Here is a 144,179-nt window from a genome sequence, read left to right on the forward strand (position 1 = left end):
AGCAGCATATCAGCTCAAGCCTTTGGAAATCAGGGTGTTTCAAAAATTTTCTCCAAACATTATTTAGTGAGTTTAATTATTGTTTCCAGCTAACATTTTTTTCTTCAATAGAAGAAGGGAGCAATTACTTTTGGAATGATTATTATATTAATATATCTTCTAGTACCACCGACTTACATTTGAGAATAAATGCAGTTGTTCCTGTGAAACGGTCACATTACAGACACTTTGACAGAATTAGCAATTTTTTTATGTAACTCGGCAGAAAGACTGAAAGGATGACCATCATTAACTTTGCCCTTTATTCTACATTTATTTTCTTAGGCTAATTAGATTGTACCTCTTTTGACAACTAATAATAATAATGCTTTAATTTTTTTTTATTTTGAAGTTGAAACTGTACTGATTTTTTTCCAGCTTTATCAATATACAATGGACGTATGACAATGTATAATTTTAAGGCAAACAATGTGAATTCGATACACATATATGTATATTGTGGAATGTTTACCACAGTAAGGTTAGTTACATCCTTCATTTAATGTAATTCTCATTTTGTTGTTGTTATGGTGGGAACATTAAAGCTCTACTCACAGCAACTTTCAAGTCTATAATATAATATAATATAATACAACCATAATGCAACTATAATTTCACCACACCATACATTAGATCACTGGAACTTATTCAATTTTTAACTGAAAGGGTTTTTTTTACATCAACCTATATATATACATACAGTATACATATATACTGTAGTATATACTATATACAGTATATATATATAGTGATAATGCTTTAATTTCTTTTTTTTTTTTTTTTTTTTTTTTTTTTTTTTTGTGGTATGCGGGCCTCTCACTGTTGTGGCCTCCCCCGTTGCGGAGCACAGGCTCCGGATGCGCAGGCTCCGGATGCGCAGGCCCAGTGGCCATGGCTCACGGGCCCAGCCGCTCCGCGGCATATGGGATCCTCCCAGACCGGGGCACGAACCCGTATCCCCTGCATCGGCAGGCGGACTCTCAACCACTGCGCCACCAGGGAGGCCCGATAGTGCTTTAATTTCTATTGTGAGTTCTTATATTCTTAAAATCTCTTCACTGTGACTGAGGTATAGCTTCCTCATTTCTAGTAACATAATGTTATTAGTAATAGCTGCTGCCTATTGAGACCTCCCCATGCTCCATGCCCTCAGCTAAGGACATTAAATAGTTTAGCTCACTTAATTTAATCTTCACAAGGTCTATGAAAAAGGCATTTCAGATGAGGAAACCAAGGCCCAAAGAGATTAAGCAACTTTGCCAAATTTTCACAGAACGAGTAAATGTTGCAGAAAAAGGATTTGAGCCCAACCTTGACTTCAAAGCTGTCCCCTTAGCCTTATACCTATTCTATGGGTGCCCATCAAGGCCCAGAGTCAGCTTCTCTCTCACCTCCTAGTGCCAGTGGTTTGGACAATGGAAAAGCTAAATCAGATGCAGTAGAGACAGAAAAAAGAAACAGAGAAGGAAAAGGAATAGAAAAAAAAGAAATCAAATGGAGGAAAGGGAACAAAGATGAATAGGGAAAGAAAGTTAGAAAATGGACAGAAAGGGAGGTAAACAGATACAGCCAGTGGTGGGCTGTTGACTTTCTGTCTAGGAAGTGGTCCTCGACATGGAGATGATCTTAATTCCCCAAAGACATTTGGAAATGTCTGGAAACATTTTTTAATTGTCACTATTTGGCATGTAGGGGGTGATACTGGCATCTAGTGAGTAGAGACCAGGAATGCTGCTAAACATTAAACAATGCATAAGACAGCTTCCACAGCAAAGAATCATCAGAAGGTAAAAAGTGCTGAGGTTGGCTTCCCTGGTGGCGCAGTGGTTGAGAGTTCGCCTGCCGATGCAGGGGACACGGGTTCGTGTCCCGGTCCGGGAAGATCCCACATGCCGCGGAGCGGCTGGGCCCGTGAGCCATGGCCACTGAACCTGCGCGTCCGGAGCCTATGCTCCGCAATGGGAGTGGCCACAACAGTGAGAGGCCCGCATAGCAAAAAAAAAAAAAAAAAAGTGCTGAGGTTGAGAAACACTAGTCTAGGGTTTGCTGGTCCAACCATTAAGATGGGACATTTTGGAATAACTTTGTAATTTTCTAAGAAATTTTAAAGCATAATCCTCAAACAAGTCTAGGGCACATAAAAGAAAGAAGCCTTAGTACTGTCAATCTCTCTTTTTTTTTTCCTACAGGATTTGAAAGAAAAAAAATTCTATAGTGTAGTTTTAGAGTGATACAGTTTATATTTTTAATATAAATTGAAAATATGTATTATTCCATGTAAATTTCAATTCAACTAAATCCAGCCAGCTCTAAGGAAGCAGCCCTGGGTTGAACAATTAGTTCTAACTGTTGTGTGTGAGGACTTTGGGAGGCCAGTATTGGAGCTGGGAGGAACATAAGGAATCATTATGCCAGGCCCTTCATTTTACAGAGGAGCAAGTTAGGGCTCAGAAAGATGAAATGCCCTGCCTGAGATCACAGGTGCTGGGCTGGGACTAAACTCCAGTTCTTCTACCTTCTAATTCTTAGTTTTTCACCTTCACCTAATTTGCTTCTGTAGTTCATTACTAACCCTCACGTGGAAATGACTTTTTAAGCATCTTTCTCTTTAATTCCACGGGTCTACTGATTAAAAGCATCTAAAGACACAAGCATGTCCCCTAACACACACATTAACATTGGCACACTCTCTTAAAAGCTTTGTGATGATGGATACAATATTTGCTCTTTCTTCTGTGGAGAGAAATATAAGAATAATGAAGTACTGCAGTTGATAGAACCAGATTACAGTTTTGCCATGACTGTAGTTCATGAACTTTTATAACTCACAGTAACGGATGAAAATACTAATTGAATGTTTCTCTTCATTGAATGCAGTTTTCAAATGTGTCTGACTTCCGTATCAGTGTAATTTAACCACAGAAGAATGAGCTCAACAATTAAAATCAAATACATGAATGAACTGTGCATTAATATGTAAACATTTGTGAGATGCCTATTACTTGTTGTCAGCACTTAAGGTGATGATAAGGATGGCTAACACTTATTAGGTGCTTCTCTGTGTCAGACAAAGCTCTAAGTGTATAGGTGTTATCCCATGTACTGCACTAACCACTGGATGATCTGGAAATGAGAAGAAATAGAAGTAGGATTCCTTTGTCCTTTGGGAATACGTATTTAATTAGAGAAGCAATGCATACGAGACTGAAACCCACTTATATATGTAAATGCCTGACCCAGGGAAATGGGTAGGAGGGAAAGCTAGTACTAGTCAGAACATGATTGTATTCATAAAGAATTTCTAGGAGAATGTAGATGTGCAGCTAAAACTTAAGGGAAGCAAGAAACAAAACAAAACAAACAAACAAACATGAACAAAAAACAACTTAAGGGAAGCAGAGGAGAAGGAAAAACACAAAGAGAGGCGCAGGAGAAATGGGTGCCAGGCATTGTGAAAATATAAAGACACCCCCTCCCAATGGCAACTGAGAAATCCTGTGAATGATACTAGAACGTGCCCTTGATTGATCTTTTTCCATGGTTATATCTGAAGGTGGAGTTCTAAAGCTAATGAAATGATTCAAGATGAATTCAAGATGAATCTAATTCAACTCGACACTCCTGAATTTGGGACCTGAATGAAGCCTTTGTGTGTAAGCCAGAGGCAGCCAGAGCTGGGTGGGGCTCCAGCAGGGGGACTGCGCTCTCTTCTTGGATGCAGAAATGGATGTCCATGCCTCCAAAGTGCATTCAGTAGTTTGTTTCTTCATCCAGCTAACAATCTTACTCAGTGGGAGGAAAAAAGAAAAAAAAATTATCTATTTTCCTGGTTGACCAGAAATGTGCATAGGATGGTGGATAATTGGCTTACTGATGTAGTCAAATATTTTTGTTCAGTGGTGTAACTCATTCAAACCTTACATATATGAGTTGATTTTTAAAAAGCAGCAATAATACCACCTTTGGTTTAATAACACTACTTAATTACTTTAAAATTATTTTAGAGACATTGTAACAAAATCCTAAAGCTTAGGTGTGAAATTTCATTACGTGGTTTATTTAAAATATGTTTTAAAAGAATGGTTTTGGTTAAAAAATATAGTCTACTAATTTACTATAATATTTTTTGGGGAGCTACCTCTAGTTGAACTAATGCAAGAGAGGCCTGGTTATCTTTTTTGTTATGTAAGGAAATCAGGAGGAATGACAAGGTTCAGGGACACTCCTGGGTCCATGCAGTGACTTGTATCATTAGGGAGTAGACCGTTCTGTTTGTAAAGCAAATCTGGCTCTACTTTTACTTACTGATTTATGTTTGCTTTTACCTCTTTGATTTTTTTCCCAGCAATTCTCACATGTCTATTCCCTGGATCTTTACTTTTGAAATCTTTAAAAGAAAGTTGTTATAAGCCTTTGACATTCCCTATCCACAAGATCTCAGGTTAGGAATAAATTATATTAAAAATCATATTTAGGCAGTCCAGTGGTTAAGACTCCATGCTTCCACTGCAGGGAGCACAGGTTCGATTCCTGATTGGGGAATTAAGATCCCACATGTCACATGGCGTGGCCAAAAAACAAAAAATCATATTTAAAAAGTTTTGTATAAAGGGGATTTGTAATTAAAATCAGACATTTCAGATTAATCCCTGATACAAAATGAAACAAATAAAATGAATGAAATATGGTGAAGGAAGATAAATAGCAAATGCTGATAAAGAAAATATTTCTTTTCACTAGCATGTAGCTTGGGTTTCATAAGGAATGAAACTTCATATGGCTCTGAAAATTTGAACTTTGGCATAGTTTGCTATCAGACAATGGGAAAAATATAGCTTTCAACTTCTATGCAAATAATAGCAATATTATACTTCGAGCATTCATGGGAAAAGAGAAAGAAAATTTATTTTAACAAATATTTTAAAAATATTTTGGGCCTTTTAATCCAAGTGAGAAAGTCTACACCAGCTTCAAGGAATCAGATAAAAAATAACATAATAAGCAATCTTTTTTTTTTCCAAATTCTGGAACATTGGATAGCAACTAAATTTTCACTTCAACTTTCCAGATTATGGGTGTACATATTTACATACAGAGAAATAGTGAGAACATAATTGGTTAGATATAAAGGGTAGAGGAAATGATGGGAGCCTTGAAACCCAGGTGTGATTACAAGTGAAAAAAATATACTTGGAGTTGTCTTTGTAGCACTCACCCTTTCCTTGCTCTCTAGATCATGAAGTAAATAAGGTGGTAGAACTCAGTCCTTGTGAACTAATGACACATGGTTCATCCTGCAATTATGACACTTAGACAAGGGTAGAATGCAAGTAGAGACATTTTGCTTGAATGTTTTGGGCATATTACTAGACACAAAAGAACAAAATTAGATTCATGTTATGAATTTTGGGTAGGAATAGCACAGGAATTATGTGTTCTCATTGCATCCTATCAGGAGGCAAATGATGTTCAGCCTGTGCCATGGTTGGTGCTATTAACTCTGATTGCTTGGCTCCAGTGGTGTCTGCCACGTGTCTCTACTGTAAAAATTACTCCTTTTCCCTTATGAGGAGGGAACATGGGGCACATGTAATTTGAGAGATATATGACAAAATAATTGCTCATATAATAAAAGAAAGATGGAGAAACTGTTCCATATTAAAGGAGATTAAAGAGATAGGACAACCGAATGCAGTGCATAATTTGATATTTTCTTTTTCTTTAAAAGACCTTATTGGTATAATTAGCAAAATCTAAATAAGGTTGTAGATTATAAATAGTATCCTATCAATACTAAGTTCCTGAATTTGAAAGTTGTGTTGTGGCTATATAAGAGAATACTTTCGCCCACTATATATAAAATAGATAGCCTAATAAGAACTTACTGTATAGCACAGGGAACTCTTCTCAGTACTCTGTAATGACCTATATGGGAATAGAATCTAAAAAAGAGCTGATATATGTATATGTGTAACTGATTCGCTTTGCTGTACAGCAGAAACTAACACAACATTGTAAATCAACAATACTCCAATAAAAATTAATTTTAAAAAAAAGAGAGAATACCTTTACACTTAGGAAACATACACTGAAGTATTCCAGGATGAAGCAGCATTACGTCTGCAGTTTGTTCTCAAATGGATATATAAAAAGCAAATGAGGGCCTCCCTGGTGGCGCAGTAGTTGAGAGTCCGCCTGCTGATGCAGGGGACGTGGGTTCGTGCCCTGGTCCGGGAAGATCCCACATGCCGCGGAGCAGCTGGGCCCGTGAGCCACAGCCGCTGAGCCTGCGCGTCCGGAGCCTGTGCTCCACAACGGGAGAGGCCACAACAGTGAGAGGCCCGCGTACCGCAAAAAAAAAAAAAAAAAAAAAAAAAAAGCAAATGAGGTACAATGTTAATATTTGTTCTTCTTTAGGTTTACAGAGGGAGGCTGAGTCAAGACTTTTGCTTCACCTTTGGATCTTCCCAAATAGCTGCAGGTGGAGGACCTAGAGGTATAGTGATGACAGGTTTCTTCTAGAGCACAAGGGGTACATATATTTCTCCTCTTCTTCCAAGACTTCAAAAGTTCACTAGGTCTGGAAAAGGAAGGCTTCTGATCCCTGGGAGAGGCTGACAATGTCAGGACATGCCTATTTTTGAGGGAAACTTACAGCAGACTCAGTATCTAGCTTAGATCCTCCTAAGACAGCACTGTTGGCGTCTCCCCTACATGCTTGAGACTTCCACTCTATTGCATCAAACTCTCTATCTGGTCTTTAAGGCCTCCAAAATGTTTCTCCATGCCCTTCGTAGGGCTTATTGTTTCTCTCAGTCCTTATCAAGCAATTTTCATAATTGTACATCATTACATCATTGTACATTTCATAATTGTTACATCATTCCAATCCCCATTAGTGACTTTTGTTACTCTCTTCCCAATTTCAATATTATTTAGGAACAGTCCAAGTTTTACCTTCTCCTTGAATCATCCCCCAGTAGTTAGTGCTCCTTGATTTCTCCAACTGCAGTTAAAGCCAGCAGTACGCAGTTCAGTGATTAATCATTATCCATCTCATGGCATAGCCATCTCCTTGCACAAGATTAACACTTCCTTGAGGGTAGACAATACAGCTTATCCCTAGTCTATCCCATAAATGCCTCCTCTATTCTTTTGTGTACGTGGCTTTCTGTACCCTTGCTATTTTAAATTTCAAAACACTCAAATGAGGTGGATAAAAGGTATCTTAAAAAACAATTATTTAGGGCTTCCCTGGTGGCGCAGTGGTTGGGAGCCCGCCTGCCGATGCAGGGGACGCGGGTTCGTGCCCCGGTCTGGGAGGATCCCGCATGCCGCGGAGCAGCTGGGCCCGTGGGCCATGGCCGCTGGGCCTGCGCGTCCAGGGCCTGTGCTCCACGGCGGGAGGGGCTGCAGCGGTGAGAGGCCCGCCTACGGCAAAAAAACCCCCAAAAAACAAAAAAACAATTATTTAATAGGAAGGAAAGCCATAAGGCTAAGAGAAGTGAAATGATCAATGGAGAATAAATTGGACAATAAAGATTCGAACTCAAATCTTGTTTCCTAGATCTTCCATTAGGTAACACAAATTAGAATGCAAGCTCCATGAGGGCAGGGACATCAGTTTGTTTTATTTGCTGATATATCCCCAGTGCCTAGAAGAGTGTCTGGAACACAGTAGGTCCTCAGTAAACATTTACTGATTAACTGATGGGAGCTTTTGAGCCTAGATAATAATTTGCTCTTTATTTAAAAAGACCATATGGGCAAATAAGTGTTGGTGAGGATGTTGAGGAAAGGGAACCCTCCTGCACTACTGGTGGGAATGCAAATTGGGGCAGCCACTATGGAAAACGGTTTCCTCCAAAAATTAAAAATAGAAATATCATATGATCCAGCAATTCCACTTCTGAGTATTTACATGAAGAAAATAAAAATACTAATTCGAAAACACATATGCACCCCCATGTTCATTATAGCATTATTTACAATAGCCAAGCTATGGAAGAAAACTAAGTGCTCATCAACAGACGAATGAATAAAGAAGATGTAGTTTGTATATATGTATGTATATATGTACACAATTGAATATTATTCAGCCATAAAAAAGAATGAAATCTTGCCATTTGTGACAACATGGATGGACCTAGAGGGTGTTATGAAAAAAGTCAGATGAGAAAGAAAAATACTGTATGATTTCATTTTAATGTGGAATCTAAAATAAATAAATAGGGCTCCCCTGGTGGCGCAGTGGTTGAGAGTCTGCCTGCCGATGCGGGGGACACGAGTTCGGGCCCTGGTCTGGGAAGATCCCACATGCCGCAGAGCAACTAGGCCCGTGAGCCATAACTACTGAGCCTGTGCGTCTGGAGCCAGTGCTCCACAACAGGAGGGGCCGCAATAGTGAGAGGCCCGCACACCGCGATGAAGAGTGGCCCCCACTTGCCACAACTGGAGGAGGCCCTCGTACAGAAATGAAGACCCAACACAGCAAAAATAAAGTAAATAAATTAATAAAGTTATGAAGGCTACCAATATAAGAATAAATATAGTAATAATAAAAGAGAAAAAAATTAATAAAATAAATAAATAAATAAACAAAACAGAAACAGACTTACAGATGCATAGAGAAAACAGGTGGTTGCCAAAGCGCAGCAGATGGAGGGGGGAGGGTGAAATAGGTGAAGAGGATTAAGAAGCACAAACTTCCAGTTATAAAATAAGTCATGGGGGTATAAGGTACAAGATAGGAAATATTGTAATAATTTTAAATTATGGTACCTAGACTTATGGTGGTAACCATCTCATAATGTGTATAAATGTCAAATCACTATGTTGTACACCTGAAACTAATATAACATTTGTACTTCAAAAAAAAAAAAAAGACCATGGACATATAAGCTATTTTCCCATATATTCAAGAAGGTGTCAGAAGAAGTTCCGTCAATTTAATGGCAGGAAGCAAATAAAAATACAAGGTATGTTTAAAACAAAGAAAAATATGCATAAATATATATGAAGCACCTATTTCTCTCACGTTCTTAATTAGCTAATAAAATGAGACTTCAAAAACCAGGTTAGTAAAATTGCTATTTTTTGTGTTTACAAAACAAAGCATATTTTTAAGACACTAAAAGATCATTTATAAAAAAGGAAACTGATAATATATTTTGAGAAGTGAAGAATTCTTAAATGTGACTTTATTGCCATATAAATTTGTATTATATTTACAGGGGTAGTAATTTAGAGTATTTTTTAAGAAATAAAGACACCACATGCAGTTGGAATGTACTGATTAGTACCATGGAAACTAATATTTAGTACCGTGGAAATCCCTCAAATTTTCCAACTTAGAGTCATAAAAGCCTGTTTCACCAGAGGGTTTATGAATGAAGCATATAATTTCATGGCTCACAAGTAAGGTGTAGTCATGGCACCGTCCCGTCTGTTACATACTTATGCAGGTTGGAGCTTCAGACACATGAGGAAAGATTTGAAGGATAACATTTTGATCCTTTGGAGTAACCACTTCAGCTGGTTAAGGCAACCAAGGAGTGTAAACATTCTGTACAGGGGAGGACATTATGGAATGATTAATGGAGTAATCTGGGTTGAAGACATGCCTGCTGAAAGGAAACAAAACACATCTTTCCTAAAGCCATTGAACCTGCAGGGAGGACACCTCATTGCCCAAGAGACTCTGTGAGTCAAGAATGACAACCTAATACATCTCTACTGTGGTCCCCGGATCTCACGTTGCTTCTAAATAATGACTCATGAGAATGGATTGATTTTCACTTGTTCTATGCATTTGGGACATGTAGATTCTTATAATAAATATCAAGTTCAAATAGGGTGGGCTGGTCCAGGTCGCGGTAAGTCATGGGATTACACCATTAGTTAAGATGTGAGTGCTGGAAGTAGGAAAACCTCACCTTCATAGCCGCTCTGGTTGCGAACACCATCTCAGCTAGGTCAGAGAAAGGGAAACCGTCTTATGGCTGCGTCTAACCAAGCTGGTCACGAATAAATAAGGGGGAAAGAGCTGGGGAAGCCATAGCACATGTAAAAAGAAGGGTGTTTCTCTCTCTCTTCCGATTCTCTACAGGGGCTCCAGTTTCTCCTAGCTGGTCACATGCTCTTGGGTCTCCACCCTCCAAATGGAGGGTCTAGGAAAGGTCGTTTTTTGGTTTTCTTCTAGCCCTGAATTCTGCAGAAAGACTCTGCAGTGGCTTTATTGAGTGATTTACTGCTGTTAGAAACTGGATAAATGTCAGGTAGTCCATAAGGACCAAGTCGTTAAGGGACAAAAATACCAGCTACAATTTTTTTCAGCACCTACTAGGTACAAGGATCTGTGCTCCACACTCTGTATACATTTTCCCTCATCCTGCCCCAAATCCAGCAAGCTGGGTCTCTTTACTCTCATTTTATAAATGAGGATAATATAATTCAGGGAAGAGACTGCATGACTTACTAACTCTGGGGCTTAAGTATGTGAAAGTTACTTAACACTTCCTGTGCCTTAGTTTCTTCACTGGTAAAATTGACACCTCTCTCCCGGGGCTCTTAAACACGCGCATACTACACAAGTGTTTGCTCTAACAGTTATTCAGTGTTTTGTTAGAGCCGAGATCAAATTCCAAGTTTATTTGAGTCTAAAACCCATGCCTGTTCCCTGCCTGATGATAGGATAACATCCTTGAGCCAGTGTTCCAGCCCAAACACAACCGCAATGAGTCATGAATGGAGGCATCATTCAGAAGGGAGTGTCAGCAGTACCTGTCAAGGAAGGATACAGCATGTTCCCAAACGAAGACCTATCAAATTTTTAAGCCATTCTATTTCACATAACCCTTCTGGAAACTTTGAGTTAAATCTATGCTTCGGATAATACTATGACATTAAATATAGCATCCATATTTTAAGAAAATTTACACAGAAGCACACACAGTTTATTTGTCACCCTCAGTGTGCTCAGAATGTTGGAGTAAAAACTTTAAAGGTAGGTGAGCTAAGGCACAAAGCAATGCAGCTATTTATTAAATGTTGTATTAAGTGCTCTCATGGACTTCACATAAGTAAATGGAGATTTGACAACAATTTTCCTGTGTCTAACCTAGATCTTTCCCCTCTCCTGTGCATCTTCAGCTTATCAGTTATCTGTACATTGGTTAGGAGCATCTCCTTCCACATTCCTTACTTGTCAAGTGCTTACCAATTAAAAAGTGTTATCCTAGATTTATTTTGCAGGTTTATAGAAGTTTGACTTAGATCGGAAAATAGATCTAATATAGTGGCAGAATATACTCAGTCTTGTCTCTGAATAATAGTCTATCTATCTATCTATACACCTATCAATTATCTATCATCTCTATCTATCTATCATCTATTATCCATCATCTATCTATCATTCATCTAGTATCTATCTATCTAGCTATCCATCGATCTATTCATCTATCTTCTATCTATATCTATATCCATCATCTACATTAGATGATACATTAGCTGTCTGGTGATAACTAGTAGTTGAAGGGATTATGGAGAGAGCAGCCATTTTCTCTCCAGTTGATGGGTGATAACTCCATCTCCCAGCAGAGGGCAGTAGAATATGCTCTCTTGCTTATCAAGGCCTTGGGAGCTATTGCTGATATTTGGAAAAGAAGTATACGTCTGAAGACAGAGTAATGTGAAAATTCTGGGTGCAAAAATTTAGAGGAACAGTAAGGGTTACATTCATTCCTGTTATGAGAATGAAAAATTATTTTTTATTGTAACTTTTTCTTCTTCAGGGAATTGGTACATGACTCAAAAACATTCATCATGACATAACCCTGTACTTTTCCTGTATCTTTGTGAATTATCTTCTATATCTGAATAATATTTCATCCATTTTGTATTTCCTTGTGAAATGAGTTATAGGGAAAATAAATATAACCCCTACGGTTACTAGTTTATTTAGCAAGGTAAATCTGTGCCTTATGGTTCCTAAAATATTTAGTAGTCAGATAAACCTGTGCCCTATAATTACTTGTTTGTTTACTAGTTATTCAAGAAACATTTTAAAATAACTTTAAAAAAGTTTTGGGGGCAGAGATCCTCTCCCAGAGCCCCGCCTCTATAGATGATTTTATCCCAAACCTTGTGTATTTATGCCACTCATGTAAGTGTGTGAAGATATGCAGGAAGTTCCCTCAGTGTTTGATCTCACTGCCTGTTTGATCATATTTTCGTTCCCTGTCACCTGCATGTACACATCTCCACCATCCACAAATATCCCCGCCGCCCTCATGCCTTCTTCCACTGCAGTGATCACTGTCGGTGCCAAGTTTCGATTAGGAAGACAAAGTGCAAGGAGTTAAGAAAATGGAACTCTTCCCCCAGATCACAGCTCCTTGGGGTCTCCTGGTGCTGGAGACACTCAGCTGCTTCTTAGCCGTGATGAAGGTGAAACTAGAATTTGGGGAACCAATGTGGAGGAAAGGAGGATGGGCCACCATAGAAGAGACGGAGGGTTTGCTGAGCAAAGTCACAAAGTGACACAGTTTTTAGTAGCTGTTCTCGCTAAGATTTAAAGTCTGTATCACCTCAAATACTGTATTCATTCTTATTTTTAGGACTAAGAGACTGAATTGTATTACACGTATGGTTCATTCCAACTCCATATTCTTTAATTAGCTGCTCTTACCTAAGAGTTTGTCTGAGTTGTTTGATGCAATATTTCCAACAACTTTTCCTGCTGTCCTAGGCAGTGTAGGAATAAGACAGATGAAGACCCTGCTCTCCCGTGGACATTACAGCTCATCAGAGCTCACAAGTGAATAGATAAATCTAATCAAGGATTATAGTGTTGCCCCTTCATTTAGCCTTTGTTTAGTTATTTGACTAACATGTATCGATGACCTACTCTGTGTCAGGTACCCCACTCCCATGGAGACATGAAACAAATTACTAAACAAATAGATAAGATACTTTCAAAGATAAGTGCTATGAAAAAAGTAATCAGAGTAATACAATATGGAGTGGATGGGAGAAGCGTATGCTCTGATCACATTCAACCTTGATTTGGGTGGTAGTTTTGGTGGTGGTGAGGGACATCAGAGAATGCTTCCCAAAGGATATAATATGTAAATGAAGACCCAAAGGGTTCACAGGTGTGAAAGGTAAAGGGGAAGGTGGTGAATGGAGAGTGTTCCAGCATGTTCAGGATCTAGATGGTATGACTTGCTCTTTCAGATTGTTGAAAATGTTCAGAATCTTCCCAGGATCTCTGAGTGAGTGTGGTGGGTGGTGGAATTGGAGAGGTTGACAGAGCAAAATAATTGAAGGGTCCCTATGGCTAGTCAAGGTATTCGGACTTTGCCACAGAGTAGTGGAAAACTAATATTCACTTCAATAGAATTGCTTAAAGTTTTGAGAAATATTTTCTGGATGCACTTTGGTATTGGGTGCCATTTTCTACTTCGTGAATTCTTACTTAGGGGATGGCAGAAACAGTTTTTTGTAAGGACCCTGTTTCAAATGTGTATTTTCCAAAGATTACTTTTCATTTCATTTATTCATCAATATTTGAGTGAACACTTACATCAGTGAAAAAAACATTAAATTTTCCCACACATGGAAGTTCATTTGAAGGAATAAATTAGAAGAAAATTTCCCAGAGAATGGTTTTGTTAAGTACTGTGTAGAGTCTGAGATTTTACCCTACTTGCAAGCCAACAAGTTAGCTTGGCTTGATTTCATATAAGCTGGCGGAAGACATGAGACTTCTGCGTCAGAGACAAAGGACTTTATTACTCATGGTAATAGCAGGAACTAGAATGTAAGCATTTGTACCAGTTCCTACAGGTCAGTGTGAAGAGGGTCCATTGATACCTGTACATGCAGTGAGTTGTGTTATAAGAGAGGAAACCTCAGCTTATGGAACACGTCTTTTTTTTTTTTTTTTTTTTTTTTTTGCGGTACGCGGGCCTCTCACTGTTGTGGCCTCTCCCGTTGCGGAGCACAGGCTCTGGACGTGCAGGCTCAGGGACCATGGCTCACGGGCCCAGCCGCTCCGCGGCATGTGGGATCTTCCCGGACCGGGGCACGAACCTGTGTCCCCTGCATCGGCAGGCGGACTCTCAACCACTGTGCCACCAGGGAAGCCCCTGGAACACATCTTTTATAAAGGGCAGTAAACAGAAGCATGATTATCCCCTGCCCCAGAAGGAGACACTATTTTATCTCCCATGAATGTTTACAGTACAAACAACCTCGAAGAGCTAGTTCAGACCAGAGTAGTCAGTGCAAAAGAGAGAAACACAGGACACTCATGGAGAACAGTCTTCCAACAGATTTGTCTTTGTTTTAGTCAACTTAAAACCTGGGCCCCAATATTATTACATGGCCAAACTAAGACTGAAGTTCATCGGCTCCTTTTATTAGAAACAGTATATCTAGACCTATCCTTAGTGGGTCTGTACAGGTGAGCTTTTGTGACTAGCTGGTCTCTGTACATTAGATCTGCAGAGTTTAGTCCTGCCTACAGACATGTTCTGAGGGGCTGGGAGGTTTGGGTTTTATATACTCCCTTTTATTTTATTTTATTTTTTTTTTGCGGTACGCGGGCCTCTCACTGCTGCGGCCTCTCCCGTTGCGGAGCACAGGCTCCGGACACGCAGGCCCAGCAGCCATGGCTCACGGGCCCAGCCGCTCCGCAGCACGTGGGATACTCCCGGACCAGGGCACGAACCCGCGTCCCCTGCATCGGCAGGCGGACTCTCAACCACTGTGCCACCAGGGAAGCCCTATACTCCCTTTTATTATTGCTGGAAGTTTGTTACACATTTTAGCAAACTTCAAGGCAGCATTTTCTGTTTATGTGGCCATTTATGTGTTTATATAAAAAGATAAGAACAAGGTAGGATAAAATATACCCAGAAATAGGGGATTCCCTGGTGGCGCAGTGGTTGAGAGTCCGCCTGCCGATGCAGGGGACGTGGGTTTGTGCCCCGGTCCAGGAAGATCCCACATGCCACGGAGCGGCTGGGCCCATGAGCCATGGCTGCTGAGCCTGCGCGTCCGGAGCCTGTGCTCCGCAACGGGAGAGGCCACAACAGTGAGAGGCCCGCATACTGTGAAAAAAAAAAATTAACACAGCATGAACTGGAGTTCTTTAGGCTAGTCTCAGTGTTTTTTGCTTATTTTGTGCATCAGTTTTGGGAACAATCTCATTCATGTGACAATGTTAAACTTTACGGGAGCCCTGTGTTCTTGGGAAACAGCAATGGTTAAGAAATCCTCCCACTCTTCTATGTTCAGGGAAATGCCTTACTGCCAAGAAACATTCTTCCCCATATGACTTAGATAAGAGCCAGATGTCCCCTTGCTGACCTTTGGCAATGCCAGACACATACCCTCCACATTCTCATTCCTTGTCTCATAAATGATGGGTTGAACTGTTTGTACCCACTGACTAATCTGAACAAAATACCTGACTTGATCAAACTAGAGTGAAGCTGGTCTCTTTCCCCCAAGCCCTTGAACTCTGAGTTACTCTCATTCTGAGCCAGTGTACAAGCCTTCCTTAACCACCCTTCTGAGAATCAGCTGACCCAAAGGAAAGACATTCCTGGATTAACTGTCCTTCCACTCCACTTATTTCCCCACACCAGATTCCTTCTAGCCTTGTTTACTCCCCACCCTGTATTAAAGAAAAATCCTTTTCTGCTGGACCGTTGAGATCCCGCAGATCTTCCAGTTGGGGGGTTCTCTCTACTACAAGAGGCCCTCTTCCCTTCCTGACCCCTTTGAATGACCCATTTGAATGAAGCTTCTCCTTAACTAAGCCCAGATTAGTTTTTTGTTTTTTTCTTTTTTTTTGCGGTACGCGGGCCTCTCACTGTTGTGGCTTCTCCCGTTGCAGAGCACAGGCTCCGGACACGCAGGCTCAGCAGCCATGGCTCACGGGCCCAGCTGCTCCGTGGCATGTGGGATCTTCCCGGACTGGGGTGCGAACCCATGTCCCCTGCATCGGCAGGCGGACTCTCAACCACTGTGCCACGAGGGAAGCCCCCAGATTAGTTTTTATTTAACACATGTTTAGTCTCCAATACTGTTCTTTTCACCTCTCTGCAAGGAAACTGTCAACCTTGTTTACATGGAAAATTAAGTTTAGTTCACAGACATGTTCAAAACACTTGACTGTAGATGGTGATGAATGTTAACTAGGTTTATTGTGGTGCTCATTTCACAATACATACGACTATTCAATCATTATATTGTACACCTGAAACCAAGATAATATTTTTTGGTTTTTGTTTTTAATGGTGGGAGTATGGTTTATTAAGCTGTGCCTTAGTACAGGCACTGGGTCTTGCCCATGGTCCTCTTAATGTACAAAGCCTGGACATTCTGCCAGTTCTTCTTGAGCAATGACACCAGGAAGTTGACAGCTAAGTGGATGTTGAACACAAGCTCATCGTGTGTCATCTTCAGGTGGCCAACAGCCACTGCCAGACACAGCACCTTCTTCACATGGAACTTGATTGTGGACTTCACTTCATCAACTTTGGCCACCATGTTCTCATTGTGGATCAGCAAGGAAGGGAACTTGCCAGCCTTATTCAGGCCTGGGTCCAGGATTCATGGGATCTGCTTGATCAGCGACTCTTAAGACAAAAAGGCATCATCCTTCTTGGCCAGCTTCTTGACCACTTGCTATTCTTGTTGACTTTCTTCAGTGCCTCAGTGTCCATATACGGAATACTCACAGCCTTTGTCACATCACTATGTTGCTGGTCCCCCAGAACACATACGGAGAACTTGGGGTGGGAGTGGATTTAAGCCGGACAGTGCCTGAGAGGCATTTGTCCTTCTGAGGGTCATAGTTCTTCAGGCAGATCTGAAGCTACACTGTCTCCAAAAACTTCCAGCGCTCGAGCTGATTCCCCTGCAGCACTTCCCGCACCACCTCGTAGAGGGAGTCGCCTGAGACTTTGCTGCTCACGGTGCCTCGGGCTGTGATAACGGGGAAAGAGCAATATAATGCTATTTGTCAATTATATCTCAATGAAAAACAAAACAGAAACACACTTGACTATACTTCACGAAAATGGTTGGAATACATATAAAATGTCAAGTTCACTTCCTAAGGAAGCCATATACTAAAGATAAAACATGATGTGGCAAATACCCAAATATCAATTGACTGCCAGATCCACTATCAGCAAGCTCCTTCCAGGGAATTTGAAACCTCGACATCAAAGAAAGTGGCTCTGACATGATCTTTATTTGGGTGTCTTCACTGAGGGCTTTAGCATCCCTGGTTTTTTTTTTTTTTTTTTTTTTTTTGCAGTACGCGGGCCTCTCACTGTTGTGGTCTCTCCCATTGTGGAGCACAGGCTCCGGACGCGCAGGCTCAGCGGCCGTGGCTCACGGGCCCAGCCGCTCCGCGGCATGTGGGATCTTCCCGGACCGGGGCACGAACCCGTGTCCCCTGCATCGGCAGGCGGACTCTCAACCACTGCGCCACCAGGGAAGCCCAAGTTGTCAGTTTTATTTTGCATTGCTCTTTTATTCAAAATCTTGGTTTTAGCAACATGCTTACAGGGTTTATACATTGGAGACTGAATATGACAATGACTTTCTGGGTTAATGCAGGAGATATTTTGCACCTATCACTTTTCTTTCTAGCACTGTGAATCTGAAAACGCTTCTGGGGCTCCCAGTAATTTACGATTGTCTCTTTTCTTAGAAAGAACCTTACATATTTTCTCTGTAGACCTTGGACAAGTCCTTGAATTTGCCTCATTTGCCCATCATTCGTGTCTTACCAGTCGTATGCCAGGTAGGCGCTGGGCTAGTTGCTGTCAGCACAATAATAGGCAAGATACATGGATTCCCACTTCAAAACCTAATGATGTTTAATACTAACAATTCCAATATTTGCAATAATATTAACAGCTAACATCATCTGGGCCCTTACTATGTCTCAGGCTCAGTTATTGTTTTACATGGACATTTTCATTTAATCCTTATAACAACCTACTGATGTGAATGCTATAATTATCTTCATTTTACAGTTATGGAAACTGGGGATTATCTGTCTGATAGGAAAGATAATTGAGCAAATTATTATTAAAACGTCTTTAATAAGTGACATGATAGGGATAAATGACGGTATGAGGGCACAAAGGAGAGAAAAGCAACTTGGTTTAGGGAATCAGAAAAGGCCTCTGTGGTAGGACCATTTCTAAAGATGAACTCCCATGATTTCCCACCCTAATCCCCAGGGATTCTGAATATAATGTGATATCACATTCATAAGCATATTAACTTGGGTGATCAAGGAATTTTGCAGAAGTAATTAATGCCACTACTCAGTTGATGCTGAGTTAATCAAAAGGAAGATCACCTGGGTGGGCATAATCTAATCATGTGAGCCCTTTGAAAGCAGTTTTCTCCAGCTGGTAGCAGAAGGAAAAGTCACAGAGATACTTGTGATTTGATGTGCTGTCACTGGCTTTGAACATGGAGGGATGCATATGATAAAGACCTGGGAGCTCTGAGTGACCCCGGATGACAGCCAGCAAAGAGATGGGGACCTCAGTATACTACAACCACAAGGAAATGAATTTGGCCAACCATCTGAATGAGTTTGGAAGTGGATTCTTCCCAGCCTGGCTGCTTTCTTGAATTCAGCCTTCTGAGAGTCTAAGCGGAGAATCCAGTTAAGCCTGGCTGGCTTGTGATCTATAGAAATGTGTGCAAATAAATGGATGCTGTTTTAAGCCACTAAGTTTGTGGCAAAATATTATGTAGCAATAGAAAACTCATAAAAGTTGCACCAAATTAGTGAATTCAAAGTTGATATGCCAAAGATAAACAGGAGCTGGCTTGTGAAGGAGGTTAGGTAGAACATAATGTTTCAAGCTAAGAGGACTAATAAGCTAAATCTTAGATCATGGAGAGTTTCAGGAATTTAAAAAAGGCTTATGTGTCTGGACCATGGAGTGTGTGTGTGGTTGGGAGGAGGAGGGAATGTGATGGGGGAAACAGAGATACTAGATAAAGCTGGAGGAGGCTGGAGAAGAGTGCAAACGCCAGGTCAGAAGGATGTTGTAAATCTTCTAGAAGAGTTTGACTTTATTGTAAGGGCAACAGTAAGCCATGAAGTGTTTTATTTGCGATGTGCAAATCAGATTTGCTTTTCAGAATGATTCTCTGCGGTGTGGAGAATGGAATAAAAAAGAGCAAGGCCAGAGGCTGGAAAACCAGTGGAGATATGGATTTGGAATTCATCAGTACTGTGTTAGGGTAGGCTAACAAATAGACCCTCCTGCCCTCCATGCCCACCTCCAATTTCAGTGGTTTAATGTAGTAGAAGTTTAGCTTGGAGTAATGTGCACTTCTCTTCCATATGGTCATTCAGGGATCCAGGTACTTTCCATCTTGTGTTTCTGGAATCTCTAAGACAGTGGTTCCTAGCTAGGAGTGATTTTCTCCCCCTGGAGACATTTAACAATGTCTGGAGACAATTTTGATTGTCACAATTAGGAGAGATGTTACTGGCATCTAGTACATAGAAGCCAAGGATCTGTTAAACATCCTACAACACACAGGACAGCCCCTCACAATGAAGGCCCAGTAGAGAGCCAAGGTTGAGAATTCTTGCCCTAGGGCCTCATTGTCATCTCATGCAGCAGGAAGAAAAGGACATAACATGAAGGAAAGTAAGTACAGGGCTGGTTTTTATTGGTAAAATCTGGACATGGCAAATATCACTTCTATTCCTCTAATGGAGAGAACTTAATCATATAGCTACAAACAGTAGGAAATGCTGAGAAATTTAATCTAGGTTAGAAGTTAGCAAACTACAGGAATGCATGCTCTAATCCATCCCAATGCCTATTTTTGTAAATAAAGATTTATTGGAACAGTCATGGCCATTTGCTTACATATTGTCAATGGCTACTTTCATGCTACAATGGCAGAGTAGTTGCAACAGAGATAATATGGCCTGTGTAGCCTAGAATATTTACTATCTGGCCCTTTACAGAGAAAGTTTGCCAACCCTTGAAATAGGTAAACACCCAGGACAAATGTCCAATGGACTTTCATCAGATGGCTATTGGTCTTTGCCACAAGAAAAGACATGATAGTTGAAATTATACAAGAAGATATTGCCCAGGGAGAATGGATGTGGTAGGAAGATAAATGATACTAATATTTATACATACATTTAGCTTTTATTGACTACAACATCATGATTGAACTTGGAAGGAAGACTAAACACAAACTTAAATATCATCTTAGTGCTCTTTCTCCAAATAGCTCTTGACATGAAAGAAATAATTAGGGAAATACAATGTTAAAGAAAAATAGTTTTGAAAACTTACATTAGACTTTAACTGGGAATAACTCACTCACATGTCCATATTCCATGTTTATTTATTTTTATATTTTTCTGCCTTTTATGGGGGGTTATTTCAAATTTTCTTAAGTGTCTTGGTCCTTTTCAATCCTCTGCGATGCACATGGGAAGTAGCTGAAATACAGTTTTTAAAAGTAGTATGTATGGGACTTCCCTGGTGGTGCAGTGGTTGAGAGTCCACTTGCCGATGCAGGGGACACGGGTTCGTGCCCCGGTCCGGGAAGATCCCACATGTCACGGAGCGGCTGGGCCCGTGAGCCATGGCCGCTGAGCCTGCGCGTCCGGAGCCTGTGCTCCGCAATGGGAGAGGCCGCAACAGTGAGAGGCCCGCGTACCACAAAAAAAAAAAAAAAAAAAAAAAAAATCCTCTCTCTTTGAAATCCCTAAAAAGGTTTTTGTTCTCCTGACTGGACTCCAAGTGGTACAACTGAATATCCCATCTGGTCTTTGATTGACATGTGTCATGTTCCTCCTGTGTGTACGTGGGTCCAACCTGCATTGCTTGCCCGCTACCTGGGTTGCTTCTGGCTGTGCCTGAAATATCCATTTTTTTGCTGCATCTCTATGGGTTGCAGGAATAGCTGCTTCTTTGTTTTCAGCTCCCACACACATCATCCTGGTCTCTCCAGACCATGTTGAGAGAATCTCCTTGGGAGAAACCCTGTGAGGTTGTCTGAGAACCATCTGCCTAGACACACCCCACATAGACAGCACCTCTGCTTCTGCATGATGCTGGGTGGTCTTCCTCCCTGGACCTTCCTCTGGGGTGAAGACATGGTTCCCTCTATCACCAAACACACCCCCAGGATGTGGCCCCTTCTCAGAGAGATGCAACGATAGCTACCCTTTCTTCAATTCTTCTTTAATCCTCTCCTTCTTTCACCAAACTGGGAACTGTTTTATGGGCTCCAATGTGTCTGGGTCTGTCTCCGTGTGTGTGTGTGTGTGTGTGTGTGTGTGTGAGTGTGTGTGTGTGTGTCTGTGGGGAGGAAGGAAGAAGGTTCGGACTGATATACTTTTAAACCTCAAGTCCTCCTTAAGGCCTAGGATTTTGAAACTGAAAACTTGTATAAAAGTTCAATTCCTTTGTTGCCTGCATTCCCTTGGGTCACGTTCATTCTCTGAGGCAGTATGGACAAAATGTTAGGTGCCGTCGAAAATGGAGCGGAGGTATAGGAATAACCAGAAATACAAATGGCATTGGTTAGTTTTCAAAATCGCATCCTGCCCCAAATATTTTTAATTCACCCAGAACTGTAAAGTCTCCTCTTCCTGGTTTCCACCTTTCCCTTCCCTTCCACCTTTACAAACCCTCCTTTGATTTCTCCCTCTCCCCCTCCTCCCCTCAGTTCCCAGGACCTGGGTCTGGTTTGTGTTGGGATAACTTGTGCACATTTACATCAGGGCACTTACCATATTATAATGGCTGGGATCTTCATAGGAGACTGCGAGAAACTCATAAGAAAAATGCTTTATTCCTCACTTTATCTTCAGTCTCTAAGACAGAGCCTGACATATAGGAAGGATTCAATAAACTGAGGAGAAACTGATATCTAGATTAAAAAATATCGTTTGTCCCAACTCTAAGTATTAATGACAATAGCTAACACTCACATAGCACTAACCATGCCCCTATTCTGCTCTTAGCAATTTATATATATTAACTCTGATTCTGACAGTAGTTCTGTGAGTAGGTATCTATTATTATCCTTATTTTACAGATGGGGAAATGGAGACCCAGAGAGGTTCAGCTATTTGCCCAAGGCCACACAGAAGCAAACGAAAGATCCATGATTTGAACCCAGGTTATTTGGCTTTAGAGTCTATGCTCTTAGTCTCTATGTCAGGTCATCTCTCATATATTGACTTGGCCTTTGTAGGGAGATGGCATATTCATTGTGTAAAGGATGCTGATACATTTTAAAAATTGCACTGGTCAAAAATGCCTCCAAAGAAGCCCAAAAGGAAGAAAATATAGGGTAATGAAATTATATTGTTTTACTCATTTTAACAAGGATAATTCATTGACATATTTACTTTAAAAGTGCCAAGTGACAAAAGGTCAAATTCTTATCACTGTCACACTAGGGTCAGGATGCTCATAGGTGCTAGAGGGTCATGTTGTGTCTTAGACAGTGAAGAAAACACACCCTCAAAGAAGGGAAAGGAAAAAGGAACTGCAAAGCCAGAAAGAATTGCCCATTTTTAAAGCATCTGAAAAGAAGGGTGCAGGAGAATAGGCTAGGCATCTTCCCAGTAATCTGATCTTTCCAGAGAAGAAGATATAGAATAATTCAGAGTTTTCCGTTATTTTTCGAGAACCACCAAACTTAAGTCAAATGGTAACTCTAGTGAAATAGCCATAGAAGTGACATTTAAATTGGTTATTGAAACAGCATTAAAATGAACATTTCTTTTTATAGGAGTTTGACTCAATTTTTCATAAGTTTAAGTATATTAATTTTGAGTAATTATGAGAGGTTTGGACAAATTGTCTTGGCCAGTGATAGTTAATCTGGAAAGCTTTTTCATTGCTTTATTATTATTATTATTTATTTTATTTTATTTTATTTTTTTGTGGTACGCGGGCCTCTCACTGTTGCGGCCTCTCCCGTTGCGGAGCACAGGCTCCGGACGCGCAGGCTCAGCGGCCATGGCTCACGGGCCCAGCCGCTCCGTGGCATGTGGGACCTTCCTGGACCGGGTCACGAACCTGTGTCCCCTGCATCGGCAGGCAGACTCTCAACCACTGCGCCACCAGGGAAGCCCCTCATTGCTTTATTATTGACTGCAACACTGAAAATCAGATTTTGGTGACCTACCTTCCTTAACTATAAACTATGATACTGATAACAATTATAACTTTACTTTTGTTGAAATTATGATACTTACCTACTTGTTTTTATTGTTCTATATTAAATGCATCTAGGTGCAACTAATGTGATAGAGTGGAAATATTTCCCTATTCATTAAAATGTGTTATCCATAAATTACCATGGAAGAAGCCAACCAGATTGAAGCAATGGGTATCAAAGAAAAAAAAAATCAAAAGTAAAAAGTCCTTTGGCCCACTTTGGACAAAGAACACATACACATTCATTTACTCATTTATTTAAAAAGTGTTGAGTACCTTATATACAAGGTAAAAGTAGGTATGTTAACAATGTCTATTAAATATGATAATAAATAATTATTCTAAACATGACCAGTCCATTAATTCATTTATGTCCTAATGGCTGGTTAAGTTAAATGATGGGTGCTGTCCATTTAAGGCTCTGAAGACACCCAAAATCCTGGTAAATAATATGCACTGTAGTTATAGTTATACTTCTGTTTCCAAGGCTAATAAATAATAACACCCCACTGAGGTGTTAAGAACCCCAACTAGTCACAACTATGGGTTGAGAAGTAAGCTGGTACTATAAGCCAGATCTAATTTTTTATCTGATTATGGGTAAACATTTGACATGGTATATAACTACATTAAGTACTTCACATATATGCATATGAAAATGCCATATTAAATACATATGTATTGTTAATAATAAAAGGAATAAAAGTCAATGTGGAAATTTCATTAAGGAAATATTAGTAGCCCATATTATATGCATATAGCTTTCTACTACTTATTAAACTGAAATATTCATCATTTTTGTTTCACATGTATATTTTACAGTATGAGAATTTTCATGTAAATGGAAACTATTTTGTGATGAAATTTGGAACTGCAGCAGAATCTCAGCTTTATTCTATTTCAAAAAATTTAAAGCCATGAATAACGGTAAAATTTAAAAAATGGAACTAGATAAACTCATGAAGTCACAATTCATTACTTTTACATTTTCTTTATTTTAAATTCTTCTACTGTGTAACTGTAATACCCCTTTATTATAGAATTCCTTACTAGTGTGTTTTGTTAATTGAATTTAGTCTAGAAAATTTAGATATTCATTGATTATGTTCCTCTTTTCTGTATAAGATTGAAGATAAAAGTTGAATGATTTTAAGTATTGTTAGATAAAAACATTTTTTGTGATCTCTTGATGAAAACTCTTAAGCAATTTTCTCTCAATTAAAAATAATAATAATATTCCTCATGGGGTTATAATGTGGCAGAGACATTCTGAAAGTAATTGATATATGTTAATGAGAGGAGAATATTTTCATGCTAAACAATGTCTGGAGTCCACATATTTTTTAAATGATTTTTATCATAGACGATGACCTACATCTTTATTTGCTTAGAACTTTGAAAACCGTTAACAGTAGAAAGGTTAGTACTATGTGGTACCAATCAGGTTTCTTGACACATTCAGGTTTTTTGTTTGTTTGTTTGTTTTTTCACATTCAGATTTTAATGGTCTGAACTTTCATTCAATTAGCCCTTGGCCTTTGCAGCCAGGAACCTCTTGTTTTCAGTATTTTAACTACAGGACAATAAAGCTTAAGAACAAGCTATGAAAAAAGGAAGCATCTTAAAAGCAAAAGCCTTCTCTGATCATTCTGTTTTTGTTTTCTTTATTGAACACAGACCTGAATGCTTCTGTGCCTCTAAAGGTTTAGAACACAGCTATCGGGCAGATAGCAGAATCACAAAAGTAGAAAAAGAATAACGGCTGTCATTTTAACCATACAATCATTGGCTGCTAACACTTTGAGGGGCCTCCACTAGTTCCCTGGGCTCCTCTTCTGTCTCTGAGGGGCAGGGCTTCCTGGAAAGATCGCTGTTCCTATTCCCTTGCTTTTCCAGGCAAGACAATACCACAGCTTTCTGTCAGGACCCCAAGGGGCAAAGCTACCCTTTCCTATATCCAGCCTGCCCTGACCCACTATTTGCAGTCTGTTTCCTTGAACTGTTAGGTTGGGGAAGTGAGGAGAATGGATAGGCGAGGTCATCTCTTTTCTCTTCAATATTCTGCTGAGTCTCTTCTTTAAAAAAAAATGGACGTAGGGTGGGGTGGGAATAGTCACACAAAGAGGGGACAGATTTTTCTGGAATTTTTAAATACCACCAAGGCACTGGTAGTTAAGTGGGTTAGCGGTGACCGAAATTTTTAACTTGCTGTCAATTCACAGGACAAAGATTCATGACTGCCCTTTTCAGTTCCCAAAGCATTTATTGATGGATTGATTGCCAGATTGGTCTATTTAATGGAAGGAGGCACTGTTTTGTTATAGGGAATTAAGTCAAGAAAGCCTGGCGCTGTCTGCGCTGGTGGTGGAGTCACTGGTCCCTGGTGGAGTCCAGTTTGGTCATGCTTCCTGATCCCTAACTACAGAGTTGGATAAGAAAGTGCATCAGTTAGATGTGAAAAAGCATGTGCTGCCTCTCCAAAGTCCAGAAGTGCTTAAAAACTGTGATGTATATAATTCGGAACAATAAATTACGTGCACAAAAGAAGTTTATCATAACATAAAATGAAAAAGTGACAATTTCATCACACAGTAACACTGCTCTTTTCCTTTTTTTTTGTCTTTTTTTTTTTGGTTTTGTCCTTTTTTGTTTCATTTTTCATTTCCATTTTTGTTTTTTATGGAGGGTTGGGGGAGGGCAGAGATTTGGTCCACTGAAGATTAATCACCCTCAATGATATATATATTAGAAAAAATATCAGCAGCAAGACTCTCTGGAAATAGATTCTGTTTGATGTAGCTAGTCTGTCTTTTCTGTTTTGCCCTCTTTCACAGCAGCCTCTGAAGTTTTCCGCAGGGGGGCTTTCTCCGAGGTGCCATGTCCTTGGCCAGAATCCGCCGCTCCGCCATTTTTGTGAGTAGTGTGTTTTTCCAAGTAGTTTAGCATTTCACTGAGGACTGTTTGGAAAGTGCTTAGGGCTGCGCATATTGCTGGGGTCCCAAAGCCATGAGTGATCAAACTGGAAATGAGAAGCGGTAGGAAAAAGAGATGAGCAATTTGCAGTATGATATGGGGCAACAAATCCCCCCCATTTAATCCAGAACAGTCCATTAAACAGGCATTTATTGTGATCCTAAATGGCACCAAGCATTGTGGAAGGTAGACGCAAGTCAGTGTATTGCTCTGAACAATAAGAAATTCAGGGACTATCTGGAAGAAAACATCACTGATAGACTTGATAGGCACTGATTATTAGCAGGTCTGAGTGTTTAACACACGACTTGACTCTGAGTCTCTATCTCATTCAGAAAGCCAGAAAATACAACTTTCTATGGTGTGGGAATCATCTCGTTTTTAAGAATGGCACATATGCTTATATAAGCATATATCACACAAGAAGAGATCAAAATTGGCTGAGTGTGCCTGATGTTTAGCTGCTCCTCTAACTTCATTCTTCTCTTCTTCAAGGTGATGGAGTCTTATCTGGGCACAAGGCCATCCCGCTGGAGACAACATTCCCAAGCTTCCCTTGCCGCTAAGTTTAGACACGGAACTAATCCTTCCACTATAGACCACAGAGGAAGTGATGTTTGCAATTCCCATCTGCTTAAAAGGAAAGGGTGTGCCTTCTATTTCCTCTCAAAATAGCTATGGAGCTGTGCAGCTGAGGACAAAACAAGATGGCATGAACCTACTCACCTCCAGTCTCCTAAATGAGAGAAAAATAAAATTCTATCTAATGGAAGCCACTCTTTTGGGGGGTTTCAGCAGCTAACTAATTCATTAATAATCATAACTAGTGAGCCAGCATAGGGAGGGTTGTAGCAACTTCAGCATCGGTAGCCCTTCCAACCACAACAAATATCATCTCTAGCTGAACAAATATATAAGTGTAGATTCACTCTTTCTGTGAACAAAACCCACCCAGATGGTTCATCTGCGTCCACTGTTTCTGAAGTGACACTGCCAGGTTCTCCCCATAACTCATATCTTGTAAAATGTAGAAAAACATGACTGACATATACCATGCATATATCTATCTATAAATAACATGGCATATATATTGTATATTCAATATATGAAGCCATTAATTGCTTACAAGCCCTAGGTTGTTACAGTTAGTGTGATATTAGCAGTTTTTTTAATTAATTAATTAATTAATTTTAATTTATTTATTTTGGCTGCGTTGAGTCTTTGTTGCTGTGTGTGGGCTTTCTCTAGCTGTGGCGAGTGGGGGCTACTCTTTGTTGCGGTGCATGGGCTTCTCATTGTGGTGGCTTCTCTTGTTGTGGATCATGGGCTCTAGGCAAGCAGGCTTCAGTAGTTGTGGCACTTGGGTTCTAGGGGGAGTGGGCTCAGTAGTTGTGGCTCACAGTTGCTCCGCGGCATGTGGGATCTTCCCGGACCGGGGATCAAACCTGTGTCCCCTGCATTGGCAGGCGGATTCTTGACCACTGCGCCACCAGGGAAGTCCCATTAGCAGTTTTAAAATCAGATAGTACCATCCTTCACAATCTGTTAACTAGCTAGTTATCCTTCTTAGGGTATGTAATCTTTAGGGGCAAAAATCACAAGATCTTAAAATATTTCAGATGAGGGATTTAGGATCTCAGGCAGCCGTTTTTTTTTTTTTTTTTTTTTTTTTTTTGCGGCACGCGGGCCTCTCACTGTTGTGGCCTCTCCCGTTGCGGAGCACAGGCTCTGGACGCGCAGACTCAGCGGCCATGGCTCACGGGCCCAGCCGCTCCATGGCATGTGGGATCTTCCCGGACCAGGGCACGAACCCATGTCCCCTGCATCGGCAGGAGGACTCTCAACCACTGCGCCACCAGGGAAGCCCATCAGGCAGCCTATTGATATGCCTCAGTGGTGATAATAATAATATTAGCACATGGAGTTGTTGCTCTGTTAATACACACATAAGACTCAAGATGATGCCAGACTTTCAGGAAGTGCTCCAATAATGGTAGCTATTGTTGGCTGTGGGATGTTCATGGTGAGAGTAAATTTTTCTCCATGTCCTTTATATTTTATGGGTTGCCACCATCTTTTTTTTTTTTTTTTTTTTTCGGTATCCAGGCCTCTCACTGTTGTGGCCTCTCCCGTTGCAGAGCACAGGCTCCGGGTGCACAGGCTCAGTGGCCGTGGCTCACGGGCCCAGCCACTCCGCGGCATGTGGGATCTTCCCGGACCGGGGCACGAACCCATGTCCCCTGCATCGGCAGGCGGACTCTCAACCACTGTGCCACCAGGGAAGCCCGCCACCATCTTTCATCCAGTCATTTTACAAAGCCTGTCCTATGCCTAAGTCATAATTAACATATGTTGAAAAGAAAAAAAGATTTCAGTCTCCAATTATTTAGAAAACAAGACTGCTCAACGTTTTGCCAACTATGTATACCAAAGTTTGTAATGTAAGGCATCATCATAGTTCAAGCATATGCAGATGTTGCATTGCTGAGCAGGAAAACAGCTCTATTTCTACAATGATATAAGTAGAGGGGAATCCAAATGTTTTAGAACTTAATCAGGGAGGAAGGGCATAAATGGAATTAACTGAAGTGATAGAAGAACTAATCATGGCGACACCCCCAAAAAAGAACCAAATAAAGCCATTTATTAGTGTCTAGATGCTTGGCCCTGGGCACAAACTGCTTCTTTTCTCTTGTTTTATTCCTGTTCAGGGCTCCTTGTACCATTAGATAATTTGTTTTTCCTCTCTATTACCATGTCCTCTTAGTTGTGACTCCCCTTTTCATCTAGGCTGAATATACAGAATTTAGTTCCACTTGGGTAAATATTAAGGTTAACAGCCAATATTTGAGTCCTGACCATATGCCAGGCCCTGTTCTAAATGCTTTATTCTGTACCCCCTCACATAATCCTGTCAACAACTGTAAGAAGTAAGTATTATTATTTCCATTTTACAGATGAAGAAACTGATATCCAGAAATGTTAAATAATCTGCCTGAGAAATTCCGTATTGCCTCTGTGCTTATTTATGTTCCTCTCAGGCTGTGGGTGCATTTTACATCTTCACTGTGAGAAATCACATTCTGTTGGCAGTTTTAGCTCAGCTTCTCTAACTTAACTTTGTTCTATGGGCAGGCTCGTAGACCTGGAAGATCATTCTTACTCACTTTCCTGTCTAAGACCAAGGTTCTAAAAGGCCAGATACAAAGTAGATGGGTCTGTATAAATGTTTTACTTTTCCATGTTGAGAAGAGTGGTTGCCATGATGAAAACTTCTCAGGCTGGCATCCCTTCTTGACTGATGGCCTTCCTTACCTCTATCAATAGATTATTTCTTTTTATTGCTGGTAGGTATTCCATTGAATGGGATTATTGCAATTTGTTCATGTAATGGGTTATTACTAATTTAAGGGCTAATATTTAAGAAATAGAAGTGATCGCTGAAGTGCTGCATGGTTTCAGTAATAATTGAGTTAACAAGGGCTAAAGGTTCCTCAGTTTCCAGTGGAGTGCTGCAAGACTTTCCCATTAATCCCACTCTGCTCCACATCTTAATTGACAATGTGACTGACAGTGTCATGGATTTGTAACTTAATGGCTATTATTAAAACAGAGAGAAAAATTCCTGCACTGGTTAGCAGAACCAAAGTGTTGAAATACCTTCATGTGGTAAAAAGCTTAGTTGGTGGGCTAAATCAATGATGTGAAATTTAGGAAAGATTAAGGAAAACATATCTGTTTGCAGTATGTTGAAAGAGGGAGAGAGTTGACTCAAGCAATTCTTAGGGAAAAGGCACACCAAGTCAGTAAGTCTAAACCATGAAGGGAGGATCAAAATGTGAGCTTCGGATCATAGCTAGTCAGGCTTAGAACTCCATTTACCTTGAACTATTCTCTCTCTGTCTAAGCAGATTCCAGCTCATTGATTTAATTTTCCTATTACTAATTTCACCCTGAGGAGCAGGAAGGTTCTGACAGACACCTGCTGAGAAAATCCAGACTGTTGAAGTTTATGCACCTGATGTTCTAGAAAATGTAACTTATATTTAAGTCATCTTCTTAATTTTATTCATGGTTTTAAAAACTCCTATTTTGCTAGACTTCCTAATTAACATTCTTTAGAGCATCTTTCTTCCACATAAACCATCTCTTCAAATTGGCTGTTTGCTGGATCCAGAGGTGAAGCTCTATTTTTGACTTTCCCCCTAAGTGTTAAAGTGTGTTCACATCTCAGCAACTGGAGAGATACCACAGGGTAGAACCACCCTTTCTAGGGAGACGGTGTTTGTTTGAGTGTGCGTGCACATGTACATGTTGTTGACTTACACTGTTTTTATTAACCTGAATACATCCTATAGATATAGATTTTAACTTTTTAAAGGAAAATATATTGCAACAGCTCAAAATGTATTCTCTATCAGTGGGATTAAAAATGAAGAAATTGAGACAGAAATGAAAGAGAAAATAGAGGATGGTAGAGAAGAGATTGCTATTTGAAAAAGAATAAATTATAATCTTTTCTCCTTTTTCCCCATGTAATTTTGCTAATAAGGTGTTATTAACAACCCATCTTTAACTCCAACAGTATTTATACTTACAAACTACTTGACGTTAATGATGAGGAGTTATCAGGAGACTTCCATATAATAGAAATTTCACAAACTCCCTATGATCTCTGGCTAAATGAATTTCTTTTGCTTGTGGACAAGGCCTTACGTATTTATCTTTAGACTCTCCAAAGCTTCAGTGCTTACTTGGAATATAGGTTAATATAGGATTCTGAATGAACATATACCAGAGGAACAAGAGCTGCTTAACTTTCCTTAATCTAAGTAAATATGGTTTACATTTCACCAGCTTTCTTGTCCGCTAGAGACATGGTGCAAAGCTGTTTCCATATTGCTCTAATTGTCCTTCAGAAATGTTTTATCATCACTTCAATTGATTTGTCTGCACGAATTCAAATTAAACCACTCAGGCAATTTTCTAAAACATAGCCTAAAGCAAATTCCTATGGAATCTTCCCTTGAATTCTTCCTATCTTGGCAAGAGTTGGGCCTGGCACATGAAAAGATGCACAACATTGCTAATTATTAGAGCAATTCAAATCAAAACAACAATGAGACATCACCCCACACCTGTCAGAATGGCTATCATCAAAAAGTCTGCAAATAACAAAGGCTGGTGATGATGTGGAGAAAAGGAAACCCTTATACACTATTGATGGGAATGTAAATTGGGGGAAAACCATATGGAGGGTTCTCAAAAAACTAAAAAGAGAGCTATCGATACGATCCAGCAATTCCACTCCTGGGTATATATCCAGAAAAAAAAAGGAGAGCACTAGTGCAAAAAGACACATGTACCCCAATGTTCAGAGCATCATTATTTACAATTGCCAACATATGGAAGCAACCCAACTGTCCATCAACAGATAAATAGACAAAGAATATGTGGTATGTATTAGCCACACACATAAAATTAAAGCCTCCCATTTGCAGCAATGTGGATGAACCTAGAGAATATCATGCTTAGTGAAATAAGTCAGGCAGAGAAAGACAAATACTGTATGAAATCACTTATATGTGGAATCTAAAAAATAACACAAATGAATGACTATAGCAAAACAGAAACAGACTCATAGATATAGAAAACAAACTAGTGGTTACCAGAGGGTACAGGGAAGGGGGGAGGGGCAAGTTAGGGTTATAGGATTAAGAGATAAAACTACTTTGTATAAAATAGATAAGCAACAAGGATATACTGTAGAGCACAGGGAATTACAGTCATTATCTTATAACATTTAATAAAGTATAATCTGTAAAAATACTGAATCACTGTGCTGTACACGTGAAACTAATATGATATTGTAAGTCAACTATACTTGAATTAAAAAAAAAGAGTTGGGCCTGGGCTCAAACACATCCTTTCCACCTACTAAGGGAACACTGATTTAACAGGATTAAAAGGAAAATAAAAGTCTCATTCCTATTCGCCACTGAGGACTGCCTCACTCAGTTGTGTCTGACAACCAAGGACAGATTCGTCTAGCTTTTGGGATACAAAAAGCTGGAAGTAGTAGATACTATTATACTACAAGCTAGAAGACTGAAAATCAAGAGAAAATACTCTACCATCATCATTTGGATAATTAAAGCAAAAGCTGATTTTTTTGTGTCAAATTTCAACTTTCTATCTGGAAAAGTTTTTGGTGTGTGTAAAGGTTGAAATAGTTTGGGCTATCGTTCCTATTATTTTGTTATGTTGCATCATTCCAGGGGGTGTTTGGTCTCATGTACCTTTGATTTTCCGAATAGCATAGAGATGCCACTGTTATCAACCTCAATTCTGCTTTCCGGCCTCTGGGAGGCATGCAGGCAGCAAGATTTAAAGGGAAGACAAGCCTCCTTTTCCTTCTCTCCTGGATTATTCAGAGACTGCAGGTTTAGGTCCAGCTGTAGCCTGAGGCTCAGTCTGTACTCCTCACTACTCTTTTACGTGGCAGATGGAAAAATGCCTTCTTCCACTCATGAGAACAGCCATGAGGGCAGGAGGCTGGGAGACAGACCCTGGAGAACACCAGCAAAGGATTGTGGGGCTTCTCTGCGAAACCTTAGTTCTTTTCAGAATCATGAGGGGAAGATGCTTCATCTCTCTGAAGTGGCACAGCTCCTGAATATAGGTCATGGGAAGAGACCTCAGCCTGAGGAAAGCAGCTGGGTCTTATGCACCCAGAACTTGATGGCATCTATCCTTTGTAGCCAAACTGGTTGAGGAAGCAGAGAAAAAGGAAACTGACTGATTGTGTTTATTTTCTACATAAATTGTATTATCCCCTAGACCCCGGGGCTTTTAAAATGGAGTTTAATTGAGGTGCATAATTAAGGTATATGGTTCTCTGGTAGTGAGTAGCAACCCACTTGTTAGCAAGGCCTTGTCAGCACCCACAAATGTTCTATGGTTTCTTTAGCTGGTGGTTCTCAACCCTAGATACATGCAAGAATCACCCAGGGAATTTATTTTAAAAAATGCCAACGTGCGGGTCCCACCCCACAGATCCTGATTTAGCTGGTTTGGGATGGATCCAAAACATCAGTATTTTAGAAACAGTACTGAATAGTTTAAATGTAGCTAGGGAGTTAGGCGTGTTCCCTTAGAGCCAAGAAATGACACCTAAATACCGGGTTGGTTATCCTCCCTGGGTAAAAGAGGAAGATGAACTTTTCCAGCATTTCCCCCAAGAACTTCTGCAGAACCTTAGTTCCATGGAATGTTAATAGGTATTCTGAGAAAAAAACAGTTTCTGTGATCAAGTTTTGGAGACAGGAAGCTAAGCATTCCTTCCATTCAAAAACATTTTGGGGAGCTTATAATATGCCAATTGCATTGGCGTACCTCTAGAGGAGTATGGTAGTCAGGGTTTCTTGAGCCAAAAAAAACACTTGACCATGACACACTTTCAAGGAGCAGCTCATGGGACTATGAAACTCACTTTGGAGAAGTGCATTTATGACTGTCCTGAACCTCTGCCAGGTTGGGAGACGTGATTGCCTATCCACCACTCTAAGGTCACATTTCTCCTGTTTTTCTCAGCCACTTACTCTGAGGTCCCAAAGGGATTGAGTCCTTGTGATTCCATTTTACTTCACTCCATCTCATTAGCAAAGGAAGCTAAGGGTATAATCATTGCACACACATTAGGAGAGACCAAAGTCAATCACATCCAAGTCAATTTTTTGAAGGTAAAGACATTTTTTTTATATCTCCACCCTATTTTTTACATATGGAAATAGAGCTTTTTGGGATAAATTAACCATGTCCTTATATTCCTCCCTATCAGACAATTCATATTTTCTTTGTAGAATATGGGAAGGAAAATGCTAAGCTGAGGACTTGTGCTCTCTTAGATGAATTTAGTCAACTGTTGACTTCTGGGGAAATTTTTTTATTGAAGTAACCTTGGTTTATAACATTATGTGAGTTTCATGTGCACATTATATTTCTACTTCTGTATATACAACAGTATGCTCACTACCAAATATATAGTTTCCATCAACTGTTGACTTTTTTAAATGAACAAGTTGCTAAAACATAAAGAGAGGAAGTGAGATCACATGGAAACACAGCATAAATGATTGAGCAGTAAATGGAGAATGGAATAAAGAAGCTTAGAAGGAGCCTTCCAGATCATCCAGCTTAACTGTTGTCAATTTACAGATGAACCTGCAGAGGCCAGACTAGTAAATGTCTGCTCTAAATCCACACTTCCAGCTGGAAACCGAGAGGAGACTGAGCTAGACGCCCTGACATCCATTCTGAGTATTTCCCATGACTTCGTGCTGTCTCTCCCCCAACCCACAGATCAACAAAGATAGAAATTATTTAAATACAAATTTACCAAATTATTCACATGTAATTGTTAGGGGACAATGTTTGCAAATTTTTATTAGAAACAGTTGCTTCTGGTTTCTCTTGTTTGAATTACTAGTCTCCTATGTGCTGAACCTAAAAATCCATTAAAATGTCATCAAATGACTTGCAATAGATGTTTTTATGTTCATATCTCCTGCAGCATTTGGTTTGGGGCCACGCACTTTGTGAAGTACAATAAATACTGGCAACAGATTTACACTTTAATTTCCTGCTTAATGTTAAATAAAGGTAAGTAATTTAATGTAGATTTATGCAAGAAGGGCACCATGGTTCTACGTATCTGCTAAGGAATTGAAAACTGTTGCCTGTTTTATTTTATAGTCTACATTTTTTTCTATTGAAAGTTTTACTTCAAGGGAAAGAGGTTTTTTTCTCTTACGTAAATACAGGCTGTCCTTTTTTATTTAAGTAGTGAATAAGACCACTTACAGGTATGTTTTTCTTTGCAGTTGAGAATGTAAGTGCACTTTTGGAGTCTAGGTTAAAGTTTTAAAGTTTAATTTCAGCCTTACCTAAAGGAGCTTAAGTTCGGAAAACATAGGATTTTTTTTTCCTTCACAATTCAGGCCTATTATTTCCAACATTCTTAAAATGGTCTTCGAAGTCCCCTTGAACTGGCAGAACATCCTGAAGGAGTCAATAATTCTGTTTCTTAAATCTAAGCCTAGGCATGTAATTTATTTTATGATGTTTTCTTTTGGGATTAGAGATTTAATTGAAATTTCTTTATTTCTCTTCTGACACTAAAAATGCTTTCACAAGATTAATAAAATCATCCACTCCTGATTACCTTCCCCACCATTTTCCCATCCCAAGAAAATGAAAAAATAAAAACAAAAAACAGAAACTATACACATCTTAGGCTCCTTGGAGAAGACGTGCTCACATTTAAGTAGAGACACACATCCTATCTTCAGTGTGTTGCCAAGCACATAGCACTCAGAAGATTCTAGTTGAGTTGGCTGGAATGCATGTCATATGTAGAACACAAAGAGAAGGGGGATGAACAGCCCAGGAAGAGAAAATTCAGAGAGACACGAGCGCTGCCTCTAGAAACTGGGAGGGAAACAGGATTAAACTGACTCTATAGGGCCCCCAAGTAGTGGGATGTTAGGGAGACAGATCTTGCCCCAACGGAGGGAAGGCATTTCTAATAGAGTTGTCAGAGATAGAAGGGATGCTGAGGCACGAAAAGAGCAGCCTATCATTGGAAGTTATCAAGCCTGGGATGGGTGACAGCTTGACAGGGATGTTGGAGGGAAGATCCAAATGTTGGAGGAGAGTGGGAAACTTAAGGGGCCTTCCAACACTGAGAATCAATGATGAAAATTTAATCTCCAGCAAACAAAGACATCTGGGACAGCCTATGCATTTCTTATTTCCAAAGTGTTACGGGAGTTGTAGGAGGGTCTATTTCTAAGAAGATGTGATGTCAGTATACTTTGTGACTCAAATAGAAGAATTTAAGCACATTGAACATTTCAGTTCCCCAGCCCATGGTCCAATTAAAACACCAAGGCCCTGGGAATGAACCAGAGGAGAATATATCCAAGACATAACAGAGTTAGTATCATATTCTACATTTAGTAACATATAGGTATTGGGCACATACTATGTACTAAGTACTGTGGATAGACAGAGGAAATCCTACAAGGACCTACTGTATAACACAGGGAACTATACTCAATATTTTGCAATAACCTATAAGGGAAAATAATCTGAAAAAAAATACATATGTATGTAAAACTGTACACCTGAAACTGACACGGTATTGTAAATCAACTATATTTCAATAAAAAATATTTACAGTAAAAAAAAGGGGGAAATCCTTTCCCAATTATCCCAGATAATTACCTGCACTCTACTTAACACTCTTATAATCTCTCTATGTTATATTTTAAGTCTTTGTATGTAACTGTCTTCCACTTCAGAAGTACTTAAAGATGGGACAATCCTTTAGCCATCTTTGCACCACCTGCCATTAGCACAGTAAAATACAAGAAACAGTAAAATATCAGGCTCCCAAGGTGGGTGTTGAGAAAGAAAACAACCTCATTTTTCCAACAGGTTGTTTTCTCTGAACTGAGCATTAAAAATAGTCTCGCTTCCTCCCCTTATTTACGTTGTTCAACGTGCTTTTGCTTGACTTTAGATTCAAGGATATTATAAGAACATGAGACACAAAGAAGGGCAAAGTTATTAAGATTTCTTGAGATCTCAAAGAAGGGAACTCCTAACATTTCAGAAAATTAGGGCTCTGGTTTCATCTGAGCTGAGTCTGTTCTGTCCATGAAGCCCCACGCCACCTTGGTCTAATTGCCATCACCATTCCGGGGAACTGTGTCTGTGGGGACTTCTGCAGATTTCAATCAGTCGTCTTCCCCTTTCCAGTAGATGCTGTGGTGTCTGCTCTGTTCTCTAAAGCAATATACACTTTGGATGGTACTCAGTAAATTATAAATAATGGATAAACCTGCCTCCTGTCATTTTGATAGAAACAAGCAGCTTTCCAGGCTGTGAGTCAATCACAAGAAGGGTCACTACTCTCCCCACAGTTTCCCAGAGCACCCTGATATGTCAGCTACCACAGAAAACTGGAAGTAGTTATCTGGGCTTTACAAGGCCAGATCATTCCCTAGCTCTACCTAGACATATTCAATCCGCTGAAAGTAAGCCATGGTTCTCCAGGTACCAAATCAGCCACCCTGGAAGATGTAATTCAAGTGGTTTGCACTGGGAAGGAGATTCTGACGAAATAAAATAGTAGCATTAGTTGATGCTACTAATTAGATTCGTCTCTATGCTTATCCAGTCACACTCTCTCCTTACCTCTTTCCCAGCCAGCACTCAGCAAAAACAGTGGAAAATCAGACTCTGCTAATGGACTGTTTTCAACGCCAGATGTGATATGTTTCCTTTCTAACACATTTTTCTCTTGAGCTGATGTTTCTTTCAAATTAAAGTTACCACCGTCAGTAGGAAATTATGAAAGAGACACCTTCCATGTTAACACATTGTTACCCAGATTATTAGCAGGATAATAGATGTAGAATCTCTTTAATTCATTAGAGTATAAGACAGAACTTTACATAATTCTCAACGTCACTTTAAAAATGAATTAGAGGGCTTCCCTGGTGGCGCAGTGGTTGAGAGTCCACCTGCCGATACAGGGGACACGGGTTCGTGCCCCGGTCCGGGAAGATCCCACATGTCACGGAGCGGCTGGGCCCGTGAGCCATGGCCACTGAGCCTGCACGTCCGGAGCCTGTGCTCCGCAACGGGAGAGGCCACAATAGTGAGAGGCCCACGTACCGCAAAAAAAAAAAAAAAAAAAAAAGAATTAGAAATGTCAAGGGAAAAGAAGCTAATAGTCTAGGAATATCCTAGGACTGTGGTTTTTAAAGCTGTCTAATTATCAGAATCAACTTCAGGTTTTGCAAATTATACAGATGCCTGAGTCCAATCGTAGACTTGACCTATTGAATCAGATCTTTAAAAGTGTACTTCAGGACTCAAGATTTTTTTTTTTTGGCAACGTCATGCAGCTTGCAGGATCTTAGTTCCCCAACCAGGGATCGAACCCATGCCCTCGGTAGTGAAATCATAGAATTCTAGCCACTGGACAGTCAGGGAATTTTTGTCTTCTTTTTTTTTTTTTTGGCCTCAAGACTTTTAAAAAGCTCTAAGGGAAATTCCACTATGAACCCAGGTTTAAGAGCTACACTTTTAAAGTGTGAGGTATTTTTCCAAGGTCAGGCAACAAGCTGATTTTACAGTCCTATTAAGATATTTTATTGAGGCTACTTTTAATAAATGCACAATGTAAATACAAAAAACCCCCACACATTTAAATTTGGTTTACATCAGGAGAATTAAATTTGGATTTTAATTGGAAATGTCAACCATGTTTAAAACTTTTGTTTAAAAGAATATTGTTTAAGACATGCAAAAAAATAAAGTTGGACACATCTTACACCATATACAAAAATTAACTCAAAATGGATCAAAGATCTAAGCATAAGACCTAAAACTCTAAAACTCTTAGAAGAAAACACAGTTGGGGGAAAGCTTCATGACACTAGATATGGCAAGGATTTCCCGGATATAACACCAAAAACACAGGCAATAAAAATAAAAATAGGCAAATTGAACTACATCAAAAACCCCTGTGCATCAAAGAACACAACAGAATAAAAAGGCAACCTACAGAGTGGGAGAAAATATTTACAAATTGTATATCTAATACGGGGTTAATATCCAGAATATATAAAGAACTCCTACAACTCAACAACAAAAAGCAAATAACCAGATTTACAAATGGGCAAAGGATGTGAATAAAGAGCTCTTCAAAGATGCCATAGAAATGGCCAACAAGCATATTAAAAGATGCTTAGCAACATAATCATTAAGGAAATGCAAATCAAAACTTCAATGAGATATCACCTCACACTCATTAGGATAGCTACTATCTACCCCGCAAATAAAATCACAACAGTAAATAACAAGAGGTAGAGGTATTAGAACACTGTGCCCTGTTGGTGGGAATGTAAAATGGTGCAGGCACATTGGAAAACAATATGACATTTTCTCAAAAATTAAAAATAGAATGACCATGGACATAGTGATTCTACTTATGGACATATATCCAAAAAAATTGAAAGCAAATATCTTCAAAAGATATTTGCACACCCAAGTTCAGAGCAGCACTATTCACAATAGCCAAGAGGTAGAAGCAACCCAAGTATCCACTAATGGAGGACTGGGTAAGCGAAATGTGGTATACATGTACAATAGAATATTATTCAGTCTTAGAGGAAAGGAAATTTAACATGTGCTACAACATAGATGAACCTTGAACCTTGATGAACCTTGAAAACATTATGCTAATTGAAATAAGTCAATCACAAAAAGACAAATACTGTATGAGTTTACTTATTTGAAGTATTTAGTCAAATTCATAGGGACAGAAAGTAGAATGGTGGTTGCCAAGGGCTGGGGGGAAGGGGAAATTTGTTGTTTAATGGCTATAGAGTTTCAGATTCGCAAAATGAAAAAAATCCTGGAGACTGGTTGCCCAACAATGTGAATATACTTAACATTACTGAACTGTACACTTAGAAATGATTAAGATGGTAAATGCTGTGTTGAGTTTTTTTAATCACAATTTTAAAAAAAGATATAATTAAGGAAATTTGCTGTAAAGTGAATTTTGGTTAAGTGATTTTTAATGTCATACTACCCGCCATTGTGAAATCCAGAAGATTTCATCTAAATAAATAATCAGAATGTAGTTAAAGAAAAATATATGAAAAAATCTGACCAACATTACAAAAGCATAATAAATGGGAGTCATAACTTTCTGATAGCAAACTACTCAACATATCAATAATAATACCAAAGTTTTATAGGTGATACATTTATAAGTAGATATACCATGTAATGTTAAATGTGTTAAGATATGGCTGTACATTTCAAATTGTTGTGACTGAGAATCTGCAGCCATATATCTTCTTGAGAGTTTTATACCCAAAATGTAATCTCTCTTTTTTACAGAGAATGAGGAGGAGCAATTTACCATATATTTAGCTTTTCTCTGGGAAACATCAGACTAGTTTCTCTGGGTAATTCTAGACTAGCTTGTTACTATATTTTGCATGGGGAGGAACCAAAGAGCATATAAAGCACATGTAGGAAACATTCAGCTCAAGTTTAGAAATGAAAGTTTTCTCTAAAGAGTTCTGTGGCATTAAGTTGGCAAATGACTCAGGTATCAACAAATTAGCAGATTGTGTGTACGCTAAACAGACAAATAGTTTGCCTATTTATTTTACACTGTAGCTGATATCCAATTTACCCATTGATGCCGTAGTCTGTTTTGAGCCTGAAAAAGGACAGCTCACTGTCCAATAAAGGCTGTGACCTCTGTGATTGGAAATGACCTAGCAGACATGACACAGAGCCCCAGTTCTCTGTATTCCAACAGTAAGTTCCTTCTTGGAGTAAATCTGTAACTCAACAAACTTTCTTAAATCCAGAATTGAACTTGTGTAAAAATTATTAAGCTGTGAATTGAACTTCTGTAAAAACTATTAATCTCTTAAGTATGTATACAAATAAAAATGTGGAAAACATTTGTACAGATATGATACTTTTTAAATAGATATGGCAAGGATTTTAAATAGATATGGCAAAAAGTACAATACTTAGATATTGTACTTTTTAAACTTGGATCAGTGGTGCAGTAAACAGTATATCATTTATTGAATGCTTACTCTGTATTCATTTTCTCATTTTAGCTCACTACCACCATGTAATGGAGTGATTCTTATTCCATTAAAAGCTAGGGAAAGAAAAGCTTGAGAAGAGTACATACATTACCCCAAATAACCCAGCTCAAATGTATTAAGGGTCTGGATTTGAAGACCGTTCTCTTGACTCCAAAGTCTTTTGCTCTTAACTTTTGAGCACTATGCTTTCTCCCAGTTTTAGTACACTCACCTTCACTAACCCAATTGAATGGTAGAAGAAAAGTCCTGGGAACTTATCCTACATCTGGTGCATTTTTAGAAAACAAATCCTTTAGTCTTCAGAGATGTGTCTATTACACCTTGAGGAGTATTGTGACATTATGAAAAATTAAGTATTTTATTTAAAAGTCTCTGATGTTGCAGATAAAATTCCAACTTCCTTAAATATCCATTATTTTGTATAATGGAATATCTTCCTCAAAAGCATTATAAACATTGAGAGGTATTGAAAGCATTTTGAAATTTAATTATGTTGGTCTTTCCTTACCATTGTTTTTTTAAACTAAATGATAATAATAAAAAGAGGATAAATAAACATTTTTATTGATGAGAAATGTCATGTAGGCATTAGAATTCTAGAGTTTAACATTTGGAAGGCACCTGAAAAATTATCATGTTCGTTTCCACATTGCAACCAGGGCATAAATTAACCAAGAAAAATAGTCTATTCTCTTCCAAAGAATTTCAGAAAATGAAATTTAAGATATACTTTCAATAATACATCCTGGGTTCTTTAAAATATGCTTGTGTGGTCTAACTTAAGAACCATGCGCTGTTTCTAACTGCAGAGAAATCATTAGCGTACTCCTGGAAAATCAGTCTAGGATGTCCCATTAGTTTCTGTCACATCGTCTGCCCATTCAACGATTCACCTAATCAAGGTAAAGAACTGTGTAAAGGATTTCAGGATCCTGATCTAAAAGTGCTATTGTTTGAAATAATAGTGCTCACAGTCACAGGTTCTTTGAAATCACACAAAGATATAAATTTTCTGATCCAAAGTGCTTCATGCTTGAGCTATTTTTACAATTTGTTCTTAGGTGCTTGGAATTTCAAAAATTTCAGGCAGTCACCATATATATACATATGTTTTATCTCTAAATGGAACTGTGATAGGACTACAAACATGTCTGGGTTAATAAAGATGGCTTTAACAATTTAAAAGAGTCTTAACAAATTGAAAAACCAGTCTTACCTGAAATGTGTTAAGTGTCTCTGGATGTCAAGGTCTAGAATTGGAGTGGGTCTGGAGGATCCCAGCGGTGATCTGTCTTGGCTCAAGAGGTCTTGAAATTCTTTACAAATTTGTCTAAAATAAAAGATTCAAAATTAAAGTTGAACTCTTGAAATGGGGCTTTAATTTCATCCCATGATATTTTTTCAAAGGCTTGTTTTCTCTTTTAAAAGAGGACTAGATAAATATCATAAAGCAACCTCTGAAGTACCATCTACAACATACAGATGAGGTTACAATGAGTTACAATAGCAACTATGCTCTCAAGTTGATCATGCTCTCAAGATGATCATGAAACCTTTCAAGTGAGTAACAGTCCATGAACATTGACAAAACCAATGTTCATTTTTAAGGTGAATATTCATAGATTAACATCAGTATAAGGGAAAAATCTATACAACAGGATCACAATTAATAATTCCTTTTAAAAAAATTAAAATGTGATTCTGGGGGTGGGGTATCATGTTTGTAAACAAGTTTAAATCAGGCTATAGGCTTATTTCAGAGCCATGATTCAAGTAGACTTTGGGAAATCCCTTTCCCCAATATTTCATTATAATTCAGACTCTTCTGGACTAAATTTGTAGTTTTAATATTTGAAGTAGACAATCACCCAAATTTAGTCTACTAGCCTCATTTTGTCTCAGAAAAATGATTACATTGTGCTCCATGTAAGATAGTTTCTTGCAAAAAAGTATCAGCAAGGGCATTTTTCTGCTGCTTTTCTTAATTAAAATGATTATGATTTCTGATCATTGGTTTCAGTTTTAATTACCATATTACCATGATTGTTCAATAACAGTAAAGCCCTTGTGATACATAGTCCAAAAGATATGTCTGAAGAAGCAAACATATGAAGGAACACTGTGTGTTTGTGTTTTTTTAACAACAAAACACTAGATTAATGCAGAAGCTGAAGAGTGAAGTAAAAGACTGCTGAGGAATTGCTCAAAAGAATCCATCAACTAAGTGAAACCACTCCATATTCAAGGCATAATATGATAGTGATTAGGTTTTTTGTCTGGATTTACAATGGGCAGTCACAAAATGTCATAATGTAGCCCTGACTATAATTACCTATGGAGCCAAAATCAAGTACAGAAGGGTCAAATTATTCCAAGTGAAAGTCACTCCATGGGCCCAGCCACTAAGTCCTCTCCAAAGCATTTGTGTCATTAAGCAAAAAACTACTACAAAGGGACAAAATGTCTTGAAGCCTAAATAACGTACCATTGAGTTAAAATCAGAGGAGCCTTGTTTATTATAAGGTACCCCATATTTATCGAATTCTTCTGGAGATCATTTGAGACTTTTTTTTTTTTACAAGCAATGAGTCTCAGTTTTAATGCCAGTGTTCAAATATCATCATTTCACAGAATTTGCCTTACTCATTTTGAACAGAGGTGAAAGTAAAAGAGGGTCATAGGGAAAGGAAAAGCCAAACAACAAACAAACAGATAAGTCCTTACCTGCTCTAAATCAAACAGGATCCTCCATACCCCCCTGCTAATGTTTGGTTGAGTCTCAGATGTAGCATCTAAACGCATGTTTTAACAGTGCATGTGTGTACTTCCACTGAAAATATTTGATCTGAACTTCTCACTTTTTCTGTTCTGAGTTAGACTCAGTTGGCTGACTTTCAGGTGTATTGCCTATTTTTAATTAATGAGTAGCAACTTAAATGTTGATGTTATTTGTTGGCATCAAATGATGACATTTGGTGGGGCATCGTTATCTGTTGCGCTTTATGTTATTTAATAGAGTTAGATGTATTGTTATCTTTGTTTTTAGAAGATGTCTTACTAAATTTTAAAATACAGACTCTTGCTATCATTTTTCAGACTAGCAATGTGAATTACTACATGGTAGGTCATCAGTATGATGCATTATTACAAAGGAATATTGGAGTTGTTTAACGACTGGTCTCTTAATTTTCTATCAAATTAAAATGTATTAAAAATTTAAATGGAGGTTAAAACATTGCTTTACTTTGTGTGTTATGATATGGGAATTTCTCAGATAATTGAATAAACTAATGTATAAGTTGGCAAATCAACTTCTTTACTGTTTAAACAACAGAGAAAGTTACAATAAACTTAAAGTTGAGGAAGAAATGAGGAAAAGGCAAGTGTGGAAAAATGTAACTTATGCTAAGCAAGTCAACTACTCCACACATGAAGCTGTATCAGGAGAAGTTTCAGAATTTTCAACCTTGATATTTGATTCTTCTGCTTAACTCACTGACTTCGGACAGCCTCCAGACTTAAAAACAGATGGCAATTTTGTAGATTTCCTTTAGGCAATTATCATCATCACATTATGACAGTTACAGAGTTATTATTTTTATGCTTAGTTTTATTCTTATTTAAATTATTATTTATGAAGCTACAGTAAGAAATACTCTTATTTCTCCAAACAAAATGTCACATTATGAATTACATAACACAAGGTGATCTTCGATGAATCATAAATTCTAATTTTATCACTTATGTCATTGTTCTTAAGGATATAATTTTTTAGCTGATGTCTGAATTTAAAGTTCTGTTTCTCCTTTTGACTATTAATGTTATGGTAAAAATTAAAACTCGCTAACTATTCTGCTTTACCCTAATGCAGATCAAGTGTTCATCATATTTAGTTCTAAATTCAATGAAGAGGTTTAAATGTGTTTTTCATAAATCAAATAAATGTTTTGTCCAGTACATTTTTAGATTTCAAAAACTGTCTAACTCAGTTTCTATTACTCCCTTAAATAATTATCTAATTACACGAAAATATTTGGTTAATCAACAAAGCACTGGGAATAAAGAGGAATTAGGAGGGTAACGGCACTTAATCAATGAGTCTTTCTTACAGTTGTATACTCGGCAATATAATTAAATACAATAGAATCTGTTATTCATAGAGGTAAAAAAGAAATATGTAAGCCATTGTGCCCATGTGGATCAGCAATTGGATCTCTCATCTAAAGGATTTTGAATTTTGTATATATTTTTGATACAATTGTCACAGTCTTGTGAACAAAGGTGAACTGATTAGAATGTAATGAATATCCATGTAGATTATTTAATTTCAACACTGAGCATTTTAATTGAAAACAGCCAATGCTTTACCATTGGAAAATTTAGAAACTACTCAGAACACATGTTGGATTCATTAATATGTTGCAGAAAGGCATTTATTCCCACACACCCCTTAATTTATCTACTTATATTGATGACTACTTGTATTGAGTATGTTTGCTATGACTGCAGAGTCTCCGATTCTTCAATTCTTGTTTCACATGATCTAATAAGGAGATGGAATGGCTATAAATAACCACAAAACAAAACATTTAGTCTGTCTCCTAATTTCTAGATGTTTATAGCCTATTTACTCTTACTTAAAGTAAGGTAATTGGAATTAGTGAATTCAATTCTTGCTTGACATTTAATGGTCTGCAAACATCCAGCTATGGGCAGAGGGATCAAAGAGAATTACATGTTCTTGAAATATTTCATGAAATCAAAGTTCAAAATATCACCTAAAATAATATACATTACTTAGATCCCATGTAAAAGGGAAATACTACTCCCTAGTTGAATCCACTACTATAAAATAGATGTCTCCATACAACTTTGACAAATATGAAAGTACTTCTCTTACTTCTCCCAAGTTCTTCTAACATTTACTTCTGTGAAAACAAAATCTCAACATCAGTTTGAATGCACTGACTCCCAAACACTTAAACAGAGTGATGGGAATTCCCAAGAAAATGGGAACTTATGTCTGGAAATTTAATGGTGGCCTTGCTGTGGATGGTGGGAGTGAACAGTTTGAAAATCTGGAGGAAGGAAGACAAGAAGGATTTCTCTGGATCGGGGGTGAAAGTCTTAGAAAATGCATGATAAAACCACAATCGAGTAATTTTGAGGTAGGAAACATGAAGGTGTTTTCTCTTGGATAATTAGTATTTGGGGTTAATAGTATCGTCCAGAGGTATCACATGGGTATGCATGTTGGGAAATTTGTAAAATCCTACCAGCTAGAATGATATGCTTTGGGAACACCTAGGAGATACTACCTAACTTCTAGCACTGTCTGTTTCTCCTGATCTGTAACAATTTGTTATAGTCTCCTGAGATTTACATTAAGGATACAAACTAACGAACTAAATGTACTTTCAGTTCCTTCTGGAAAAACTGAAATATGGAGGATGAAGACCCCTCTGGGTCAAAAACTGTTTGGAAGAGGGGAAAAGTAGAAGCAAAGTAGAAGTGAAGACCACCCCCTGCCCCCCCCCAGGGAGATAAACTGCACAAAAAATCTAGGTTTAGGTCTTTCTACTAGCAAGTGTTCAGCAGCTTCCCTAGCACAGAGCTCCTCTCAAAATTTTAAATCCAAGTGTTATATCCCTTATAATGTTCTTTCTCTAACTCTTAGTCTTACTTCTGTCTTTCTGCTATTCCTTTCCCCTTTATCTCCTTGTTTTGTCTTTTCTCTTCTTTTGCCACCACCTTTCATTGCCCTTTTCTTTGGGGCAAGATGAGAGAATTATCTAGTACTCACATAAGAGCAATGAATAAATATATCTGAAACCCAAATAGTGACAGCCACAAGCAGCACAAACCCCAAATAATGGACTTAACGTTTCTTGGGCAAGCCTGTTGAGTGGTAGGTATGCCATACAAAACCTTAAATTCATAAGAAGATCTATGTTACTTTAGATGTAGTAGAAGGAGGAATATTTATTTTTGGTTTTGTGCATTCTGAGACATTTACATTTTAGCCAACATATCGTAAAGTCATTTTAAAAAATCAGTTTCTAAGAAGCAATGTTTCTAACACTACCTACCACACACTTTCTCTTTAAAAGTTTTCCCCAAATAAGAAACTAATTTATAAATGATCATTTAACCACCTGGGACTCTTAGTTCTAAAATCTGAATATAGAGTTAGGAAATTAAATAAGATTATTAATGGTTTATCTGTAGCAATAACTTGTTTTAGTAAAGAGAAGAGAGCAAGAATTAGCTACCACTTGAAAGATTTTCATCTAAATTTTTTTTTGTCCATGCAGTGCAGCATGCGGGATCTTAGTTTCCCGACCAGGGATCGAACCCGCAACCCCTGCAGTAGAAGCATGGAGTCCCAACATGCACTGTTTTTAGAAGTTCTCTAAAAATTTGAACGTGATTTGAGTAGTACTTAAGGTTCTGCTGGGTTTTCACACAGTAAATAGTAGTTCTTTCATTAATTATCAAAGAACTTTCAAGTTTGAGGGAGTTTGAAGTTATCTTATGAAAGCTTCCCCTTTTCCACATCATTTCCCTCATTATTTTAATTCACATTTTAATTGAACTTTTTACAATTTTCAGGAGCTTTCTCACACATTCTATCTTTTCTTTTTGACAATATCACTACAGGGGCTGGGGCAGTTCAGAGATTATTTGCTTAATTATATACAAGAAAAAATGGGGCACTGATGCCAATCCTTGATGCCAATCCTTGATCCCAGAGGTCTCTCTGTTACCTCTCATGCATCTGGGTCCTCAATTTTTCACATTCTCCGAGAACTTATAGTGTTTTAAGATCTTTCTCCTCATTTGTTAAGGCACAGTGAGTGGCTTAGACTGAATTGCATAGCAACCAACCAGCATATTTGCCTGGAATCTACATCTCTTAAACATGTTAGGCATTCCTACTATTCCGAAGAGGTTTTCTAAGAACTTTTGTCAGTGTCAGTGGTAGCTCCATCACTATACAGTTTGCAAATCTTGCTATGGGTGCAATGTTGGGGAAGTCCTTGTTTAATACATCTAGCTGCTGGTGTGTGAGACCCCCCTTAGAGACCAGGTGCTTTCTAAACTGTTTCCCTCATTCAAAGAAAACGAAAAAAAAAAAAAAATAGGATGAACGCACACAGTCTTCCCCATTCTGCTTACTTGGTCGCTAGGATCATCTTTTTTCTTGCTGTCTGTTCTTTCTGTTCCATGTGTTGTCTGGCAAGATGTTCTCCTACTGCTTTGGCTGGAAACTCTGTTTCACAAGTGTAGCCAAAATCTCGAGCCAAGTGTAACGCCTCCCCTGTTGGCAGACAATAAAAGTCAGTTTCTCACTAATTTCGTTGGAAGACAATAAAAGTCTGTTTCTCACTAATGTCCAAATTCAACAAGAGGAACACCTTCTCTTTCCTCAAGCCTCATTCCTGGTTGTGGTCATGTGGATCATTTTTCCTATTCATTCTAAATAATCCAAGGGAAAGGAGCTTTGGGGGTGGGGTGGGGTTAAGAAACATGGAGAAACAGAAGCTACTTACCAGGCAGGGGTATGTGGGAAATTGAGGGGGAAAATCAGAAGCACAGTCTAGGAGTTTTGATTCCCCTCAAGGCTCTGACCATTAGACAGATGGACATCTGAGATCTTACACATGAATGCCCTGGGGGAAAAGCTCTACGGGCATGTCATTTTGTTGCTGCCCAACCTACAACCTATTCTCAATGTATCCTAAATATTCAGATATCTTTTCCATGAGACCTATCAAAACACTGGCAAAAGGTCCACATAAATTTTCAAAGAAGTGGGAACACTTTGGAAAGGGAAATAATTGAATTATATCAATTTCACCACATTATGTTGCTAAAGAGATTATACTGCCTAGTTATGGTACTAGCATTATCCGGCTTTATGGTGAGCCTCAGTACCTTTTAGTACTATGTATAGTACTTCTTCAGTACCTTATAAAAAATACAGTGCTTCTTAAGTACAGTATAATGATAAATAACTTTTGTTCTTTCACAAAATCTGAAAGAAATGGGGTAAAAATGACTTATTGGCAAGGTAAGATTTGGCCATGGACTCCAGTTTGGAAAACAACAGTTTGTTGTTTTTTTTTTTTTTTGCAGTACGCGGGCCTCTCACTGCTGTGGCCTCTCCCGTTGCAGAGCACAGGCTCCGGACGCGCAGGCTCAGCGGCCATGGCTCACGGGCCCAGCCGCTCCGCGGCATGTGGGATCTTCCCGAACCGGGGCAAGAAGCCGTGTCCCCTGCATTGGCAGGCGGACTCTCAACCACTGCACCACCAGGGAAGCCCAAACAACAGTATTTTTAAAGCTCAATCAAGCCAGTACTTACTTGACCATTAAAACTTTAAAAAAGCAAGCTCTCACTACATATATATTGAGCACCTACTTCATTCAAGGCAAAGTGCTAGGGAGGAGTAAAGGCAGATATAAAAGGGCACCAAAGATCGTCCCTGTTTCTAGGAAGATGACGATCATATCAATGATAGTAGTCACAGCAACAACAAATCCAGAAACACCTTAGTAGCACTTTATAAGTTATATTGCATCTACATAAGCATTATCTATAGTCTGTACATGTTCATTGACATTATATTGATATTATATATAATACAAGCTATTGTATTACAAGTATCAAATAAATGTTAGAGATAAAACATTTGACACAAGTTCAAAAGAGGAGAAGGTGGTACTCATGGAGAGGTGATCCAACAGCTACGTAGTCAATCAAATTTTGCCATGAAGAAATTAAAAACTAGTCAGGTTTGGGCTTCCCTGGTGGCGCAGTGGTTGAGAGTCCGCCTGCCGATGCAGGGGACGCGGGTTCGTGCCCCGGTCCTGGAGGATCCCACGTGACGCGGAGCGGCTGGGCCCGCGAGCCATGGCCGCGGAGCCTGTGTGTCCGGAGCCTGTGCTCCGCGACGGGAGAGGCCACAGCAGTGAGAGGCCCGCGTACAGCAAAAAAAAAAAAAAAAAAACTAGTCAGGTTTGATGACCAAACCTCATGACACTTGTTTGGTGACTGGCCAAAGTAATGGATTTGATCCTGCTTTATATTCATAGAATAACAAAGTAGTCGATGAATTAATATCAGCAAGAAGTAAAAATGATTAATATTACTATAGAAAAGGAGGAAAAGTTTATAGATACACACAATAGGCTAGTTAATATCAATGAAACATTCCTTAGTAAAGATACTATTTTTTTCTCTAAAAACAAAGAAATATTAATCTTTCAGATTGGGAAACTCATATTTATAAAAATGACTAAAAAATTACCAACAATGGAAAACAGGAAAACATTTTAGAACAGTATAGAGCTGAAAAAATATAATCCTAAGAGTGTTTGTCCCTTAAATTTTTCTTGGATATATGTTTTCCTCTTAGGATTTTTAATTGTAAAAAATGTAAATAATGACGTTCAATATTTGTTTGTGAGTTTTTCTTTCTCCCTAAAATCTTCTATCTCAAAAATTTTCCCTTATATGTATTAAGGCGAAGAAGGAACAAGACTAAGGGCTCTTCAATGATGGTTTATTTATGTGATTTATGCCCACAGAGCTAATAGGAACGGGTGGGGTTCTCACCCTTGTTTGTTTGACAGAAAGGCACATTTAGGCTATGGAAATCTCCACTGTGACTATGCAGATATTAGTTAATACCCTGATTTGAAGTTTCAGTGTGTGCAAATATTAACCACACATTAAAATTAGACTCGAGTTTATACAAGTGTGTTTAATTTTTATTTATGTTACTGTGAGACACAAACATTGTAATTCATCCTTTTCATGCATTCCCTGAGTCTTTAACAACTTTTTTTCATTCACAAAATGTGAGAAGCCCTGTTCTAAGCCTTGGAAGAGTCCAATAAAAATATGACTATGTGGTAAACGTATTAGATCAGATAATGTTTTGTGAACTATCCAATCATGATTTCCCCCTCAGTCTGTTTCAAAGCAGCAGCAGGTCTTTAGTTAAGATTTTTATATTCCTGTGGTAGAAAACATCATTTTTCCTCCATTTTACGCAGAAAGATGACAAAAGTGGATGAAAAGTGTCTCTATATTGACTAGTCTAGGTAGTGCTAATTATTGAGGGGGGTCACATTTTTGGGTAAACTGCAATGTACAAACAATATTTTTTTTTTTTTTTTTTTTTTTTTTTTTTTGCGGTACGCGGGCCTCTCCCGTTGCGGAGCACAGGCTCCGGACGCGCAGGCTCAGCGGCCATGGCTCACGGGCCCAGCCGCTCCGCGGCATGTGGGATCTTCCCGGACCGGGGCACAGAACCCGTGTCCCCTGCATCGGCAGGCGGACTCTCAACCACTGCGCCACCAGGGAAGCCCTAACAATATTTTTAAAGCACTTATTACCAGCAGTTTATCACCCTAACCAAATAGGAAAGAAAATGTGTGCTTATTTGGCAGAAGAAAAGGCATGAAGATTTTTTAAAAAGAGACATTGTAATGCCATGTAGGATGGTGATTTTTGCTAAGAAAATGACAGAAGGGAGATAATTCAATAAATTTCAAATCTGAGGTAAAGAGTCATAAAGCTTGACCCATCAAAGAATGGCTACAGCACCTGACCAGAAGATAAGCTCATGTGACCTTAGGACTCAGAAGAATTTTGCACCTAACCCAATAGCACTGTTCATAACGTCATCCTTGTACAGCAAATCGAGTTATGTGAACTGATATATCTTCATATTGCAATATTGACACAGAAATAGATATTTAAATAAAAACTTAAGAGATTATTTTACATATATACAATATATACAAGTCTCTCTCTATATATATATACAATATATACAAGTCTCTATATATAGAGACTATTATATATATGAGACTATTATATATATATATATATATATACACACACACATACACACATATGCATATATGTGTGTATATATATATATATTTTCCCCCTCTACTGTTTGTGCAATAGTAAGAGAAGTGAAACAGTGCAAACAGGAGGATGGCAGCATGCCTCTTAAATTTTGTGTTAAAACCTGATTCTTGAGGATCTGGCCCATTTTATGCAAACCTCTCACCGTGTGGTAGTTTTAAAAACAGTTTGAATGGAACAGCTGCTATTTACATTTACACTGACAGCCAGATCCTTCCTTCCCTTAGCTCTGTTTACTGCTTTCTCCTGCTTGCGACGTAACATTGTTACTGGATGTATAGCGATGCTACATCAAAAGAAGTGGCAAGTGAAACACTCTGATGTGTAGTTAAAATGTGTAGACCATGCCACAAAAGCTTTGTGCATGAGGACCCAAGAATGAACGAATTAATGGATCCACGAATTAAAAGACACATGATATTCAGGAAAAATGACAAATCTACAGTTCAATCCTGTACCACAGATACCTTAGAGTCAACAGGTTTAAGAAAAATAGAAAATTTTGGAGCAGAAAAGCATGTGAATAAGACTCTAGGGGATTTGACTGATTTGTGAAAATAAAGAACTATGAGCTTCTCTGTCTCTGTGGGGAGATGAAGTACCCACGTGAACAAGTAGGTGCAGTAACCTGGGGTGACAGTGTGACCCCTGGAGGGCTAGATCCCATATAGCAAACATGGCGGCTGTTGTCTCATTTCTGTGCACGATGAGATGGGATGCCCCGTGGTGGCTGTTTTCCAGAGAGGATTTAAGCTCTTCCTTTATTTCAATGCAATGTGCCACTTGACGAACCAGTACCACCCCACCCCTGCTTCTTTACACCACTGAAGCAACACAGTAACTTTGGCAAATACGTCCACTGTACTTCATGTCATTCCAAAAATTACTGTTTTAGAAGTAGGATACATGGGGGATAGTTTGAGAGCTTGGACAGGATATTCTAAGTGCAAGGCTTTAGGCTCTCTACGCCAAGTAGTGAGACCCCCCTTCCAAAAAAGGGGAAACCATTTTTCAATAGTAACAGCAGCAGTTAATGACTCATGCTGAGGACCTCTCTCTCAAAAAACCAACACAAGCAAAGTTACAGAATACGGGAAGAGCATAAAAAGAGAATTTGCTCTTTTTCAGGGCATTCATTTTTCACACTCAAAAGCAAAAAGTAAAAAACTAAGGGTAAATATTAGGAAACACTTATATGGCAATTATTGTTGAAGCCCAGAAATGGAAAGTTAATGGGAAAAATGTTTTCTAAGGAAAGTGGATTGATCATTTTACTGAGATTCTGGGTTCCCACATTATTTTACCTGAAGCAGGTCTAAATGCATTTTTAAAATAGAAATGAACACACCTCATTTCAACATTTTATCCAGTCATTAAGGATTTTTTCTCCTTTTAGAATTATTGTATTTTAGAAGAAAATGTACTTTAGACAACTGTAAATCAATATCTAAAACTAATTTGTACTAAAGGATACTTGTACATTGTTATTCACTAGACAATTCTCACCAACTGTCACTAAATTCATTGCCTTAGAAAGAACTTAGGTTTAACTTCCTATTGTAATACCCTATATTATTAAATGAAAGCAACAATTCATATGTGTTAAATTCCAGTCACATATCTGTGATTTCAATTTTAATTACATGTATGGAAAATAGCACATTCAAATCTATCTCTGGGATTATTCTGAGAAGCATCTATTAGATAGCAAATTTGAGAATATTTTCAAATCTGGATGAGATATTTAAAAAGTTATAAAAAATATATCAAGCTTCAGTAAACCCTAGAGCTGAAGGACAGGTTTAATGTACCTGTTACAGGCTTCCAGAACGATTCTAAAAGGAGTGCACTCTGTGACACTATATATCATATAATCTACACTATAGGTAAGTGTCTTATAATGTGGTAGTTTCCCTATTTAACGAGGACTTTGTTTAAATACCAACACTTTGTTCCTCAGAGTGATAGTTTTGTTCCCCATTCCATACTCTGTGCTTAGTACAGTACCCGACTCATAATAGGTACTTAGTAAACATTTGTTAAATGGAAAAGCTTTCAAATATTTTATTGGTTAATTATAACAATAATTTTGCGGGGCACCCCTTCCAAAGAATATAAGTGAAAAACTAGAGCAAAAGAAAATTGCTAGAAAGAATGAAATATATAAAATACCCGTTGAGTATATCATTGTATCAGTGGAGCCATTTAATAAAATAGATTATGCTTGAAGACAGTGTTTTTCAATCCTTGCTATTCCCATAGCCTGGGAGTTTGTTTAATATGTGTGTATACAAGCATGTGTGCATACACACACACACACACACACACACACACACACACAGACCAGGGTTTTACCCCCCGTCATTCAATCTCTGGAGCCAGGGCATCTGCATTTTATGAAAGTTCCTGACCTCATCTCAAGCCACGGTTGTCCTAAGGTGAAGGGAAAGCATTATGTGGGGATGAAATATACACCTTCCCCCAAAACAAGGATTCTGTGGCTTATATCAGTAAAAAAGAAAACAGTTACTATGGAGTTAATATTAAACTGTAAAGACCTCTGTCTATCTGGGTTCTTGCATACTGAGTTCTGCCTTATTTGGCTGATATAATACACACTCTAGAAACAAAAATGGCTATGTGGTGGGGTAAAGGAGAGATATTGTTAGGGGAACAAAGTCATCAGTCAATTTAAAAAGTATATTTGTTTAAGGAGATTTAGTGTAAGATGAAACTTGCTTTTCATAACAGTAGGGGAAAATGGATTATCAATAAAAGATGTTGGGACAACTGGCTGGCCATCTGGAAAAAAAAAACAAGTAAAATTAGATCTATATCATACATCCAACAACAACAAAAAGTCCAGATGGATCAAAGATTTAAACATAAAATATAGATCCACAAAGTAATTAGAAGGTAACATGGGAGAAATATTTTATAATCTTGGGATGAAAAAGGACTTTCAAAATATTACAATAAAAATGAAAGGCCATGGAATAAAATATATGAGAAATATGATTATATCAATATAAAAAAGTTCTGCATGACATAGATCTGAACAAATAAGCAACTAAACAAAAAACTCATAATAGCAAACAGACAAACCAGAGCCAGGGGTGGAGACGCTTAGCAACTCATATCAGAGGCACACAGCCTGTTTTCCTTATATACAATGAGCACTTACAAATGAATGAGAAAAATGTAAAAAATTACCCTATTGGTACAAAGCAAGTGAACGGACAAAAAAGCTCATAAAATTCTCCTAAGAATATACTCAAAAAAAACAAAACAAAAAAAACCAAAAAACAAAACAAAAAAAAACAAAAAAAACAAAAAACAAAACAAAACAAAAAGAATATACTCAACCTCCTTCATAATAGAGGTAGTCTATTTTTTTTCCACTCAAATTAGCAAAGATCAAAAAATTGATAGTGCCGTGCTTGGGCTAGAGTATAGGGGAGTACTAGCATATCAATGCTTCTTACCCCCATCACTGATAGAATTATAAATTTACAACCACTGTAAAGAGCAATCTTCCAATAATCTTTTAAAATTACAAATGCGAATATCTTTTGACCCTGCAACACATTCTTAGGAATTTATTGAATAGATATACTTGCATATCTGAAGAATTATTTATGTAAGTGTGAGGTTGCTTATTGTAGCACTATTAGTAATAGCCAAAGATTAAAAACACCTATATGATATTTAGTAGGTCACTGGTTAAATAAGTTATGATGCACTCAAACAACGGAATACTGTGCATGTTTAAAAGAATGAACAACTTGTAAAAACTGAAAATAAAACTAAGATAATGTGTGAAAAAATGTGTAGAACAGTGTGTATAGAATGCTATAATTTTTAAAATAAAAACCAAAACTATGCATACACATATATATCCTTGGAAGGAAATAGAGAAACCAGTAACATTTGTTTCTTCCAGGAGAGGATCTAAATGGGGAATAGAGTGAAAAGGAGACATTTCACTATATACCCTTTGTAACTTTTGAATTTTTACCATCTAACGAATGACCTACTTAAAATTATATTAATTAAAAAGCAAAACTACCCTCTGACTCAGTTCTTAGAAAGATTTCATCTAAACTCAAATACTTGTTGTAAATGGAAACCTAAGCAATTCCAAAACTTTCATTACTATTCAGTAGGAGTTAGACATCATTAGGAATAATTATAATCTACAATTTTATTAGAACACCGACGAATTTTGACAAACGTAAACAATGGAAAAAAGCAGACACTGAGTTTTGAAAAGCACATTAGTTGGCATGCACTTTGAAAGAGAGAATAGTAGAAAAAAGAAAAAACCTAGGAAAGTCATGCAGAGACGTGCTTCTAAGGAAGCTTTGTGATTTGCAAGAGTAAGTAGTATGCTGGACCAAAGGGGCAAAGGCAGGACTGAGCCAAACAGGCTTGGATACATCTGTTTTTTTGTGCCAGAATAGGAGTAGGAATCTAAGCACGCCACAAGCACACAGACAGACACAAGGTCATATGTGCAATAGCCTATTTCCTCTACCCGCTACATGTAAACACCTTTCTCCCTGAAAATGAATGAAACCATAAGATGCAGGTCAGGGGAGCACTATTAGGAAGTAAGCAAATGATTTAAGAAGATTCCTCTGAGATGATGTGTATTAATCCATAATATTGTAAGATACTGAGATCAATTATTGAAAATTCTGATAGACATGAGTTCTCAGATATTAGACAACAATATCGAATTGCTACCTAATGATCAATTATCAAAGCAGGGTCTCTCGATAGAAACTATTCCATGACTTAGAATAAGAAATTTACAGGGGCTTCCCTGGTGGCGCAGTGGTTGAGAGTCCATCTGCCAATGCAGGGGACACAGGTTCGTGCCCCGGTCCGGGAAGATCCCACATGCCGCGGAGCGGCTGGGCCCGTGAGCCATGGCCGCTGAGCCTGCGCGTCCGGAGCCTGTGCTCCGCAACGGGAGAGGCCACAGCAGTGAGAGGCCTGCGTACCGCAAAAAAAAAAAAAAAAAAAAAAAAAAAAGAATAAGAAATTTACAGATAATACCTATAAGTCTGAAAAAAAAAAAGCCATTTTCCAAGAAAGACCTTAAGATGACTGACTAACATAGACTGCACTAGCATTTACTTATTGAGTCCAATTCCACTGGCAGCTCTGAAATGCAAAGCTGTGCCCAAGAAGACATTGTCAATGCCAGAGTGTTTGTGTGCAAAAGGGGACACCAGGGTCCCCTAGTGATTAGGCTCTTCCAGGTCATCGTGTGACTAAAGTGAGCACCAATTAGAACTATTATAACAATATAACAAGGGGTCAATGTATGACCCTTTTAATATCACATACATTTTTAGAAGAAAGCTGGAAACCTTTATCCCAGAGGAGGGACTTAGGTGGAAATGTGATGTCTGGAATGGCTGGTGAAGGAGTTATGTTGGGATGATGGTCCTTTCAGACCTACAGCCATGCTGTGCGTCCTTGGAGATTAGCCCTAAGCTCCACACACCCAGAGAAACCCACTCTGGTACCTGTGTGAAGAGAAGGGGAATAGCACCTCTGTTCTAAATTCCGTGAGAAGAGCAAATAATGCTGAGTGTGCCCTGTGAGTGTATTATCACTGATGCTTGGCAAAAGGATTTTGGCATTTGAATCCTACAAGCCTCAAGCAGTGAACAATATACCTCTTCCTAAATTAAAAAGCCATGGACTAATCGTACGAAGAAAATTGCTCCCTAATAGCTCATTTATAGGAAAGCGTTCATTGTCAAGTTGATCGTTCTTTTCCTTGGTTTCTTGGAAATGCAATCATATAGGCTCAGGATTAAAGACAAAGGGGGAAATAGCACCAAGTGATTGCATTCCTGTCTCCTACCTTAGGTTGATTTGGCTGAAGTGGAAGGAAAAGGTTTTGTAGGATAGTCTCCTAACTAACTAACTAGACTGGCACCCTTTTGAAAGTACAAGAGACACTATTGATAATTTTATTCCAGAAAAACAGAAAGAAGCAAGATTTAATGTCATCCTAACTTTGGAGGATTAAGTGGCAGCAGATGGTGCATCAGGATGTTAAAAACAGCTTGTCCTATTGGATGCAGAAAAGCCCAACAAGCTTGCCCAGGATTCCTAGCAGCATGGATGTCCAATCCATGGTGAAAAACAGGCTCAGGAACTGATAACTTCTTTCTATTCCTTAGTTATATTGTTATAACTGTTGTAACTCTAACTATAAATATATAGTTAAATTCAGAAGTAGTTCAGCAATGCAACTGTTCAGAATCCATGCCACTAACATAAATCCGAGTGGAAAACACATGGTGATGTTGCAAACCAGAAGAACTGGGTTCTCCTCCTTGCTGCTCCCCTGATCCTGTGCAAAATGGTTAGTCTCACTGTCCCTTAGTTTTCTCATTTGAGAATAAAGATAACTAAAATTTATCGACACAAACTTTTTGCTGGGCACCCTGTGAACTGCTTTATAAACATTCTGATTTCACTCCAACAACAACCTTATTATTAACACCCCTTTATAGGTAAGGACACTGATGCTCAGAGAGGTTGTGAGTCTTTCCCTATAGCACACAGCTAGTAAGTGGTAGAAGCGGGTTCAAACAAGGCTATTTGGCTCCGGAAGCACACTCTTTAACCATGTGTGCTATGTCCCACTGCCTTAGACTACTCAATCTTCCATTTCCCTCCAGGGTTAAAGTTTTATGATCCTGAGTAAATTCTGCTACTAAGTAACACTATTGTTTAGGGAGAAAGAGACAAGAGAACAGGTACTAATTTTTATTAAGTGCCTCTTTGCCCCACGGTGTCAAGTGTTTAATGTAGCGAATGCATTTAATTCTACAAAAGACACACAAAGCAGATGTGGTGGAAATGGGAGCTGGACCATCCAAGATTTGTCCTTTCTTTTATACTATAGAGTTGTTGCTGAGAAGATTCTGCCCAGCTAGGCACTACATTTTCTGGCATATCTCATGCCTCTGGAATTAGGCATAGCCATGGGACTAGTTGTCATGGAATGTAGACAGTAGCAACGTAGGCCAATTCCTGGCCAAGTGGGTTGGAAGCTGTGTCCTTTCACCATCGTGTCTTTCCTTATTGTGAGCTGAATGCATAGGGCTCCCAGGACCTAGAGGAGGGCATAGCTAGAGGTGGAAGTACTCTGGTCCCTGAATGAGACTAAGAGGAAGGAAGGGCCCCGGGGAGGAACACCCACGTCATCTGTGAAGAGTGAGAAAGAAGCTTCTATCGTGTTAAGCCACTGAAAATTTGGAAATTAACTGTTATAACAGCTAGCATTACCCTAAACATCACAGATAGTGTGATCCTTATCTGTAAATTAGGAAAATGAAGCTCAGTCAGGTTAAGCAACCTGCCCAAAGTCAGCCAAATGTCAAAAGTGTTATTACCGGGGGCAGAGGTGGAGGTACTAGTCCAAGGGATGAGGTGAGAAGTGCAGGACAGGGGCTGGGAGCTTACTTTAAAAAGAAAGGAAAGAGGGCTTCCCTGGTGGCACAGTGGTTAAGAATCTGCCTGCCAACGCAGGGGACATGGGTTCGAGCCCTGGTCCGGGAAGATCCCACATGCCACGGAGCAACTAAGCCCGTGCACCACAACTACTGAGCCTGCGCTCTAGAGCCCGTGAGCCACAACTACTGAGCCCGTGTGCCACAACTGCTGAAGCCCGCGCGCCAAGAGCCTGTGCTCCGCAACAAGAGAAGCCACCGCAAAGAGAAGCTTGTGCACCACAACGAAGAGTAGCCCCCACTCGCCTCAACTAGAGAAAGCCCGCGCGCAGCAACAAAGACCCAATGCAGCCAAAAATAAATAAATAAATAAAATTATTTTTTTAAAAAAGGAAAGAAAGAATTAAGGAAGGAAGGAAAGAAAGAAAGAAAGGAAGGAAGGAAGACGGGAGGGAGGGAGGGAGGCAAGAAAGGAGGGAAGAAAGGAAGGAAGGAGGGAGGGAAAACTAAAGAAAGAGGCAAAAGGGACAAAAGGTTTAGATTTGAAAAGAGTGAATAGATATCACACACAATATTTGTAAATGGTCCCCTTTCTTTTGTTGATGCATATTTATACCCTTCACTGCCCCATACTGTTTTTTAAATATATATATAAACAGAATTTGATACCTGGTCATGACAAACTGAAAGCCAAGGTATTTATGTTTAAGGACTTAACTATGCTTGTGGAACTCCTGGTGTTGCCTGAGAATGCTATATGAGCCTCTGTAAATTGAGCAGAACTGTCCCAGGAAAGCACCCCACTCAAGTGAACAAAACTTCCCTCCAGCAACACTCCGTAACTTTGGCCATCTTGGAAAACCTCAAGTGAGGTGGGAGTGATACACAGGAATGACTCCTCATTCCTGCCATAATCGACTCCTTATACTTGTTTTAACAACCGCCAACGCTGCAAAGATTGTTCTGGAATAAAATATAGAGGAAGCAGCTAATTGGTGATTCATAAATAACAAATACATAGCAAGAGTATTAGAACTAGAACAATAATATTGGTCAAACTCTTTGAATGTTCTCCAGATATAGAATTTCTCCCACTCTGGAAGAGTCTGGGATTATCCCAAGATCTCAGGAAGATCAGCGAATCGGGTTAAGCAATTCTAATCCACTGAATTTTCCAGAAAATGACAACTCTCTAATGTTATAGATACCAGAGTGGACAAAGGAGAAGTCATAGCAATGTGATTAACAAGGGAAAATAAAAAGAACTCCAGGCTTATGATAAAGTGGGTACAAGAAGGTGTACCAACCATTAGTTATATATTTAAACCCCATTAACTGAAGACATATGGGTAAAAAAGGAATATTTTCTAGTATTACATTCAGTGGACTCTGAATTCAAATACTCATATTTCATTGTAGGTCAAATATATCTGTGCTATGTGGACCAAAAAAAAATCCCCACTCTAAATACATGCCTTACTAAAATGTTCACTTTTCAAACAACTTTATCTGGTGAAAAAAGTTAGTCATGAGTTCTTCATCCCACTGGTTATTAGGCACAATGCTATTTGTAACAGAAATGTTGTGGATAATTTAAATATTATAAATTTGCATGAAATAGCCCTCTCATAAATTCCTAAAATATTCCCTAAAATAATGACTCTAATATGTTGATTTGACAACGATGCTAGAATGGCACTATTAGTAGAGTGACTCCATTTAAAAGAAATACAGGGGGAAATGATTATAAAATAATTAAAAACAAAATGATTGGAAACCCAAGGCAAATGTGGAAACCCAGGAATATCACGATGAAACCACTGTGAGGTTAGTGACAAGGGTAGTTTTTGAAAACCATACCTTCATTTGCTAATTTCATTCCCTGTTATAAGGTACCTTACTGTTCACTGATTGAATCTTGACAAAGGGTAAATCATGTCTGCATGGAGAGTCTAGCAGTGTCCCCATACACTACTCTTTCTTTGGGATTTTTATCATCATAGCATCAATGGCAAGGCTGTATTCAAAGCATCCCCACAAAGGGGCCGAGACAAGTACTAAAAAGTCGCAGAAGGTCGACCTTAAGGAGATTTATTTCCAAGTGTGGTCAATGAGGAATAAAGCCAGTCAGAATTATCTTGGTCTCAAGTGCTGTACCAAAATGGGGAAGGACTGAACCCCAGTCCTTGATTGCTGGATTGAACCCCAGCAATGTCTTGGGCCATCAGGGAGATAAAGAGTTTCTAAATGATGAAAAAGATTAGTATTCTTTCCTACAGAGCCTTAGGTTTATAAGAAAGCTGATGGACCATTTCTGACAATTAGAAATCTCATTTTAGAATTTCTGGAAAAAATTAATCTAAAATGTCACTGGCTCCCACAAAAATGTTTGATTGAGGGGCAAAAATATTACCAAAGACATGGTCAATTCAAGGTCTATGAATACCAACCAGTAACCATGGTAAAGTTTTAATTTACCAGCTAAAATGGTATAAGCAAAACAAACTTGAAATAACTGAATCAAATCCATGTTAGCACAAAGAGGACGAAGGTCACAAAATATTAGGTTCTCCTCTTGTCCTAAGACCACTTGTAGTTTTTTAAACCATGGGTCATGACCCATGACTCAACAGTGAGTCTTGAAATAAATTTAGTGGGCTTACATTCAGCATTTAAAAGTAGTGGGTTTACAATCAGCATTTTAAAAGAATACAAAAATATGGAATAGAATAAAAATACCATAGAACAGAGTACATAGTAGTGAAACTTAAGACGCATGCGTGTGTGTGTGTGTGAGAGAGAGAATGCACACATTTGAGGGTCATGATGTAACATGTGGGGAGTTGAGGAATGCAAAAGGTCCCTTTGCCCCTAAATCTCATTTCCTCAGTTCCATCAGAATGCCTGGAATTCAACAATACAATATTTATTTCTCTACACCATGAATATCTGGGGGATTTCAAAAGCATCCAGTTAAAGTGGGATGCATCTGAGAAGGATAAAACCTTAAGTTCCATCAGCCGAGGCTGATGTGGCACCTCGGTGAGCAGAGGTGAACACAAGCCAAGCACTTTTGTGACAGGAGAGTTTTGCTGGAAGAGTAGCTGGCAAGACCACGAGATGGTCCTAGGATTTCACGTTTTAACCTGTATCCTTTCCGTGAGCATCCATCAATGATTCCCACACAGGGTGCTCTGGTGTTTTGGGCTAACGTAAAAATCAATAAGAAGAATTTTGACTATACCCTTTTAGGGTTCTTCAGGTTTTACTGGATGGACATTCACAGACACCTTGGATAAAGGTCTCTCTTAGGGCCTTTACTTTTCACACCAGTTACATGAAAAGTATCTCAAGGAACATTTAAGTCAATGATCCTTCAACCTCATTATACATCAGGGGGTGTTTTTAAAAATGTAGATAGCTGTGCCATACCCCCAGAGATTGCATTTCAAGTGGTTTCGGAATGGGGCCCAGGCCCATGATTTTACTGTGGAATTGGGTTTGAGAACCAATCATGTTCTACGATTCATATGATTCTTGAACCCACTCTTATATTTTGAACATATTTTGTTCTTTTGTTAGATAGCTATAATTTTCATGATGTTTTCACTTATATTAAGCAGGAATCTGTCTCTCTTTAGAATCAATCCATTAGCCATTTTTTTCTACTTTGCTCTTCCTTTAGTATGCCCAACCCCCATGGATGGATTATGGGTCAACTCCCTTTACCATATGCCAGCTCTTAGTATTAGCGCACACAGGCAAACAGCACAAGATATATACCATAGTAACAGTTAACACTTATTAAATGTTCATGACCAATAATATTATTGTGGTTGTTATCATTATTACAATTAGGAAATAAAGCAAAGATACCTGTTAATAGCAAAATCAGGGACTTCCCTGGTGGCCCAGTGGGTAAAACTCTGCGCTCCCAATGCAGAGGGCCCGGGTTTGATCCCTGGTCAGGGAACTAGGTCCCACATACATGCTGCAACTAAAGATCCCATGTGTCACAACTAAGACCTGGCACAGCCTAAATAAATTAATTAATTAATTAAAAAAAAAAATCACCAAAGCAATTTTGCCAAGACCAAGGTCAAGAACACACTATTTCACAGAGTTGTTCAGTAAATAGTGTGTGTTGATAATCTGGAAAAAGGCAAATGTTTGTTTGTATGTTTCACTTACCTTTTACTTCCTACAGTGTCTTATGGTCAAGTGAGAAACCAATGCAAGAAAAGTGTCATAGGTGTGTTCAGATAAGGCTTGGCAAAAAGGCTTCTTCGTTCATATTTAAAACAATAGCATTCTAGGTTATGGAAGAACTCTCCTTTGAATTCAAAAGCTCTTCCACAAAGTTTAAAAGGTCTCCAATAATACCTCTTCTTAGAAGACTGAATGAGAATATGTAAAGTTTAGTTCTTACAGAAGAAACACAAGGGAAAATGTAAATTGGAAAAAAAAAAAAAACTTCTGGGAGTATGTTTCCACGTCTGCATCTACCCCACTGGCTAACCTTAACCTTTCTGTGAGTCAGCTTACCCACACATAAAGCCGTGGAACTTCACTGTACTTTAAGAGATGTCTATCGGATTAATACAATGTGCTCTCAGGCTTGGTGCCATGCCTTGACTCCTGTGAACTCTCTATAAAGGATTATTATTTATCCTGTAGATCATGTTGCACTGAATAACAATGAGTTAAACCAGATTTATCTGAACGCTAAAATAAACAATAATAAAAATGACAATTGCAGAGTTTTTTTGTTGCTGTTATGTGGGGAATACTTGTCTAAGTACCTAAATCTTCTATTGTTATCTTCTTTCCTATTACTGCCAAGATTAGTAAATCAGATGATAGTTTATGAATCAATGTCTAAGCCTTATATTAAGTCGAATTTAATCTTCATTATCATGATTAGTTGGGAAATTCACCTGTAACTATCTTAACAGTATAGACAAAAATGACACAGCGTAATCAAACAAACCTGAATTTCAAAGAATTGCTAACCTTCCATCATTAACTTGCGGAGCTAAAAAGTCATACCTTCAACTAAGGAAGTGAGGAGGGTAACATTGGCTGCTTTCCGTCTTCCGGCTGGCAAGTTCAGGCCAAGCCTATCCAGCTTCTCCCTCAGGCAGCGACCCCCATTCTTGGATTTTGCTCTGTCCGAAAACCAACAAAAGCTAGGTTTTGAAAGTTGACATTCGGAGTAAAATGACGAGAAGACTTGACCACATGGGGTATTCAACATGGGACAGAAAACGTAAGGGCTGAGGGTTGGGGAGCATGGTGCCAGTACAGTTAGAAGACCGCAGTGCCAGAAAACACCTTTTTCTTACCTTCTCAAAATGCCTCCCAAGAGTGAAGCATTGAGGCATTCAGGTGGTGAGAGGCGTCTCTTCACCTCAGCAATGGTCACCTTGTATTTGGAAGTAGAACTGAGAAGGGACAAACGACCGGGGACAGAGCAAAACAAGTCTGTGGGGTTGACCACGCAGGTGCCACCTTTGGAGGGAAAAGTATATTATATATTAGTGACTGTGTGAGCAGATAACAACATGAAATACATGCGATAAACTTACTATCACAACACTACATAGGATTTGGAAACACATGGCACAATTTTCCTTATACATCTATCACCTGGATCGTCTCAGAAAGCTGCTCTGAAGATGTCCTTTCAAATAACACTCAAGGTTTTCCTTTCAAATATCACACAGAAAATATTTGTGAGGGTATAAAAATTAAACTATTTTAGCCAAAATTAGCATCCTGTGGAGTGTTGGCTGGCCCACCAAAGTTAATTTTGACATCATCCACATCAAGAAACACTTCAATTAGGTAAATACCCACAAAGGGTAGGTATTATATATCCATGGCTCTGTGTGTGTATGTTTTTGTATGTGCACGCATATACACAATAGATAGATTTTTTTTAATCCATGACTTACTATATAGACAAAACTTTTGAAGCTCATTTCTAAAATGTTTGAGAAGTGCCATCTCTCTCCCCTCGTCCAACTAACAACTATAGGCACCAGAGTCATTCAATCCCCAGGTACCACTAAAAATCATGTGCCCATTGCCAGAAACTCTCAACCCATGTGAGTGGATAATTGGTCAAATTTCTCTACATATGTCAGCCGTCAGGATCAGCACACACAGTCAATCAAACACAGCACCAGACTTAGAACATAGTAACAGTAACATATTAAATGTTAATGGCCAATAATATTACTGTATTTGTTATTATCGTTATTACTAGTAGAGAACAAAGCAAAGTTAACTGCTGTTAGCAAAATCACTAAAGCTGGGGCTTCCCTGGTGGCGCAGTGGTTGAGAGTCCGCCTGCTGATGCAGGGGACACGGGTTCGTGCCCCAGTCCGGGAAGATCCCAAATGCCACGGAGCAGCTGGGTCCATGAGCCATGGCCGCTGAGCCTGTGCGTCCGGAGCCTGTGCTCCGCAACGGGAGAGGCCACAACAGTGAGAGGCCCGCGTACCGCAAAAACAAAACAAAACAAAACAAAACAAAAAAATCACTAACGCTATTTCGCCCTGCTGGGGCTCCTGGAGCAGAAGCCTTCCGTCTCCAAGGTCCAGAAAGCCCCCTGGAGCTTTTCTCTCCTCCAGGAATAACAGAGAACATCCCCTAACCTCAGGCAGCTGCAGTAGACTCGAGGACCCAAAGCGATCATCAGTGGGGAGGGTTTCCTACTGCCAGATCCTCCCTTAAAGCAAAAATCCTGAGCCAGTGTCCACGCTGCTAATGCAGTGGCTGTACAGACTCAGGATCCAAGGCTCCTCCCTGTGCACTGAACAATCTGAGGGCAGAGCTTTGGAGGCTCAGTGGCAAGTTCAAATTCAAAGGTTGCTTTTCTGAGCATACATTGTATTTCTTCAGTTATGGGTAATCTTAAGACCCATCTCCAGAAAATGGTTAAGTTCCATGAGGGAAATGAAAAAAAAAGTAGGTGGAGGGAGAAAAATGGGCAGGAGAGTGTTGTCCAATATTTTTACTCAAAGGGTAGTTCTCAGCTGGCAGCATTGGCATCTCCTTGGCAGCTTGTTAGAAATGCAGAATCTCAGGCCCAACCGCAGACCTTCTGAGTCAGAATCTGCATTTGAACGAGTCCCTCAGGTGACTCATGTGCTCGTTATGTTTTGAGAAGCACTGGTCTAGGACTCACCACCTGCCTTCCCTTCCTTGACTAAGCAGCTCAGATGGAATGTCATGTCGATCAGGTCTGTGGCATTCAGATTCAGGTGTGTTTTCTAGGCACAGGGGCTAAGGAATCTGGGAGGATGTTTAAAAGGGCAAAGGGGCCCTGGACCTGGGTGCAGAGAACAGGCTAACTTTGCCCCACTCTTAAAGTGTTTCTACCCCTGTACTTTCTGGAATTCCTCCTGCTGTCCTACAGTTATCCAAGATTCCCCTGAAAGTGCTAGGACCCGGGTCTTTCTCCCTAAGCATTCCGAGGCTGGAGATCACCCTGAATGCCCCCTACTCCAAAACATGAGACCGGATATTGAGAACATCCAAGCAGCCAGCTCTCTACAGGCTGGAAGACGAGTCCTGTACACTTGGCTAAATTCCCAATGCTAGTGTCTGGAAACCTGCCCTCAGTTTGAAGCCTGAAAGGTCATAGTCTCAATGATCGAAATGAAATCTTCTTCTTGGCAGTTAAACTTGTGGCCAACATAGTGAAAAAATGTACAAATGCCTGCCTCAGGAGCTGGAAAACCAAATTCAACTGTGCTTCCCCACCGCACATTCTCACAGAGAATTTTTAAACAAATAATAATAATAATTTCTGCAGATTTCTGGTCTAGAAACTACCAATATACTTTCACTGATACTCTCACTTTTTACCTCTAGATGCAAAATGTATTTTAAAAGTAAACTCAAGTGTCCTGTCAAAAGTTGAGATGAACAGGAAAGTAAGCTAGATATCAGTGAATCTGGGTTTTATTGTCATGTTGTAAGAACCATGACCCCGTTAGCTTTAGGACTTAGGCAATAGTAAGGTCATTTGAAGCAAAAATATTAAGAAAATAAGGGAGTTCCCTGGTGGTCCAGTGGTTAGGACTCCGAGCTTCCACTGTTGGGGGCCCGGCTTCAACTCCTGGTCAGGGAACTAAGTTCCTACAAGCTGTATGCACAGCCAAAAAAAGAAAAGAAAAAGAAAGAAAGAAAGAAAAGAAAAGAAAAAGAAAGTAAATAAATAATAATGTTTTTACTCAAAATTCACACATTTTCTCCTGAAAATGGGCTTTCAACCATGGTCACTATGAATCATCAGCAAATTTATATTCTTACATAAATCTTCCTCTCTTGCATGCTAGCCAAGTACACACACAGTGGAGAACACAAGAATCTCACCCAACCGGTCTCAAGTTTATTATGAACGTACGTGTTGTTTTCCAGGAAAGGAAAGGGCACAATTTTAGAACTTTCCTATCTTTGTTCATCTGCGGTAGGTTAAAAATCAAATTTAGGGAGTTGCAGAAGATTATAATTTTTGTAAAAGAAGGAGTTATATTGGGCTTTCTCCAACTGGGAAACTGCCCTCTTTGGGCAAAGTGAACCCCCTGAAAGCCAGTTGCTCTCAGGGAAGTCACTGAGTCTGCCAGCTAGCCAAGGGAGAACTCTCTGGGCCCTGGGTCTTCTCTCCTGCATCCAGGTTAGCCTTCTGGCTTATGCTCAAATAAGCATTTATTAGGTAAGTCACACAGGCTGCATATTAAGAATATGCTTTATGCACACACAAATTGCCTGGAGGATTTATTTTGTATTCAGGATTAGCCATCAACTCCAGAGTCTTTTATTTTTTATGTCACAGCATCTTTAAAGGGAATTTCTGTTACTTTGATACTTGGCATTGCTGCAGCCTTGGGGAACTCTCTTGTCCTGGTTAAAGATTTGGCAACTTGTAGAGCTTACAGCAGCATGTGGGGAACCTGATATCTTTCCTCCCAGTGGTTTATTTTTTAAGGAGAAAGAAAAGAGTAATAGGTCAACATAACCAGAGCTTTGCATTTGGAATGAAGGTGGGACATCTCTAAGGGGCTCCAGACTACAGACGGCAATGATGAGATTTCAAAGAAGGAAAGTCATGAAGGGTCAACTACGTCAAGCCATTTAGAGTGTTCCTCCCCAGTGTCACTAGCTGAAGTTCCTCTTGGTGTCTGTGTCGCATGTCAGCTCTTATTAAAATTATGCAATATTCATTCTAGACCCAGCACTCCAGTTAGGGGTGTCTCTGGTGCCATAGCTAGGGTCCTCATGCCGAACTTCTCTAGAGTACATCCCTTTTCCATTCATAGTGCACAGACGCAATACTTCCATGGGATTTACTAATTTAAAAATCGACATTTGGAGATAGAGCTTCCTACTTCCAGTGATGCTGCAAACTCAGATGGGTAGCTATAGTAACAGCATAAGAAATCATCTACTCAAGGTCACTTGTTAGGACGTGGCTATCATAAAAGGGATAACTTTGCCAAAACTACAGTGAAAAGTCAACCAAAGCCTGTGTGGGGAACAAAACCAGCACAAAACACAGAGATGCAGATCCTCCAGCGGCCAGACTTTGTCAGATCCCGTGGGGCCAAAAAAGCACGGGGATGGGGCTGCACCCGCCTTGGCGTGCTGGGGACGATGTGGGGGAGGGAAAGAGGTAAAAGGTTGGCCAACAAGTGACCCATGCGACCTTAGGCGAGGAATTCTGGGCCTCAGTCTGCCTATCTCAAAAATGGGGATGCTCACACCTGCTCCAGTTATTTCCCTTATTTATTGTGAGGAGGTACAACGGAAAACGGACGCACGCGTGCTCGTTCACCCGAGTTAAGGCCACTCAACCTTACCATTGTGTTGAGCAACTGCCGCGGCGCTGGATGCAAGCTGCAGAGCGCGACAAGACCCGCCCACTTTTTACGCAGCTACGGAATCGGAAAGCCAGGCGCCAATGCCTGGGTCCGCTTTTCCTCTTCTTCTTCCAGGCAATTAGGGCAGAGGAAAGAGTCCGGGCCCTCTCTCAGGAACTGCGGCTCCCCTGGAACCCCTAAAGCTGCCTCTAAGCTACTCTTTCCCTCTGGGTGCCTTCCCGCCTCGGAGCAGAGCTGAGGACGGCTAGAGGTCCCGCGCGCTCCGCAGGTGCGATCAATACTTCCCGGCGGGCTTCCGGGCGCGGGCCAGTGCGCGCAGCCTCTCCAAAGCCGCAGCGCCGCCCCACTCGCCGCCGCCTCGGCGTCGACATCATTAGACCAAATCTGGAGAGCAAAATAAATGTTCTGTTCGCCTTACAGCCAAACAGATGTTTACAATTCAAATGAAAGAAATACAAATGGCAGGGATTTTTTTTTATCTCCCTTCTTCATCTCCAGTGATCGCTCGTTTTTTTCTGACACATTAAAAAATGTGTAAGTGATTACAGGAGTTTCCTGTCCCTGTTTGTTCTGCGGCTGCATTTCTGTGAGGTGCGCGTGTAAACGGGGTGGGGTAGGAGCATTCTCGGCTGCTTTCTCTCTAGCCTCTCGCCCTTCTCAGCCCCAATTACCCACCCCCCCAGCCCCACGTAATCCCCTCCGTCCACGCAAAGCAGATGTTAATTGTAATCAAACAGTAAAGGGATAAGGGGCCTAACTGCAATCAAATAGGCCTCGGATGCCGTATCCGCAGCTAGTTGCACTGTCTGGGGGAAGGATATGTCGTTACAGGTATTACTGGGTTACCAAGTCTGAATGCGCTTATCCAGGTCGAGATTCCACGCAGAACAAAAGAAAGGGAGGTCTGCACGGAGAGACCTACTGGTTTAAGGTAGTGGTGGGTGTGTAACGTGTGTGCAGAGCCTGCTTTGGCTTTTGGTGATGTTCAAAGCAATAAAGAAATTAGAGAGACACCAGTAGGCTATGGAAAAGTAGCCCCCCTCCCCCTAAAATAGATTTCCAGCAAACCATGCCTCTAGATCCTTTGGTACATGAATTTTATACTTCATATAAAGGAGACTGAATTCTGCATCTGCAGCATCTGTGTTTGGGGACTAAGACGGCAAACGAAGCCCCAGGTGTATTTCTGACAATATTTTCACAGTGGATGAGCCACAGAGATGAGTTTTGGTGATCTGAGTAAAGAGAGATTCCAGGGGTTCTGACAAAAGAAGAGGAACAGGGCTTCTCACCCCCCCACACACACACCCCTTTAATCTTACTCCTTCCAGGAGCTGCTGAAAGACTCAAAGTCTCTCTCTAACTCCAGTTCCAAAGCCCAGGGCCCTCGCGAAACCCGAAAAAACAAAGGAAATCTCATCCTTCTGCTCAAGCCGCCTGTGGACAGCCGTGAAGGCTGCAGACGGGAAGAGTGGTCGGGTCCATCCACCCGGTTAATGGCAGACTGGGCGACTGATGGTAAGCCCCCTTTCACGGAAGCTTTTTTTTTTTTTTTTTGAAATTAAATCAGATCTGACAGTGTTTGCACCGCAGCGTAAATGCCTCCGCTGGCGTGCCAGTCACCTCTAAGCGATCTGACGCGCTCCAGCTTTCTTAAAACGTGCAGAGTTCAGATCATATTAATTCCCCCAAAATGTTTTGATTCAAAGTAGTTTGTATTTTGTGTAGCCACGGGCAATCCAGTAAGCGCTCCTTCCTGCCCGTGGCCGGGTCCGCTCCCTCTCCGCGTGGCCCAGAGGCTATGGCGGTATTTAAGCTTCTGAAATTAGCCTGGGGCTGCAAGGCAGAGTGATCACAAAGCGAAACAAGGGTGCTTCCCCTCTTCACTTTTTTCTTTTTTTTCTTCCTTTTTTTTTTTTTTTTTTTTTGAGTTTGCCATCCCGATTTCACAAAAAAAGACCAGGGCCAAAATGTCACTTTCCACCCAAATATGAAAAAGCTGGGTCTTCTCATCTCATCTCCATTTTCTTCTGAAAGCCATGGGCCAACTGAACCCCTACCCCTGCATTTCCAATCGGGATCCTCTCATTATTAGTTTCATCATCATCATCGTCGTCATCAACATTGTTCTCCTACTATTAAATTCTCAGAGCGAGAAATGAAAGGGATGAGCATCTGACAAAGGGGAAGGGGCCATAAGGGAGCCTCAGAAGATTCAAGGGGAAAAGAAGAGTGGGTTTTCCTTTCTTTTTCTTCTTCTTCTCCTTTTTTTTTTAATGATTAAAAACACAGACGACTCCTGTAAATAGAAGCCTCATTTCTTCAAGAGATGCCTTTTGAAACCCAGTATCTGAATATTCAACGAAGGCAAAGCTCCACTCTGTACGTACAACATTAATATGATCTCTGCAGAATTTGCTACTCAGAAATATTAACATATCAAAGCCAGTGCCGGAGGCGAGAGAAGCTATCGATACGCGAGCACAGGGTAAAGTAAAGATTATTGGTTCTGATGGTTGGAGTGGCGGAGCTGCGGGCAAAATCGCGCACGCCATTAACCGAGAGTGAGCGCTCGGGGAGCTGCACCTCCGACGCGGTGGCAAATATTTTATCTAGGTGGTAATTACCTCGCCGCTGCCCCTCTTCCGCGTTCTTTGGCTATAGGGCTTCATTATAGGCAAGAACAGTGTAACTGCCACTTACCAGAGTGAGTCAGGGAAATGGTATTTTGTTCTTTGCAAACAGAAGTGGCCAAATTTAAAGAACTGAGACACACACCTCCCCCCGACAAGCACACATACCACACTGCAAACAGGACAGCCTCTCCCTGGTGAATTCGTGTAGGGCATTTAGGGCACTGTCTTTTTTTTCTAAAAGAGCATCCAGGGGTCTTGAGAAGTGAAATCTATTTTTTTTCCTCCCACAGTAAATTCTGGAAATCATTAGAAATGTAAGTGCATCCGAGAGCTCAGCAGGAGAGGAAAAAATGGCAAAAAGTTTTGCTTTTCAAGAAATCATGTTTCATATGGCGAGTCACCTGTAAAGCATGGATTAGAAGAGAAACAGACTTTTCCATCTGAGCTATTGCACAATATGGCGACAGAGCAGAGCGCTTGAGTTAAAGCCCTCCCGATTTTTGATGAACAAAGGTGACTCGAGCTGTTGATGTTAGAATCCTGTGTGCTACCAGTGACAATAGAGAGAAGGGACTTCCTTAGCGTTTCTTCAAAAACGGGGAGTCCTGAGATGACGGAGCTGGGCAGGTGGCAGGACAAACATCACCTTTTAATGCAAGACTTCCTTGCTATCCATTTGCAAATTGTCATGAACATTGATCCTTTCAGAGTAAACAGACACACAGAGACACACACCCTGGTCTCCGAGGCTCAACTAAATTAATTGGCCTTTCTCTAAGACATGTGGAAATGGAAAAAACTCAGCAGCTAAATTCTGAATTCCTTTGCATGGAAGGGGGAAGGATTAGGCTTTAGTCAAACAATACAGACGTAAACCCCAAGTTACCTCCCCTCTCTCCTTGGAGCCACGCTGTTCTTCTAAAAGATCAATGTTTGGTTTAAAATAAATTCGGCTCCTAGTTTTAGGTGAATGACACCGAATTCTACAAGAGCAATCAAACATCACCTAAGGAAGACCATTTCCATGGCCCTGAGAGGATAGGAATGTAGTTTCCATCTTGTAGTGACGGGAGAGCTTTGGCCTTTCTTGGGCGGGTGGTGAGGGCTATCCCGTAAATCTCTTTCTGAAAATTCAACTGATTGCACAGCCTCCTCCCTTGCAGCTCTCCGCCTCGGCCTCCAATAATTCTCACCCCCTGCCAGCTATTGTACGGTCGGATGTAATTGCCAAGCATTTGAGAAAGTGATGTTGGAGCAAGTGCGGAACTGAACGCAAAAACGCAGTAGCGCAAGCCGGGCTCTGGGAGGAGGCAGCTCCGGGCTCTAATTAGTGGCGCTGTCCTTCAGCACCACCGACATCTCCGTGCGCCCTGAGTGCTTGGCCTCACCTTTAGTGTGAACGCCCCAGCGGACCCGGATCAGCACGTCACCTGGTCCCTCTTTCATTGTGTATTTTAATCCCTCTCTCCAATAATATGTATATTTTATTTCAATTTTCACTAGTCTGGGCCTATTTCATGTCATTTCAAAATGGCTGAGTATTGGCCTGGCTGACAAGCTTAATACGGCCCATTTTAAAAAATCTCTGTGGAGCAACACTGGCAGTTTAAAAAATAATAATTTTCAAATCGCCATAGGGTGAAGCAACAGATTTAAATAGCCATTGTCCATGTAATGGAAGTTCCAAATATCCACTCTGACAATAGTCAGTTTCCCAAAGGAAAACTCTGTTTTCTTCCCACCTCAATTTAAATGGAGTTTCACATTGGACATTGGGTTGTAAAACCTGCAGTTTAAACATGAGATAATCCATTGCTTCCTATAGATGCATATTTTTCTTTGGAAAAGCACTGGAGTCTTTTAACAAGCTTTGAAAGGGATGGAGAGGGACTGAAGGACAATTATTTGGTGCCATCAGAAGTGACTCCGTTTTTAGTGGTTCGGTTACTAGAGACAACTGCGGCCCTGGAGCTGGAATTAGTCCTAGTGAATAGGCCACATCTTATTAATTCGTATGAAGTTGGGATAACAGCTGGTCCGCCTTGCCTTGTGTGCTCCTCGGGTTACTCAGCTTGCTAGGAAAATAAGCTTCAGAGGCTCTGGGTACAGTGAAGTGGGGAAGCCAGCAAAATTGGCACTGCCTTGAGGCCCTTAAAATGTCATAGTTCAAAACCTTTTGTCAGAATGGAATATTTGAGATGCAGCCCCCATCGGTGTCTGAGCCAAAATCAACAGCTCTCCACCCTTGCCTTCCCCCCACCTTCCAATTCCATGGGTAACTCTGGATTCAGATGTTTCCCTCAACAGATGGGAACAAGAGAGCTTTATCCGGTACAGTTAACACCACCTCCTCCTCTCACCCTCCCTTAAAGAAAGAAATGTTCTGGACACTTAGAAAAACGAGGGCAGTTACAATATTGGTGTTTCATTAGCCTTCCCTGAAGCCCAATGAATTTAACCTTTCAAAGCCTCAAGCTAACACCATTACCTCAAACACCCAGGCTGTGGCTGGCACATTTAGGGCTAAAAGAGACCAGAAATTCTGCTCGAGGATGTGGTGATGGGGAAAGGGAGTGTGAGAAGGATTTCCCCCCCCCCCTTTTTTTTTTTTTTTGCCTCTAACTTTGGTTCTGTCACTGCTCCATTGAGGAGCAGCAAATCTCTTCTATCACAGCCTTTTGGACACAGGCTGGTTCAAGCCTCAGTGGAGGAAGGGAAGCTTTCTAATGTGGGTATGCCTGTGTGGGACAAGAGTGATTGACCAAGAGTCATTGTTTCCTTTATCATCAGATGGGGATCTGATGTTTAAAAGCATCACTGGACTTTCAAGACAAAGTGACAGATGAGAGAAGAATGTTTAGTTGTAATAAGTTGTTACTTACCTCTTCTTATCACTCCACCTTGGCCATTGAGAACGAGACCACACTGGGCTTCCACAGAGCCCTTAATAAAAGAAAAAGAAAGAAAGTCACTCATATAGATACTAATAGACACGTTAATTAAGTCTTTCAACCTGTCCCACCCCGAACCCCGTCTCCCCATAACCCCATGGTAGACATTTAAATGCAACCATTGAGCTGAAGCAAGTTTGGCAGCACACACAATTTTAAGGGGAAAAAGTGCCAGAAAAACCACAATCTAAAAGTTGTATAAATTTTAAGGTATGCATTTTACAGCACCATACAATATTACACTTCAAAGCACAGGAGTGCCTTTTATCTTGGCATAAGAGAATGAGAAACCCTTTGAGTCCCCATCAAGGCACATAGCATATATATAGACAGTTTCCACGGCACTTTCTGCGTGGAGCAAATTACACCAGAAGTGTCAAGTCTGGCACTGTGGGTTTCTTGGGAGCTCATAGGAGCTATTTCAAGCGCAGGATTCAAGATATCTTATGAGGGTTCTGTTTTACCCCAGATGTAGGAGCATCCTATCATGCTACCCAAAGTGTGTCTTATGGAGGAAACACCTTCAGTGTCACTCACTGTAGACCTTCAGCCTCCTAATGGATTGAGGGATCATTTGAGCTGGGAAGGAGGAAAAGGTCTGCTGATTTTTGATTAAGAAAAATAAAAATTTCTCTCTCTCTGTCTTCTTTCTTTTTTCTGAGTCGAAATGTGTTAAAGGCTCATTTTCCTTTACAAACAAACGAGGTATTGGACTTGAAAGAGGCCTTGAAGGGTGTTAACCTACCCAACAGCCCGTGAAGAGTTAAGTAAATGCGGAGAGAGTCGGTGCATAATAAAAACCCACTTTACAAAACAACCTTTACAGCCCTGGCTCCCTTTCGCTTCTCCATTTTCACCATATTGAGGCAGGCCTGTAAGACCCCCCTTTTCAACCTACTCACGAGTTCTTTCTTATTTTAACTGTTCTGCCTTAAAGTGATTATCAAATCAATATGAAAAAAAAAAGTTGGAGACTGAGCATAAATTAAAGCGGTGATGGGAAAAGGTGTGACAGTTTCCTTTGTTGGCCATAGCAAATCTTTTTAGGGGACTCAAAGATGGAACTGAAGCCACAAGACTGTTTGCATCTGTTAGGCAGACTTAGACCGCCCTCCAAACCATTGGACTTTCACTTAAAATTCTGTGCAGGGAAAAGTATATTTACATTTGTTGCATTTGAAATGAGGCATATGCTGATGAATGTTTTAAAAAGGAAGAAATAAAAGGAGAGAGACGGGTTTCTCCCACACACCCCCTCCCCATTTCTCTTTTTAAAAGTAGCTATGACTTTTTTTCTTTTTCTTTTTCATTCTGACAACTAAGTCCAGGAGGAGTGGAAGAAAATAACTTGCCAGACTTACAACTTGCCTCTATATCTATATCAAAAATGTATATACACACTTCTGTAGACATAGATACATAAATATATCATATACCATTCTCCTCTATTTCTTCTAGTGTCTTGGAGTGTTTCTCTCATGATGAATTTTCCCTCAGTATGAGCAAAAAATGGCAAAAAGGAGGTTAAGAATGTTAAAAGACATAGGATGAAAGTAAAGTTTTCAAAATATCTGAAATGGAAAAGGTAGAGGCCGGAAGTTCTCCAAGGAAGTGAATCACTTTCCCTCCCGGTCTCTGGCGCACCGTTAAGATGTTTATTTTCTTAGAGGAAATGAATCTTTGTCTCTTCACTTAACAAACTTTTCCCCCTCATAAGTAAAACATGTTGTTTGGTCGGATGACATTGCATAAATGACCAGTTGAATGGCACTAAGTCGAAAATTGGATAAACTACGGTGCTCTTTTGCACGGGATTCGCTCTTTGTCTCGTGCTTGCAAATGTTCTAATCCCCTCTTTTGAAAAATGCCCGGCTTTGTGCCTAGCACAGGAAAAAAATTTGTACAGATACAAAAAAATCAGCGGCAGACGTGGCTATTAAAAGGAGTAAATAGGTTTTAGTTGAGCTAAGCATTGAATGGCAGATTTTTTTCCTCTTGAGACATAAGGAGATCCTTGTGAAAAATGTAAAAATGCCCTGAGCGTATAAAATTATTTTGTGAATGTAAATGTAGAAAGCAAGGTTTATGGAGCCAAATCTTTTTTCTCGTGCACCGATTTTGTGGCTTGGGCTCTTTGTTGGGACTGTAAGGGCTTTCACTTTAATTTTTAAATAATCCCTTGCTCAGAGGTAAGTGAGGGGGAAAGATTTTCTGTGCGCAACGAGGGATCTCTTATGTCTCCGACTCGTGCTCTTCCAGTGTCTCTCCTTTCATTTTGGGGACCTTGGAGAAAGTGGCCACCTTCGTGTGAACTCGCAGGCAGAGCTGTACTTTCAGCCAAAAGAATGCACAAATTCGTGTCTTCTGGGTTCTGTTTGGGACATGTGTGGACTTATTTGTTTGAAATGTGGCTGTGACAGTATGTCTGCATAATCATATATTCTATTGTTGGCAAACAATGTGCAAAAATACATTAAGAGAGAAAGTAGGAGAGATCATTTGATTGAGTCATGGCCTTCACCATATCTGAATTCCTTCTTCCTTTCTCTCTTTCTCCCTTTATTACTTTCTCCCTCGCTCCCTCCCTCCCTTTTCTCCTTTCTTCCTCCCTTCCTATTCATTTTCTCTCCCCGTCTCTCTTCCCTTGTTTCCTTTCCTTCTTTCTAAGGAGTTGCATCTTTTCTCAAAATTAATGGCTTGGAGAGTAAAAACAAAGTTGTGAATCGTTCAGCCAGGTGACGGGATTGGATGCTGCTCAGGCGGCGAGCATCAGGCTCAAGCCCACACCCCGGTCAAGTGCATTGTGCACAGCCTTTCATTGGGGTAAATTTTTGAGGCTTACATTTGCGATTCTTTACTGTCCACAACAATCTAGGATATTTGGTGGAATTTTCGCTGGCGCTCAGGGTCCCCCAAATGTTCTGAGAACAAACCAGCCCCCCCAATTCATAGTAAGCGCCCCACAAGCTCAGTCTAGGACAAATGCCTGGAACACGAGGGTAGACGCAGCAAAGCGCCGAGACTGAGGGTGCGATTGGTCATCAACTCATCGGGTCTTACTCTGAGTCCAGTTGGCTCAACCCCAGCCTACGTGATCTCCCCCACCCCATGCCTCAGGGACAGAAACGTGGATTCACAAAAGACCTCAGTGCAGACCGCCGGAAAGTGGGGGGGCCCGCAGCTAGCTGGACTCCCGAGCGTCCAGGTGAAATGCCTGCTCCAATGAGAGGGACAGAGTGGCACACGCCTCCTTTAATTGTTTTGATAACTTTCCCTAAGTGGTGTGTGTGCGTGTGTGTGTGTGTGTGTGTGTGTGAGAGAGAGAGAGAGAGAGAGAGAGAGAGAGAGAGAGAGAGGTGGTGGCGCTGGGAGACGGCTTACAGTCGGATTATTAACGGCGCGGGAGGGGGAGGAGAGGAGGGGAGGGCGCCAATTCGCCGCATGCTTATTTACCTGCAAGTCGTCGGCTCCCGCGGCGGCCAGCCCCAGGCTGGGCCCTGGCAGGAGTCTTTGATCTGGGTGCATTCCATACTGAGAGCCATGGCTCATGAGGGACAGGTCGTGGCGGCGGTAGGCATCGAGGCAGCCCAGCTCCCGCCTCTGCTCGTCCAGGCAGGACGACTTGAGCGCCCGCGCATTGTGCAGGTTAATAAAGTCGGTGGGCTCCCCGTGGTGGATCTGCTGGTAGTACTGTTGCGAGTGGTGGAGCGAGTTCAGAGAGTAGGCATCGGGGGTGACGGCCGGGTGGCTGTGCTGGAACTCGTAATGGAAGGACTGGTGGTGGAGCGGGGTGTACTGGTGGTTAGTGGAGAAGTAGGGGGACGCAAACTCGGTGCCGGTGGTGGAGTAAGTTAGAGGGGAGGAGGAGGAATAGGCGACAGTGGAATTGGCTACGGACTCCAGACAGCCAAGCTGCATCAAACGGTAGCTGTTTGATCCGTCGTGACGTATCTGGAAGGAAGAGGGGGAAAAGGGAGAGCAGAAAAACTTGAGGTTTGTCATTTTGCAACCGAGGCGCGGCTCTCCCGGAGCCGGGAGCTTTCTCTGAGGGGCGCGAGCGCGCAGGGCTCGTGCCGAGCCGCAGCCGGGCTGCGCGCCTTCGCCAGGGAGCCTGTGCGAGCGGGCGGACTGGGGGTGGGCGGCCTCGTCCTCACAGTCGAGAGCTCGGAAAAAAATCCCCCACCCTATATAGGTGCGGGTGACACACACACACACATACACACACGCGCGCGCGCGCACACACACACACGCACACACAGCCCCTGCCCAACTTGCGCAGGGAGCCGGCCCCGGGAGCCAGGTTTGCCACTGACTCCGGGGCTGCGGGCAGCAGACCGAGAGCGTCCACGGGCGCAGCGCCTCGCCACTCCAACCCGCTGCCAACGACAAGATGCCGCGGCTGTCCACGCTGGGATATTCTGCCAGAGCTGCTCAAAATCTTTATCGATATATTAAAAAAAAAAATCCAGTCTGTGCAAATCGCCCAACGTGCTCATTTTCTTAACCATTTGGGGCAGGGAATCCGACCCCCCCTTTCTGCTTTAGTCTCCTAGAATAAGCCCATTCCAAAAGGGGTGCGTGTTCCCCACCCCCCTGTCCACCTACCGCCCCCCACCCCATCAGTCTCTTTGCCTTCCTGAGTATCTTTTTCCCAGCTCTATCTCTCTCTCCTCACCCCTCCTCCCTTTCTTTATCATTAGGATTATGTTTTTCCCCCTAATTATGCCAAATGTTTCTTAACGTGGCAGAGAGTTGCCCTTCCTGGCGACAGATGTCATAACGAACTTTCTCCCTTTTCCTTCCTTAACTTCCCCCCAAAAGCCAGATTATAATTAAACGTAACGGTCCGATATAAATTAGAGACAGGGGAAGCTGCCACCGCCGCCGCCACGCCGCCGCCGCCACACACACGCGCGCTCAAAAAAAAAAAAAAAGTAATAATACCTCGGCATCGTGGACTAGTCCCGGAAAGGTAGTTGACATGTTGGGTTTCTCCGAAAGCTTACGATGCAATTTCCCCCTCCAAAAAAAGAATCGGGAAAAAAATCCAAACTTCTTGTATTTTCCAATTTTTTTTAAGGAAAAAAAAGTGTTCTATAGATAGAGATCTAAATTGTAATGGCTTTGCCCGGATCAGATAGCTCCTTGCCTCGTACCCACTTAAAAACCTGTAGGAACAAAATTTTCCCTCTGCACAAAAGCAGCTCCCTGGAACAGATTTTGTACTTGCTGAGTATTTCTTTGGCTGATGTCGTAGGTCCCTTGGTAATATAGAAGTTTTGAAAATTAAGCATCAGCACTGAGAACTGGGAGGACAATAGGCAGAAGAGATTTATCCCAGGAGACAAGGAATAAATATTGTATCTTCGCCTAATAAGGAACTGGAGGTTCTTTCAACATTTTTATCCATTTTTTCCAACCTTTATCATGCTTTTCTATACCGACTGAGGTGGGGACTCATCTCTGCAGAGAGCATTTGTACACATTTTATTGTGAAGATAGAGATCTAGCCCCGATGTGTATATATTAGAGATAGAAATATATATTAATTAAAGCTTCCTTTTACACAAGTAAGTGTTCATGCCTATTGGTTCCACTCCCTGGATGCTGAAAGCTGCTTTTTCCAACGAGTACCCAAATCAATTTCACCCAGACTTGGGGTATCTGCCTTTGCCCAAGTGGGAACAATACTCCTCTTTCCATATTTACATGAATTTGGGTTCTTTTCCCTTTTTTGAAAGGCAACACCTGGCAGTAGCTTACACTTTCAGCAGCTTTAAAACAAATAACCATGATGGACAGTCCCAAGTTTCCATCATAAAGAAATAGTGTAACTGGCAATCTATTTAAGAAAAATATAAGAGAATAAAGACTTGTGACAAGATTCTACATTTAGGTGAAACGTTGTCTTCCACTCCTCAACCCAACCCATTTCCCCCCTCTTTTTGTGTTTTCCTACTTCCTTTTCGAAAAGACTGCTGAATGGGGGGGGTCTGTGTTGTATGGACCATATAGCAGGGGCACCAGGTATTTGAATACCATTACCCCCCAAAACCCTTAAATGTTTGAAAGTAATATTTTACAAAGAGAGGGCATGAAGGAGGCAGTGCACACTTATCTCCGTCTCCTCGGTGGATTTCTCGACTTCCAAACAGTATTTGAGTTTTACTTCATTCAAAATTCATCTTCCCGCATCAAGTGGTCTAGCGCCTAGAGCGGGTAGCAGTGGCTACAGGCCCGCAATACTGAGGCTCTGCTGAGTCCGCACACCAGCCCTGCCTACCTCCTAAGAACCGGCTGGCCCCAGACTCATCTCAGAGATAGAAGGGGTAATTTCGTCTTAATTGCCATTTCATTTGGTTAGCTTTTGAGTGTTTAAGCTGAGAAGGTGTCTTAATAATAAGCCGCAGGCAAACAGGCAGGCATGTGGCTTTTTTTTTTCTTTTTTTTTTAGGTCGGGGTTTGGGAGGGTTTATTAGGATCTGCTCATGCAGGCTAACTGGGGCTGTCACTCAGCGCTCTTTGCTTTATATAAATGGACAAAGGCACACGACAAGAATTGAAATGCACTGTCTGAAATGGAGATCCGTGATGCCTCAGTCCTGCGCAAGGATCAGCTGCCAACACTTGCTCCCCTTTTCAGGGTGCGCAAGTGCCCCCCTCCCAACTTCTTGAAATTCCATATTTTGGTCTAATGAAGTCAGCCCAACGAAGATGAAAAGGAAGAATGACCAACTTGATCTTTAAGTAGGAGGGGTAAGATGAAGGCCATTGCCACTGAGAGGCTGACTCCCAAAATGCTTGCAGTGGAATCTTTTGTTTGCCAGGACTGAGAGAGGCCTCTATATTCCACCCACAGACAAAATACGCGTCCGTGGCAGCCGGGGCCTGCCCCCAACACCTTGCCCCAGGAACGCCCTCCCCTGCGGAGGTACAAAGCTCCCCCCAGAAGAATCTACAGGGCCCGCAGGTTATCTGGGGAATGGCCAGACGCGCTTTTCCTGGTGGCTCTTGTTGGTTTCCCAGTAAATCCCAGCTCAAATGGGAAAGGACGGCCCCTTCTCAGATAAGCCGCAAACCCCTCCCTCAACTCCCCTACTGTCAGATACATCTTCATTGAAGGCGAAGGGACCTTCTTTCCCCGGCTTGGGTCCAGGCAGCAGACGCAAAACCCTCTCCCTCGGGAACGACCAGGAGGCTCAGGACGTCTTGGCCGCCTGCTCTGACTGCTGTCCCAGTGCGTTTGGCCTCTGCGTTTGGCCCTGTCGGGGCGAAGGTCCACACGCGGCCCCCGCACTTCTGGTACTCCCGATAATGAGCTCTGGCCTGGAGCTGAGTACATCCACAGAATGACCTCCATTTGTCCCGGCCGTCTGAACCCTTCTGGACATCACCGAAGAACTGGCAAACGTACCTCTCCCTTCCATTCCCTAACCCCACCCGGTTTTCCCGAGTGACTTCTAGGTACCAAGACAAAAGGCGTCCAGGCTTCATTTACTGTGCTTCTTGACCGCCCCCGCACCCCGTGGTATTAGAGGAAAGTAAAGATCACGAGGGATGAGAAAAAAACTTGTATTTAAAGGAGATGAAGCGGGGAGGGTAAAGAGCATCTCCTTTAGCTTAGGAGTCTACTTTGCCAGGGCCTATGGCTTCTTTGGAAAGCTCTCCTTCCATCCCAGTGCCCCAGCTTCCCACACCAGCGTCTAAACTGTAGGGAAACCCCATTTGGCCAACTGCTCCCTCTCGCCTCATCCCAACTTAAAAAAAAAAAAAAAGAAAGAAAAAGAAAAAAAAAGCTGTTTGTCCGTGAAAGAGAAGTTGGGGAAATCATCAGCGCCATATGCACATACTGGTCAGCAGCTCCCTTCCATCTGCTCTGGGGTTGCTCGGCGCGCCCCTTTTCTAAAGAAACTCATTGAGGCAGGTGTGTGCTGTGCTTGGTGTCTGTGTGTGTGTGATGAGCGCGCGCGCGGGATTTGTTTCTGTCAGACAGTCCCCCCCACCATCTTCCCTTCCCATCCAATTAATAGTCTTGAGCAATTAATAAGTGCCATCCTGCTTGACCCAAAGGCTGGGCTTTTCAGCAAAGCTAATTCCCCTTTCTCTGCTTTGGCCCTTTCCGGGAGAGCGACTGGCCACACATTCTCCAGCGGGAGGTGTAATTGAATTAACTGGCCACGGTGAGTTGGAGACACAGTGACAATCGCCTGGGGCTCCCTCCCTGGGGAAACCGGTAGTGAGCATCCCAGCCTGAGCCCGAAGCCAGGCCCACTCCCGCGCACTCAAGATAGCTCATAAAAGCACAGAGCAACCCTGCCAACCCGGCACCCTAGAAGCTGGAGAGGGCCTCTCTTAGCACCCAGCGCTTCTGCTCTGCCTTCTGAGTCCATCCTCCACTCCAGGAGGGATTGTTCCACCGCAGTCCCTTTAGGAATCAGCAGAGAAATCTTTATATGTAACGTGTTTGTTTTGGTTAGGATCCAGAGCTAGAGAAGAGAGTTTCTGAATGGTTTCCTACAGTTCAGACTCTGGTGTAGAAAGCTCAGGTCCCTTCCTGGGCTTCTAGGCTGGTACCGTACTGGTCACCCCAGTTTTCATCCAATCCCAAGCATCTCCATGGAAAGGGTCTGCCACTCAGTGCGTGTTTGAGTTTTGTGGACAAGTAGCAACAAGCAAGTGCCTATCCCTAGTTCTATTAAACATGTGTTTCTCCTCCTCCTCTTTCTTCTTATTCCTACTTGGGATTTCTTTTGCTCCTCCAAATGGATTTTATACGGACTTTGTTCTCCTGTTGCGTGAACAGACTTTTCCTACAAAATTGCTTGCATAATTCTAAGTGAAGTAGAGTGGTTAAGGACTGTAGTTATTTGGGCATTTTCAACCAAAAATACTTCCTTGGATATACACATACATCAACCATAGTATCTTCTTTCCTCCCTCTGTTTTTCCTCATTTCTTCCTCTTTAGAGGAAGGTAGAGATGAGATTGAATCCATTAAACTCATGCCTTAAGAGAACATGTATGTACATTGTCTAAGAATGAAATTGAGTGTGTTCTGCTCCAGTGGGGCACACAGTTCCAGAGCCCAGACATGAGCTGGCACAACAGGAGACAATTTTCATGATCACGAAGACCCTGGAAGGGTACTTGTACAGGAGGACAGTGGAACACTGAAAAATCCACTATGTTCTTTTCACAAAGTGACCAAGAGGTGTAGATCTGTTCATCAGTACTTCTCCTAACCTTCCAAGCCTCCAAGCCCCTTTCACTCCTTATTCTGGATGCATATAAAGAGCAGAGGTGACTTTAGAGATTCAAAAAAAAAAAAAAAGTAAACAACTGCTCTGTCCTATCTTAGTGGTGTTTATTCTGGTTCTATCTGCCCTCACTTCTTTGTGAATCTCCTGCCTTCTGAGCACTTCCATCCTGGATAGTCTAAGACAAACTCAACCTGGGGTTTCCAAGAGCCAACCACACAGGGAGCCCTTGGGGCCCTCTCTCAAGAAGCTCCAGTTTCACAGTTACTCAAGCTTTTAATGACCTAGCAACGTCTTCTTATTCAAGGACCTACTCTGACGTGGTTCTCCTAGCATCTACCAGTAGTAACCATGGGAGGGTGGGTGGGTGGTGTCAATCCTTCAGGTGGTGGAAAGGGAAACATGTTGGGTCCACCAGGCAGTATCCTAATCCCTGGTTCATTCAGTTTTCCTGATTAGCCAAGGTGGACAGAGAAGAGTGCTCCAAATCAGGCAAATTCTGGGCAGGAGGCAGACATCGAAAACTTGACCCAGTTACAGGACCAGGATATTAAGGGAGAAAAGTCATGGCAACGTGGGTTTGTAGGTGCTCGGGGTCAGACTCCGCCTCCCCCACCCCCAGCCAAAACTGAATTGCTTGCCTTTCTTACTTCAGTTAGCCTCAGCTGGTGCCAACTCTGGGTGTCTTCCTAAAGGTCCCTCCCCTTTCCTTTCCAGTTAGGATTTGCTAACTCTTCTTCCTCTTGGTATTCCCCACCCGCATCCCCATTCTTCCTTCAACAACAGAAGGGTCACTTTTTGAAAAACGTTACCTTAATTGCAAACGAGAAATGGCAGACCATTCTTTTAAAAAAAGAGCTGTGGGATATTTAGGGGAAATTAACATTTCTGATAGACTCCCCAGTCATTTCAGTTTAAGGGTTGTCATTGATTTTTTTAAACTCCGTTTTCTTTTTCTTTCTTTCTTGTTTTTTTTTTTTTCCCCCCTCGGTAAAACCTCCTCCGGCAGGACCCTACCGCCCCGCCCTCTGGGCTGATTGTCAAAAGCCTAACGCGGATCTGTATTCCGCCTTAGCCTTGCAGCCCACAGGCAACATGGATTCCGTAATCGTACAGAGAAAATGCATTTGCAAGCAATTAAAAAGCCTCGCGAACGTATTAGTCGAAAATTAAACAGAAGAACTCTGTCGTCTGAAGTCTTCCCTTTGATAACAGTGAAACTTGGAGCGGAGGCCCTCGTCCGAGAGGGCGGACTCCTCGCCCTTCTGCAGCAGCTGCCTAGTCGGACCGGGGCTCCCACCCTCTCCCCGCAGCGCCGCCGGGGCGCCTGCAGCGCCTGCCTTGTCGTCCCCGCGTGGTCTGGGGGGCGCTCACCCCCAGGCAGCGGGGCGAGCCCGGGAGGGCGCGGCGCCTGGAGACCTCTGGGCTGGCTGTGCTCTTTGTGACAGGAAGCTGAGGCCTAGCTCTCCCGAGGGAGACTTGCCTCTTGTAGCTAAGAAATGCATGAGTTCGGAAAGGACCGCGCTGCGTGCTCTAGCCTCCCTCGGTGGTTTAACCTTGCAGCGCAGTAGGGGTTTTGGGAAGTCAGCCGGCCGCCGTTTCAGTAAATGGAGCCTTCGTTTACTAAGCACTTTTACAAGTGTTGGCTCCTCTGATGTCGAGAACACTCCCTCTCCCCATTACTTTCTTTTTATAGAGCAAAGAATAACAGGAAAATGACAGCAGCAGCTAACACTGAGCACGTCAACGTGTCAGCTCCGTTCCGAGCTCTTTACGAGCATGGTGTCATGGTATCCTTACAGCATGCCTAGGAGTTAAGTATTCTGGGGTAGGTAGAGTGTGTATTAGTGTCAGGATGAGGTAGTAGGAGTGCAAACGGGGACCCTGAAGCCCTGGACCCTCCCTCGCCCAGCAGGTAGGCAAGCGGTGAACGTGAGGGTCAAAGAGGTTTCAGTGATAGCCTAGGTCACACGAGCTTTTAACTCAGTGACTTTGGGCCTCAAATCTAGATCTTTTTTCCCCACTACTACATCTTCTGGCTTCTACTGCATCTAAACTTTTCCAGGTTTTAATTTCCTCCTTTTATCCCACATCTCCATTCCTTTCTAGATGCCTAACAGAACATACCCACATTGTACCCATGGAGGCCCGGCCCAGGTTTCTTTTGCAGTAAGGGAGGGTCATCTTGACGCCTCTGGCCACAAATCCAGGCTCCCTGATCTGACCCCTCCGTTTCCTGGTGACGGACTGCGTGCGGGGCTTCCAGAGTCTGCCCGCCCTACCCAGGCAGGTCGGGTTCTGGCTCTGTCCCCGGTAGGCAGTGGCGTAGGCCGACCGGCTCCGCATGGATGCTCTGAGGCTGCGGCGCGCACCCGGAGCCAGGCCACAGGGGCGGCCAGCGGTACCCGCCAGGCCCCTCTTAAACGCGTTTCCCAGTCCCGCGGCGGCTGTGGCTTTGTGGATCCACTGCTGGCCTCCGGGACCCCCTCATAACCGAGATGGCTAATTGTGCAGTCACAGGACTGTTGGATTTGGAACCACAGAACCTGAGCTTCAATCCCGGATTCTACCTGAGCAAGTTACTTAATTTTCTCACTTGTAAAATGGAAAAAAAAAGTTACTAGCTCTTAGCTCCTCTGGCTCTTGTGAGGCTTAAGTGGAAAAATTGCCCATCTATTATCTATCTATCTATCTATCTATCTATCATCTCTTTGATTAGCCTGGACTGAGGGGAGCATTTAATAAATGTGGGGTATTATTATTTGGAAGGGGGTATTGTTAAGAAGGCCCCAGAAGGGAGCCTTTATTAGTAGGACATCCTTGCTTCCCTAGGGTCCATTTTTGCAGGCCTTGGACAGATGGCACCAAAGAAAACCCGGCTGGGAGGGACTTCAGAGGTCACAGGATCCTACCCTTTGCTGACATATGATGTATAAAGTCACACAACTAAGCGAGCGACAAGGCCAGAGCCAGAGCTAGAACTCAGACACTTGCATCCACTCAGTCCAAAGCCTCTCATTCAAGATCCAGGGAATGGACCACCCGCTACACGCACCCTCCCGCTTCTTTTATGGCTAATTTGTATTTCCTCCTGACTTAATTAACATTTTGGTCTTTAAATGTTTTTGAATTTTGTTTCTTCTCTTCTCACTTTCTCTCTCCCCCCTCTTCATCCTCCTCTTCCTCCTCCTCTCCCCCCAGTTTTGCCCCAGGTTCCCCATCCCATGCCTTCCTGGGATTCTGCTGTTTTAGCTCCCTATCTTCTAATCTTCAAAGGCTTCTGTCTCACCTTTGGCTCAATATCCTGGGCATTTTCTCAGTGACATGGTTGGGGGAGGGGAGCGTGTGTGCTTCTCCATCTGCAATAGTTTGAGTCCTGGTCACCCTAGCACATATCACATCACCTACCTTCTAACCAACCCCTGTGGGTCTGCCTGGTTGCTGACCCCAAGCCCCTGCCTCTGCTTCTTCTCCCTCCTAGTAGCCTTGGGGAGCTTTGAGGCAACCAGGCAACCAAGGCCTCCTCTGTTTGTTTTTTTTTTTTTTAAACTAAAAGAGCTTTGTCTTCCTCTTCTGTCAATTACCCCAGCAGCCTCTCAGAGGTCCCATTTATTTTTCCATTGACCTTTTCTTCCTTATGTACTGGAACAATGCCTTATTATTTTATTTATCTTAATCTCTGGTGCAATCGCCCTTTTATTCTTCAACTTGGCTGCGCTAGTGTTTGCCTTTACACTTTCTCGACTTCATTATGTAATCTTGCCGAATCTCCACGCTCTGTGCATGCTGTTTAAACCTCATGTCTGTCTTTTACTTACCCTTGAATAGTTTTGTTTTGAAACTCCTGGTCCACCCATATTTACCGTATTCCTTTTTTTCCAACTATCTGTCTGCTGCCTGGAATGCCCAGGGATATTGTCCAGAAATTTGTACCAGTTCTGCTTTATTGCACACCTTACCCAACAAGACGTTCCGTTAAAAAATTTTTTTTTTCTACTTTGGCCCTGCCATTTTTGGTGGGCTGTGGTAATGCCTCTTCCTCCAAAGCCATTTCTGGTTACAGGGTTCATGTGGTCCTTAGACAATTGTTAAGATAAATTTCTCTCTTTTGATTTCCCTTTGAGCAAGTAGAGGATGATGAAGAATACATAGATCGTGCCACTGGTTAGCTCTGTGACTTCAGAAAAGTTACTTAACCATTTAGCTCTCTCTCACAACCAGGTTATATTAAATGCGGGTACATGTATATGAAACAACATTGTAAATGATAGTGTGCTTTAAAATGATTGGTTATGATTTATTTCTGCAAATAACCTTCTTGCTGGTAGGTCAAGTTGCCTCATTAGGTTTGTATCAGCCCTAATTGTGATGAGGAGTACTGTTTCTCTTCCATGACCCGTCCATTCCAACACTAAATTCTGGTTTGTCTGTCTTCGCAGAAATGTCTACGTTGCTACTAATTTCCATGTCAGAAGACTGTGTTCTAGAAGTCTAGAATCAGAAGGGGACACTTCTCCATTCTGGATTCACAGAAAGCCTTGAGGGAACCTATAGACACACTCTAAATCTCCTCTGTCTCTTAATGTTTCCTGCAAAGGATGGAGATTGCCGTCCCAGAAACAGCCTATCGCTATTCCTACCCTTTGGTAATCCTCTCTCCATCAATTTCCTTTCCTTCTCTCAACCACTCACTCCTTTCCTCTCTCTCTGTCTTCAGGTAGAGAGTCTTAACTGAAGGAAGAAATAAGCACAGAAAAGAAGACAACCCACTTGGAGCTTTTTCCCCTGAGGGGTATCCTGCTAACCTGGCTGGGAGTAGATCATGTCACAGAATGTCCATTTTAAGAAGTTCAGTGAAGTGGGACAGTATGGGTTAATGTTTTGTGATCTTCAGATGTGAAAATGACACCTCTCAAGGCTTCCCTTTTGGAGGAATTAGAGATTAAACTTAGCATTGAGATTTCTCTCTGGTACAAGACCCTGAAAATACGTATAGACTGTGATGTATTAAATATGTGCCATATATTAGAAATATCTGTAATGAATGCAGACATTCTGATAAATAATACAGTGTACAGTTCTTTGTATGATTGAACACTATCTACTTCTCATATATTTATGTGCCAGTAGTTAAAGAGAACAGGTTTCTTTCCCTAGTTAAATACGTTGAAACAGCATTAGTCTTTTAGGAGTGTGTTCCAATTTGAATGCTAAGATTTAGATGGTGACAAAACTAAGCACATGTAGTTTCTCTGCTTTGGTACATTCAGTTTTGACTTAGAGGAAGAAGCTCTTCCATTAATTATCTGGGCTCTGGTGGTAGAGGAGGTGTAGTAACACAGGATGTTAGAGAGCCATCATTTTAATGGACTTTTCATTGATGAGGTCAAGTGTATCTCAGATACAGCTGGCAGCAAAATTCAAAATTCTTGAGATGAAGAAATTGTATACCTTGACCATATGCTTGTTTACCACTGTTGTATAGATTATGGTGACCAAAATAACCCAAGCTTTAAAGAAGTCTAGGATTTCAAATTATTCACGCTAATATTTTTTTCTCCCTTTAGAAAATTAGCAAATCAAAGATAACTCCAAAATCTGTGTTTTTTCCAGAGAACATGGAATCTAACTCATACTTCCACAGATAAATAAGACTACTGGCTTAGTAGGAAATAAGTGTAGAAAGGTAATCTTATCTCTTCCCAAGATGGTATATCATACATGAGACAGAGGCTGTGTTATGACTCTTACTTGGTTGGAAAGAATGTCAGTAGGGTGACTTGAAATGACAGAGTTAGGGTTTTATGACACCATAAAATCTATTTTTAAGAAGTGATTCATTGACTGGGCATTAAGAAATGCTAAAAAGCAGAAAGATGTTTCACCCATTTTATTTAACTGCTCATGCAACTCCACACTAATGCAGAAAATTGGGCCATCTTCACACCTGATTACAGAGCTCTTTACCATGAAGTCAGTACATTACATTATAGGCGAAAAAAACATAAAGAGAAAGAAAGACCAAAGAAAATCCAGAGCTCCTTTACTAGGAGTGAAATTTGCAAAATCTTTTTGATTCTACTGGAAAATATCTCCAGTCAGTGTGACTCTAGCAAATAGACACAATCAATTTCAGATTGTCTGAAATAATTGTGCTGTCTTATGCAGTAATAACTAGGCACATGTGGCTATTGTACACTGTTATGGACTGAATTGTGTCCCCAAAATTCATATATTGAAGACTTAACCCCCAACGTGACTATATTTGAAGATGGCGCCTTTAAGGAGGTAATTAAGGTTGGGATTTCCCTGGTGGTCCAGTGGTTAAGACTCTGAGTTTCTGCTGCTGGGGGCCCGGGGTTCAATCCCTGCTCAGGGAACTAGATCCCACATGCCGCAACTAAGACCCAACACAGCCAAGTAAGTAAATAAATATTACAAAAAAAAAAGGTTAAATGAGGTAATAAGAATGGAGCCCTAATCCAATATGACTCATGTCCTTATAAGAAGAGGGAGAGACACCAGAAATGTATACCTGCAAAGAAAAGGCCTTGTAAGGACATGATAAGAACTCAACCATCTGTATGCCAAGGAGAGAGGCTCCTGGAGAAACCAAACCTGCTGACACCTTGATCTTGGACTTCCAGCCTCCAGAACTGTAAGAAAATTAATTTCTGTTCTTTAAGCCACTCAGTCACTGACATTTTGTTGTGGCAGACTTTGCAGACTAACACAGGCACTCTGAGAAAAAACAAGACAAAACAAAAAAACAAAATGACCCTCCCCACCCCCGCCCAATGTCCAAGAGTTGGACTAGGCCCTGGTGCTGCTACAGGCTGGCCTGACACTCAGAGTCAGATCTTGGTGTTTGGATGAACACAAACCATCTCACAGAACATCAACATCAGACAGGGCCACTCTGTGACCATGATGGATCAAGACGGAAACAAGACTACTCTATAAGCATGTCCAGACACAGAACACAAAAGTACTCTACATACACCTCTCTTGGTTAATATTGGTGACTGCTGCTTCTTCACCAATACAGCTTTATCTTCAGTTTTTCTTCTCTATAAAAATTTATTGATACACCCAATCATAAAGTTCTCCCTCTTTCTGAGAGCACTTAATCTAGTGTGAACCTTTGCTCCCTTGGACCATCCCTGAAATCACCCAACCAAGACCCAGATCCTATAAGTTCTTTCTAACACACTTTATTGGATGTTCCGTGATTCCTCATGATGTGTGTCCTCCCTTACTACATGTTATAAACCCAGTGTCTTCAACTACAGACATGTGTTTGGTGGTTTTTGACTAGAAGGCACTGGCAATTTGAAATGAAGCTAGTCCAAATTGAGATGTGCTGTAAGTGTAAAATACACACCTGATTTTCAAATACTTAGTATGAAAAAGATAATGTAAAATATCTCAATTTTTGTACTAATTATAAAGATAATATTTTGGATATATTGATAAATACATTATTAACAGTAATTTTACTTGTTTCTTTTTTCTTTTTAAAATGTGTCTACTAAATATTTAAAATTACTCATGTGGCTTGCATTTTATTTCTTTTGAAGAGTGTTGGTTTATAAAGTCCCAAGAAATGTCAATCATGGACAATTCTGACCATGGGCAGCTTACTGTTTTTTTTTTCTTTTAAAGGAGTTTATTAGTCAAATTACAACATGCTTCATTGTGGTAACAAACAAGTCCAAAATCTCTGTGGTTTAACACAACAAAAGTTTATTCCTCTCAAGCACACAATCCATTGTGGATTTGGAGACCTCACCAGGGCTGCTATCCTCCATTTCCATAGCCTCAGGGATCTAGTGAGATCTTTATCTCTGCATTATCACAAGGTTCTGGCACAAGTAAATTAGCCTTTGTTCCAGAAATATGTTGGCCAGATCTAGCCATGGCCAGATCTAGTCATGTGGCTCTGGTTAACTATAGGGCAGGGAGAGTGTAATCTTCCTATTTGCCCAGAAGAAGGGGAGAATTGAAAATGAGAAGCAATAGTAATTAATATCTGCCATAAGGGGAGAAATGTAAATAGAAATACAAGTTCTAGGTCTTAGTTTAACACAAACTTGTGACATATTTGATATATCTTAAAATATTTTATTTAGGAGACCTAGACTCAGAGGACATCAGCAATGATGTTGAACACACAGTCAGAAAAATCCTTACATTTTCCAACTCACATTTCTATGATAACATTTTAATGTTTCAAGGCCCTTAAATGAACATAACGTGTGGTTACCAATAGCTCACAGTTCCTTACATCTTTTTTCTTATACCGAGATGAGCCTTATATATATATTTTTTCTTAATGAACCTTAAAACAAAGTTCGAACTTTGTTTGAAAGCAGTGTATAATTGAATTAAATTAAAAAGGAGAAGCTTTTCAAGATCATTGATATTTTTAAGTTCATGGATTAGGCTCTGTGTCTGTATCTATCTATATTTATATCTACTCTATTTCCCTGTCTCTCTCTATACTTACAGATATATATACACACACACTCATGTATATACACATGTATTCACACACACACTCCACTCGCATGTATTACTTTATTCAACAAGGCTTCATAACATTAAAAACAAATGTGATCCTGGAGATTTCATTAGTTAGAATCTTCCCATCTGCAGGAGGGATTCCTAAAATGCAGGCGAACTTGCCTTTCTTATCTTCAAAGGTCTCCTCCCAGCATTAGAAAAGTTGTTTGTAGTAAGCCCAGGGGAGGGAGGAGGGTCTAACAAGCTTTCTCCTCCTCTTTTGTGGCTGAACTGAGCAGGCTTCTAGTATGACTGATTTTACCAATATACATCAGTAGGTTAATTTCTAGAGGAGGCAAGCCTATGGCTGTGTGGAGCGTGGGCGGGGGGGGGGGCGGGAGTCAGCACTCGATCTCACTCTCCCGCCCCTTCCTCCTCTTCTCTCTCCTGGGTCTGCCACTGCCCTCCTACACTGCTAGCCCCCAGCACACAGCGTAAGAGAAAGGAGCTGTCCGTTCAGTACCAGGGCCACGTGCAACCTGCCCGCCAAAACACAAAGAACTGAAATATTAATTAAAAAAAGCCAATCTGCTCAATCCTCCGCCCGCAGGCAGGCTCTAACGGAAAACCGCATATGCTTTCCCTTTCTCCTCAATAAATCTTCATCTGGGCATTAAAATACCTAAAAGGATTAGTCATTAAATGCTTGTACATTTGGCTTAATTCACAAGAAACTGTGTGTCACAGGGTTACATCAGAACTGAAGTTTAATCTAATTTGCAGTATTTGTGTAAATGCTTTATTTCTTCTGCTGATTGTTACAGAGGATAATATTAATATCCCAAGTGTCCAGAGGGAGAAGGTTAACACACCAGCACGGAAATGAGCTGGATGCTGACTGATGTATAAAAATATCAAAGCTTCTTTTAAGGTAAAACACAAAAAAGAATAAATGGGAGTGTGGCTTTTCCTCCTCAAGCTGCATTTGTTATTATTATTTATTATTTGATCCTCAGGTAATAAGGAAAAGGCATTTTTTGAAAAGGAGTTTTGCACTTCCGTTGGGTATGCTGTCCTACAATAATGCGTTCAAAAGCTGTCTGTATGGAAACAGTGAAACGACTCTTCAAAGGATTTAATTGCAGCATCATTCTTATTTTTTTCTGAGGAGTTTCTGTTGTAACAACAACATCGAGTCCAGTTATGTGAGTCATCCCTTCCTCCCACCCCCCGCCAAGCATTTCTCCTTCCACTGAACTACTGGAGCATGTGTTGTCTGTTTTATGCATCTACATCTGGCCCTGATAATTTACTTTTTGGTGCTCTTACTTATTTTTGTACAAGGTTTTTATAATTTTTCTGGACAGTAAATCCACAGGCAAAAAGGGATAAAGCTCTATCACTAGCTAGACGAAAATAGTCTTATTTATTAAATGCATATTTATTGATTACCTACTCTGTGTGAGCACTCTGATGATTTTTACTTATGATATATTTTCCAAACTTTTTTATTTTATTATTTTTTAAATTAAATTAAATTTTTTATTTTTTCACATCTTTATTGGAGTATAATTGCTTTACAAAACATTGTGTTAGTTTCTGCTGTATAACAAAGTGAATCAGCTATATGTATACATATGTCCCCATGTCCCCTCCCTCTTGCTTCTCCCTCCCACCCTCCCTCTAGCTGGTCACAAAGCACAGAACTGATCTCCCAGTGCGATGCAGCTGCTTCCCACTAGCTATCTGTTTTACATTTGGTAGTGTATATACATCAATGCTACTCTCTCACTTTGTCCCAGCTTACCCTTCCACCTCCCTGTGTCTTCAAGTCCCTTCTCTATGTCTGCGTCTTTATTCCTGTCCTGCCCCTAGGTTCATCAGAACCATTTTTTCTCTTATAGATTCCATGTATATGTGTTAGCATACGGTATTTGTTTTTCTCTGGCTTACTTCACTCTGTATGACAGACTCTAGGTCCATCCACCTCACTACAGATAACTCAATTTTGTTTCTTTTTATGACTGAGTAATATTCCATTGCATATATGTCCCACATCTTCTTTATCCATCCGTCTGTCGATGAACACTCAGGTTGCTTCCATGTCCTGGCTATTGTAAATAGAGCTGCAGTGAACATTGTGGTACATGACTCTTTTTGAATTATGGTTTTCTCAGGGTATATGCTCAGTAGCGGGATTGCTGGGTCATATGGTAGTTCTATTTTTAGCTTTTTAAGGAACCTCCATACTGTTTTCCATACTGGCTGTATCAATTTACATTCTCACCAACAGTGCAAGAGGGTTCCCTTTTCTCCACACCCTCTCCAGCATTCATTGCCAAACTTATTTTTTGATTACATATTTTGGACATATCTTAAATTAATGAAAGAAGCCCTTCATTTGGGTTAATGCTTGCTTTCTTTTGCCAGAATGCTCATGGAATACAAGCTAATGTATTTATTAAAATATGCATTTAATAATTAAATTTTACATTAATTTTTAGTGGAATTAATTTTTAAGAATATAGTGAAAGATTTGAATATGAAGTTAACACTTGATTGCCCAAACTTTATCTATTGGCAATAAGTAGTCTCAGACTGGTAAAGGGTCCATTTCAATCCAGGTTTTTTCTTTGTCCATGATGTGCTAGATGATGTAAACAGGTATGTTTCCTCTACCAACTTGGAAGGTTAGCAGTAAATACTCTATTGATATATTGTACAGGGGTTGAAAAAAGATGATAAATGGACAATTTGAGACATTCCTTGGAAAAGAAGAAGTTTTTAGGTGATTCCAAACAACAGCATTTACAATTAAGCCAATGTGCATTACTATTCATGATAGATGAGTGAATATCTGTATATTGTGCTAAAAAGACCACTTACAGAGAGTTTTTTCTATTCTTGGTTTAGTCACCAATTTTTACATGTATAGCAACTCTCTTAATCTCTGATATGTCAGGCTGGTATATTGGGCATTTTTAAGATTTCTTCATGCTCTGACCTTCTATGAGTCTAACTGAACATCTTCAACTCCTGAAATTTTCATTCCATGTCCCATCATGACATTCTTATCTAAGTTAAAAATTGTCTTCGAGTCACTCTTTTTAGTTTGTTTTTAATAAAGAGATAACTAAATGGAGATTTTAATTAACAAAGCTGAATCACCAGAATTATTTCAGCTTTCACTTATTTTCTCTGACAATTTACTGTTTGTTTGTTATTGTTTTACTCTTTTAGCTTGTATTATTGCTGAATAATTAATTGTTTATCAAAACATAAATGATAATTATTGGTCATGACTTGATGTTTTTATCATCAAAGTTTTGTTTTACTTTGAAGAGATTAGTTATGCAAAATTAAACTGATTCTGATATTCATTGTTATTTTTGACTCTATTTAAATGCAAGTTTAACATGCTACTTCTCAATAATTTAATTAAATTCAAATAAAAAACAATTACATAATTAGCAAGGGCCCATTATATTTATATCCAATACTTTATTAAATAGTGAGGAAGGCATTAAGAAGTGTATACAAATAATTTTTAGTGTCTGGGGAATTTACAATCTAGTTGGGGAAACAGTATTCATATCAAAAAGTTAATTAAGAATACAAAACCAGGGCTTCCCTGGTGGCACAGTGGTTGAGAGTCTGCCTGCCGATGCAGCGGACACGGGTTCATGCCCCGGTCCAGGAAGATCCCACATGCCGCGGAGCGGCTGGGCCCGTGAGCCATGGCTGCTAAGCCTGCGCGTCCGGAGCCTGTGCTCTGCAAAACGGGAGAGGCCACAACAGTGAGAGGCCCGTGTACCACCCCCCCACAAAAAAAAAAGAGTACAAAACCATATATAATGAAAGGCAAATGTGGTAACAAAATGTGACATCATGAAGTGGGACAGAGAATGGTGTAGGTTAGTTTTCTGGAACTTGATGAAGAGGGGCATTCTTAAACAACATGGTCACAGCCCAGGCTTTGATTCATGGCATTAAAACTCAAGTTACAGAATCATAATAATTTATTCACATTTTCAACCTCTAACTCTTCTTTGACAGATAAAAATTTTCTCCCAGTTTTATATTAGAACATGGCTATCATTTTGTCCTTCAGATAAAGCCTTTTTTCCCCCAAGAAACTCTCATGTTTTCTTTGCTCTGAGGAAGGAAATGATACTCACATTCAAAGCATAAACCTGAACTTCCCATGGGACTGCTTGGATAATAACTGGATAAGAGAATTACATTAGGGCAGAAGTGCAGGTCATACCATATCAAACCAAAAGCATGAGGCGAGAGTCAATTTTAGTGAATTTTGTTTGTATCTGATCATTTTAAGGTCAGCCCTACAATTTGTCTTCCCTAAATAAGGATAATATACTTGTCAATGAATATTAAATTGAGTTTCTTTTAAAGTAATGAACTAGCAGAGGGTCACAGACTCAGACATTAGACTTGATCTGGAACAAATTGCGATGAATAATTCCTAATTAAAATAATGACAAAAGGGCTTCCCTGGTGGCGCGCAGTGGTTAAGAACCCACCTGCCAATGCAGGGGACACGGGTTTGAGCCCTGGTCCAGGAAGATCCCACATGCCACGGAGCAACTAAGCCTCTGTGCCACAACTACTGAGCCTGCACTCTAGAGCCTGCAAGCCATAACTATTGAGCCCACGTGCCACATCTATTGAAGCCCGCGTGTCTAGAACCCATGCTCCGCAACAAGAGAAGCCACCACAATGAGGAGCCCGTGCATCGCAACGAAGAGTAGACCCCGCTCACTGCAACTAGAGAAAGCCTGAGCGCAGCAACGAAGACACAACACAGCCCCAAATAAAAATAAATAAAATAAATAAATTTATTAAAAAAATAATGACAAAATATGTGAACCATAGAATTGATTATACAAACTTTTAAGCTAAGGACATCACTTTTTATCAAATGCATCATTTCTAATGCACTGGTAATTCTAGGGAGGGAAGTTTGTGGGAAGCTTATCTACAAGACTATTTAATATCATCTGTTGCCTACAAAAATACATAGCATTTACATCTAATTTGTATTTTTAACAATTATTTTGAGAAAGTTCCTGCTATTACAAACACTTTTTGCTAATATATTCTGTCTGTTATATTTGCTACATATTTCCAAACTCTGAAAAGCGAATTTAGGGTAAAAGATTCCTTAATTAAAAATATTGGGCTTCCCTGGTGGCGCAGTGGTTGAGAGTCCGCCTGCTGATGCAGGAGACACGGGTTCGTGCCCCGGTCCGGGAAGATCCCACATGCCGCGGAGCGGCTGGGCCCGTGAGCCGTGGCCGCTGAGCCTGCGTGTCCGGAGCCTGTGCTCTGCAACGGGAGAGGCCACAACAATGAGAGGACCCACGTACGGCAAAAAAAAAAAAAAAAAAAAACTACTACATGCTATATAATAGTTTTGTTTAAATAATGTTTGAGCTATAGTCTTAGATCTCAAAATATGTGGTATGTTCAGTATCCCAGACCCAGAATACATATGTAAAAACCTAGAACCTGAGTCAAAAATATAATAAATATAATAATATATCATATGGAGTTTTAAAAGCTTGTCTGCAAAAATTTTTACACTCTTTCCATCAAGAAGTGTTTGTGTGTGTGTATGCATGTGTTTTGCTTATTTTTGAATCTAGGCTAACTTTAGTGATTCTTTTTAACTAATAGAATGCTGTGGGAGTGATACTGCGTGACTTTCGAAACTGGGAAAGCATTCACTCTGTGGGCTAGGACACTTGTTTGGGGACTTTTTATTAATATTTTCTTGTTCAGACCAAGAATTCCTACTGTATCCCCAAAATGTTAAAGCTGGGAAGAATGATTGCTAGAATTTTGTAATATTCTCCAGGCAACATTCTAAAGTGGTTTAAGACGATCATTTCTCTTCTGTTTCTTCCTATTGTTATATATTTGTGTCTCTGCCTTTCCTTTTTTTTTTTTTTTTTTGGCTGTGCCTTAAGGCATGCAGGATCTTAGTTCCCTGACAAGGGATTGAACCCGTGCCCCTTGCAGTGGAAACACGGAGTCCTAACCACCAGGGAATTCTCATCTCTGCCTTTCCTTTAATACCCTCCACTAGATATATTAAGGTCCTTACATCACCCTTGGTCTAGGTGAAGGTGAACAAAAGAAATGGCTGTCTCCATGAGGTTAAATACTAGTTTAACTGACTCAGGCCAATGGCTGACCATGGTGGGTGCCTACCATGGTGTCTCACTCCAACCGTCATGCTTGGGAAATAAATAGACATATCTTTGCCTTACTCAGACCCCACAGAAATGTATTTCTTTTCTTTTTAAAAATATTATTTTGGCTGCACCTGCCGTGAGGCATGTGGGATCTTAGTTCCCCAACCAGGGATCCAACTGGAACCCCCTGCAGTGGAAGAGTGAAGTCTTAACCACGGGACCACAAGGGAAGAGCCTGTATTTCTTAATAACGATTGATTTGGCACATACTATGTGCCAGATACTACGCTAACTATGTATATTGTCTTTTATATTCATCACCAAAATTCTAGGAAGTATTCATTATTGTTGTCCACAATTTATAGATGAGGAAACTGGCTTAAAGAAGTTAAGTCACTTGCCCAAGGTGACCCATATTCGTCAGGTCAGGAGCCCTTATCATCCCAGTGAGGGCAAGACTGCCTCTGCTTGTGGAACACTGGAGTCTATCTTGAACCTTTTTTACCACCTCCAACATGGATCCTCCACACTCTTGAGTTTTGTTCTGTTAGCTCAGGGAATCAAACCTGCAGCAGCTATGGCTGATTGACCAATCCCAGTTCATGTGTACTGCTTAGCTGTAAAAGAGGTCAAATAAACAAGCATCTAAATGTTTAATTCCCCCACCCTGTCCCTGCTCCCCACCCTGGGAGACAGGTTTTTCCTTCTACCAAAACCCATTCAGTGAGGAATTCTCAAAATAAAGCCAAATCTGGCCTCTGTGCTCCGACACCGAATTAAATCTCGGAGACAGAGTTTTGGGTGAAGTAGAAAAGAGTAGCTTTATTGCTTTGTCAGGCTAAGCGGACAACAGAGGGCTAATGCCCTCAAACTGTGTGTCCCAACCCGGTGGGGTGTGGGAGGGATGGGGGGGTACCTGTGAGGAGTCTTATAGTCCAGGGGCGTGTTGCAGATAAGGATCAGGGTGCCATGCAGGGTCTGCATCCCTTCAATCCAGAGATCATCTGGTGTCAGGTGATGATGGGTAAACTGTGACCTCTGGAATGAAGAATGCTTCATCAAGCAGTTAACCTCTTCCATTTGGTGGGGTTTTAGTTCTGCAGAAGAGCTCAAAGATATTGTTATGTGTATCCCTTGAAGCAGAACCAGGACCCTGCCCCTAAGGCTGCACTATTGTTTCTTGACCGCTCCTCCCTGTTTGAACTTGCCCTTTGGAACTCAGAGAAGGGGACACTGAAAGGCTTTTGTGCCCAGGACCCCGAGGGTCCTGCTCGGTTTCAGAAACATGGGAATGGGATTCAGATACTGGGAGTCATACATGTTAACTTCACATAGGTATCCATTTTCATCTATATCATATATATAAAATGTCCAGGTGATACTAAAAAAAATGCTGTATCTTAGGGAAATTACAGACTGATGTTCTCCCAGCTCTAAACCTAATACTGATCTTCAATAACAAGATAAATTTTAAGAAGACCAAAAACATAATACTGGTGTAGAGTAAATGAAATCACTTAATACTTACACGAGCCTCAAGATCCAAGCAAAAAGAGAAATATAAATCATACATCCCAAGTCTTCCTTAGGTGGTCCGCACATGGTTAATAAAGCTTTATACATTTCATCTTAAATCTCCAAATCATGGATTTAACCAACTGTGTAGCTTTAGTTTTAGATAATACACACTATGTATCTTATACTGTTTAAAGGCACATTTCGACAGCTATGCCTCTTGAAAGGGCCTAATTATCAGTACTACAGCAAATTTTTGTTTCCCAACTGAAAATAATTTATGAAAATGTAGTTTTCCCTATGTTATCCTATGGATTTGGGATTGAAGCTGAAACCGTGCCCCTCAGATGGGGACTTGAACCCACGTGGCCGGGACTTGAACCTGGTCAAAACTCAGTCTTCCAACTGAGATCACACACCTGTTTTCAGGACTTAATGAAGCTCAGGTTCTTGATGTCTCATCACAGAAAGAATTCAGTGAGAGACAAAGTGATAGGTAAGAAATGGATTTATTTAGAGAGAAACATACTCCACGGACAGAGTGTGGGCCATCTCAGAAGGTGAGAAAAGGCCCCAGGGTATGGGGTTGTCAGTTTTTATAGGCGTGGGTAATTTCATAGTCTAATGAGTGGGAGGAGTATTTCAGCTATTTTAGGAAGGGTCGGGGATTTCCAGGAATTGGGTCACCACCCACTTTTGATCCTTACCTTCAGTCTTTGAACTGTCATGGCACCTGTGGGTGTGTCATTTAGCTTGCTGATGTGTTAACAGTGAGGGTATACTGAGGCTCAAGGTCTAGTGGAAGTCGACTTGTCCGCCATCTTGTGCTCATTTGTTCTAATCAATTTATGTCATGTCCTCGGGCTATGTCATTCTTTCAAAAGTTGTGCCCTGCCTCCTTCCCTCCTGTTTAAAAACCAAGGACTTGGACTCCATTTTGATGCTCATTTTCCTTTTGGTCTGCTTGAGGGGAAATTACCAGTACTATTTTTTTCTATCTGAAGAAAGCAAAACTTGCAATCTTGGCTATGATCTCACAATACTAAGAAAATCTGGTTTCTTTCAAATAAGGTAGACAATGCTGAGATTTTTAAATTTTATTTTGAGCCAACTCTGAAATATACAGAGAGAAGCTTAGATGTGGACATGATATGTCAGAAAAATTTCATGTGTAATTTTTATGTGGAGTAACAAGAAACTCTGCTTTTGAATAATGACTCAAGAGTGATTTGCTGGTTGGAGACACAATATGCTTCAAACACATGTTATTTAAGATTGGAACAATTTTCAGAGTCCAGTCTTAAATAATTTCTGAGAATGTCCTGTGGAAAGAAAATGAATTAGAAAGGATCTGATAAGGAAATTCATTTGCATCCCATGTGCAGCAAAGAACGTGTTGAATGACATTTAAAAGAGGATTAAAGCTGATTTCTTACAAGCTCTGGGATAATCAGATTTCTAAGCTACAGCAGAATGAGGACTTCCAATTCACTTAAAAGTAACTGATGTCCTTGACCAGAACCCTCGCAGTGCATTTGCTTCTGGACATACGGACCCAGCATCTTTTTATCTCCTTCAGGACTTTGCTTCTTTCTAATATTTTTTCCTAACATAAGGCTAAAGATGTATTGTTGTTTTGTGTTGCTGCTGTTATTGATATGCAAATTCTAACAAGGTATTTTATAGTTAAGACAAATGAGGCCATACCATGGTTCCACGGGCTCCATGACATTTCTTGAACAGCATAGATCCTTCCGTTAAGAAATATTAATTGAAAGACATAAGCACACTGTTGAATGGAGCATATTTCTTGAGTGAGTAATAATGTTACCATTTTCATGTTGTCAATGCAATGAGTACTTTTGCGATCATGCTGCTCTCCTTCTAGAAGCTCTGGGTGCTGGGGTCTATTGGATTTCCTAGGGAATAGCCTAATGTTCCCATTATATTTTCCCTCTGTATGTGTCAAATTTGACTCTGTTCATTTTTTTTTTTTTTTTTTTCGGTACGCGGGCCTCTCACCGCTGGGGCCCCCCCCCGCTGCGGAGCACAGGCTCCGGACGCGCAGGCCCAGCGGCCATGGCCCACGGGCCCAGCCACTCCGCGGCACGTGGGATCCTCCCAGACCGGGGCACGAACCCGCGCCCCCTGCCTCAGCAGGCGGACTCTCAACCACTGCGCCACCAGGGAAGCCCTGACTCTGTTCATTTTAAAGTGAAAAATACATCCTGAGTGTGATTTCTGGCTATCTGCTTTACAATGAGGATCTTTCCCCACATTCCTTTTTTTCTTATTTTTAATTGAGATAAAACTGAAATATAACATTGTTTAAGTTTAAGGTGTACGATTGATACTGAGCAGGACCCTGTGGGGCTCCTGGGAACAAACGCCTTCCTGTGTCCCCATTTTTTTTAATTGATTAATTAATTAATTTTTGGCTGCGTTGGGTTTTCGTTGCTGTGCACAGACTTTAGTTGCGGCAAGTGGAGGCTACTCTTCATTGTGGTACGTGGGCTTCTCATTGCCGTGGCTTCTCTTGTTGCGGAGCATGGGCTCTATAGGCATGTGGACTTCAGTAGTTGTGGCTCGCGGGCTCTAGAGAGCAGGCTCTGTAGTTGTGGCGCACGCGCTTAGTTGCTCCGAGGCATGTGGGATCTTCCAGGACCAGGGCTCGAACCCATGTCTCCGGCATTGACAGGCAGATTCTTTACCACTGCACCACCAGGGAAGTCCCCTCTCCTGTTTCTTGATAACAGGAAATAGGCTTCATTCAGCCTCCAGTGACCTTCCCTGAGTTCCAATGAGCAGGTTCAAGCAGTTGCTAATTAGGGAAGGGAGGGGATGCAGAGGCAAGGGAGGAGCAGTCAAAAGAAACAATAGTGCAGCCTTGGGCAGGGTCCTGATTCCCCCTCAAGGGATAGACATAACAATATCTCAGCTGTTTTGCTGATACTGAAACCTCTACTAGGTGGGAGAAATTAACAGTATGCTGCCTACAGGCTGGAACCAGAAGGTTGATGATGCTGACTCCCGCTTACCTCTTCACCTTGGACAATCAGTAGAATGTCCACACTCTCTTTGAACCATTACTATAAAACTCCTCACTACCCCCTCCAGGTTGGGACACACAGTTTTGAGGTCATTAGCCCTCTGTGGCCCTCTTTGCCTGGCAAAGCAATAAAGCTATTCTTTTCTACTTCACCCAAAACCCTGTCTCTGAGATGTAGTTCAATGTCCAGGTGCAGAGGCTGGATTCGGCTTCACAATCTGTTGGTATGATACTTTGATATATTGGAATATGATTACCACGATAGTGTTAGCTAACACGTCTATCACATCACCTAATTATCATCCTCTTTTTGTGGTGAGGACACTTAAGGTCTAGTCTCTCAGCAACTTTGAAGTATCTAATAATATAGTTGATTATAATCACTGTGCTGTGCTTTGGATCTTCAGAACTTATTTATCTACTAGTTGCCACTTTGCACCCTTAAACAACAGCTCCCTAATTCTCCAACCCCTGCCCCCCACAGCCTCTGGTAACCACCACCCACCCTTTTTTTCAACTTTGGCTTTTTCAGATTCCATGGATAAATGTTTGTCTTTGTCTGACTTATCTCCCTTAGCATAATGCCCTCGAGGTCCATCCGTGTTGTCACAGATGGCAGGATTTCCTCCCCACTCTATTCTTTCTTTTAAAATTCCCACCTTCTCTATCAGTTGGCGATAGGATAATTGTTCAGCACACATTCACTCCCTTCTCCTCTCACTGAGGGTAGAGGATGCTTTACTGCCCCGTTTAATATCGGCTTTGGCCATGTGACTTGCTTTGGCCCATGGAGTGTTCTAGAAGTCTAAAATACATGTTCACCGTTTTGCTTTGCTCCTGCACTTCTGCCATGGCCATGAGAATCTGTCCCAGTGGCTGCTGACCCTCAGTCTGACCCCAGAATCAGACCCACGGAACAGGTCTGAACTAGCTCTTGCCCTAGACCCAAGCCCAGTTGAGTCTGGCTGAGATCAGCAAAACTTGAACACCCATGAACAAGAAAAATAAGTATTTGTTGATCTAAGACACCAAGAGTATGAGATTATTTGTTATGCAGTATTTTGGTGGCAATAGCTGATTATACAGATGGGTAAATTCATTGATTTAACATTTTGTGATAGATACATCAAGACAAGGAAAAAGGACTCCCAGAGCATAGGTGAATTGTTAAGACACTGGGCCTGTCACTTTATTATTTTGAGAGTAAATGGCTTATTTTATTTATTATGGATGATATTTAAAACCAATTGAGCACTTGCTATATATCCTGCACTGTGCTAGATGCTTTACGTGGAGTATCTTATTTAATCTTCACAATAACTCTCAGAGGTGGGCCAGGTCATTACTATTTTAGAACGAAGGAAATGAAGGCATAGAGAGGTTCAGTAACTTTACCACAATCATTAGCTGGTAAGTGGTGGATCCAGGATTCAAACCGGCAAGTGGGCGTAAGACCATACTCCTGACATTGACATAATAAGGAAACACCTCTTTAGATGAGACAAACAGTCCACTGTGTCCAGTGCTGACAGACTAATAAGAACATAAAATGGTGTTTTGTGTGAAAACATCATGGTCTTCATTTACTTTTACTTAGAACAAAACAAAAGCAAAGCAAGCAAGCAAACAAAAAACCTCAGAGACATATAACCTGATTTCCTTTCTCTATAGGTTTATCATTTTGATCTCTTTCCAACATATATAACTTCTAGTTTATACCACTCCTTGATGAAATCTGTATCATAAATTTACTACTCACAAAGGTGATTGGTTTATCCTAATAACATCTCCTTCAAATTTCATGGCTTAGGTCCTGGTTTTGAAATTTTTTGATTTGGTGACAAAGTCTAATTGACCTTATTCGTAGTTTTATTTATTTATTTATTTTTGCAGCATGCAGGCCTCTCACCTCTGTGGCCTCTTTAGGAATGTGTACTTTTAAACTTTTTTTTTTTTTTTTTTTCCTGCGGCACGCGGGCCTCTCACTGCTGTGGCCTCTCCCGTCGCGGAGCACAGGCTCCAGACGCGCAGGCTCAGCAGCCATGGCTCACGGGCCCAGCCGCTCCGTGGCATGTGGGCTCCTCCCGGACCCGGGGCCCGAACCCGTGTCCCCTGCATCAGCAGGCGGACTCTCAACCACTGCGCCACCAGGGAAGCCCTAGGAATGTGTACTTTTTAGACCTTCCAGAACACTCAACCGCACTTGGGCCACATTTCACCAATGATACTTTACTTTTCCTAAAATAAGTTTTCTGTCAAGTTATAGTGAGTCAAGTTTGAGGTTCTCTTTCTGGTAAGGATGCCCAGATTGAATGGCTTGTTGGCTGGATAATGCAAATATTGTGGGAGTATTCATACATATTATAGCTACTTTTGAAACACCTCTGACAAATGCCATGTCATAAGAGGACCGTAAGCACGTCCTCGCCAGAGTATATGTTTGGTGGGGACAGTGAGCTGTAGAGTGAAAGTGAAAAGTGTGTTGTGTTTCTGCTTGGCTATGATCTTTCAGCCACAACAGAGACAAGGGAAGACACACAAATATCATGCCAGTAGGCAGGTGGGATTCCTGTTTACTCAGGCCAATTAAAGCAATTCTGTACAGTCTACAGCAGAGCAAAATCCAGCATAGAGATTGGGTTGAGGCTGGGATGTGGTTCAGGATAGAATCTGTTAATTATGATTTATTTGGTTTCCCATTGCTTCAAGTGGGAATGTATTGCATAGTTTACATAGGGATGAAGTAGGCCTTCCAAAGTGTATCAGTAGAAAGTAGCAAGATACACACAGACACATACACACTCACACATGTGCATATACATACCTGGCTTGTGTTCCCTGCCAACTAGACTACTAATATAGATGTTTATTCCCTTTGGCTAACTTTTCACAAGCTTGTGATTTGGGGTCTGAGAGCTTAAGACTAGTCGTGTGGCAATATCATCACTCTAGGTAGCTTTTATTTTCACCTCTTTTCTTGGCTTATCACAAGTACAAGCAGAACAGACTAATAAGTTTGAAAAATCCGTTTTCATCCATCTTAATGGCTAATATAATGTTTACATTTAATATCTTATCATCTTAAGAAAGGCTGATGACCTTATATGAAAATACAGGGGAGGCGACTGCCATTATATGGCAATTTGCCATGGAATGGAGGCTGGTACAAGAGTTCAAGGTTTTTACCTCATCCACCAGTGGAAATGCACAGGGATATAACCAAAAGAAAGAAAGGAGAAATTATATGCCTTCTATCCAAAAAAGGAAGGGCTGCAGAGGTTGGAGAAACGATTCTCAGCATGATTTTTAGGACTGTTGTCACTGTAATTGGCAGTGGTTTGGGGTGGAGCTAGAAGTTGCACACATATAATGATGGTTTCTGTACAAGATTATGTAAAAGCATTCTTAAGCAGGTTTCTTTTTCTAGGAGCAGCAGGGGCCTTGGATCATCTTTTCTCTGTCACTCAGGTTTATGGCTAACTAGAGAGGAAAACTCTGTAGGAACTGAAGGGATATTCTTCTCCCTGCCCCAACTCTCCAGGGAGATGTTTAAAGAGAAGAAAGTCAAAACCACTGGATATCTACTACTTATTTTTATAACTGTAGCTAATTTCTGCCTGTGACCATCGACATTATATCCTTCCTTTCATCTTCCTCTATGCACCCCTGGACAATACTCTGAAAAGGAGGGCAAAGGGTGCTTTGATGGGTAAATGAAAACCGTCCACTAAACAATAGACTCAGCAGCAGGTTTGAAAGAAGGTAATAGAATGTCTGGAGGAAGGGTAAATCACTAACAAACAGAAGTAGCAAGTCACTTCCTCAAAATTTCAATCAGCAACCCCCGTTTTTGAGCAGCTTGACTGCAGTTGAAGAGCTCATTTGAAACCAGGAGAGCGTGGCCCTCCCGATTAAGAACTAATTTCATAGTTCTTCTTCTCTTTTTAAACCCTCTTTCTTTGTTTTCCTAAATCTCTCCAGACTTTGTTGAACTTCAATTCTCCACTGTCATTCTAACAGCTTATATTTAGAAGCTTCCCTCCAGGCTAAGAAATCATCAGAAGGTGGCCAAACATCTTCTTTCCTCAAAAAAATAATGATTGTATTTCTTTTCATTTAATGTTCACTTACATTATATGATAAGAAGTTACTAACCAAGTTACCACCCTTTTACCCTTTAATATCCGGGATGAAATATAAAATTTAAATTCAACTGTGTTCATGGCTTTTATTTTTCAATATCTGAAATATTTGCGATAGTAAATATTTGAAACATCTGCAATAGTAATTAAATAAGGTAATTCATGAAGGCAATGCCAAAGTAGTCATGTCTTTCCTTAAAAAAATAGTAAAATCAGCAAAAAAGAAAGTCTTAAGTTTTATTCTACTTAGTAACCAAATCTCTTTCTTGTAGAAAGCTACATAATTGGGATAGATCTATTTTTAAAAATATATACATTTATTTATTTATGGGTGCATTGGGTCTTAGTTGTGGCACATGGGATCTTTCATTGTGGCGCACAGGCTTCTCTCTAGTTGTGGCACAAGGGCTCCAGAGCATGCGAGCTTTCTAGTTGTGGCACATGGTCTTAGTTGCCCCGTGGCATGCGGGATCCTAGTTCCCCGACCAGGGACCGAACCCACATCCCCTGCATTGGAAGGCGGATTCTTAACCCCTGGACCACCAGTGAAGTCCCAGGGATAGAATTTTTTAATTAATTAATTAGTTTATTTATTTTTGGCTGCATTGGGTCTTCCTTGCTTCGCACGGGCTTTCTCTAGTTGTGGCGAGCGAGGGCTGCTCTTTGTTGCAGTGCGCAGGCTTCTCATTGGGGTGGCTTCTCCTGTTATGGAGCACCGGCTCTGGGCGTGCAGGCTTCAGTAGTTGTGACACACAGGCTCAGTAGTTGTGGCACATGAGCTCTAGAGCTCAGGCTTAGTAGTTGTGGCGCGCAGGATTAGTTGCTCCGCAGCATGTGGGATCTTCCCGGAACAGGGCTTGAACCAGTGTCCCCTGTATTGGCAGGCGGATTCTTTTTTTTTTTTTTTTTTTTTTTTTTTTTGCGGTATGCGGGCCTCTCACTGTTGTGGCCTCCCCCGTTGCGGAGCACAGGCTCCGGACGCGCAGGCTCCGGACGCGCAGGCTCAGCGGCCACGGCTCACAGGCCCAGCCGCTCCGCGGCATATGGGATCCTCCCAGACCGGGGCACGAACCCGTATCCCCTGCATCGGCAGGCGGACTCTCAACCACTTGCGCCACCAGGGAGGCCCTGGCAGGCGGATTCTTAACCACTGCCCCACCAGGGAAGTTCCCCAGGGATAGATATTTTAAATTGCTTTGGAAAATACTGTGGTTATGATATGACAAATGGTTTCCATGGTAAATTATGAAAATATTTTACAAAATAATAATATATATAATGTACTAGAGGAAGGGAATTTCCATGTGTTCTTTCCCTACTGTGTATGTACTAGGTAGGTACTGTATATTTTGGTGTGAAATCTAATTTTTTTTTTTTTTTTTTTTTGCGGTACGCAGTCCTCTCACTGCTGTGGCGTCTCTTGTTGCGGAGCACAGGCTCCGGATGCGCAGGCTCAGCGGCCATGGCTCACGGGCCCAGCCGCTCCGCGGCATGTGGGATTTTCCTGGACCGGGGCACGAACCCGTGTCCCCTGCATCGGCAGGCGGACTCTCAACCACTGCGCCACCAGGGAAGCCCTATCTAATTTTTTTTCTTTAGTGGTTGAAGATCTAATTCAAATTACGTTTAAATTTTGTCCTCTTTCTAGGTCTTCTTAGAGAAAAAAAAGTGAATTCCAGCTTAAGTCTGTAGCAAAGATGAACTATAATTATTTCTGGGTAATTTTCACCTGTTAGTATTTCTCATTCACAAGGAGCATTTTCTTCAAACTATCTTTCAAACTATTTTAAGTAAGATGTTACCTTTGGAAAGCAATTGTTTCCAAAAGGTTTATATGCTAATTACCAATAACTCCTATCTATTAATTCTAGAAAGACTTTAGAGGACTTTCTTAGGCAATGCTTCATGAATCTGAGACATTTGATAAAATGGAAAAGTGTCTAGTACAGACTTTTTGTTGCTCACTTTCTTTTGGTTCACTCATTAAATATATATTTAACAGGCTCTTACTATGTTCCAAAATAGTGCAGAAAAGGGGGTTAGAGACTACTGAAGCTGGTGAGAAAGGGTTGAAATGTTAGATAGGGAGGGCTGAAGGACTCCCCTGGTGGTCCAGTGGTTAGGGCTCCGTGCTTCCACTGCAGGCGGCATGGGTTCGATCCCTGTTCGGGGAACTAAGATCCCGCAAAAAATGCAGCCAAAAAAAAAAAGGGAGGACTGAGACAATTTCATTGAGTTGACATTTGAGTAAGACCTGAAGGGAGTGAGGGAGCAAGCCACCTGGGAGAGGAATGTTGTGGGCAGAGGGAAGCAAGAAAAAGATCTGAATAGGAGTGTACCTGGAGTGTCCAAGGGACAGCAAGGGGACCACTGTGGCTGGTGGGGAGATAGCAAGGGGGAATGGAGGAGATCAGAGAAGTTTTCAGGGGCTTGATAATTTTTTTTTTTTTTTTTTTGCGGTACGCGGGCCTCTCACTGCTGTGGCCTCTCCCGTTGCGGAGCACAGGCTCCGGACGCGCAGGCCCAGTGGCCATGGCTCACGGGCCCAGCCGCTCCACGGCATGTGGGATCTTCCCGGACCGGGGCACGAACCCGTGTCCCCTGCATCGGCAGGCGGACTGTCAACCACTGCGCCACCAGGGAAGCCCGGGCTTTGATAATTTTGATGAGGCTCCACGTCCTCCCTCCCCCCCACCCCTTTGTGCTTTTACTTTGAGTGAGGTATGAAAAGATTGCAGAATTCTGACCTCTTTGACATAGTGGAATCACTCTGGCTGCTGTGCCGAGCATTTTCTCAAGGAAAGCACACGAAAAGAAGTGAGCTATTGTAATGATTCAGGTGAGTGATGATGGTGTCTTGAGCCAGAATGGTGAAAGTGGTAAAAAATGATGTAGTTGAGGACATATTTTAAAGCCGTATCTCACAGGATTTGATGACAGATTGCAATATGAGAGAAAGAGAGAAATCAAGAATGTCTCCAAAGTTTTTGGCTTGAGCTACTGGAATTGCTGAGTGATAATTATGACGGAAAGCTTGAGAGAGAAACAGTTTGAGGGAGAAGTTTATGACTTTGATTTGAGCAATGACTGGGTTTGAGAAGCCTATCAGACTTCAGAGGGGAGGTGTTAAGGAGGCAACTGGATATACAAGTTTTGTTATTCGGAGGTAAGTTGGTCCTCAAGGTATACACTTGGTATAAATTTTGGAGTGCTCAACATTTTAGTAATTTTAAAACCCATGGGCATGGCTCTGATAAATACAAAGATAGACAAAAAGAAGGTCAAAGCTTGCGCCTTGGTGTCCACCATTTTGGAAAATGAGGGGAAACCAGCAAAAGAGGTTGAGAAGGAATGCAGTGAGCCTCTAGGAGAACCAGTGGAGTATGTGTCTTGGAAGATAAATAAGAAAAGTGTTTTAAGGAAGCTCCTTGCTGCTGAGAGATTCAGTAGGATGCATACTGAGAATTGCCAACCTTAACAGCAGGTGGAGGTCATTGGTTGACTTTGATAAGTGTAGAGTCAGTAAAAAAAAAAAAAAAAAAAAAAAAGTGAGAGGTCTGATTGGATTCCAAAATGAAATAGAGCAGCAGGAAGAGGCAGAAGTGGAGTCAAGTGAGAGTTTCTTTTCAGGATGAGAGATATAGTAACATGTTTGTACACTGATGGAAAAGATCCAGTAGAGACGGAGAACATGATGATTCTATAGAGAACGAGGAAAATTACTGAAGGAATGATTATCCTTGCATTGGTGTGAGAGGATAGGATCTATTGTACACATGGGTGGGTTGACTTGCTCAGGAGCATGGACAGTTCATCCTTAATAGTAGCAGGAAGAAATATCATATGGGTACAGGTGCTGATAGGAAGCATATGGGAGCTTGTGGCTGTTTACTTTTGAAGCAAGTATGAAGCAGGGGGTGTTGGAAGATTGAGGACAGAACATGAATTCTGAAATAACATCTACAAGTGTTGCTTGAACGAACCAGGGAAATACAGTATGATTGCCAGGCAGCTTTGAGGACCCTCTAGAGGTTCATGGTCATACATTAGAAGTGAGATCAAGTCAGCATGCTTTTCTCCAGCCTGGATAAACCGTCCAGGTCAATTATTAAAAATGTTAATATTTTTTCATGCTATATGTCATGCAGTGGTGACATAAATATGACTAGGGAAGAGTACCTGCCCTGGAGGAGCGCACAGTCTACTGAATTTGAAGCACCTTTAAACTAATAGCAGAAAAAGAGTATTGTGACAATCTCTATAGTAGTTGTACAAAATGTGCTCATGACTTACTTTACACTGAATGGAACTCAGCCTTTTATGTACCAATCGGTCACAGCAAAGTGAATAACAAAAAATCTTCAGGGAATACTTATTCACTTTGATATCTGGCATGTCTGTGTGAAATGTACCTGTGGTATTTGTAAATGGTTGTGAAATACATGCTTTAGGGAAATTGTTAGAATTACAAAAAATCAGAGCTGGAATGCAACATATGATTCAGTCTCTTATTTCTGCAAATGAAGAAGCTGGGTCTCAGAGGGGAAGGCAAACTGGTTAAAAGGACAAGCCTGGTGACTCTCAACCCAGAGTTCTTCCTGTTTCACCACCCACTATCTCTGGACCAGGACTTCACTCAACCCAAGACTCTATGATAGTTTTTACTTGTTATTCTAACTGGACCTGGTACTGGACTTTTCTATTTTGCAAGGCTTTCCACTCTTCCGTAGTTTGAGAACAGAAATTGCTCTGGTTTATTTCAGAAGTTAAACTTGAAACCATGAAAGCAACCCAGAAGTGAAAAAGAGACAAAAGAGAAAGTAGGAAACTCTTCAGGACAGAGTCACTACAAGGGATTTAAATTTTCTCTAAATTTCTGTTCTTCCTTACACATATCTTCCATAACACATATTATTTGAGGATTTATTATTTATCATCAGGCATTGTGAGCATATAAAAAAATATAGAAGAAGATCCTCACGTTTGAGAAAATTAAAATCCATGGGCTCAGTGAGAAAACCTGCTTATCCCTCCATTCCGTCCCCTTCCTTTTGTAGACTCCTCCATTCATAGTCCAGACTTACAGACACTCCTAAGTGAAATGAAGCATTATCTGTAGTGAACCCAGTAACTTTCTCCTTAAATCTCCAAAAATATCAGCTAGGTTTAGGTTAACAATACATCATAGAAGAGAGGAAAGTCTTTTTTTTTTTTTACCTAAAAGTCATAGTAAAGACACATAGTCTAGCCAGCCCAATTACTCTGTTAATTATTAAACAATTAAATCAACATATGTTTAACAATTAAATCAACACTTGAGTGTCCATTACATGCTCTCAACTGTTTTAGAAGCTAAAAGATATGTATCAATTATCCATGCATAATGTGTAATATATAAACATGAAAATTGATGGTTAATAATGAGTCTAAGTTGATAAAGAATATTTCTTAAAATTTTCTGTTTCTGGGCTTCCCTGGTGGTTGAAAGTCTGCCTGCCGATGCAGGAGACACAGGTTCGTGCCCCGGTCCGGGAAGATCCCACATGCTGCGGAGCAGCTGGGCCCGTGAGCCATGGCCGCTGAGCCTGCGCGTCCGGAGCCTGTGCTCTGCAACTGGAGAGGCCACAGCAGTGAGAGGCCCGCGTACCACAAAAAAAAAAAAAAAAAAAAAAAAAAAAAATTCTGTTTCTATACTTAAATAAGAATATATGATTTCTATTTTTGAGTCATAATAAGGTGAACTCAAGTTGGAAATATATATGTGTATATATATATAGATGGATACACACACACACACACACATGGCAAAGGAGTAGTGACAATGCAGTCGATGACTTCATCTGGTGTTTGGGGGTGGAGGCTGTTGAAAATTAAAGGGACAAGTCCAGAATGAAGTACATGAAAATCCCTTTTGAATGATCATAAACAGCTGAATGTGATGTTTACTATTATTTTTATTATTATTAATTTTAGGTTTGTGTTTCCCTAGTTACAGACAAAACAAGAAAATTGGAAAACCACATCCATATTACACCATTAGTCTTGCTTTTCCTACTGGTGAACAATCTTCCCTAGTTCTCCATCCTTTAATTGGTCCTTAGAGAGTCCTCTCAAACCTTTACAATGACATTCAGTGAACATTTCTGAGTCGTGCCAAGCCAGAATCTCTGTGATAGCTCACAAATTACAGATTGAACTAAAGCTGTATTACTTCCTTTTGCGATGTTTAATGCATGAGTTTTCTTATTCGGTATGGCTAAGCTGATGGCATACAATCTTTTCTTCTTAAAGCTTCATGAATTTCTGGGAATATGGCTTAATATATGTTCTTTAAAAATGATTATGTGACTAACCTTTCCTTCTATTGTTTCCTCTGCACATGGTTTAAAGCCAAATGATTACACATGAATGGTATATTTCTGAAAAAGTAGAAAGAGTCTGTACAGGTGGATTTAAAATACTTACAAGTCACTGATTCTGCTTTGACAGTTCTACACAAAGAAAAGTGAATTTTGGAATATTTGCAGATTTCTTCACCATCTCATAAAATGAAAGAAAAGATATATTTTGGTGGTTATTTTACATCAGCTTGAAAATATTTTCAGTATTGACTAGATAAGCTTCAGATGTAGGAGAAAACTTTAATAACTTTTTTGATAAAGAAGAAGGAAACAAATTTTCAAAAGTTACTCATAGGTGATTATTATTTTCTATATGAGTTTCTCTGTATTCCAAAATTATGGAACATATTGTGCATAAAAATCTAATCAATCTTATTTTGAAAATAATTATGGACTTATTAAATAATGTACTTTCATCCCCCTTCCACTTCTTGGTTTTTTTTAGCATTTATGATTTTTGGACATATTTTATATGCATTAATTTTTGTGTTTCTGACTTTCTCTAATGGCTAGAATGAGAAGTCCTAGAGGCCAGGGATTTGGTCTATTTTTTTGACTGCTGTATCTGAGCAGTACATAGAAGAGAGGCCAGGGAGGAGGTGAGGTTGGCCCTGTCTGAACAATACATAATAGATTATCCATTGGACAAGAGGAATTTTTCCAGGAGGTAAGAGTTGCTAGACAGAAAACGTAACAGTCTACTGTATTTGACTTATGGTTTCCTAACCCCTCGTGTGGGGACGCACATACAGTCTCACATGTGTGTTTTTGTTCCTGTTGATGATTTTAAGAACAGTATCAGCTGCAACTAGAAAACCACTCACTCCTCGCCAGTGGGAGACATGCATTTTGACTTCTAGCTACTGCATCTAGTGCCCATTCCAGATGATATGTTTTCCTTGAGGTTCGGTCCAGGTGTGGTTCCACATGGTTTGACAATGAATAAATTACACATTTAACTGTCCCTAGCACTCTCTTGGGCAGGAAGAACAAGGAATCTCTGTCTTGGCAGGAGAGATGGCTACTTGGTTAGCTCACCAGAAGACTCTGCCTGGCTCCTTGTTTCCCAGGACCACAGCGGAAGGAGATAGAGAGGGATTTCTCTTGTAGGAGCTGCACCACTTTAGCCTCTCACCTCTATCAGGAGTTGTTTGTTGGGGGGTGGGGTGACAGGTAGAGCATGAGTTACCTAAGCCCAGGGAATAAGCAATGAAGGACAAGCCTCTGTTTGTCAGCCTTGGACTTTTTTTTTTTTTTGGCAATGCAAATGCTGTAAGAGTCTAATCAGTTGCTACTTTATTGAAATTCTTTTCCACATTGCCAGCTATTCAGGATGTTCTTATGTAGTCACGGTCCTTGAATACAGACTGCTATAAAATCCTCAGCCTTGCCTCCCTTTGTAATTCCCGCTCCTTAGCAATTGGCTTCAGAACTCTGCCCATTTCTCTCATCCTCCTAACACTGGCTTTAGTCTTTGCTTGCTCCTTAGATCAACAGGAAAGGACAAGTTTCCCCCAGGTTTGTTGTATGTGGATGGTGGTGTTTAATCTAGCTATCTATCGATCTATCTATTGATCTATCTATCCATCTATCATCTATCTATCCATCTATCACCCATCATTTATCTATCTATTATCTATTTATCTATCAAAATGAAATATATTTAAAATATAACACTGTGTAAATTTAAGGTGTATAGTGTGTTGATTTGATACATTTATATGTTGTACTATGATTGCCATTGTAGCAATAGCAACTCTATCATGTCACATAATGATCTTTTCTTTTTTGTGGAAATAATGGTTGGAAAAATTAATATCTAGACTCTTAGCAAGTGTGATGATTATTGTCACAGAATATTGTTGTCTATATTCACTATACTGTGCATTGGATCTCTAGGACCTCCTTATCTTCTAGTGATGCCAAAAACTCCAGCTTTGTGTACCGGTGCTGAATTGGATCTTGGACATAGAGTTTTGGGTGAAGTAGAAAAGAATAGCTTTATTGCTTTGCCAGGCAAAGGAGGACACAGGAGGCTCATGAGCTCAAAACTGTGTGTCCCAACCTGGGGGGGATTTGGTGAGGAGTTTTATAGCAATGGTTCAAGGGCAGGATGGCTGATAGGGACCAGGGTGTGTGCAGGGTCTGCACTCCTTTAATCTGGCCTCAGGAGGTCTCCTGATGAGCTTCTGTGGTTCTTGAGGTTATCAAACAGTGACCTTCTCTTTGGAATGAAGAATGCTTCATCAGGTAGTTAACATCTTCCATTTGTTGGGGGTTTTAGTTCTGCAGAAGAGCTCAAAGATATTGTTATGTGTATCCCTTGAAGCAGAACCAGGATCCTGTCCCACGGCTGCACTCTTGTTTCTTGGCTGCTCCTCCCTTGTCTCTGCATCCCCTCCCTTCCCTGATTAGCCACTGTTTGAACCTGCCCTTTGGAACTCGGGGAAGGTCGTGGAGGCTGAAGCCTATTTTCAAACAAGAAATGGGGAACACAGAAAGGCTTCCATGCCCAGGAGCCCCCCAGTGTCCTGCTCGGCTTCGCTAGTTGCAAGTTTGTACCCTTAAACAACATCTCTCCTATTCCTAGCCTCCTGTCCCTACCCTCACCCCTGGTAACCACTATTTTACTCTCTGTTTTTATGAATTTGGCTTTTTAGAATTCCACATATAAGTGATATCACACAATAGTTTTCTTTTGTCCATGTGGATGGTGTGTATAATATAGATAATTATTACTTTTTTTTAAACCTCACAGTAGTGAAATTATTTTATTTATTGACGGTTAATAGGGTGTGTTTTTTTTGAGTATAGTTGCTTTACAATGTTGTGTTAGTTTCTGCTGTACAATGAAGTGAATCAGCTATATGTATACATATATTCCCTCCCTCTTGGACCTCCCTCCCACCTCCCCACCCCCATCCCACCCATCTAGGTCATCACAGAGCACTGAGATGAGCTCCCTGTGCTATACAGCAGGTTCCCACTAGCTATCTCTTTCACACATGGTAGTGCATATATGTCTATCCTAATCTCACAATTCGTCCCACTCTCCCTCCACCCTTACCTCCCCTACCCACATGTCCATATGTCCATTCTCTACGTCTGCATCTCTATTTTGTCAGGCTAGAGCACATTGCAGGAGGGGTTTTGGGGAGGCCGGTCAGATCATGCTCCCCCTTTCTCTAGCTCTTCCCATATCACAACTCAATTTTCCCCAAGTTCTACCCTCCCACACCTAATTTTTGCTTATACTTTGACTCGAAGCTACCTAATGGGCTTTTGCAAATTCTGAAAAATGCATGATTAATATAACCCTTAGCACTCTTAGGTTTCTTGCTCCTGGCAAAATAAGATCTCTTGCAACAAAAACTCTTGAAGTTAGCTTCTTTCTTTTCAAGGGATATATCAGTCTGAAGAGCCTCCCTTCAAATACATATTTGTAACCCCTCACTGAATAGCCAGCAAAATCTAATTTTATGATATTTTTCTATCATATCTTTCAAATTTCCAGTCTAGGTATGAGTTGCAAGATACAAAATTCTACAAAATAGGTAAAGATAAGGCTATCATGAAGCTAATTATACTTTTTTATGGGCATAGTAAAAGAAGAAAAACTTCCTAATTCTTATGAAGAAACAAGTATAAAATAGTATAAAAACCTGAAAAAATTATACCAAAAAGAAAACTATAGCTTATCAATGCCAAACTTGTAAATCAGATGTTAGCAAACAGATTACAAGGACACTTAAAAATTCATTATGACCCAGTGGGGTTTACTTCAGGATTGTATGGGTAGTTCAACAAGAGGAAAACCATTAATATAATTCAAAATATTAATAGAGCTAAGGAGAATAAATATATTATCATTTGATAAGAAAAAAGGCATTTGACAAAATTTAGTAGTTAATAGTATTAAAAGTACACAATCAATTACATTTAGGCTTATAGGCCTTCTCAGACTAAGTTTTGTGTGTAATGTGAATTAGAGATCAAGATTTGGACTTAGCTGGCGTTAACTGGTTCAGACTCTGAGTTTCCACCTCAGGGGGTGAGGGTTTGATCCCTGGTTGGGGAAGTAAAATCCTACATTCCAAGTGGCATGGCCAAAAAATTAAAAAAAAAAAAAGGAGAGAGTGGGTAGGATTCACTTTTTATTCCCATATAGATACCCACGTCTCAGTGCCATGTATTTAAAAGATCATCCTTTCCTTACAGAACTGAAACAATCTCCTAATTGGTTTTCTTGCTTCCAGTTTTGCTTCCTCTAGAGTCTGTTCTCCAGGTAGCAATCAGGGTGATTTTTTAAAAATTGTGCATTGTACGATATGATTTCCATGCTCAAAACTCTCTGATAGCTTCCTATCACACTTTAAATAAAATTAAAGAATCTCATGACCCTGAAGAATCCACAGTATCTGGTTTATACATAACCTGACTCCACCTTTGACCTGAAGCTCCGTCAATCTTTCCATCACCCATTCTGCTGTAGCCCCACACACACTGGACTCTTGCTGTCCCTTGACCTCTTTGACTATGTTCCAGTTTAATAGTGTTTCCCTCTACTCAGAGTGTCCATCTCTAGGTATTTGCATAGCTCACTCTACTGCAGTACCTCCAATGTCATTTCCCCAGAGTGGCCTCTTTTGAAAGATTGTTGTCAATGGTCTATAGTAGAACCATTTCTCTATTCCTATGCTGCTTTATTTTTCTTCATGGCACATTTCACTACCTGACACTATTATTTAAAATTTTTTATGTATTTATTTTTATTTTTTAATATTTTGTTCATGCCACGCGGCTTGCAGGATCTTTGTTCCCCAACCAGGGATTGAACCCGGGCCCCCAGCAGTGAAGGTGCCTGGTCCTAACCACTGGACCACCAGGGAATTCCCACTACCTGACATTATAGTTGTTTATTTGTTTATTGCCTGTCCAACTTCCACATTAGAAGGTAAACTCCATAAGGGCAGGGACTTTGGTTTTTTTTTTTTTTTTTTAAAGAAGATGTTGGGGGTAGGAGTTTATTAATTAATTAATTTATTTTTGCTGTGTTGGGTCTTTGTTTCTGTGCGAGGGTTTTCTCTAGTTGTGGCAAGTGGGGGCCACTCTTCATCGCAGTGTGCGGGCCTCTCACTATCGCGGCCTCTCTTGTTGCGGAGCACAGGCTCCAGACGCACAGGCTCAGTCGTTGTGGCTCATGGGCCTAGTTGCTCCGCAGCATGTGGGATCCTCCCAGCCCAGGGCTCGAACCCGTGTCCCCTGCATTAGCAGGCAGATTCTCAACCACTGAGCCACCAGGGAAGCCCCAGGGACTTTGTTTTATTTACCTCTGCCTCCCAACAGTAAAATAGCACCAGATATCATTAGGGATTCAATCAATATTTGTTAAATGAATTATTGAATAAATGGAAAAATAGAAATTGTTGTTAATGATGTTGAAACTCATGAAGATGCAGAGAGAAGAGGGCTGAAATTACACTTCTCTTTTTCCTTTGAATTATTTTGTACTGTGATACTGCTGCTTCCTACATGTGCTTTCATTGTTCTTCATATAGCAAAGTACAGAAAGATTTGAGTTGAAATATTTACTTCTATGTACCATTTCTGTGATCTTTGAGACTCTCTGAGCCTCAATTTCCTATAAAATGGGAATAAAAAATGCCAGCCTTACGGTGTCATTATTGTTAGTATTATAAATAACTCAAGTAAAACACCTTCCCAAAGATGTATATAGAGGCTTGCAAAAACTATAACGATTTTTAGTATTATATTGTTTCCTATTTATAAACTAAATGGAATATCACTGATTTTTTAAAAAATCTCTTTACCTCCTGCAAAGTTGCTAGTAGGATTTTTGCATATATTAAGAGTACAACAAATGCTTGCTGAATAAATGAATAGATGCAGACAGGCTCTTAAGAACTAAAATTGCAGCAGGAGTCTGCCTACTTCTTTCTCTGTGTGTCTCATGTTGATTTATTGATTAATAATGGAATTAATGTGTCTTTGGGCTAAGTAGAAAAATCTCTAGAGAAGAAAAACAATCCCTATTTTACATGGACTCTTAGTCCTTACAGAATATCTTTGACTTCTTATTTCTTTTCTAACTTTAGAGCCAGAACTTTTGATTCCTCAGCATGCACAATTGTATATTTCAGTTATTTTTTCAATAGGCAAAATACTTCTCCCCCTTCCCTTTTCACTTCTAAAACCTCACAAGCTGTTAAAATGTCCATCCCTTCTGCTCCATTTCCTCACCAAAATCCTATCACATACCATATGAATTTTTAACCCTAACACCTGTCTACCCACATGGTTCCAGAGGGGTAAATTAAAAAAAAAAAAGCCCTATGCAACTAGTCCACAAAGTCTATAAAAGATAATTTGTCAACATGGATTGTCTACTGTGAATGTAACCACAGGGACCAGAAGAACACAAATGTTATGTATAAAAAAAATCACAATTTTTCCACTTTTCTTGGTTCCTGACCAATGATTTTGCTACTCTTCAATTTGTATAGCTTCAAAAACCTTGGGTTTAAGGCTTTTGCCTCATTATCCAGGTGCCAAGCAGTCCTCCAAGCTGCAGAGAAAGCTGTTCTGTGAGATCTGCTTCTGCCTTAGGGTGTGGTGTATGACAGAAAAGAACAAGAAGGAAGTGTGTTATTGCCAATTTTAATCTGATTCGTTAATTACACAAATGCTTGATGTTATAATTTTCTTATCTGTGTATTGGGAGTGAACAGGAAAACCTTTAAAGAAACCTTCTGTGTGAAGCTCTTAACTCTGTGAATCTTTGAATTTCTATATACTGGGAATCAGTTAACCCTTCTGTAGCGGCACCTGGAATGATTGACAAGCTTCTCCTCCAAGCAGCATTTACTGTCCCATACTTCTCCACATTAACCTCATTTTCTTTTTTGCATCTGATGATCCAGTTGGGAACCAAGGGGAAATGATATGTGAGAGTAGCCCACTCTGGCAGGGAGGAGAATGACTGACATTGTTCAAAATCTGGTACATGGTGATCAAAAAAAAGCAGATCAACTGTTAGTTGGTTTTATCATTGTTTTAAGATTTTCTATAGGCAACATAATCTCTTATTGCTGGCACCCAGGGTGGACTTCTCATACTTCCTACCCTTCCTTGACATGCTACTGATAGCTTAACACAGTGAATTTCTCAAGAGATATTGAAATATATCACTGGGAGATCAATTCCATAATGAGAATATGACTATTTTGATAAGAAGATGAGAAAGACCTCTCAATAGCTCTCCATGTTATGTATATTATATAGGGAATTGCATTTAGCTGTTTCCTCCCCCCACCCCCTTGGCTCATTCTTTTTTTTCCCTAAAATTTCATGGTTAAGTGGTTTGTTGGTAAAGAAAGAAAAAGATGATGCGAATTATATATGATACAATGGTTTCTTATCACTAAGATGCTGACAGGACTTCCCTGGTGGCACAATGGTAAAGAATCCACCTGCCAATGCAGGGGACATGGGTTCGAGCCCTGGTCCGGGAAGATCCCACATGCTACAGAGCAACTAAGCCTGTGCGCCACAACTACTGAAGCCTGTGCGTCTAGAGCCCACGCTCCACAACAAGAGAAGCCACTGCAATGAGAAGCACGCACACCACAATGAAGAGTAGCCCCACTTGCCGCAACTAGAGAAAGCCCCCCATGCAGCAATGAAGACCCAACGCAGCCAAAAATAAATAAATAAAGAAATAAATAAATAACAGAAAAATATTATGTGACTTTAAAAGAAAGAAAATTCTGATTTTCTACATATGGAAGATAGGTTTTGATATCTATTTAGACATAAATTTTATATTTTATCACACTTGGATATGCATATAAAAGTATATAAATAAAATGAATTGTTCAAGATATTTATAAAGTTTTTATCACTCTCAGAGTCTAGTCTACTTGGGATCACTTAAACTTAGGCTTTTGAATGTCAGTATTTTTCTAAACAATACTGTTCTTTGTGTCATCAAGAGTTTTGATGATTTAGTAACCTTGTGCAATGACAGCCTACCTGAGTTCAGTTTCCCTGAAGGCAAAGTGAGGATAATAACACTTCATTCTATTTACAAGAATGCAGTGAGATATTGTATGTTACAGTACTCATGTAACTCTTAGAAAACAGTAAGTGCTCAGTAAATGGTTGTGATGATAATGGGGATCATGATTTGATATGTAAGAGCAATATTTATAATAGAAAAATCATCAATCAATCTTAGAATTATAGACAAAAAAATCATGAAGGAACTTTTACAAAGTTACATTTGAGAGTATTGTATTATTCAGAGTATCTGAATATATCAAACACACAAAAGTTGAACAATTCATCACAAATAGATACTCACAATATTGTAGCAAGTTCTCTTTTTTTTTTTTTTTTTTTTTGGCTGAGCAGCATGTGGTATGTCAGTGCCCTGACCAGGGATTGAACTCGTGCATGCCCACTGCAGTGGAAGCACAGAGTCCTAACCACTGGACTGCCAGTGAAGTCCCTGTAGCAAGTTCTTTAGGTAGAAGAGAAATGATATCAAATGGAAATATGGATCTACATAAAGGGATGAAGAAATGGTAACAATACAGATAAATACATTTTTTCTCTTGTTATTCAAATCATTTTAAAAGATAACTGGCTATTTAAGCTAAATAATCACAATGTTGTGATTATAACATGCTATGACAGCAGTAGCATAAAAGTTGGGAGTGGATAAATGGAAATATGATATTCTAAAGTTCTTATATTACATATGGTATACTCTCACCTGAGAGTAGATTATGATAAATTAAAGATTTATAAAGATGCAACAAGTTAAAGATGTAAATACTTAAAGTAACCTATAAAATGATTAAAAAGACGTTGTAGTCAATAAACCAAGAAAGAAGATAAAATAGAATTATTTTTTAAAAAAATCACATAATCCAGAAAAAGAAAAAAAATGGAAGAAAAACAGATTGTGCACCCTCCTCTACTTTAAACAATGTGCCTTTACTGTTACATATCATACATAGTGAGTAATATTTCATTTTAAAAGTCTCACTCGGCTTTACAAATAGAAAACAAAAACTGAACTTATCCAACCATCTCACTTACGGATAAAACATAAACGGAACATGAGAATGTTTACTGTATCAGTCAGTATAGTTTTGGTTACGCTGTAACAACAAACAAATCCCAATCTCAATGGTTTAACATAGTAAAGATTTGTTTTTTGCTCATGCTTGTTGCTCTTCTAGATTAGCAGGAAGGATATTTTAAAAATTGCTACTCAAGAACCAAAGTTAATTGAAGCTTTATCTTAACACACACTTTTAGGATTTATTTGTCAGAGGAAGGAAATGTGGTAAATCACACGCAGTCCCTTAAAGCACTTTTGTCATCTTTGCTCACATCTCATTGGTTAAAGTATGTCACACGGGCTTGCCTCACTTCAAAGGGAGCAGGAAAGTAAAGTCCTATCCTGTACCCAGAAAGAGTTGGTATATTTATGATAAGCCCTAAAAACTGTCACAGTTAAGAAACGTGACCAAGCTCACTCAGCAGTCCTGGTCTTATATAAAGGTCTATGTTCCCTCTCTGCTCTTTCCACTATACAATAGTTGAATATTGAGTCTGGAATAAACTATGAAGTACTTTGTGGGTTTACAGGAGAACAAGAGCAATAAAAACTAAACAAGGCAAGAGAGGTTTTCCTTGATTATCCCTCTTCTCCCGAACATCATCAGTCCAGATCTCTGCTTGATTCTCCTTGGTCTACAGATAAGCACTATTTTCTCTCTATTCAAAGAAAACTATGCTCTGTCCTCTTGCCTCCACTAACTAAAGTCTTATTATTTTTTTTGCTTCCATTCTCCCCTTGTATTGGAAAGATGAAAAACTAAAATAAACAAAAAAGAACAAGGACGACATTCCAGGGATGAGTCAAGGGCCAAAAAAGTCTGTGCATATAGAATTTAATTTCACAACAAAGTAGTCTATCATAGTAAACTGTTCTTTTAGGAGAATGGTGAAATTATGGCAGAAGACATAATTTGAGAGCTTTGCTCTCCTATATTCTTAAACTTTTAACGGTTCCTTCTCCCGTTTGACTTTGTACTACTCTTCTAAGTGCCGCCAAATGTATACGCTTTAAAGCCAGTTTATTAGTCCACAATGACTCTCTTTCTGAGATGGAAAGAATAGTGAAATTAAGTTTAAATCCTAGGTCTAGCACCTACTAATGTGAAAACTTGAATGTGTTAGTTCACTTCGCTAAGCTTACTTTTACTTAGTAAAAATGGTGATATTACTCATAACATTTTAAGGGGGATTAAATGTGAATGAACTTGGTGAATAACAGGTACTACCTAAATGCTTTTTTCCTTTCTTCATTCTCCCTTTCGTTTCTCAGACTCCCTACTTCAGACCTTATTTTCTTTTGCCAAAATTACTGCAATTGTCTCCAAACTGACTTCTCTGTTTTAAGTCATTCTAGTTTAATTCATTTAAACAGTTCTACTAGACTATTATGTATAGGATTAAAAAATATTTCTTGAGTAAAAAAGTAATATTATGAGGTGTACTTTAGAAAATTTAAAGTTCAAATCCACTCTGTCAGTTAAAATGGCCCCAATAGGATCTCAAATTATGTCTTCTGCCATAATTTCACCCTTCTCCTAAAAGAACAGTTTACTATGATAGACTAATTTGTTGTGAAATTAAATTCTATATACACAGAGTTTTTTGGCCTTTGACTCATCCCTGGAATGTCTTCCTTGTTCTTTTTTGTTTATTTTAGTTTTTCTTCTTTCCAATACAATTTTCCTTTGTGAAGTCACCCAGGGCTACTCCAGCCTACGGAGATCTTGTCTCCTCTAGATTCCTATAGTGCCCTCTGTCTGTACCAATGATTTGATGGTAAAAGTATCTGTAAGTGTTTTGTCATGCATTTATATAATAGGAATGTATTAATTAAGGTTGTAATAAGCAACCTCAAAATCCCAGTAGCTTTACAAAGCAGAAGTTTAGGTCTTGCTCATGTAGCAATTCACAGAGAGTACTTTGGAGGTGGCCTTTCATGTAGTGATTCAGAGTCCCCACTCCTTCCATCTTGGGACTCCACCATCCCCTAGAGCCATGCTGTCCAAAATTGTCATCACGAGCCTGCATGTGGCTATCGAGCATTTGAAATGTGATCTACGCGTAAACTGAGATGGATTGCAAGTGTGGAATACACATGGATTTTGAAAACTTAGTGTGATAAAAAATGTAAAAAATTAAATTAATAATTTTTAATTGATTACATGTGGAAATGACAATATCTAGTATGTATTAGATTATATAAAATACAGTATTAAAATTAATTTTACTTTTTCTTTTGTGTGTGTGTATGATTACTAGAAAATTTAAAATTTCACATGTAACCATACTGCATTTCTACTAGATTGCACTGTTCCAGAGTTCCCTTTGATCTTCTGTAGCTGGTGAAAGACAGAGGAAGAAAAAGAGTGCAGATGTTTGTAAGCTTTTATGAGCCAGGCCTGCAAGAGACATATATCACTTCTGTCCCAATCCCATGGCCAGAACTGAGACATGTGGCCTCACTTTTCTGAAGGAGGGCTGGGACATGAAGATGAGTGTGTTCTCAAGAGAAATAGAAAATAGATTTTAGCGATCACATAGGCTGTCTTTTCTGCATGTATTTGTGTGTGTGTGTGTGTGTGTGTATGTGAATAAATGTTTTGTTACCTGTGTTAGATACCACCTCTTTAAATCTTAACATTTTTGAGAATTTCCCTACTGGGCTTTGTAAGTCACTTGAGCACACAGTCTCACTAAATATCTTTAGACTGATCTGAAAATCAGTGGAAAAAAGGAAGCAGAGATGAGAATACCTGAATTGGGAGATAATGAAGATATTGACCTCATTGAAATGGGTGGATGTGTATGAATGCGTGTAGGTTGGGGGATGAGGGGGAGGTGAGATACAAATGGAAGAATAACTGGAAATTTGACAGAAGAAAATGTTTTATGGAAGGCAATGAATACCAGGCAAGGAATATAGACTCAATGCTATCGACTATAAAAAGATTTAATCAATGAGTGCAGGGTGATGGTGAGAACATTACTGAAGAAAGTTGAAGCTGTGTGCCTGATGCACTGGAGTGGGGAAAAACTTTGAATCAGGGAGGCCTGGGAGAAGGCTACTGAAGATGTATTGAGGTCAAGTCAGGCTATTTAAAATATGTATTAGGAGGCAGAAAGGGAAAGATGCTGTGTTACTAACCTGCTATCTCCCTCTCTTAAACTTTGCTGCTCCTCTTTTCTAAACAACGACGTTATTTTTTTTTACATGGTATGCAACAGACTTCTGTTTGTTTATTCTTCACCTGCAAATTGCCTCTTGTTTTCCAGCTGGTCTGCTCATTTCAAAGCCGACAAAGGATAGGTGGGAGGCTTATGGCATTACACCCTCAAATAACAAGGAAATGCTAAAGTTTCTTCAGTTTTAGCAAAACTCCATGTGGTGTGCCATGAAGTCAAGCTGTGACTGTTTGGTGCCAGTCTCTTTTGTCATACCAATTGTTTCAGAAACTTTTTCCCTCTGAAGAGGGTAGTAGAAGTCCATATACCTGAGAAAGGAGCCACCATGGGGTCTGGGGATGCCCATGTGGGTTGGCGGGAGTGTCAGTAACAGTCATGGGTACTTGGGTGTTAACCCATCTGCATTGTTTTAAAAGGAGTTGTTATCTTTTATCGTTTGGTGATGTCTAGACAGGAGACAGTGGAAAATCTGCCCACTAACTTAGCAGTGGCAACCATGTGTGTATATGCATGTATGTGTGTGTGTGTGCGTGCACGCAGGTCCACATGCATGTGTGTGCACTTTAATAAAGGATTTTCTACACTACATAGTCATTTTGGTTAAGGCTAAGTCGGTTGAAGTGCTTATGGATGTGGACTGAATGTACAACTATTCTTTGCTATATTGTGATTAGATAACCCTATGTCAAAGCATCCAAATAAGCTTTGTGTTTTATGTTTTTTTTTGTCATTGAAATATACACTTTAATACTCTGCTTTTAAATAGCACTTTCCACTGTTATAAACATTGTGGCATCTACCGTGTCATTTGATCTTTGTATCCATTCTTCGAGGTAAAGAAAATATAATTATTCCCATTTAACAGGCTAAATAAATGAGGATCCAAACAGGAAAAGTGGTTTACTCTGGTTTATACTACATAATTGGTGGTAGAGCTGAGACTGTGTGTATGTATGTTCTTGCTTCATTTTTAGAGGCAGACAAGAGGAAGCAGGTGTAGTCGAGTCTTAATTGGAATGTGGAAGAATTGCTTCAGAGCCATCTGGGATGTTTGTTAAAAATTCAGGTTTCTTAGCTCAAAGAAGATCTACTGAGGCACAATCCTCAGAAGTAGTGCCTGAGCATCTGTCTGTAGCAACCATCCCGGGTGATTTTATGCATACCTAAGTTTGAGAACCACTGGAAAGCGGAGTGTAATTAAGCCTTGGAATTTAGTAGTTCTACATGTGGATTGCAACTGTTCTACTAAGCTGTTTGACACTGAGCTTCAGTTTTCTTGCATTTAAAATAGGAGTAATATCACATCCAACTACAGAATAACGTACAAGAATTGCAGTGGGAAAATGACTTCTGAAAAAAATGGTGAATATATCAATAGCTTTATGCCAAATATGGGTTTGCCCTATTGCTGATGGATATAAACAAACTCAAATCCTTTTCATGAGACTAAAGAAAGAAAAGAAAAATTAGTAAAAATCAATAAAGAAACATAAGAAAATAAACTTGGCTCTAGGTCATGCAAAATTATTTGGGTTACTTAAGCCATTTGAAAACCATGGGCTCCAAGTTTAGAAAGAAACATAAAATTGAACTTTGGAGTTTAGGTTTTCTCTAGCATAATATAACTCTGATCTCTTGCTTGGTTAATTTTAAAAAAAAAATTCAATTCCCCTGGCAATCCTAGAAGCAGGGAATGAATAACTTCCAAAGGAAAAAAAAATCTTTGTTGTTTAATCTTTGTATAGCTTTCCATTCAGTTGGAAAAATTACTAAAATTTCCCTTGAAAAACAGTGACTGAAATGTTCTAAAAAAAATTCAAAGAACTTTTTTGAAAATATCAGCTTCAAAACAAAATTTCTCAAGGTTTTCATAAAACCCAAACACCAAAACCCTGATGGATGCTCTCTTATCTCTGGCCCTTATGTTGTCAGCTAATCTGATACTCTGAATATTTGGGGGAAAGGAATTTTATGTATCATGGAACCAGATTTCCCAGTGCTTCAGCTTAATGCTGGGATTGGGCCAAACACTAATGGCAACTTTTTTATATCTGACAGGTAGAAAAGTTAATAAGAATACTAAACAATTTTAGAACCTGTGGTTTGGGCCAGACACTGTACCAAGCACTTAGAAAACATGAGATGAATAAAATAAGGTTCCTACCCTGTAAACACTGACAGTTTCATATTTACAGGCTGTAGAAAGGAAGTTGAGATGCTGGGGAATCTATATCAGCATCTCTTATAACTTTAGAATTCTTTAAGTGCTCTAAGCATGAAACTGTCAGCTTATTTTGGGGGAACTTCAGGAATGAAAGATTTCCTGTAATATCCATTATGCAAAGAGATTTTGGTGAGTGGCTTAGATTTGGTCACCTGAAGAATCAAGAATTGAGGATAGTTTTTAGTTCTGATTTTGACAACCTGTGTCAGCAAAGACCAATCTTTTTGACATTTCACCCAAACTTTAGAAAAAGAAATTATGTAGAAAACATTTAAATCATACTGAGATGCATTTTTGCTGGATCAGCTGGCTAATGCAATACTCAAGAAAGGGAAACCATTTTAATTGATTGATCGTGTGATTGATGAAAGTTGAGAAGGTTTATTTAGAAAACAAAGTACACATAAGTGGGAGAAAGATTACTTTGCATATTCTGGATGAGATATCACCTCATTTGAAGAAGATTCTAATGGAAGCTGCTGGGTTAATCACTATCATAACTGGTTCTGCCTGTGGAAAAAAAATTTAAGTATATATTTAATTCTTCAAATTTGCATTTCAGTTGTGTCATCATGGTTTCTTTTATACTACACTTGATAAGGGAAGAGAATAAACATTTGCTCAGCTGATAACAGACAAACCCATCTCAAAAATAAATCATGGCCTCTAAATCAAGAAATAGAACTGAGCCGTGACTTGTGCATAACATGTCACATCTCCGGTCCTTCTGCTTCTAATGGACACGTGTGCCATGACTGTTTCACAGGAATACTGGAGGGGCTTAAACAAATGAAGGAAAGTTCTTTGAAAACTGTGAAAGGAGCATGCAAACTTTGCCTGTATCTGTACAGTTCTTAAAAGTTGGCATGAAGTTGCATAGTTGCATATCATAGCTCTGCTTGAGGGGAAAATATCGCCAACAATGGAATCAAATGAACTAAAACATTGAAAAAAAATTGACCTCCCACAAAGCCAAATTTCACGATCCCATGAAGAATTGCTTGCTGATTGTTTTTCAGACCTGAGGTGGTCTAAGCAGGTTCCATGAAGCATTATTTCCCAGAGTTACTCTGGGTTAAAGGGTCAAAATGGCACCCTTCCCTTCAAAATTCACAATGAACATAAAAATATTATTGATTGTAAGTCCTGAAAAGAGAAAAACCATTGTGTTTATTTTTGTTTAGCCTAACACTTCTTAAACTTATTTGATGAGAGAACCCCCCCAACTCTTTTTTGGCAAAGGGTAGTATCTATTCATATCTGGGGTTTTTTTGTTTATTTGTTTGCTTGGGGTTTTGGGTTTTTTTGTTTTGTTTTTTCTTTTAGTTTGGATATAAGTTCATCCAAGGAGTTTTGAAAAGTTAGTTAATTTAGGTGGAATTGGGAATTTCTTAATAGGCAATCCTGTATGGATGTCTTTTTTTCAAGTTACACCTATTACCATCCTACAGGATTTATGGTATACAGAGTGCACCCCAAGAAATACTGCTCTATGGGAATGGTAATCCCTGTCCATTCCAGAAATCAGGCATGCTGAAGGTCTTTGAGGTCCTCACTGATGACTTGCTTTTAGTTTAGAGGTATTATCTGTTACCAGAAGAAGCTTCTGCCCACAAACCCTCTCCATCACCCTGATATTATCAACCACCTGTTGAATCAATGCTGACCACATCGAAAGGCACAACAATGGGCAGAATGTTCATTCCTTTCACTATTAAAGTCTTTGTACAAGTGACATTCTGTTTACTTTCCCCTCTCCATTAGTTTTTGTCTACCAGATCCTTTTTAAGCCTTGTTATCTTGTCTTTCATTCCTTCAATAGATATTTGAGCACCTACTTTATGCTTGAAACCCTGCTAGGCCCTGGAAGGCCTGTGGACACAGCGGTGAATAAGAATAATGTTTTCTTTGCTCTCAAGAAGCTTCTTGTCTGCTTTTAGCCTTCTGGTTCTTCTGCCTGGCTTCTACCCCACTGCAAGCTCTAACACTGATATTTTATCCATTCCTCGACTATGATTTACATAATTGATTTCTGGCTTTCAGCCCCTTCATACAACACACTTGGTTACCCAGCTTGACATAGACAACTAATTTCTCAGACCTTCTCTAGACCCAGCGTCCTCTCAAGCAGGCCTATTGAGGACCCTAGTTTTGCCTCAAGCCTTTGAATTTGTCCTGACTACTCAACCACAAGGGGAATGATGAAGCTGTTGAAGGCTGTATAACTTCATCAAGCAAGATTTTGGAATCTACTTTTGATCTATTCAAATAGGCAGAATATCTAAGATGATCTAGGAGTACTAATAGGAGATTTTGGGTGGTTTTAAAGCAGTTTTTGTGCACAGAAAAGATTCTGTTTCCTTAGTCTTTTAAATTGCTACAAAGTTTATTAAACTCAAAATCTTGTTTTTCTTAAGCTTTTTGATATTCATTTATATTTTATATGTATTTTCATATGAATTTTAGTAATCATTTTTAAGGGGGCTTTTGATCAATGTTCAATCAATTTAGATAGAAAAGAATAAACAACTTTAATAATCAGTCCATTTTCACAGTTCATTGGTTTAATTTCCTTAAACCTTTAAAACTGTATTCATGAAACTAAAGATTAACATACTAAGTGAAGTAAGTCAGAAAGAGAAAGACAAATACCATATGATATCACTTATATGTGGAATCTAAAATATGGCACAAATGAACCTATCTACAAAACAGAAACAGACTCACAGACATAGAGATCAGACTTGTGGTTGCCAAGGGGGAGAAGGGGAAGGAGAGGGATGGACTGGGAGTTTGGGGCTGGTAGATACAAACTATTACATTTAGAATGGAAAAACAACAAGGTCCTAATGTATAGCACAGGGAACTATATCTAATCTCCTGAGATAAACCATAATGGAAAAGAAAACAAAAAAGAATGTATATATGTGTATAACTGAGTCACTTTGCTGTACAGCAGAAATTAGCACATTATAAATCAACTATACTTCAATAAAAAAATAGAGAATAAAACTGTATAAATTCAATATATTCAACTTCCATTTATAAATACTTCAAATATTTAACCCAACAAGTAAAACTTTCCAGGTACTGAACTCTGATCTATCTAACAACTAAAATTTATAGATATATTGAACCACACATACTCTTAATCATTTCAAGAATATTTACAAATGTAATTAGGTGATCCTATACCTTTCAATTTGAAATTAGAAAGCTGAAATCAATTAATTTAATTACATATTTGCATACTTAATTATATATCCACAATTACATATTCAATCACAAGGCTGAATCTTAAAAGATATTTATCTAATTTTACAAATAGTTTAACTACCAAATCTGCAGATTAAGTTTTGCACAAAATTAGTAACAAGGTTGGGATTTACTTAATAAATGTACTTAATTAAAACAAGATCTCTCAGAGTTAAAAGACACTTATCCACTAGTGAACAATTTTATTTTTCATGAAAGTTGTGGCTATCAACATAGAACCAGAGAATTCTGGCCAGGATACAAAACCTAGGATTATAGAGCTACAGGGTAATTCTTATTACAATACTGACAGATGTGTTGAGTCCTTGTTTGTGGTCTCCATGACAATAGAAGCTTCATGTGCTACAAAGGGGTTAGTCCTATAGTCTGTAATCCTGGGTACAAGTCATCCTATTAATTGATTTTTCTGCCTAAATTGAATAAAGAGAAGTCTATAATTTCTTCCACTGCTGGTTTGAGCTTGAACCCTTATAAGACAAATCTGGCTCCAAAGACACCCTACTGTTATTCCATTGGATAGTTCACACCCTTGTATAAATTTTTTAAAACATGCTTTAATTTAAAAAAATTTTGTAAAATACACATAACATAAAATTTAACATTTTATCATTTTTAAGTGCACAGATCAGTGGTATTCACATTGTTGTGCTACCATAGCCACCATCCATCTCCAGAACTCTTTATCTTGCAAAACTGAAACTCCGTACCTGTTAAACAATAAATCCCCATTCTCTCCTTTCCCCAGCCGCTGGCAACTACCATTCTATCTTCTGTCTCCACAAGTTTGACTACCTAGATACCTCACCCAAGTGGAATCATACAGTATTTGTTCTTTTGTGACTGTCTTATTTCACTGAGCATAATATCCTCAAAGTTCATCCATGTTGGAGCAGATGTCATTTTGTTTACCCATTTATCTGTCAGTAGATACCTAGGTTGCTTTCATCCTTTGGCTATTGTGAATAGTGCTGCTATGAATATAAATGTATAAATATCTCCTTGAGTCTCTGCTTTCAGTTTCTTGGGGATATATATCCCAAATTGGAATTGCTGAATCATATAGTAATTCAATTTTATTTATTTATTTATTTGTTTGTTTATTTATTTTTTTTGCGGTATGCGGGCCTCTCACTGTTGTGGTCTCTCCCGTTGCAGAGCACAGGCTCCGGACGCGCAGGCTCAGCAGCCATGGCTCACGGGCCCAGCCGCTCCGCGGCATGTGGAATCCTCCCAGACCGGGGCACGAACCCGTGTCCCCTGCATCGGCAGGTGGACTCTCAACCACTGCGCCACCAGGGAAGCCCCAGTAATTCAATTTTTAAGTGTTTAACAAATGGCCTTACTGTTTTAACCTCTTTTAATTTTATGTCCTGATTAGGTAAAGAGAACGCTGCCCACCTCTTGCACCCCAACAAAGTTTCTGCTAACTTTTTAAGCCTTTTTTTTTGTGGCCGCACCCCGCAGCTTGCGGGATCTTAGTTCCACGACCAAGGATTGAACCCGGGCCACAGCAGTGAAAGTGCTGAGTCCTAACCACTGGATCACCAGAGAACTCCATCTGCTAACTTTTTAAAAAAACTAATTCTTGTACTGACTGACCGAACTCTTTCAATAGTGTTCACTGAGTATAGAACCATATTAACTGGGTCCTCATGCTTTGCTTTCCTTTAGAACTGGGAAAAAAGCTTGAGCCTTGCTGCTTACAGTGTAGCTTATGGACCCAAAGCATGGATATTAGCTGAGAGAGTTCTAGAGATGCAGAGTCTCAGGCCCCACCCCAGAGCTAATGAATCAGAATCTGCATTTTAACCAGATCCCCAGGTGATCGTTATACACGTTAAAGTACTGGAGGAGCACTGACTTAGATGATTTCTCTTGCCCACCCCCCCTTTTTAAAAAAAATTTGTAGGCTTAGGGTGATCTCTGATATTATTATCTACTGTTTGTTGAGCATGTTTTCCTCTTTTATTGGGTGGTTGCCAGAGCTCAATGGATTAAGACTAAAAGAAAAATCTTTCGATCACAGGTCATAGCAATGGTGAGGTCTGAAACATTCTAAGATTCAGGATGTCTGGGAAATCAATTATTTAGACGATATTAGGTTCAGGGTCAGAGTAAAAAAATTACCAAAATACAATAAACTTTTCAAGGGTAGAAATCACGTCTTACATCCTCAGTCTAGTACTATATGTGGCACATAATGGATGCTGAATAAATGTTTGTTGAATCCAGTTTTTGCAGAACTAATAAAAACCAAGTCTGAGCTCCAGGCATGGGGGTCTGTAGTCATAATAGTCGACTGGAACAGTTATCGAGTGTCATAAGCAGTACCATTAACCTTCTGGAGACTGAGACCCTTTTGAGGGTAGATCTGGGCATTTATATCTAGCTGTACTTTGACCTAAAGCAGCTCTGCCATAGGAGTCTGGAGAATTTTAAGTTCTGACAGTGAAGCTGGACTCTAAATAGAAAAAGGTAGTCTTTGGTCTTTAGGAAACCACTTTTTAAAACAGAGCAAATGGTTGCAGAGAAAGGTGACCTAGCTATGAGAAAACCCAATACATAAATATCAGAACTGCCAAAAGAGATCAATGTTACTGTCATGAAACTACCTTAAATTTCCATCCCCAAACCTTATTTTAAAATAATTTTATTTTAAAATGTTCTCTTCTTGAGGAAGAACATAAACTCTTTCAGGAAACAGCTCTGGGAACTCTGTACTAGGACAGGTTGGGAACTCAAGTTATTACTAGAGTGTTTCTGAAAGAAGATCTATTGCACATACAGTTCAAGGTCATCTAGCTACTAATTCTAATAAAAGAAAACATAGCTAGGGTGTGTAATGTTTCCTTTTAATAAGGAAAAAAGAGTAGTGTTCTTCTTAAACGTTCTGATGTTAGACTTTAAAACGAAGCTTATACAGCAAGCAGAGAGATTCATGGGCAAAGAGGGAGCTAGGACTGGAAAAGAAGAGTCTCTTTAAGTGATTCAAGTAGTAGGTAAGATAGAAGAGAATCCAACTTTTGTTTAACCTGGAAAGAGGTTGATGATTTGCCTCAACAGTAGGGCTGAGTATCTCAAGGAAGTGTTGATACTTCAGGAATATTGATTCCAGCCACCCAAAGTTTAACGATGTGGTACTTCAATGACTTTTAAACTATCATGTAGGAAATTTGACTTCAAGTTAGAATTCAGGATAAATCATAAAGAAAAGTTAAGAATCAGAAAAAGGTAATAGTTATAGGAATTTCCTTTTAATTTTTTTCTCTAAAATATGATATTGAAATGCATTAATTCAACTAATAGTCACTGAATACCCAAAAAACTGTTCTAAGGGCTATGGGAGATTAAAATAGAGGGTTGATGTTCAAAACCTATAACTTAAGGCAGTGCATAAGAGCTACAGTTGTGCTAAAAACAGAGCACTACCTGAGTATGGCAGGGGGGAGATCACTTCCTGCTGGGATAATGATGGAAGAGGTGACATCGAAATTGAGCTTTCATTGAAGAATTTTTGTAGCTAGATAAAGGAGGTGGTAAAGCCTTTTAGATAAAAGGATTGAACGAGCAAAGGCTTACAGTAAGCATCTATTTAGCCCCTACTAGTACCAGGCTCTATACTCTGACACTGTTTTTTTTTTTAAAAAGATGAATATGATACAGAAGTGTAATGAGAAAAAACATATGTGAGAAGTAGTGAACAGATCAGGTTTGACATAGCAAATGTTTCTTATACAGGGGAAGTATGGGAGATAGACCTGAGAAAGAAATTGAGGACTGGTGATAGATATCCTTGAATACCTGGCTAAATCTGACTATTAAAATAGCTAAATATAAAGAACAGAGGAAGTTATATTCTGGAGAGTTAAATGGAAAATCATTCCTAGTTTTAATTTGAATCTCAAAGCACATATTGAAGGGGCCACCACCTGGTGGCAGAGTACTTACATTGCATCATCTCTTATTAAGGGATGAATAAAGATTCTGAATGCTGAAATTGCAAACCTTTATTTATAAAATGATAAAGAACATGACCAAAACATGAGATGATTATTGTACAAAAGTCGTCTCTACCAGATTCCTTTCTAAATAAAAAAAATCCCTGGGAGCATCTAAGATGATTTTTTCCTACAAATCCTGATATATTTTTAAGTAGAAAAATGGTGAGAATAATCCCTATTTATTTGACCAAATTATTTTGACAACTAACAATTATAATTCCACCAACTGTCTAATGACAACATTAGGAAAAAGATTTAACAGTTTTATTTTGGGGACATTTTAATCTTAAAACATTATTTGCCTCTATCCTTTAGCTGTATCTTGATTTGGTCGTGGTTACACATGTGATAAAATTGCATAGAACTACACACACACACACACACACACACACACATAAAACTGGAGAAATCTGACTATCTGAAATAGCTAAGATCTGAATACGGTCTGTGGACTGTACCAGTGTACAATCAATTCCTGGTTTTGATATTGTGGTATAGTTATTTAATATATTACCATTGGGAGACACTGGGTGAAGGGTTTATGGGACTTTTCTTTATGATTTTTCTGTAACTTCCTGTGTATCCATAATTATTTAAAAATAAAAAGTTAATTATAAATATTTAGCTCAACTTCTACAAACTTCAACTGTAGAAATAAAGTATAAAATGGTTTAGTACTTAATGAACATTTGTAACTTTTTATAAATTCTATCAAAGAAAGAATATATCTTAGAAATTAAAGGGACATTAGGTATGAACATTATACCCATTTCCTTTCTTAATTAAAAACATACTCATCCAGACTGATGCATTTTGTTCTCACTTATTACTTATAGGTTTCTTTTTTTCTCTTTGAAATAAGTTTATACATTGAATGACATATTATCATTGCAGAAAAATCAGAACAAGTCAGACAATTAAGAGAAGTATATGGAAGTATTATCACTCGGGCCCACTCAAATGGTATTTTTTTTTCATCCATCCACCCACCATCCACCCATTCAACAATTATGAACAAGTCTGCTCTGGATGCTATTTGCTAATATAGATGAGTGAATGGTATGGCCTGTTGTGCCTTTTCTAATTTGCACAAGGACTTTCTGAAGGTTAGCACTGGCTCAGAAGATAGATATATACAAGGAACTTACATTAGTGACTACTTCAAAATATTGTATTAAATGAATTTTTCTATATATCTGACATATAAAAAACACTATGGAAGTATTAGCTATTGTTATTATTATCATCATCAACTGCTAGAATTTCTTATAAGTATTTGACCCAAAGGAAAGTAGCAGGGCATGATGATCAAAGAATATAGAATTATAAAACCTGGGCCTCCCTGGTGGCGCAAGTGGTTGAGAGTCCGCCTGCTGATGCAGGGGATACGGGTTCGTGCCCCGGTCTGGGAGGATCCCATATGCCGCGGAGCGGCTGGGCCCGTGAGCCATGGCCGCTGAGCCTGCGCGTCCGGAGCCTGTGCTCCGCAACGGGGGAGGCCACAACAGTGAGAGGCCCGCATACCGCAAAAAAAATAAATAAATAAATAAATAAAACCTTTGTTGTTCATTCAACAAACAATTTTGAGTGCCTTTGACATGCCAGGCACTGTTCTTGGGAAGGGGACTGGGAAAAAAACAGATGCCCCTCATACAGCTTACATGTGTGAGTATTTTGAAAAGAAAATGACCAAGATGAACTAATGAAATTTATTTTCATTTAATGGTTTTTAACTAGGTTCATTGTGCTAGATGGAGATGGAGAGGGTGGGAGATAAGACAGACAAGGAAGTTTAAGGCTATCTCTGTTCTCAAGAGTCTGTGGTATTAATAAAGAAGACATACTTTCACAAAGAAATAGCAGGACAAGATAATAAAGTGTCAAAATACATTGTACAGATAAAACATTTAGAGGGGGAAGAAATTGTTGAGGCCTGTGGTAATCAAGCAAATTTTTCTGGAATAAAGAGGACCTGAGCTGGGGCTTCAAGAATGTATACATTCATATGCTGCTGTGAAATGACTTTTTGGATATGTCTCCAAATCTGCTTTCTCTTCCTTTTGAAAATACAGCAAAAGTCACATATAACACTTCCAGGCTTGGTCTCTGGAAACTCCATTGATGTTCCATTTGCCTTCTTCCCTCCAAATGCTGGTGATAACTTAGGGCAACTGTGGGAAGCCACATGCTGAAGTCTGCAGAGACCCCATGAGCCTGCATCCCTAAACCACTACAAGGAGTCATCCTACCCACCCCCCTCCACATCAACTGCTGTTCTTTACTTGAATGAAAAATCATCTTTCTCACCTGTTTATAGGTTTGCCTGTTACAGCAGTTGGCTTTAATATACTATATACCATGACCAGATTGACTTTGATTTTTTTTTAGCACGTTTGACAGGGTGTCAATCCATAAAATATAACATGCAAACTCTGGATCAGCTGACAATATTCAATTTATGGTGAGGTTATGGTGGGGTTGTGGTGGAGCTCCTGTCTGATCATTAACCGATTCTGATAAATTCAGAACTGGAGATTCTGGGCAAGAATCTTTTGCTGAGATAGGGATACAAACGAGAGAAAAGGCGGTATTAAATGACTTGCCTAGTATCTTACCGGGGTATATGGGCGTGGTTGTGAGCCTGCAGGAGAGCACGCACAACTCCTAACACCTAGGTTGCTTCACTTTCCATTATTTCAAGTAATTGTTGAATTTAGTCTAAATTCTCTTTTTAATCATGTGCCCGTGGCACAGACAGAAGAGCAATTTAGTTCTCATCATTTTTAAATGACTGTATTTAAAACATAGTTATCCCCTCTACTTTATCTTCCCTGATTACAATCCAGCCTCCGTTCAATTCCTTGATGAAATTTGTCAAATAAAGCTTACCAGTAGATAAGTACAAATGTTTGTAAGTTTTCCTTTTGGTGTGAGTCTAGTTCTGTCATTGACTTTATAGACTTCAGGTGGTCATGTGAATTTTTTTCACACATCATAGCTCATGACATGGCTGAATAAAGAGCATTTCATGGAAGATGGGCTATCATGTGGATTCACATGCAGGTGCCAGGTGACCATAACTGGGCAGGTTGTCACAGCCGGAACACAAGTGAACAGATGAGAACAGTGGCAACAGAAGTCTAGACTCAGGACTTTGAATTAGACTCCTTATGTTTCCATTGCCTCCTGTCAATACTGACTCTTGACCTTTGGAAGACACTGAGCCTAAAGGAAGGGGAATAGTAGTCTGAATGTTGGGTAGAGAATATGGGGGAGAAAGAGGTAAGTTTCAGCACATGTCTTGGTCTTTCAGTTAATTTTATATGATTGACCCCTCTTTGTCTGGAGGTGCTTCTTTGTTTAGACATAGACCCAGTGTCTTCTGTTTTAAAATGACTCAGGCAATTTTTCCCCCCAGATATCAACAAAGAAGAGATTCTAATATCACTTGAGCCCTTGTCAATATCCTTGGGAATATCTGAGAAGTCTTTATAATAATTAAAGAAACTATGATGGAAACGTTCTTTAGAGATTATTTGCAACTACAGATGCTAGCTAAGAAGGTTTAGTTTTTGAGTTCTTCTAGGAACGCAGTGGAAAGTAGTATGAACTTAGGCTATGGAAGCATTTGTGTTTTGGATATCAGATGGGTTCCTAAGACAGAGGTCCAGGTCTTGCTGCCTTTCAGTGTGTCACCTAGAGAGTTGATGGACAGACAGATGCACCGTACTCCTCATGTTTTTGTTCTGAGAAAAAGTACTGCCAAAACCACATCCTGTTACAATGCTGCATCTAAGAGGGTGTCTGGCACCAAAGCATTAATTAGGAAGTGCCCCTTCCAGTAGCCAGACCCCTCACTTGCTGTGATAATGCTGTTAGATATAGCCAAGGATCTAGCTCTGCCAGGTGGACCACAAAAGGAGGGATGCTCTTCTTTTCACACAAATAGAAAAAATGCCTGTGCTAAGCTCCTTCACGCTAGAAATTCACTCTTGCACATCTAGTATCTCTCAATGATTCCTCCAAGGCTTTAATTTCTTTAGACCTTAAGAGATCTTTGAGGAGATGAAGAGTGCCGATTATCAGGCAGTCACTTGAAAAACAATAGACAAAGGCAGAGGCGTCAGAACACGCACCAGTGCCTGCACACATCAATAGCTTTGTTATGATGGCAGATCACAGTAATTTTCAAATGTTATAATTGGGTAAATTGGATCTTCAAATAGGTAAGGAAATTCACCTTAAAAAAACAATACTTTCACACAGAGACTGATTGCTCTTTTTTGTAGTTTCTCTTCTCGGAGTGTTTGTTGTGTGTGTTTAATGCTCTGTCCTTTGTTTTCCCAGCCCCATAGAAAGTGTGCTGCTTTCTTCTGGTTTCTTACGATAGCTCTGCTCACTGAGGCAGAACCGCCCCTGGAACTGTTCAATACATCTGACAGGCAGCTATCCTCAAGAGTACCTGCAAGACCCCCAGACATACTCCCTCCTCCTTATTTCTAAGACATGGCTGGAGTTAATGAAAATTTATTAATTTTTACTTGTTTAATTTTAAATCATCAAAGGCAATCATATTTTTCTGAAACATAGAACTATTTTTCTTCCTTCCTTAGCAAAATTAAACAATCGACTTATATCTAATTTATTTGCTAAATTCTTTTAAGATTTTCACCTTTGGCTTTTAAATAAAGGTATACATGTGTGCTATATTTTCAAGACAAATCAGTAATATTAATTTCATTACAAATTATGATAAAATATATAGTTGGGACTGCAGTGTGTGACTTGCCCCGGTTAAGCTGATCTGCATAATTTATTTCACAGAAATAAATTGTCATATTTAGTGATTAACCAAAGATAACCTGAAATTACTCACTTATCTTTTATAATATCCAAAAAGCATCAAATCCTATGTGTGTCTAATCAAAGGGCTTGATAATACTGATCGTCACTCAGCCTGCTATGGTTGGGTTCATTCCCATAACGCTCTGAACTTCCTTGTTCTTTCTCTCCTTCCTTCAATCCTCAAAGCGACTCTTGTGCCTTCTATAACTATCACTCCATACCCAGGCAACTCCCTTACCTGCTCAGCCTCAGCCTTCAGACCTTTCTCCCTATCCTTCAGGTGAACTCCCGTCCAGGCACAAGGTCCTCTGAAGTCCTTCCAGGCAGGGACTTTTTATTAAGAGTGGGTGTGGGCTTCCCTGGTGGTGCAGTGGTTGAGAGTCCGCCTGCCGATGCAGGGGACACGGGTTTGTGCCCTGGTCCGGAAGGATCCCACATGCCACAGAGCGGCTGGGCCCGTGAGCCATGGCCGCTGAGCCTGCGCGTCCGGAGCCTGTGCTCCGCAACGGGAGAGGCCACAACAGTGAGAGGCCTGCGTACTGCAAAAAAAAAAAAAAAAGAGTGGGTGTGCTTGGTGTCTATGGATCCTACAATCTCTTTTAGACATTTCCTCTCCCCCATCCTATACAATACCTGGATTCTTGAGGTCTATTTCCTCCCCTTCTCAGTGCAGTCACTCTACTTCATTTATTTATTTATTTACTTTTTTCACATCTTTATTGGAGTATAATTGCTTTACAATGATGTGTAAAGACGCTGTAATGTAGCTGCAGATCACTCTCACAAAGTATCTGGCTTTCATCCTGGGGATCCAATGTCCTTTGATGGCTTATCCAATACCGTGGCCTCTCAATTCCTCAAGCTCCCCATCTCCAACAAGCTTCACCTCTTCATTAGCTCACACTTGGACCTTATCAAGAGAGACGAATTCTCCCCCTTCAAAATCACTATCTTAGCTCTCTGACCATAGTGTTTTCTCCTTTCTGTTGCTTGTTCAATGCCTGTACCTCATCAGAACCTGTAGTCTACTGATCACTCTATTTTTGCCCTATTCATCAGTTTTCTTTTGTCACTTCCCTCCATTTTCAGCTTATATTCAGATGGATTGTCATCTCAAAACCCTCTAACTGATGTTAAATAATTACTTGATCCTCTCTTCTTTTGTTCTATTCTTCTGGAAGAATTGCAGCCTTCTTCTTCTTCTTGGAAAATTCTGTACCCCTATTTTTAGAAGCTAAGAGCTGTTGAAGAAAACCCCACCACAGGGGTAAAATGGTTTCACTTAAACTCATAATCAATTTCAAGTGTTTGTCAACACTGACCAATAATACCAGAGCAGCTCACTTTCCCACTTACCATAATGCCTATTTCAAGTCTTTTCTGGGCTCCTTAAATCTGTGATTCTGGTCTTTACCCTCCTCTCTTCACTTATCTCTAGTTTGGTTTTTTTTTTTTCGGTACGCGGGCCTCTCACTGCTGTGGCCTCTCCCGTTGCGGAGCACAGGCTCCGGATGCGCACGCTCAGCGGCCATGGCTCACGGGCCCAGCCGCTCTGCGGCATGTGGGATCCTCCTGGACCAGGGCACAAACCCGTGTCCCCTGCGTCGGCAGGCGGACTCCCAACCACGGCGCCACCAGGGAAGCCCTATCTCTAGTTTTATAGAGAAAATACTCACCATCTTTTGGGAGTTTCCTCATTTCCCCACATGAAGCACCAAAACCTATTAGCATCTGCCGTTAGTCCATCCTCTTCATTTCTGTTACATTATTCTCCCTCTTTTTTTTTTTTGGCTGTGCCATGTGGCTTTTGGGATCTCAGTTCCCAGACCAGGGATTGAATCCAGGCCTGAGCAGTGAAAGTACCAAGTCTTAACCACTGGACTGCCAGGGATCTCCCACTCTCCCTCTTCTTAAGGTTAATCTGTCCTTGGATTTGAGCCCATCTCTTCCTCTGAAACTACTCTGTTTTTTCCTTGCTTATATTTCAACCTCTCTAATTCTGATGGATCCTTCTGGCTGTCTTTTAAAATCTTCATATTTCCCACTAAAAATAAGTTCCGGAGCCCTTCATTTCTTTCCTTTAGTGGCCAACCTACCCCTTTCTCTTCAAATATCAACTCCACATAGTGTTGTCTACATTGTTTCTTTTTTAATGAATCCATTCATCGAACAAATATTTATTTAATAGCTACTATATACCATGTACTGTTCTAAAACTGATTTGAGATTTATGATCATTGATAAAGTATAAAGAATTCAAAATGATTTTGGGGGGTGAAACTTAATTCAAGTGTCTTCATCCAAACTATCATATGCCAATAACATAACTACAATGGCTGCCAGTAAGGACTTTTTCCTGACTCTCATCTTTTTTTGGCATATCCTTATTTTTCTTTTTTTTTTTATTGTGGCAATCAGCCCTTGTTTACTGTGACAGCCAACTCAATCTGTGTCTGTGTCAACATTATACTTTATTGTTTTTCATTTATGTTACATAATCTATTAGGTCACTTGAACCACACAACAGATGCTGAGATATCCTGCTCTTTGGCGGAAATAGATTTGTATGGGGTATGAAGAATATGATTCCCTCATTTCTGCAGGGAGAGAAGTTCTCTGTGAAGTGTTTAGATGACATCTCTAAAGAGTTACTGAGAGCACTGTATTGATATTGGCATGTGGGTTACTTATATGGTTTCTCACTCTAACTTACATGAGCCCTTTGCACACCTGGAGGTACTGTGGGCACAACATAGTAAAAATATGGACAGTAAGTAGTTTTGTACTGAAGTTCAACACATGCCAAAATATAGGTTCTCTGCCTTTACATCAAGAAATGCAGCTTTTGTCAGTGTCTGGGGAGTTTAGGATGCATATCTAACACCAGTTTAGATTGTAATAATTATTCCTGGCAAATGTTAGAGCTCTGTAACTCCCATTTTCAGGATCCAGATGCTTTAATGCAACTCTAGGACCCCTTTGCTATGTATCCCTTATGGGGAAGAACTCTTCCATCATTCTGACCTTATTCCTTCTGTAAAATAAATACATCCTAGGGTCTTTTCCTTTAAGACTCTACCTTGATCCATGGCTCAGGACGCTAATGAGTGATTGATATCTGATGACATTTCAGGAAACGTAATTGCTTTAAGCAAGGTCGGTTTAGAAGGTCTTAATGGTGGGATACAGAGGATATGACAAACTAAAGTGGGAGACTTAAAAAATTTGATGAGGGATATTTTATGCCCTTGAAAGTATAACTCATAAATCAACTATGCATGTGCTGGACTTGCTAGAACATTAGGTACTACAAAAACACAAAATAATAGACAAACACAGCCCTCAAACTTAAGCCTGTTGATAATATTGTTTCTCTAGAGCCAGATATCCAGGCATTCTTATTTTCTTGCACACATAACAATCCAATTCTGGTGCTCCTGATTGGTGTGTGGGTTTCCTCCATGTGGTGATTCGGGGATCCAGTCTGCTATGGGCT

General features: G+C 40.1%; 1 protein-coding gene and 1 pseudogene across 1 annotated transcript; both read right to left on the reverse strand.

The window, feature by feature from the left end:
- Positions 1 to 16,355: 16,355 nt before the first annotated feature.
- Positions 16,356 to 16,908, reverse strand: LOC132497765 (large ribosomal subunit protein uL1-like; annotated as a pseudogene).
- A 9,200-nt stretch (positions 16,909 to 26,108) lies between these two features.
- Positions 26,109 to 79,897, reverse strand: TFAP2D (transcription factor AP-2 delta). The gene is made up of 8 exons (XM_060110885.1): positions 79,859 to 79,897; positions 78,368 to 78,865; positions 74,846 to 74,906; positions 64,780 to 64,945; positions 64,484 to 64,602; positions 48,182 to 48,323; positions 42,219 to 42,332; positions 26,109 to 26,328 (listed from the first exon to the last, which is right to left on the reverse strand). The coding sequence occupies exons 1-8, from the start codon at positions 79,895 to 79,897 to the stop codon at positions 26,109 to 26,111; spliced, it is 1,359 nt and encodes a 452-aa protein (XP_059966868.1).
- Positions 79,898 to 144,179: the final 64,282 nt, after the last annotated feature.

Source organism: Mesoplodon densirostris, chromosome 10 (assembly GCF_025265405.1).
Source record: "Mesoplodon densirostris isolate mMesDen1 chromosome 10, mMesDen1 primary haplotype, whole genome shotgun sequence".
Taxonomy (NCBI): domain Eukaryota; kingdom Metazoa; phylum Chordata; class Mammalia; order Artiodactyla; family Ziphiidae; genus Mesoplodon; species Mesoplodon densirostris.

What these genes read in the sequence shown, in the direction of transcription:
- TFAP2D (XM_060110885.1), bottom strand. Translation starts at nt 79,897, where the DNA reads ATGTCAACTACCTTTCCGGGACTAGTCCACGATGCCGAG. An exon ending in TTGGGAGGCATTTTGAGAAG is followed by an intron (nt 64,603 to 64,779) that starts GTAAGAAAAAGG and finishes GTTTTCGGACAG; the next exon opens with AGCAAAATCCAAGAATGGGG. An exon ending in AAGATGATCCTAGCGACCAA is followed by an intron (nt 42,333 to 48,181) that starts GTAAGCAGAATG and finishes CTTTTATTTTAG; the next exon opens with ACAAATTTGTAAAGAATTTC.